Raw genomic sequence first — 113,130 nt, forward strand, 5'->3', positions numbered from 1 at the left:
CAGAGAGCACAAAAGACAGCTTTCATATACTTGATATTGCAATCACTTGACAAGATCTAAGCTCTTAGTACTTTGATTGGTACTTAGGCATTATACATGAGATTTCATCCTGGCTTCATACTGGCATAAATCAGGCACAGGCGTTCTGAAGTCAGAGCTGCAACTCAACAATAAAATTGATGTTCTGGTGTGACATGAATCACACCTTGCATGTAACCATGGAGCTTCAAACTTCACAGGTTGGTAAGGACTTGCATCAAACAACATGGTAACATCTCCTGCTTTCATACTTCTACAATGCACTGTTCCTAAACCTGCATGAGGTGTTCTCAAAATCCAGCCTGTAGACTTAGTTTTATGTGCATCCATGCAATTTACAGGAAGTAACAGTCAAGCAGTAGTTTGGCTCAACTTGATCTAAAGAGACTTTTCCAACTGAAATTATTCTATTATTCTAGAATTCATTACATACTTCTCAAGATAGTAAAGTTGGATTTTTTTTCTCCTTAAAGATAGAAGTTAATGGAAAAAGTGGACTGCAAATACTTTGTGAAGCCATCTCAGCACAAAAATATCATAGGACAAAAAAGTCAAAACTGGTTTTATTTTGTGAGCCTTTTGTTAAAAAGGAATACCCGTAGTGCTCGAATTTAGATGTAAGATATAATTCTTTCTCCTACACACCTAAAAATCCCCATTTTAGGTATTCTTTGAATTACTAGATCAGTTGAAAAACTGGTATGAAACAACTGACACATATTAACAGATGAACCATCTCTCCTTGGAGATGGCTTCATTATTTTGAAAAAGCTATACTAGACCACATTAAAGTGGAACAAAGACCTGCAACATTTCAGATTTTTTCAAATTTCATAAGCTTGCATTAGTGTTATTCAGAAGTACTGTGGTCTTCATTATACAACTAAATTTGATTTAGTCTTATTGAAAAAAAAAGAAGGAACATAAATGAATGCAACATCTCATTTCTCAGATTCTGACAAAAATTTAAATATAAAAAGGAGATAGTGTCAAATTATTCCAAGTGTTTTGGAGTTTGCTACCAAATTATTTTTACAAGATAATGCATTTTTCAGCATTTGTTGTTCATTAGACAAACACATATTATAGACTTGCAGACCTCCAGAATGCAATGAAAAAAATAGACAAAGAAAATATTTCTCTCCTCTTTTCTAAAACTCAGCATAAAATTGTAAGTTCACTGATATTACAGACAAGGCTTCTGCTAGCTTTACTGCAGTCACGATTTCCAAGCGTAAAAGGAAATCTTTCTTTTTGAGAAGTAAAATTTTACATTGTATGAACATGTTTATACATGTCAATGTCTATAAGAAAGAGACAATTATAATTATGTGGACAGGATATACCTGATGCCTACACAGCTATTAGAAGTCTGAACACAACTTTACGTTTCAGAAATCAAGTCTGAAGGAAATTGTAATAATTCTCGTTACTACAGTAAGGTAGTAGGAAGAGCTGGACTCTTTGCTAAACATTGAAGTACTTTATCTCAAAAAATAATTCAATGTTGAGGAATCTCATTCCACTATGTCTATTTCTATCTCATTAAACAATACATTAAGGTTTAGAAGTATTAAATAGACCTTTCTGACTTCACACCAGCACAAAAACATTTCACATCTATATTATTTATTGAAATTCTGCAGATTCTTTGTTGTTACTTTACACTATACTGCAGTGACAATACTTTACTGGGAAATGTGATGTAATATATTCAGTGTCACATGTATGAAGTGGCTGGGCAATCTTAATTTTGGAATGTCCCAACCAAAATGCTAGTTCACAAGATTAATTTTGCTCTAGTTTTAGGATACCAACTGAAAAATTGTTTTCATTTCATTCGAGTGAAATGAAAACAAAGATCTGGAGGAAAGTGACTCATGTATCAACTAACTTAATTAAGAGTGCTTGTAATGAAGTATCAGAATTAGATAGCTGGTTTTTTTTTAGCTAACCCCACATTAAACAGAAACTGGCAGCCTGAATGGAAAAATACATTGCAGAAATCAAAAGTGAATAACATATTTTCTTCTCATATGCTCCAAGGGGGGAAAAAAACAGAGTATCAGCATTTGCTAATAAGCACATATAGAAATGTAATCCTTAAAAGTGATACACCTTCAAAATCTCAGTAATACACTGTTATCCTCTCAACACCCTCACCTACAATCAAAATATTTTTCCATTTGTTGCTTTCTTCTGGTAATGTAATATCACAGCAGAAATTTGAACATTTGAGCTATTTGTTAAAATACACTGCAAGAGCCAGTATTCCTTCTGTAGAACATCATCTGCCTCCAGTGGAATTATTTCAACTCGGCTCTCCAGTGCAGAGCACACATAACAGACTTTCCCTAAGTATGGAACATATATAAGTCTAAATCAAAGGGAGCCAGTGTCTCACGTTAAGAGATGATACAAAGTGAGATTGATGTCTGTTGATTACCATATTCAGGAGCTTCATTTTCGTCTGCCACTGTACAGAAATTTAAGAAATTGCTCACTTTCTGGAAAAAATTAGGTGTTTCTTGACTTTGATACCACATTTTCCCATATTTTCTGAGACTTTTTGACTATCAAATAAGAATGATTTGTCTCACTCTTAAAAACTTTTTAGATTAGTTTTTTTGTTAATTCATAGACCTCTAATTGATCAATGGACAACATATTAATGGATTCACATTCCATGGCTAGTGAGCCTCTCTGGTGATGTAGCCCACACCGAACAAATGTTTCTGTGTTTCCTAGCTTTACAACTGCACTGGAGGCTCCTCCAGTGAAGACAAAACAAACAACTCCAAGGTTTCTGATGGACTTGTTGACATTCTGTTAGTCAAAACATGTAACAAAAGTTCTGTGAGCTCCATGACGTCTTCATGGTTGCAGCTGTTTGAGTGAAACGTTGCTGTCAGTGCCGCACCTGGCAGTGAAAACCTCAATAAAAATGGTGCACGCGCTGAGCTCCCCGTACACCAAACAGCCACAGATGCAAACTGTTCTCTTGGCCAGCAGCAAAGCACAGCTCAGCTTCATAATTTTCTGCACTAAGTACAAAACTGTATCACTGCTGGTTTTAGTGAAGAGCCTCATGCCAGAAACACAAACTGGGCTGTTTCCCAGTTCCATGCTTTTTTAACAATGTGAGTGACACAGAAATCCTTTTGATCATCTTTAGCAAATTCAGCATCACTTTTCAAAAATATTTTAGATGTCAGCAACTGTTTATAAGGAAGATGATTTGATATTAACACACTGGAGAAATACACTTTGTAATATGAGTGTTTTAGGTTCTAGACTAAGCACTTAGATGTTCTAAATTTGTTGCAGTCTCATTTTTTGCATTGAATCAATTATATTTCAGGGTTATTGCAGCAAAGTCTATCTTTTACCATTTCCTTTTACAAACTAATAGTAGAATCAATGCTGGCAATCAGAAAATATAGACAAATGTAGTAAGAGACATTTACTTTCGCCTGTGGAATAATCTTTAAAATTAGACAGCATGTGACCTAATGCTAGTCCATTTACTAAGTAGTTTTTATTTTAGTAAACAGGTAAGATTATCGGAGTTCACATTAAAAAGCTTATAAGAAACAACCACTGTCAACACTAATGTAATTCCATGGGAACACAAACTACCAAAATTATTGACGAAGGGTAGGTGAAGAAATGATGGCATGTGTTCTGACACACTAGTGCACTGTAAGTGGCAGATGAGAACAGCAGTCTAAGATCGAAACAACTCCAATCTGAAGAGAGATGAAAATAACAGACCACTCAAGAACAACTGTTTGTACTTACCCAAACAAAATACCTATCAAGGAGCCATGTCCCTAAAAACAGACAGCAAAATTATCCTAGAAGAGATAACTATGCAGTTCTTGGTTTTAAATACAATAATTTAACAAAAACATATTAACAACCATGTTCCAAAAATATTTAGCTCCAAATAGCACCTGGTAGATTCCTAAATAAAATTACTAGAAATTTAAAAATATCATCATTGCATATTCTCACAGAAGACATTTTGTCATTATTAGGGGAAGAGAAAAAATATTTCATTATTTTAGCCAGAGAAATGACAGATGTGCAACTTTAGCTTTAGAAACGGGAGAGCTTTGCTGTTAGCACAAATGATAAATGTTGGAAGTTGCTGGATTTTAATCACAGCAATCTCCCTCATTTTTGCTGTCAACATTCCCAAAAGCATAGCAGATTTTTGAATGACTTGGGTATTGGATTCTGCTGTGTTGTACTCTTGTACAGAGCACTAAAATATCCCTAAGTTTTAAAATCTAATTTAGCTATTTACATAGAAAAGAAAATAGGTTCATATTCACAGCAGTCTAGATATGCTTGCAGTAAAGAGTTGAGTTGTGCTAGAATAGAAAGTACTTAAGCATTAAAAAAAATATCCAAGATGGAATTTTATTTGGGGATCACTTTCATTCAGATGTAAATACTATCTATAAGGCAGTTTTTAAGCTAAGGCATCAAGAATAAAAGTGTTTTGAAATTTTAATTTAATCATTAATTGCTTTCCATCCCTTCTACTGCTATTTTTCTTCTGCAACTGCTTCTAAATTCTGCAATTACATCAAAATCACAGGACTTTGTGTGATGTCCTCCTGCACACCCATTTTTGACAAGGCCGTGTCATCAGATATTGACCTGCAGCTCCAATTAACTTCAGTATCAATTACTTCTGTGGGGTAACAAGGGCTTGGAGACAGATACATTTGTTACTAACATACTGCAGATACAAGGAGTTTATGGTAAGGACTGTAAAATTCCACTGTAACAAGCACTGCCACAAAAATATATGAAAAAAAAATTCTGCATGTTATAGATATGAGAACACATCCAGGTTGCACACTTCTCATTTTTAGCCATAAAAATTATATCAGTTACAAAAATACCTACTGATTTCCTTTCAGAGTAATACAGGCATTTTCATTCATGTAAAACCATTCAGTGCTACCCAGTGCAGGGACTATGCCTTGCAAGCCAGAAATGAACTGATACGTAGATTCCTTAGCTCAAAAATAGATTATAGAATAGTAGTTTCTTTGTTGTATGGGTTTTTCATATATTTTCTTTATTTACTTTGCTATAATATAATGTGGCTGACCTCTGAATATCCAAGGAGCACTTTCACCATCACTGACAACTGGCTTCCATCAAAAATTTGAAAAGTAAATGTAATAAAATTGCTTTTTTTTGCACTGTAAAATTTTTAGTTTTATTTTTGTTTTGACACTTCTTCTTAGGATGACATAATTACACAATAAAAATAAATTATTTTGTCTATTTAGTAAATATAATCTCAAAAGTAATTAAGTACTCTCAAGTCTGCTGTAAAACATTAGGGACTGAAGGGCATAAATTTATAGCTTATTCATGTCACAATTATTTGATGCTAAAATAGAGGTCCAATGCATTTTCAAAAGCACAATACTGAAGCACTGTATTTCAGTACAGCATTGTAAAAAAGAATGCCTGATACTAGCTAATAAAATCTGTATGTACTTGGTATATACATAAAAAACTGCCTGATTCACCAAATGCTAAACAGAACAAAGATTTAAATCGTCATTTTTTGTCTGTGTGATAACACAATTTTATTTTTGAAAAACACTGCTTTGGGCAAGAATTGAGTAACAGGTTATTAAAGGGTTAAAGTGTAAAAAAATCTGGCTACCAAAAGGGACAGCAATTTTTAAGATGTGAAATATACAAAAGGTCTTATTTTAAAATTATCTGCTTTTCTACTTTAAAAAATGAAACTATGCAGAAGAGTATTATTTCAAACCAATATGGAAAAAATATTATTTCTTAAACCACAAAGGGACAGTTTCGCATAATGTCATGAATAGAACTTTAGCCTTCAGTAAAGAGGAAACAAAATTCACTTTGTAATATGAACCTCTATCAAAGGTGGAAGAGAGACAAATATTACATGCTATCTAGACTGCCATGCCAAGAGGGTAAATTTAAGAAAGAATTTCCTAGCTTCGGAGTCCATAAGTCTACTCAGTAAAATTTTTGTTTTGTTTTGTTTTGTTTTTGTTTTGTTTTGTTGTTTGTGTTTGTGTGTGTAGTTTGACATCTCTTCTGTTCTTCCAACCCTTTTAGAAAACTGATGAAAATCCAGTTCCATAGGCAAAGGCAAACAGACTAAGCACTGAACATACCTAAAGTTTTAAAGTCAGAATTATTCATGCAGTGGTAATTTCTGTCCTGTGTAGTACAAAAGTCAATTCAATACTTGATGTCACAGTGAGGGAGATCAGACTGCTTATCCTTAGTTTTCTATCAATATAAAGCAGTAATTATCCTGCTTTAAGAATACATACTTCAGATTTTTAAGTTATGAGTCAGGAAAAAAATGTATAAATGCATAAAATTGTAATACTTCTACAAATTCCTTAGGAAAAAGAGAGGACATTATATTTCTGGTATTGCTTCTCAGCTAAGACTCTTAAAGTCAAAATTTTTAACCTAAAGGCACTTTCATGTCCAAAAAGCATTTAAACTTTGGTGAAACAGTTAGGGTATAGCTATCCATCAGCAATCCATGCAGCAGACCTTGTTACCACATAAGGTGTTTAGACAGCATGATTTACTGCTTCATAATATATTTTAAAGTGACCTGTCTATGTTTTGGCCATAATTTGCAAGAACCATAAAGTCTGCAAGCTGGTGACATTTCATTTTGCATTTTTTTTTAAGTTTCAACAGACCAAACCAGTTAAAATATTTTAAATGACATATTTCCACCTCTGTTCTAATAAAAAAAAATATATTACAAATGTTGGATCCACTTAAAATAAGTTTAGTTTATAGTAGCTGTGGCTTGGGCTAAACATTGTTTCATGACATCCACACTCTTTGTAAAGAGCAGAAGTTTATTTGTTGATTTTTTTCTTGTCCCTGTCATAGCCATTGAGATCAGGATGTGCCTATTTTGGTTTTTTTACCCTCTGAATGTGCAGATGTGTCAGAAGCCTGCAGAAAGCCAATGCCAGCACTACCATGCACTGCGTAATATAAAGAAAAAAAGGCAAAGAAAACTTTTTAACCAAATAAGATTTTTTTTTATATTTCAAGCAATTTAATTTCATGGAAAATGAACAGAGAATAAACTTAATCTTTTTCTCATTTCTGTGTCTGATTTTGATGTTCTCAGCATTTTGTTCTGTTTGAAACACGTTGAACACAAGGTGATTGTCAAGGAAGTGCACTGTCCAGAGCACTCACTGGGACTACAGAACACTTCATCATAGTATTAAAAAAAAAAAAAAGTCCTCTTTTGAGATGGCACATCATGGCCTGTGAATTATACCTGAGACACCTACAGGGATAAAAAATGAAAAAATTACAGTTTCAGAGAAGAAATAGTCTTCCTAAATAAGACAGAAGTCTGCAAAACAAAATTGCTTGAATGGTGTTAATGTTGCTACAGTAGTCTGATAGCTTTGGCAAATCTTTTAAGGCACACTAGCAGTGATCCAGCCAGAAGTAGCTGAGAGATTAAAACAAGAACCATCAGAAACACTTGCATTTCTTTAGACAGCAGAAAATTATTCTGTGATTTGCTCTTTGAGACCACTATAATGCAAAATTTTCCAATTTGTTTAAAATAGTGATAGCTGAACAAATACAAATGTGCAATATTGTATTTCCATAGTATTTCACAATCAATATGACACATATTCTCGAACAGAGAACAAAACAGAATAAATAAATGAACATTAAACACTGCTTTTAAAATTTTCATAGCCACATAGAAGTGCCTTGCAACATTCTTGATACAGATGGGTGATATTCAGATTTTTTAAAGTGCCTAACCAAGGCCATCTGATAAAACTATTTTGGCCAAAAGAATAATTCTAGACAACATACAATACATATATACTGAACTTGAAACCAAGATGTGAATTTTCACTTGCTTTGAGAAAATTTTGTTTTATCACTTCTTCCTTAAATGATTTATTCCAAGTGACCTAAAATCACAAATGTGTCTGTACAACACTTTATAATTTCTGTCATAATAATAGGCAATTTCTGAATATTTTTTCATTATCAATAATGCTATTAAACATAATAAAAAAAGAAAGTGTCAAAACAAATCCTGTATGGGGTAAATAACCTCATAGCAAAGATTAACGTTACAGGTATATCAGTTCACAGTATTTGAGGAATGCAATAAATTTAGTCTAGGAGGACTGCAAAAGCAAATTCAAGACAATAGAAAAATCCCAGAATGCCTTTGGTGTACAAGTCACCTAGATTATCACAAGAGTTCATCAGAATCACTCTTGGTGCTCTTTCATTTGAGTGATTTTTCAATTGCTGAATCATTAAGGGTGCATCACTCCTACAGCAGATGGAGTTACTACTGTTAGAACCAAAAAAAAAAAAAAAAAAAAAAAAAAAAACCAAAAAAAAAACCCGAATTTACCACAGAGAAAACTGGTATGGTTTTGTAAAATATTCTACTGCTTTCCTCCTTCTGCTTGCAGCTTCATTTCACTAACAGCAACATTAGTAGAATCTTCCTTGGTGGCACTTGTATCCAAAGGAATCATCCCTTTCATAAGTGCTAGAAATAAGTCACACAAAAAAAGGGTGATTAAGCATCTTCAGTCACACATTAAGTCAGACTTAATGATCTTAGAGGTCTTTTCAAACCTATGAGTCTCAGATTTGGCTGACTGACCATTAGTTTTTATTTAAAACATGTACTTCATTATATGATATTATCATTTATTCAGCAAGTAATACAGTGTTAATAAATATTCAATATTCATAAGGCAGTAATTCAGAAACTGACTTATTTTTCTAGAAATAGATTTTAATACTCCGTAACACAGGCAAAACCAAGAGCTTTCTTATACACAAGAAATGTAGACTGTGTTTTAAAAAAATTTATTATTTCACTATGATATATTTTCCATTTATTTTTCCAGAATTTTTGTTTAAATAAATTAAGACTAACCTCTCAAAAATTTTTGAAGGAACATCTTTACCCACAGCATGGACTTAAGTCACCAAGTGACACTGAACAGGTGCTCATACAATGTCATACTGTGTATATACCTTCACAGCATGGTACACATATAATGCCTTTTTAAAAATACATTATATTGCATCAAAATCCAGACAATATGAATTCACAAAACACCTTACAATAAAATGCTGAAGAAAACAAATCAAATATCCAAACATTTAGCAAGAGGTAGTATTTAAGGGAAGGAAAGTGGCTACCAGCTTATATAAGATACCCTTCAATGGCCTTTAGCACAAGCATATAGGGAAAGTGGTCCTACTCAATATCCAGAGCACAATTTTTAATGATCCAGTAAAATTGTAAAAGCACATAACCAAAAGTTATTTAACAAGGAGCAAGACTTCACCGTTTGGTTAGGATGGGTGAGATGTTTTCACTTTCAGAAGAATGAAATCACTGTGTTTGGGACATTGGTATAAAAGTGAGTTCTAAGTTTTCAGCATAAAGTTTTCAGTATTGGTCCAAAGCTGTGCTGCTGTATGCTATGTCAGTGGTACCTCCCATGGACAGTATTCAAACTAAGGTGAAAAATCATAAAGAATGTTAATAGCTCAACTAATTCAATTTGCATTTTTTAAGTGATGATGTCAAGTTTCCAGTCATTCCAAGTTCTTACGCTTAAGCAGCCCTAGGTTTTGTTCTAGAAGGGTGTCCATGGCATAGCGATGTTGCAATGTCTTTTTACTTGTAAGTACATTACATTATTCATAAATGTCAATAAAAATAGTCTTAAGAACTTATGAAAAAGTGTACATAGAGGGATAAAGACAGGCATCAGCAATACAGGGCAAGAGTGACAAAGCCTACATTCAGGACAACTTGGTTTTACTCAGCTGTGGTATCAGTCATACTACATACAATGTTGACACAAGACTGTTGTCTATCACAACTTACGGAGCCCTGGAACATAAATTCCCAACAACAATAGAAAGCCTCTAAGACATATGGTTTCTGGGAAACCATCCAGGTTAAAACCTCAAAGTGATGAAATGTGCAAAGAGAAAGGCAGGACTCAATTCACAAAGCTAATGCAAAGCATGTGTAACTCTAGGGACTTTTGTACTCAAAATTTCAGGAAAATACAGTGGCCATAAAAATAGGAGGATTATTCTTTAGATAACAGCTAGTAGTGACTGTCTGGACCAGCCATTTTGGTCTGATAATAATAGAGATTGCAAACCACATCTAGTGAATACTTCCTTGAATAAATTATTTTCTCATTTAAACTTCGTAATTTCTAAGAAAATCGGTATAGAAATTAAAGCACATTTCCTCAACATATTTTAAAATATGCTTGTAGTGGAAAAACTGTTATAATTGCAGAAATTATACCAGAAACAAACATACCGTTGATGCTAATTACTTTCCTTTTAACTGCTTGCTGCATTGGCAACGTTTTAGTGAATATATATAGATATATATATGGAAACAGAGTGTTGTTCCCTTATTTATTTTCCCATACCCTTTGTCCTTTTTTCTTCAACCAATGTTAAACTTAAATCTCACGATCTCCCTCACAGAAAAGTTAAAGTATAACAAATGAGTCTGCTCTCTTTCTGGGTGCTCTCTACAAGCCATAGGAGACCCACATTGGGAAGGAACCTCCTAGTGCTAGTTATTGACTCTGTAGTCTGTAAGGCTTCATGAATTGAAGAGAGATGGAAAGGGGAAACACAAATCACAAAAGCTTGCAAACTGCTCCAAAAGGTAAATGAAAGGAAAAAAAGAAATCCATCCTTCTGTTTCTGAAGAAGGAGACAATTAATCACAGAAAATAGATGATGGCATGTATAGGAAGATTTATTAAAAGCTACAGTAGGTTTGGGAGCAAAATGTCAAATTATACTTCGCTGTCAAATGATAATTAATTAATATCATTACTGAAATTAAAAGTTCACGATGTTTTTGTGACTATCATGACTGAAGTAGCTGACTTTTCTTTTGCAACTCACTGGAAAATCTCCTTAATGCTAACACCACTGCAGAATTTCACTGTCCTCAAGAACTACACCAGTAAATTCAAAACACACACACATTAAACTGGTGGAAATCAGTTTCAGCATAAAGTGACAATCAGTCACAAACCAAAGTCTGTGGAGTAATTCACATATTTTAGTGCCAGAAGCACTGAGTTGAATCACCACTGCCTTTTGTTAATCACTTATTTTTTTATCTCCAGAAAATTTCATACTTAGTGCTGGTAAAAAACAGTTGAATCAGAGAATAACTATGCAGAACTATTTAATCAGATTGGTATTCAGATCACATGGATCCTATTTCTCTTAAAACTGCCTAAAATTTATAAAAAAATTTTGATGCAACAAAGTCCTAGCTTGTTTAATTCAGGTTAAGCAGTATAAAGATATTGTATAATAATATTTCAGTAATATTTTAGGAACATTTATGCCGCATTTTAAAGTTTCAATCATTTTTTGCAGTCAATCACTTTTGGAATTCTTCAGATTGGAATGGACAGCTAGAGGCCATTTATCTGAACACACTATGAGGCATCGGTTACTTCTTTTCTATACCCAAAACAGACTCAGCTGTACTTTGATTTGCAAGACTTTGACAGGGATGAGGTTTGGGAAAATGGAAAAATCAACTCTGAGTCAAGGTAAAGTGCTCATGAAGTATAGAGGTACTTGCTCCTGTGCTTTATTCCCACTATTGTTATTCAGTACACTCTGCAAAAGGATACTAACCCCAACCCATAGATTCTGAAAGGAAGAGAAACCAATTACCTTTAACCTCATCAGATCAGCTCAGAACTGAGCAGTAATGTACCACAGCACTCATTCTAAAATGCAACACTTTCAAAGTGCAATGAAGCCTGAAATAGGACTTACCACTACATAGAATGCAACTTTTTAAATAGGCTCCCAATACACAAACTGGCTATATTGAAAAGAAATAGAAAATGTCACCCTTCTGAAGAGAAGTATTTTGATATCCATGTACTGATATGCTTTAAAAAACCCCTTAAAAACCTGGTTTTTAAGTTACTTTTGACACTCATGCAAAGTTGTGCCTATGTACTCAATCAAGATCTAATACATCCTATGTTTTATTGAGCATTTCCCAGATAGATCAGAGATCCTATGACTTCACATGAACACAAGCTGTATACACACAAGGGGGAAAACACTATTGAAGTAGAAATAGTGAATTCAACTTTCACTGCGAAAATTCTACACAAGCATGACACTAACTGGTGTACATGAAAGATCTTGGAAATAATTCATGTTTGAGGACATCTCTGGTTCTTCAGAAGATACAAGCTCACATTAATGAGCTTGACTCATTACGCAGAGATTCAGAATTCAGGGGCAGCCCTTTTCTTTGGCATAGGTTTGGGTGAGAAACAAAATATATTAACTGTAAATATATAACTCTATGTCCCAGTTAAGAAAACCCAAACAACTATCAGTGGGATGTAATGAAGTATTTCCTAGGCAAAGACATCCATCTAGCATCTAGAACTAAAACACAGAAGGATAATTAACATGGTTCTAGCATTTCTTTTTTGAAAAGTAGTGTCTTGCTTTTTCAAGTAAAAAAAATTTTTAGAAGAAAAAATGTAACTATAGATTATTTTCTGTGATATAATACTTACAACCTGAACTTGAAAGCAGTGAGCTGCACAAAAAGCTGTTTTGAGATCGCCAACTAGAAGAGTGAGCAGCCACTTCTATACCAGAAATTTCAGCATCCATTGTCACATCCTATGGGAACCAAATAAAAACAATTTCATCAGTTACTATCAAGCAGCTGCAAAGTTTAACAAAAAGCATACAGCACTAGTACAGGCCCATGCTGTGATTTCACACACACTGGAAAAAATTTTTTTGAATTCTCTGAATTCTCAGTATTGTGGTTAGGCTCAAATTAATTTGCTTATGAGTTTTATCCCCATTTCACCAATATAAAATATCTGCAAAAAACTACTTTGCCTTGAGAAAAGCACTGGCAGCATTAGAAGTCTTTGCCACTACAGCAAGTTGTAAAAATATTCTTTCCTGTTCACATCACATCCACAGTTCAGGACATACCATGTTAGCAAGGCAGATATCAGTGAATGACGACTTCTTCATCAATGAATGGTTCACATTAATTCACTGAAATTCCACAAGTAGTAATAAATATAAATCTATTTTCCCTGCCACTGAGGAAACTTCAAGTCCATTGATTTGTCATCAAAGTACCTAAAGGTGCTTTTGAAATTTTTGGTTAAACCATTAAATAAAGTTTGAAGTACAATGCTACTATTTCTGGCTAAACCAATACAGCATAGCTTCTTGGTGAGGAAAGTCATTTGGTCTATAAGCTAAAAAGAGAAGATAAATTTAAAAAGGTCATTTAAACAAAAATCCCTGAAAAATCTCTATTAGCTCTACAGGAAGTAGTCCCCAGTTACAATACCATCCGAAATAAGATTAAAAGTTTGGCTTGGTATCCAAATTACTCAGTTTCTTGAAATGAGAAGAGGTAATAATGAATAAATGCATCAGTTCATAAAACACACAATTTTACTTCTGAATTCTTATTATAAACAGCCTCAGGGAATTTTGTTAGAATATCTTGCAATTTATCATAAATGCTAATACTAAGATTTGAAAACTAAACAGAAAAAAATTTTCTACATTAATTTAGAGGTACAATGAGCTTTTGTTTCATCACTGAAGAAGGATTTATTCCTATTAAGACTAATGGGAATTACACATATTAATCTCCTTATGCACTGATGAGAGATTTAATACCTAAAGTGTTCATAGCACAATAACAATTTTTAAAGAATAAAAAAAGTTTTTGTCTTTCCATTCAGCTTCCAGAAATGTTTTAAAAGAAGAGCTTTTAAACAAGAAAGGTGTTTTTACCAGTATCTGCAATACAAAATGGCTTTCTCTTTACAAAAGTATTAATGTATAGAATGTGCCTTTGGTCATGTGCTTCACTGACAATTACATCTGTATGTTGTGTTTGAGTATATGGTCAATTGTCTATGGCAGGGAAACTCTATTAAAATATTTGTATCTCTACATCAAAATATTTATCTCTAGTTTTCTTCAGCCTTTCTGTTTTGATTTTGCTTCTGTTGCTATTTTCTTTTAATACATTATTTTTATGGGATTTTCCCCCAGTTTCATCTTTATCTACTATAATTTGGCCCTTTTTTAGTTGAAAAATCAAGATTGTTGTATCTGATGGTATTTTGCCAACCCATGGCCTACTTTTATAACTGGAAATCTTTCATTTTAATACATACAAAGAGAAATTATAACTTTTCAGGGCTTCTAAGCAACAAGTATTTTAAAGCCATCTGACAAGACTACAGAAGAGTAGGAGGATTGAGTGGGGATAAATCATAAGAAAGAAAGAAAGAAAATAACCTGCTTTTAGAGGAACATTTAACTTTGTTTTAATTTTTCCTTCTTAAAATGAAAAAAGGCTGGGACACAAGATTAGATAATGCCTGTCTGAGATCAGTGTTGGCAAGCAAGGTGAAACAAGTGTATTATAAGAAAGGCTAGAAATAAAAACATAACAGAGGAGAAGGATTAATTCCAGAAATAATTTCATCTAAAATGATCAATGTAAAAATTTTGTAAGAAACATGGATTTTCTTATCACCTATCAAATATCTGTCTACTTTGTATAGCAGGGGCACTGTGCACACAGCATGAACCAAAAATATCAGAAAGAATCAACTTTGATGTCCTCTAACCTACACTCTCCCAGCAATCAATTTTAGAGATTCCCAACTAACAAACAGTAAAAAAAAAAAAAAAAAAAAAAAAAAAGTATTTGAGTTAGTTTCAAAGGAGGGTATAAAAGGCAAGCATTAAAAAGGTTTTTTTTAGTCTAAGCTAGCCTGATCACTGCAATCAGATTAGCACCCGTCTGTTACTTGGTTTTGAACATTCTGTTCTATTTGCAACAGCCATGACAGCAAAGAGTACTGTGTGTCATGCAAAACCCCAATTAGGCCTGACTAAATGGAAACCATTAAATGCTCTAGGTCGTCTAAAGAAAGAGAATTGTTTTGGAATCAGCTTTGTACTGGATTCTGATTACTGAGTTCAAATCACACAAGCTCAGTAAGTTCAGTCAGCTTAGTGCAATGTTATGTTCCATCATCAGCTGATTGCATTCCACTTAGCTTTTCAGTGTTTTCCAAATTTCAATAGCTACTGATTTAGTAACGCTTGTGTGGAGGGAGGAGAAATTCAAGATACTGAAAACTATAATCAGCAACAGACTGATTGTGCTTGTTTCTTCCTTTTAATTCTTTCTTACAAAAGAGGAAGATGACTTTTTCAAGTAATTTAATACCTTCTTACAACAGTAATTTATTAAGCTAACATAGTCTGTATCTATTTTATCTTTTCCACTTTTAAAAAGACATACTGTAAGTACATTCTCATTTACAGAAGGAAGATGGTTACAAATAAGTTGGGGAATACAAACTTCTTTTTGATAGTGTGTGATCCTTGATTTGAGCTCAATTGCTTAGAGACACAGGTATGATACACTGCCAAAGAAAATTACTTGATTGAGATACGCAGCAGAAATACTAGTATGACTTTTCAGGTCTGATCACTGATTTTAATCACTTCCATAAGAAATCGTCATTCTGCTGAAGTAAGCTGCTATCACAATGACAGTGATATGACACTAAACAAGCTAATAAGGGAAAGAAAGCATGGTAATTGGAAAGTTGCTGAAGAAGAGAACAGGATTTGTATTGTAAGGAGTTAGTTATTCATGCTTAGCACTGCTGTAAGTCCAGTGAGTGACCTTTAGGAAACCAATTCCCTTCTTTTTGCCTGGATTCCATTTACGTATGAAAGACAATCATACAGAATTGTTTGCAAAGAATGCAAATATCAACTACTGAAAAATTACTACATGTGATTTATAAATTAGTCAACCTTTTTATAGAGGAAACAGGTTTCTATATCCTTTATTTGAAAGGATAAGAGAAAATTGAACAAAATAATTTTAAAATTGCTGCAGACAGCAATTTGACAAAGCAGGTAACCACTTCAGAGTAGTAAGACACAGTAAGATACCTTTCCGTGAAAGTTGAAAGGTTTTTGGAAAGTATCCACAGCAATGAAGGCAACCCTTAATTCATCAAATTTCATGCCATGTCAATATACCTGCCATGCCATCAGCCATGGCTGCTATAGGAAACAAAAACATTCATGCATGATTTGAGTCTATCAATACGAGTTGATAAGGTACGGTTATGCTGCTGATTGAAAGTAATTGGGACACAAAAGTGGAGCACACAACATACCTTGACTTGCCCAACTCTTTGCTTTGAATCTTCCAGCTGTTGCTGCAAAGAACTCACTATTTCTTTATACTTCATATACCTCTCCTCAATCATCTCCCTTCGGCAACGGGACTCCTAGAAATGTATATAAAGATTTAGATGATTTCATAACATGAAAAGTAGCTAGAAATTCTGACTACTGTCAACACAGGTATCATCAAGGATTTTCACGACAGCAAGAACAAATTAAGTACTAACTTTCTGATGCTGAACTACAGGGACCATACAAAAGCATAATGTTCTGTGCATAAAAATATTGTTAAAATACATGTAGATTAAAATGAAAATGTCCTTATCCTTAACTGCGGAATGATTTCTTGCAACCCTTTCCAAACTTCAGCAATATCATACCTTCTAACAAAAATTCTCTAATGGTGAAAAATTAATTACAACACTACAGAAACTAGGGGGAAAAGGGTTCTAAGGATATGGACTAAACAGTATTTTTAACAACCAAACATAATGCTTCTCACTGAACTAGCTAATGATACACCTGAATTAACAAACCTCCTAGACAACCTGACTGATTTATCAAAACTTACTTCCTCCTTCTCTCTCCCTTCCTATGAAAACACTGAAGGAAGAACTTGCTAGCTATTGTACAAACAAGTCCAATAATGTTATTTGCAAACAGAAACAGTAATGAAGCTCTAAACTGGCATCCTTCTCAAAGCTAAGGCATAAAGCTTAGCTCTCTTGAATAATAAATTATTTCTTATACAAAACACTGTGATGATAGGGACTCATCTTCAGAAAACCATCTTTAAAAAATCAAGCATGATGGAGAAGGACAGAGCCCAACTGAAAACAAAGATTTTACATTCCAATCTCACAAATATTGGCTAAATTATAACTAGACCAAACCAGAAAATTGCTGTAATTTCATAGCAGTGTTAAGTGAGAGAGGGCAAGTGTGAAGGAGATTGCAGATGCCTACTGAGAACAAATTTTTTCCGTTAGCAGAAACAGAAGGTAAGCACAAACCTCTGTCGATCAAAAAAGCTCTTCTGGGGATACCTGGAATGTGAAATTAAAACTATACATCTCAACAATATTGTTCATTAAAAACCCAAACATTTTAACCAGTACTTGCATTACCAAATCTATTGATGATGACAGCAATAAAATGCTGTAGAATTATTAACTGATAACCTCGTGGAGGAACACAAAATAAACAATGCTCCAAAGAAGCACGTTTTGAAATGTTTATGACAACCACATATTAAGAAATTTTGCATATCAAACAAAATGCGAATCATTAAGTATTTGTTGATCTGGGGTTTAATACTGATTTACAATTTATATTGTGCAAGGAAGTTACAAATCCTTTTTATTAAACCACCCATCTCATAAATGGAAAGTAACTATGGTACAGGGGTTTAGTCACTTAGCCACTGAAGATCTAATCTGAGCCTTATCACTCTTGACAGTATGTCACTACTATTGTCAATATGTCCCACTACGTCCAAACACATCTTGATTGGATAGTGGTGCTGAGAAAATAAGTGACAAGTATTGCTATTATATCAAAACAAAATAAAAAGTTGTAAAGATCATATATCTTCACTCATTAAGTTGAATACTGAAACAACTGGCACAATTAATTTAATTATATATTTTTGATTTTTAACATGCAATATCAGAATTTACCACTCAATAAAAACATTCTGAAACAGTCATAAACACATGACCTGCTACATCCAGTTATCAATGTTTGCCTAAATTATGGAGCATAGAACTAAATTTATAACTTCAAAAATATCCATATAAACATGAAAGTAACTTTCAGTGTATTTCTGTCTACATAATATATACATATGCAACTGTAAGTATCTTATTAAACAACTTATCATATTCACAGAGAATATTAATTAACCAAAATATTTTACAACTACTGAGAGAGTCAAATGAAATCTTTCTCACTCCAGTATCTTTGCAATCTTCTAACAGGCTCAGTTTCTCAGGCACAGACTCCAAGTGGTTTAAAGCTACTCGGGTACTCTAAAGAACAGAACACAAAACATTAAAAACAAATCCATTCTTTCATCCATCTCACACACTAAAAGCTCCAGTCTTATCAGCATACTAGTTCAAGCTTCCTCAGAGTGTTGACTTGCACTAAGCTCAATCACATGCAGGAGTGGGACTCACTGAAGCAGCCATGTCAGAGGCTTCAGCAAACCGGACCTGCTGATGGGAGATGGAGCTCTCCAGGTCAGAGGCTGCCAGGGGTGCCTGATGCCTCTTCACGAGGCTGCAGCTGACAGCTCTTCTGCAGAAGGTGAGCTGTGCTTGAGGAGCTCGTCACCAGGCTAAAGAGCTACAGAAGGAAGTGAACAGGCTACACAGTGTTTGAGCAAACAAGCAAAAGAGAGACTCATTATTTTCCGAGTCTCTCAGTCTCAAGACTCTCAGGAGTCATGAACCTCCATTATAGTAGAGAAGCAGACAGACTCAGAACTCTGCAGGGTAATTAGTCAAAGGGCTGTTAGCCAAGGGTCTGTTAAAGATGGAATGAAGGCTGGAATCAGGTCACAGTGGGTACTAGGAGGAAGGTTCCTCCACCTTCTCAGAATTTGACAGATAGGACTGCCACCTTCCACAACACATGTGAGGCTCTGGAACTAGAAGGCCAGACTGATGAGGTGGGTGAAGATCTTTCTGGGATAGTGAGGCCTTCTAAAACACCACCACCTGTACTCTGCACCAAGACCTCTGTTAACATGAAAATGAAGGGTATTTGTAATAGGAAACAGCCTTCTAAAGCAAATGGAGGGCCCAATGTGCAACTCACCGGGAAGTCTGCGGTCTCCAGGGACTAAAATAAGAGACATTACTTATATGGGAAGAATGCAGAGATGCTGCTTGTCACTGTAGGGACAAAATTCATGGGGTCAAAGTTCTACTGGAATTGAAGCTGGCCAGAAATGTGGAGGACAATAAAAAGAGTTTTTAAAAATATATTAATGGCAACAGGCAGTGTAAAAAAAACCTCGTGCCCTTACAGGATGAGGATGGTCACTTCACAAAAAGGGACAGAGACAAGGCAATGGTATTTAATGCATTCTTTACCTCTGTCTTCAACATGGATGATTGACCAAGGGACTCACAGTGCCCTGCGCAGGAGGACCATGAATGTGAGAATGATCAACTATCAGTCAACCCCAAACTTGTGTGGGATTTGCTTCTCCAGTTGGACCTCTATAAATCTATGGGGCCTGAAGGCATTATTTCAAGACTCCTCCTAAGAGCCAGCTGATGTCACCACAACATTTCTCTTGATATTTTTTGAGCAATTTTGGGAATCTTGAGCAGTTCCAGCTTACTGGAATCTGATGAACCTTGCCACAGTTTTAAAGAAAGGGCAAGAAATAGGACCCCAGGAACTACAGGACTGTCAGTTTCACTTTAAAGGCTTGGTAAAGTTATGGAAAAGATTCTGCTAGGAAATATTGAAAAACACCTGAAAGACAACATCGTCACTGCTCACAGCCATCTTGATTTCACGACAGGAAAGTCCTGTGATTATCAAACCTGATTTCCTTTTATGACTCCCTTGAGTCCTGTGTGCAGTTTTGGTCACCACACTATAAGAAATACATTAATCTGTTAGAGAGCATCCACAGGAGGCTAATGAAGAGGGTGAAGGGCCTTGAGGGGAAGCCGTGTGAGGATTGACTGAGGTCACTTGGTCTGTTCAGCCTGGAAGAGACTGAGGGAAGACCTCACTGCACTTACAACCTGCTCATGAGAGGAAGCGGAGAGGCAGGCACTGATCTCTTCTCTGTGGTGACCAGTGACAGGACCCAGGGAATGGCCTGAAGTTGTGTAAGGTGAGGTTTAGGTTGAATATTAGAAGGTTCTTCCCCCAGAGGGTGGCTGGGCACTGGAACAGGCTCCCCAGGAAAATGGTCACAGCACCAAACCTGCCAGAGTTCAAGAAGAGTTTGGGCAATGCTCTTGGATACACGGTGTGACTCTTAGGAACAGCAGTAAGGCTCAATCATCCTTGTGGGTCCCTTCCAACTCAGCATAATTCTGTGATTCTATGATTTTTTTTAAATAAAAATATATGCAGTGAGTGCTTAGATAAATATAGAACAATAAAATCTCCTATTTTCAGACTGGGCATATGGTATGTACTACTGAAAAATGAATTACCACTCTAGGGAGAGTTAGGGTTGGACTCAACAATAAGATTTAATATTCATGCCCATCACACAAAAAATGTAGTCTATTGCAAACTGCAAAGAACTGAAGAAAATAAATATAATGGTTTTGGTTTTGTCTGCAGATGAAGTTGGTTGATCATGCACAAAGAACAGTCACATCCCACAAGCCAGATGCCTCTGCAGCTTTTCAAGGGCTGCCCTTCTATTATTTGCCAAAGAGCAAGTAAAACCAGAATTGTTTGTACTTTCTGAACAACAGCTAGTATTTCCTTCACAATTCTAAAAATCGCACCTCTTTGGATAAGGTTCTGCTAGTCTGCTATTTAATCTACCAATAATGGGCTTCATTAACCATATTACTGCCATGGTATTTTAAAGCAAAATTTTAAATAAAATCTATCAATCCTGAAATTAAATATTACATTGTAAAGCCTTTGCAAACAGAGTTAACTTGCCCCTAACTACAAAAGCTCTGTTACTAGTTCTGGAAAATCTCAATCTGACCACCATGAAAAACATTCCATTTATATCCTGGACTTGAGACCTGAAAAGACTAAAAGTTTCAGTCACAACAGCACAAGAAAAATCAATGGGAGCCTCTCTGCACAAGTGACATCAACTTCAAAAAGATGGAGACTAGGAGTGAGGAGTGGAGAATCAGAAATGAACAAAGTAACCTAAATGAAGACACATCATCTGTTTAAAAGCAATCATGTCTGCCTTGTTGTTAGTTCCAAATGTTTTTAAGGTTTTAAGAAATATTCATAACAAACAAAAGTCAAATTTCATAAACAATGGGATTCATTTGCAGCTAACTTGGACTGAACCTGTAGTCAATATTCAGTACCAATAAACTAAATTAGGTAGAGGATATGAGACTCTTTCTTCTGTTCCTGCAATTACATGTATGCAAAAATATTATGCATATAGATATATTTCTCTGTTTGCCCACCTTGTTTTAATACAGATGACCTGTGATCTGTTCTTATTAAAAAAAGAACTCATGCCCTAGGTGTAAGCCCATGCCTTAAGCCATTCAATTTTTCAATTCCTTCTCTAATTGTAAACCTCATGTAAACACTGTCTGTAAATGGATTTAAGGAAGATGTTAATCATCTGTTCTTCCAAAGTATCTTCATGCAGTTTTTGTAGAGGAAAAAGAAATTAGCTGTTTCTCTGCTAGTCCTTATTAGTTACATTATTAAATATAATCCTGAATGCAGAAGACCAGCCTTTGGGTTAGATGCACATTAAGTCCTTAGTTTTTGGGTTTTGATGAGAATCATGTGAATAAAGAATGGTATATGCTACTTGGATTTCTGAAAGGTGTTTTAGAATCCTAAAGATTAAATCTAACTTCACATTCAAAACGATGGGCTCTAAGGTAACCATTGCTGCTCAGGAAGCAGATCATGTGGTAGTGATTCATATTACTAAGAATCTGCTAATGCAGTGCTCAGTATCAATAAGAAAAGCAAAATCAACACTCAATATAATCAGAAAAGGATAAAAAAGCTGGAGAATACAACTGTCCCAGATCATTAATCCAATTGCATCTTGACTGCTGAGTGCAGATGTGGATCTTTATTTCAAAAGACAAACAGGGAAAGGTCAGAGAAGTTGAACAAGAATTTTCAAAGCCATGCAGCACTGTTTCCAAGTGAAAAAAGACACAATACTAAGAGCAGGACTCTTCAGCCAGGAAGAGAGATGCCTGAGGGCACTAATGACCAATTTGTATAAAATCAGAAGTCACATAAAGATAGAAAATTTTATGTGGCTTTAAGCAGAAAACTGGGCAAGTTCATGAATGAGAAAGACCATAGAATGGTTCCAAATTCACAGAAACTACAACTAAGTCTGGAAGCCTTTGAGCTTTGAATGGCTGGAATCAGAATGAATGAATGGGAAACAAAATACAGGTCGGTCCTGTTCAGTCTTCCCTAAGCATTTTACTTTGGCCATTGTTGTGATGTCTATAGCTGGGCTAGATTGACCTTTGGTCTTGACCAGAATGGTTCTTTTTATACTCTAAAATTCTCACAGTCTTCTGAGCAGTCTGAGGGACTTGAATAGGATAACTCACTAACATTTTCATGGAGAGAAATGTATGTCGTTTCCATAAAACAAATTAAAAGAATGGTATTGATGTGCAAATAAAAACAGAAAAAAAAGCCAACTTTGTTGTTAGGAGAGTTTCAATAAGGAAGGTGGCAATGAAAGAATACATTGAAGAATGTGAGGGAAAGATGATAAAAGAGCTTTTAGCTAGCCCACAGAACTGGTCTGGTAATCAATGGAAATCACAGCAACCTCTTCAAGATAGTTCAAATGCCATACTTGTATCATTCATGACTCACTCTATTCTATTAAAAAGACAGATTTAGCCACATAGATAAAACGTGAAAAAGCATGTTAGAAGCACCTGATATAGAGGGCAACTAAGTACTGCTAAATTTTTTCTCAGAAATCAGAAAGCTGTATGCCATAATGCATACAAATAATCCTAAAGAACAGCAATCACATCTGTCTGCTTATGTATAACAAGCAACAGCAGGTACTGACCCAGTGCACCAACGGTACTGATAAGAGGAAAAAGAGCTCATTGTACTGATTGAGGCAGTATTAATGGTATTTTATTTAACAGCACTTCTCCTTGATTGCTACTAATCTTTCTGTTTTTAAAATAAAGACTATTTACTTTTAAAAGAGGAGCTCTATGTTCTCACAGAGAATGACAAAACAAATTACTTATTTTCCATGACTTCATACAAACACTTTGATGTTTAAACTGCATGTGAACAGTTAATCCTCCTATACTGATGTGTTCTTGATAATAGGCAGTTTCACACCGGCTCAAGGGACAGATCTAATTCAAAATCAGACACATTTTATTTTTAGTCTCAAAGCTGCAATGCTAAATGCAAATAAATCAAAGCAGGTTTGTATATAGTACTCCTGAAGTTTGCCTTTATAGTTGATATACTGAAAACACATAAACATAAACCAGAAACCAAACTTCATTGACTTTCAAGTACAGTACTCCTTTCTTTTCTGAGGTAGGTAAAAACAAATGGCTATCTGTATTGCACAGATATTTATTTTTTTTTTTAAATGAGACTTAAGTACCAGTTAGCTAATCCCCAAAGAATAACCATAAAAAGATTAAATGCAACGTCATTTTAACTGGCTGCAGTGCATGTCAGCAGGCAGCTACAATTCAAATGGAAGACACAATGTTAGAGATGACCTAAAATAACTTATTTTTAAATGACCTTAGTGCACTGAATACCTAAATAGCAAGAATAGGATGCACCCAGCATGTTTAAAAGTATCCTTTGCTTTCCCTGTTAAGATCTGTAAAACTATGCACTATCAGCTTCAATCTCCAGGTCTCCATGGATAAATCATACACTTTTCTTTTATGGAGATGGTTCTGCTTAAGAGGCCTGAGGTGCTCTGCTGACTTTTATGTGCCAGGCAAACTCCATGATAGCTGGGACATTCTGTGAATAATACATCATATGTAGAGAGGGAACTTTCAGAGAAAAGCAAAAAATATATTTTGTTTCTTTATATTCCACATATGTCATGACCCCAATTATACCACCATTTTGATGATTTCAGCATGTCAAGAAGTCTAATTACCTATACAAAGCTAGGACACACATGTAACTTTATCAAATTACAATTTCAGTGCCCAACTGGCTTTTTTTTTTCTGTCTTACATTGTTTCATGAGAGTTTGAACAAGATTTTTTAAAGCAAAAACTAAACTAATGAAAAACAAATGACATTTGCTAACAAAGCATCGCCAATGTCAAACTACTTGAACATTTAATTTAGATTCCAGATGTTTTTGCATGGGGTGGACCACATTTTAATTGAAGAACTTCATGGATGTTTCCTTTCCTGTTTGCAATGACATGGAATGTCTTTTCTCTCATTCATGAGCACGTGAAATCCCTGTGCTAACTAGGGGAATTGTTTACATGGGAAAATACTAGGAAAGTATTTTATGAATTTGCAGTTGTTTGATGCATAATAGCAGCTGGAAACATGGGAGAAAACTGTTGTCTTTTGGCAAGCCAACTTTCTCTGAATCATCAGTAAGTGCTCCAAGTACTCTGGGGTTCCATAGGACTAGCTTTTGAGAATCTATCGTTTAGTAAGATTTAGATCAGAGACATCCAGATATAATTCCTGGAAATTAAAAGAAATATAACACAAGAAGTTGAGTGTGTAAAGTTAGTGGGAACATATTCTCAAAAGGTGTAAAGTCTTCCTTGTTGCTCATCTTTAACATTATGAAGCATTGCAGGCTAAAACTCTTTACATGTAGTTTATGTTAAAGTTTGTATACTAACAGTACTTCATCAAGCCTTCCAGAAAGCATTGCAAAAAAATCAATTAACACAGCTTTCATGGGAAAGAAGAAATATCATTCGGTATTTCAGGTGAGAAAAATTAAAATACACAGAGCAGTGACTAAAACAAGGATTCACAGCAAATCAGTGTCTGAGCAGGAAAAGAATTAGGAGTTTTCCTTATGGATGTCCCTATTTTAATGAAAAGCTGCACAATAATGTGAGAAAAAAAAATCTGTGGTGGCATCAATAGGTGTAACTGATGCCTGTGCTCTTACATTATAACCAGATCAAATATAAAGCATTTAAATTTAAAATGCAGGATCTAGAAGGACATTAGAAACATCTAGTCAATAGCCTGCTGACAAACAAAATTTAACTGATTTTGTGATATACAAACCAAACCAAGAAAAATAAAGCACATATCTATGTCGTATCAAGTTACATTCTGTGGAAGATCCCAGAAACAGATTCCATAGATGAAAAGCCAAGATAATTCATAAAAGAAGCAGTGGAGGGAGCTGGGGTTGTTTGTCATGGAGAAAAGGAGGCTCAGGGGGGACCTTATCACACTCTACAACTGACTGAAAGGAGATTGTTGCCAGGTGGGGGTTGTTCTCTTTTATCAGGCAAGTGACAGGACAAGAAGACATGGTCTCGAGCTGCTTCAAGGAAGGTTCAAGTTGGAAATTAGGAAGAATTTCTTCACTGAAAGGGCACTGGAACAGGTTGTCCAGGGAGGGGTGGAGTCACCATCCCTGGAAGTGTTCAAGAAACAACTGGATGTGGCAATTGGAGCAACAGCTTAATTGACAAGGTGGTGCTCAGTCAAAGATTGGACATGATGGTTTCAGAAGTTTTTTCAAACATCAGTGATTCTATGATTCTCTGATTTCTCATGAGAATCCTGTGGATGGAATTCATAGGATCTCGCTTTAAAATTATATTTATATGTATATACCTACTATGTTAAAAAAAATTGAGAACACTGTATACTACTACTCTTAGTTCAACTGAAATAAATTACTTTAGATAACCTAAGTCTTTTGCAATAAGGATTTTTCCTGATGCAGAGATTTTTACTTTCTCTAATTAAAAACGGAAGGATTTTGGTTTATTAAACTTTGGCCAAAATGTTCAATATTTGCAACATGTGGAACACATTTTCATAATTTTGAAAAAGGAGCTTAGATAGAGCATGTAGAGGCTCCACTAGGACCACTGCCAGCAAGTCAAGTGAGATGATCCCTCTCCTCTAGTCAGCCCACTTTTGGAGAGCTGTGTCCAGTTCAGGGTTCTCCTGTACAAAACAGACATAAAAGAGCCAGTCCAGCAAAGGACAACAAATTTTTTAAGGGAATGGAGCATCTCCCTTGTGAGGAAAAGTTGAGAAAGTTGGCATTGTTGAATGTGGAGAAAAGAAGGCTCTGGGAGGTCTCATCAGTGTGCACAAGTATCTGAAGGGAAGGTGTAAAGAAGAGGGAGCCAGGCTCTTTTCAGTGCTGCCCAGTGACAAGAAGTGGGCACAAACTGAAACACGGGAGAATTATTTTAAATCTGAGGGCTGGAAAACTAGAGGTGATTGTATTAGAAAAAAACTGAAAGAACAAGTGAAACACCAAATAATAGGGAAGAGAGGATGGACAAGTAGCTGGGAATTAAACAAGAGCAATAAATGCATAGGGTGAGAAGACAACATCAAGGAAGAAGGGAAGAGAAAGCTGAGCATTTGGAGAAAAGAAACAGTGGGCTGGCAGCACCCTCAGGAAGCAGAAGTTACTTGGTGGTAATGAGCAGAGGAAAGACTCTGGGAAGCCCAGTGAAGGGAAGTGACACACTGGCCCACCGATGAAAGGAAAGGAAAGGGCGAGGCAGGCAGGACAGAGGATCTCAAACAGCTCCTGGTCATTTTTATAAGATCAAAGAATAGCTGTGTTCTGGGAGGACCAGAAAGCCTTTGATGTAATGGTAGTTTTGGCAAGATGCTACAGAATCAAAGCAAGAGGAAAAGAAAGTATTAACCCTTCGTTTCAGTATTTCCTCAACATTCATACAAAGTATAAAAAGCATTAAATAATCTCAAGAGCTAACAGCAAGATTTACTTATTGATGGAAGGCACATTGAGAGAGACATAGGGAGAACAAGCACATAAAAATGGATGGTGTCAGGCAGTGATATAATCTCTCTGCAAAATGCATTTGGTATTATTATCCTGCCAATTCTTCTTTTAAACTGGATGATAAACCAGAAAACTGGTGCAAATTTGAGTGTGATACTACAGGAGAATAAGCTAATAACTTCTACATTGTTGAGTGGATGCAGACAGAAATTTGTTTTACTGGTATTCAAAACCTCATTTTCTTGAACATAAAAATGCATTAGAATAAAATGCATACATGTTCATACTGAACAGAAAATTCATATTAAATAGCAATTTTGCTGAATACTTACAGCATTACTTCAGTTAACCTAGATTTATGGACATTGTAACAAAAAGTTGAATTGTGTCCAGAAAAGTCTGATCCAAGTCTAAGAAAGTGGTAACCTCACTTTTGGGTATTCTACTGAAAGCAACAAGCTGTTTTATTGATCAAAGGATATAGAATGCATATGATCACTGGAATAACTTCAGGATTTGGTTGATTTCAAATTAAATTTTGCAGTCTTCTATGTCAGACTAGTACTAGTAAGGCAGAGGAACATGACTTGTAGCTTATGCTCACAAAGAACAGTACATGTTTATAGAAACACGCTAAAATCCCAAGCACAGCACTGTAGCAGCATGCATCTACAAAATGCATCCTGACCTCTTTATGAGAAATAAATACACTTTTCATTATAGTCTCATCTGAGAATACAATGCAGACTTTTTCCCCAAAAAGTCATACACCTTTCTCTATAAATACAGACCCAGATCTTCTATGTAACAACAAAAGTATACTCAAGTATAAATTAACTCATTCTATTTAAAGAGAAATAATATTCTCTCAAAACATCAGAATAAATAATTAATTACTAAAGTAATTAGGGTATTTACTTGTTAATAGCTATGAAATAATTAAATTCACTTTAATTAACAGCATGAACCAAATAAAAAAAGCTAAACAAAATACATAATTTCTATACACTCAAAACCTCAGTTTTGCCTATACTTGTTACTCCTCTGGCACTTCTAAAGAGTTGAAGGATTATTCCAGAAAATATCTACGTTCTTCAGCTCCTTTTATACCCACTAGTGAGTCTGTCTAACAAGCCTTGTACTTCTGCTCCTGACCTGCACAATTTGCTGGAGTAAGAAGTGGTGTATCTATCTATTGAATCACACATCAAAACTGATCTGACTGAAAAAAGAACCAAAATATCCAAAAGCTTCTTCTAAATGGGTACTATTTGTTCTCGGGCTCCTTAAGGGAGTGATCAGGTCATGTGTAGTACCTTGAAGGAGGTTCATAATAACAGCACTTTCCTCTGGAAACAGGAGCTGGCTAAGGAAACAGAAAACCCAAGAAACTGCCTGGTACTGTAGACAGGAGATGCAGCTTCCTGATCAAACAGACTGCTGAGAGGAGAAGGAGCTGGCAGGGCTCAGAGAGAGGCAAGGGACCTCCTTGTTTGCAGCACCTCACAAAATCACTGAGTTAGATTAATCTAGGCCTGGAAGGTTAATTCACTAACAGCTCTGAATGGAATCTGAAAGGCTCATGTTACATTTCTTTCCCAAGTTTTTTTTTTATTATCTAAGTTGGCAAGTTCATCACTACAACAATTTTACGTGCAAGAGGTACAAATGAGTAGATTGTAGAGAAAGGGAGAACAGTGGGATAGTATGATAAATACGTTATCCTTCTCTTCTATCTGAACAATAACTTACAATTTTTTCTTTTTAAAGTAGGAGACATTGGAAGTATAAAAAGGAGAAAAGCGCCAGAAAAAATGGAAAGAAACATTTGTCACAAAATACAGACTGAATTTGCATGACACTGGGGGTATTTGCAAGCAACTATCCTCTACCTGTGCCAAAATAGCTCTGGGAGCAGAAAGGACAAGGAATTAGCAGGCAGTTTAACTCATGGATTGTGAGAAATGGATGGCAATGGATACATGCTTGACTGGTTGTCATGTAAGCAAACCATGAATAAGAGAAGGTCCTGAACAGAATTAATGTTCTGTCAACATCTGAGAGTCACACAGCACCATGTGAAGTGCCAGAACACTGAATGTCAGCATTCGCTTCCTGCTTCCACAAGGCAGGTGCTGCGGCACAGCACTCTGACTTCCAAAGAGCCTTTCATGACTGAATGAAAGATATTTTATAACATACTGAATACATTTAAAATATATTTTTGAAATCAGAAATTGTTTTCAGAGATGCAGAGAGTGTCAGAAAGAATAAAATAATAATTTGTACAAATAAATTTTATAAAGTTTATACTTGCAGCACTGATATTGTCTCAGTAATGGTTTCTTTAGATGAAATTTTCTGGATTTCTCATGAAAAGAAACTATGGGCCTGATACATACAATTTGTGATGTCTTATTGGACATTCCTACACGAAGGGAAAGAAGAATGGTTCTGAAACTACATGACAAGATGAAACTCATTCCGGCTATTCCACCTGGTGGACTTACTACCTTGGGACATCTGGAAAATGCATTCACAGCATGTACAGGCATAAAGTTTTGCTCTTCCAACTTGACATAATATTAAATTATATTAATTAGTGGTTAAAATTACATTCCTTTACTCTTTCCATTGCAGTGTTGATATGAGCTGATGAATTGATTCTGTCCTGCACCTCCCAGACCAAAAAAGTAAGTACACAGAGTAGTCACTGAAATAATTAGATCTATCACATGGACCTCAAACACTAAAAATGTCAGAAAAATAACATCTTTTGTATGGATAAAATCTAAAACATTTCTCTTCTCAGGGATGGGATGAGGACTGAACTGTACAGAAAAGTGACAACACTAAAATACACTGTATTTCATATAATGAGTACACAAATACTGTAGTAAAGATCTATACAGAGAGCTGCAGTGCAAAATTACCACACCTTCTCTTAAAAGTAAAATGACAGTTAAAAACCCAGAACTGCAACCCTTAAAAAAATATATAAATAATATTTTAATAATTTAGACAAATTATCAGCAATGTAATTGTGATTGGCTTGGAAATTAATTTAAGAAACTTACCATTTCTAAGGCCATAATACGTTCCTAAAAGCAAAACAGAAGAAGCCATTAGAAAGCAAAGAATATAAACACAGTGGAAGTCAAAGAATGATGAATAGGATTAATTTTGGGGTTTTGGTGGTCTCATATGCACAGTTTTTGTAAAAAACTTACTGAGTAGGAACTGTTGGACTTTATTGGATGTTCTTATCATACTATCACATTTAGAAATTTGCCCCAAAAAATAAGAAACCACCCAGAAACAAGGTGAGAAAGGATTTGAGAAAAATTATTCCACAATATATTTTTTTCAATTAGTGCATTAGGTTTTCAATATTGCTGATTTTACTCTTATATATCCCAAAGATTGATTCCTTTTTTTATCATCTGTGACTGTAAATCTAGCATGTTTTGGAATTCATGTCATCTTAGCATCAGGCTTAGTTTTCTTTTACGCACTTCCTTAGAAAACTAGAAAGTAAATTCTATATCATTATTCTTTCATCCAGAAATAGCTCTGAATAATGTTTTGTTAATAACAGGATGACATTAGTCAAACAAATAAAACAAACTTGTGTCAGTTTTAATCCAGCACAAAATACTGAGAACCCAGAATTAGCTAATCTATTGCATATATTTCAACATTCTTTTCCCACTAAGAAGTATTTTTAAGAAAAATATGAAGTTAGTAAAATCAAGATAGTGTATTCTGGTACTATATCCTGACTAGGTATGGTATTTTAAGTAATTTGACAAAACATATAGTCAAGTGCTTAGGTGAGTCCATTTAGAGTATGTGACCATTAAGACATTACAGGAACTCTTCCCTTACTCTAATATTACTCATTTTTTTTCTCAAGCAAGGTAGTGTATCACATGCTAAAGTCTTTATTCTTCCTTAGGAGCAGGTCTGAGATACAGATTATTTCTGTACATCAGAACAAACATATGACAAAAATATTATATTAAACACTCAGAAATTTTTATTCTGAGATGTTTGATCCTCCACAGAATTGCAGTAGCAAACATTCATATTTATTTAAAGATTCTGCAACAAAGCACATACTCATTACCATAAAAAAGATGTTATTTACAGATCTCATGAATTTCTGGTGATAAGGAACATCAATTCAGACACAAAATTTTTCAATTAAAGAGGACTACTTTGATAAAAAAGGTTTTAGAGTGAGTGAGGATGGTTCCAATGATACAATAAAGAGCGTTTTCAAAATAACTCGTGCATTAATTAAAGTGCATGATATAGTTGCCAAATTCTAAAAATATAACAAACTCTTAAAATATCAGCAGTTACTTTTCCAAAGACTAGCATCTAATGTATTGGGAAATTTGCCATGGATAATTGATACATTACTTGACTGTGAAAGCATGGATATCTGAAGGGAGAAAAAGATGCTATCAAGCATTTGCATAGAAGAACAGCAGCCAGAGCACTACAATTCACACACTTAACCAGAACTACCAGTCAGGGAAAGGAATAAAGCAATTTAATCAGGAACCTGACAGTCAGGCAGGCACATATAACCATGTGTACACTACTGTGATGCAACTTCCTGCAGTCTAAAATTACTCCTCTTTCAATCAGAAGTAATATCATTAGAACAATTTGTCAACCATGAAGCTTCACATGAAAGCAGATGCAGAGTTGCTTCACATGAAAGGAGATCTTTTTACATTGATGTAACTAGAAATGCACCTGTGTAAACTGCTTGCACAGACAAGCTCTCAGCCTTGTTGAACTTGAGCTGCCAGAAAGCCAGGCCAAGATTTTTGTTTGAACAGGAAACAGCTGGATTGGCGTGTTGTGTAACTTTTGGGTCTTGCAACTTGTCTCTTCTTACTGGATCAAACTGTTTGTACACTAATTTCTTTGATACCTCTAGCCCTCAGAATGCCTTCTATTTATTATATGAGAGGAGAAGGCTTATCTTCAAACAAACTCCTATGATCAAAACTCAGGTCAATACACAATGTCATTTTCCTTATGAGCCTTATCTTCATAAACTCCCTCACAAATATCCTGCTTTCAGTACACTTACAGAATGCTGACTCATTGATACTCTTCATATTGTATGTCAACTTTTTTATATTCATATTGGGTATTGTCTGCAGCAATTTGTTGTTAAAAATTTCTTTTCTTCTTTCTGAGTTCTGAAGAATACACACATAACCCTAGCCTCCTGTGCCTCACAGTTCAGACATTCCAGCCCAGTTTTGCTTTCTAAGCCATTTCAATTTGAAAGGAGTATGTTTTCTTTGACTGTAATGCTTCAATACTATTCCAAAGCTGAGCTGAGGGTAAATCTGACTTTTTAAGCACAAGTCTAAAGTGCTTAGCACATACAGCTTTACCGCTAGATGACACAGAATAAGGATTTATAATATTGTATCAGGTCCTACCAAATACTGACTGGTCTTCTTTCTCAGAAATGTGACTATGAACATTTAGAGCTTCAGAGGCTTTAAATACTTACTTACTTACTGGAATACCTCGCTTTCAGTTTTATTTAGCTTTACAAAAGAAAGTAAGACAGTCCAGAGAATTTAACCCAACCAGTGAAAAAACTCAGCAGTGAGTAGTACTAGCTATTTGGTCTGTATTTGTCTGCATATATTTCCAAATCTGAAATTAAGCCATAAGGCAGTTCAGAAGATTATAATGCTCTAATAAAATACCACAGTTTTAAGAAATGTAACAAAAAATGCAGCTAGTTAGTTGAGCAAAAAATATACCTGGAGAGCTCCCATTTCTTCCTCTTTTCTGTGTGTCTTCTCTAGTAGCTCTGCAAAAATGAAAAATGGAAATTCAACTTCCTGTCTCATGGCCTGACAGAAAAAGTACTGTGTAAAACAGTAATTGTATTTTTTATTTTACAGATTTCACAACACCCCTTTTCAGCTGATTAAATAACAGATGAAATGTGTCAGTGATATGATTGTTTCCAAGCATGGGCTGTTGAGGTGACTAAAAAACAGCCTCAAGAAGGAAAGACAGTTTGACTGGGGGGGGAGCTTTAAGATTCACTTAAATTCAGATAAACTTTTCTATACTGAAATAAATCTTCTCGTGTACTTTTTAAAATTGAGTTTAAAAAATCAAACAGATTCTCTCTAAAAATAGTCTAAAACCGATTGTCAAAGCCATGCAATTATATATGAAAAGTTACTGTAAAATAATGCAGACTATTCTGACTGACAATAATTACCTCCTCTCACTAAAATGGAACAATTGCGCTAAGGAAAATAATTCACTGTGACAAAATATTAAAAAAGTTTTCATACAGTCTCTACAAGATAAAATCCTAATATCTCATACGGTCATGTGGGACAATTACAGACATTGGCACATATATGCACATATGTAACATTTCACATTAGAAATTAATTTTGTTGGAATTCTGTGGCTTATGTCATGAGTTGATTTTCCCTTTTATTTCATTCACATCGTTTTATGATTAAAATCATGTTTTAGATAAATTGCAACATATTCAGAATTCTGGGAAACCTTAAATTTATAACCTCATAAAGATCAGGAAAAATGAAAAAACATGCTGCAGGCTTATTGCTATTTTAACTATCAGAAGTTCACTTGTGAATTTTGCATGAGAAGAGCACTGCTTTATCTAAGCCAGAGACTGACTCTGAATTCAGATATGCTCCAGTTTGTTAGCAATTAGGAGAGTTATGAGATAATGGAACTGCCTTGACAACATCAGAGGACTGAATTCTGACTGTCAATTCCCTAAGCATCCAAGTACAGAACAGCTAACTGAAATTACCTGTGTTTACCTCCTTAAAAAATAAAATTTACTGCTTACATAGCCATAAAGATAAGCTTCAATGATTTATATTCTACTGAAATTAATTTGAGATCTTTCCTTTATATCTATAATCTTTTACTTTTCTCCTTCTCCTGTGATCTCCAGTGATCCAATTGCCACATAGATTACTGTAGCCAAATGCGCTGCCATCAACATTAATAGGAGAATTTTGTGTTGAAAAGTAGCTGCCCTGTATGTTTTCTTTGGATACATTCCAGTAGTAGATGTAAGATGATAAAAAATTGTATTTTAATACAAGCTTTTAAAAATTTTTGGAGCAAGAAATGTCTAAGAGAAAAGGGTGGGAAATGAAAAATTAATTCCCGTGTTCCATCTGACAAAAAACAACCCCCCAATTATTATACCTGACTTTGCTTTATTTTCATTCTAATGTAGTAATTAAGATTCTATTGGACAGACACAATTGTTCTAAGTGAAAAGGTTGCTATTACAAGGTTCTTTTCAAACATCTTCTACAAACGTAAAATAAGTTGAATTGATTTCTGCTAATAGTCTTTAGATTTGAAAGCTCCATATCTCAAATTAGGGTCATCTAGAACCCATTTACTTTATTCTACCCCTACCTAAATCAGTTGTCCCGGAGGACACTTCACTAAATTCTGTTCCTGGAACAGAGGTGTGGCAGGCAGGTGTTGAAGTGGTGTTAACTGACAGAATATACACCTGTACCTCCTTTATGAACACATATTTCAAAATCAAGTTTTGCATTGCAACTGATGATTCCATTTAGTATTCCATGTAAAATAATGGCATGTGTTCTCTAAAGCTGAAGTAAAAAAATTAAAATTTAAGCAATATATATTAAACAGCTATACAAAAAACCATATATGGCCTATTATATCATTCCTCTGGACATCATTTACCATGACAGAATAATTTTGCTTAATTGATCTGAAAAGCTCTGTTGATTTATCTTATCATTTGTACAACACTTCCCATATTTAAGTTCTTACACAAACTTAAATATGTTTTATGTCACGCGCCAGAAAATAATGTTGCAATAAAGTTAAGACAGAAAATGCATTGTGTAAGCAACAGAGCAAAGATGGTCACTGGTCCTAGTGGAGGCTCTTTTCACACATCCTATGAAAAGCCTTTGAGTTTTCCCATTGAAATTTTGTTTGTAAATGAAGTTGCACAGTGGCATGGGTTGCCACAACAATCCTGCTATCATCTTCTTTCAAGACCTAATGTAACCACAGGGCACCTGGGGATTTTTTAAGGCGATACATCATTATTCTCATGGGGCACAGAACACATCAATTTATAAATTTAGTAGAAGAAATAGCATTCTTGAAAAAGGCACCTTTAGGCATTGATGGCTCTTCTCAAGATGAATAATACATGGAAAAAGACAACAAGAGAGATGAGATGTAGAAATAAAGATATTCATCAACATATTCCCTTTTTATTTCTACCTAAATATGAAGCTTGCTATCCAATAAAGAACTATAAGCTAAAACTATTTTAAAAATCAGATATATATCAGATGTTTGAAACTGCTCAAAATCAACAGCAAGCACAGGATATTGTCTGCAAAATTAGAGATCATACTTTTGTGAAGTTATACAAAAACAATTTATTTACAGTGCTTCAATTACAACTCATGTAAATATTATATCTCATTGAGCTATGCATGAGTAAACACAAAGTGAGTGTCCTTGAAGTTACACTACAATGACTTAGATTTGACTATTCAAACTTAAAGGAAAAATATAGGCTATGATTTAAAACATTCTGTCAGAATCATCATCTGTTGCAGTTTGCCTGACAGTGAACCACCACAGTATGTTGCAAAACACTGCAAATACTAGGCTGGAGATGAAGATTACATATTCCATTATACCACACAGACAAGTGAGGATAAAAGGGTTACTTGAACAGATTTTTCACACACACCCCTCAGTTGTAATTTTTACTGCTGGTGAAAAGTACCAGAAAATAGCTTTAGGAGCAGTTATTTATTGATTGAAATGATTAAAATGCAACAGTTCTATCTTATTTATCTTAGCTTATCTTAGCTTATTGATCCATTAATATGCCAATAACTAACTACAATATTAAAACTCCTTCATGAACTAAAATGTTCAAGTCCTTTATCTCTATAAAAGATGCAACAAAGGTGGGACAATGAGTTTCTATAACTGAATTTATAATTTCTATAATGTACTGGGTAAAACAAAAAGTTTCCTTTTGTTTCTAACATGATGTCTGGACTGTAAATTACTTTTTTATATGTATAATTCTTGCTTCTGATTTGCTAATTTGCTCTTTCAATAAGTCTTCTTTGTGTTTCATTCTGATATTTCTCTTTATTTCCCTTTCACTTTGATTGGTATTTGATGTAGAATATCCACTTAAGAGTATCTCCCACATTCCACTTAGAAAACCTCTTCCAACTTTTCACTTGTCCTAAGGAACAGTCCAAAATTCTCCTCATCAGTTTTATAACCTCTCTGCACCTGTCACTACCTACTACACTACTACAGTGTCTGTCTTACTATGAATTCAAAATTTCAGGAGTGGATATATGTATGCATTCAAATGCACAGCTTAAGTACACAAGATACTTGGCCAAGTTGCTGTAACCTCTTCTACAGTCCGAATAGGATTGCATTGGAATAGTTTGTCTGAATATGAGAATATATTCAAAACTTAAACTATAAGGTTACCAATCACAAAAATTATAGGTCCCAGTGTGCTGCCTTTCAAGAGGCCATTATCAAAAGAATGAGGATTTTTTTTTCCAAAGCTTAAATGAGATCTTTTAGTTCTATTCTTGGCTCCCCTCTATTCCTGGGAAATTTTCTGTGCCTCATTTCAACATGGCTAAAGAAAATATTTCTCTATCTTCTGACGTGAAGCTCAAACAAAGTGCACTGAAATCCAGGCAAAATATTCCTATGAACTTCCTTATGAATACAAAAGGTGACAACAGGCCAAAACTTCTCTGTCTTAGCAACTGCCTAAGGTACGAGCTGGGAGATATATTATGTCTATTATATTTGTTTAGGACCATGTTGATTCCCAACTGAAACTGCTATAGGAGGAGTACGAGGGAGGGCTGTGAACATAGATGAAGTTAACACATCTTGAACCACAGTTATAAGCATTCTGTTGTTTTTCTTTGAATGACCCTTATGTACCAGCAGACATGCTGTAGAGGATTCCAAATGCTCCTGAGGGACCTTAGGGTTTCTAGTTAAAAAAAAAATTAATAAAGAACAACTTCCCAAAACAAGCATCATTTCCTAGATGCTTTAGTAAGTTCCAGTAAGTTTCATTAAGAAACGCTTAGTGACACAGACAAATAAGAATGCTAACCTTGAAGTGATAAAAACATCTTGTTCTGATTCAAAGACAGTTTCATTATGAAGATGTGATCAAGGCACAGGTCTAGCACTGTGGGGTCGAACTTAAAAAGGTGTGCCTATTTATTTATCATCAAGTAGTATATTTAGATGTATTTATTGTCAATAAATAAATATACATATATTAGGGGTGTATAGTCACAAGATTTTTACACTGATGGGGCATGGAATCAATAAAGTTTGGAGACTGGCGCTCAGTATTAAGAACCTTGGAACAATCTCACTTCTGAAATAAGTAGACTATGGCTGGCAGTTAACATCCTGAATTTGAGTTTTTTCAATACAGGCATTTAGTTTTTATAAAGCTGAAATGTTTTCTAGCCTCTCACTCCAAAATTCTTTCTCCTTTATATGTCAAACAGCATATGCTGTAACACACAGGACTGAGAGGAAAAAAGCAAAGCTCAAGGAAGAACAAGGTCTAATGAGAAGGGTGTCCATGGGAAGAGGAAACTGTGTGGGAAGAAAGAGGAAGAGAAGAAGGGACTAGAACTATTTACAGTAAAGGAACAGAACAAGAATGTGTGGCTTATTATTCAAATAGAGGCTCTCCCATAAGCCGTGGATCATACCTAGATACATTACTGTAGCTTTTGAGTGATTGGTATCAACCAATCTTCAAGTGCCAAACACATCTTTGTATGTAGAAGAGGAACAATCTGTATGTTAATACAAACCTAAGATTTTTTAGTCTAGAATTATGATTGTTGCCTCTAAACAGCTGCCACTATTACAAATTCAGAGGTGGTAACCCAGGCATTGCTTGTTCCCTGAAGCAGTGTCCAAACAAGTAAGCTGAATTGCAGCCAGAACAGAATCAAGGGTCTCTTCTAGAATCTAGAGAGATGCTACATCAGAATTAACACAGCTGGGATAGCAATAAAGCTATTAACTCACAGTGAGTCACAACTGCAGAGCTACAGAAAATCTTCGGTTTGCATTATTTGCTCAACTGCTCTCTACAGAGATGTAAAAGCATATAAAAAGTATATCAAGTCAGACCACTGGAATTTCAGTTTTAGGCAGACTCATTAATCAATCAACTTGTCTCAGTCCTAAGCAGCCACTTTTCATTACCAGGAATACTAAATCTTCTATTAGCGTCCTTGCACTATGGACTTTATTCTGTTTCACTACTGTAGGATGATACCACCATAGCTTTTTTTATTGAAGACTTTACCAAGCAATGATTTTACTAACAAAAAAAAACCAAAAAAACCCACTGCATGCTAGAATTTTCTTTATGCCTCTATTTAATGATTTCTTTAAAAATTTCTTTAAATTCACATATTTCACACTAAATTAATAATTTAGACTGAAATAAGAACTTTCTTGTCTGAAAACAAGAAGTACAGATATCAAGAACGGTATAAACAAACAAAAACAAAAAAAAAAAAAAAAAACAACAAAAACATTAAAAACATAATGGAAAATTGGTCCAGTAAAGCAAAAATTTTATCTGAAAGGCATGGCATCTGCCATGAAAATGAAAATGGGACACACCAAATACCAAAATGCAGTTGACAATTTTTTCCCCATTGTTTTTAAATACTGCTTTGGATAGCTGGTTTGAAAACGGCTTGGGAGCTTCAGGATGTTGACATTTTCTGATTACAAATTATCTACTTTTAAAACCTACATCCACAAATCTGCTGCAACCAGAAGGCTGCTGTGAAAATTTAAAACAAGCCATACAGGTGTTCATTAAATCTATGCTCAAAATAATGATTTAAACTGTATTAAAAGAGCCCTAATAATTGCAATTTACCCTCATCTTGTAACATCCTCTGTGTCAATGTCATGGGTTTTTTTTCCATTTAACATGCTTAAGGATTAAAAAGGGTAAGAATACAGCAGGAAAAGCCAGCACTGTTCCTGGCTATGTCCTCCTCTTACATGAGCGAAGGAACATTGTCCTGTAACTGCACTTCAAATACAAAATCCAAACCTCAAACAGCAAAAAGAGTGAAATCCTTCTTGTCATTATAGACTCGGGATTATGCCTTTTATTTGCAGGCAAAAGGAGAAAAAAAATTAAGTGAAACACAAACTTTCCTCATGACAAAATTTTTAGTACCATTGAAGGCAGTAATAAAATATTAATTTATTTTCAGTAACCCAGAAAGTATTTTCAAATTTCTTCTTGCTTACTCTCAAAGACACATATGCTAAAGAGAATTTGTTAACACATATACACAGGGTATTTGAATAGTTAAACACTAGATTTGGAGTATGCTTCTATGCTTTTCTTTTAGCTACTATTTACTGAAACATCTATCAAAAGACTCCAGCTCTACTTACAGACTGTCATAAGGGTGGCATGACTTGACTACAATAACAGAAGTCTCTTGTCAGTCATAACTATGCAGAATTTCTTCTGAGGAAAAAAAATATTTAAAACCCTAAAAATAAAGATAATTCATGAAATAATTGAGATTTACTGAATTTAGAAATTATTCTGACACTAGAAACTCAAACAGAATTGACATATTGACATTCTGAATTTCTGTCACTAAGCATTCTATGATGACTATTAATATTTCTAAGGCCTTGAATGCCAATTACTTGATTCTACTTCTAGCTGAAACTGTTATCACATATATAAGTATTGATTACTCATGCAGCAGTAACATAGCCAACCAGTGCTGGAATGGAGGCAGTAATGTTCCTACTACGAATAAATCTTGAGAACAGACTTTTTTAAACAAAATCTAACATACAATGGTCGTGAATAAACACTTCAGATGTTATTTAACAAATTTTGCTGAGAAGCCATCAATTTTCAACCAACCCTAGCAATGCAACAGCACATTTATACTACAATGAAATTCTTTACTAATAGCTTCAAATAAGCTAGTTTGGGTACTAATGACTATGTAATTACTACTCCTTCCTATCCCACAGAAGCCAGTCCAACCCAGCTGACATGGTGCTAACAACAAGTGCTCCAGTTCCACAAGATATGCTCAGATCACATCATAGATGGCATTTGCAGCTGCATTTGCCAAAAGGCATGGAGGTCTCTGCTCCCTGCCTCTGGTTGTCCATTGCTCTTGCTTTTGTCCTGCTTTGGCAAAATGACAAACTTGGACGTCCAAAGGGTCTCAGTTCATTACAACGAGAACAGCATACTGGCAAAAACCAGACAGCCCTATATGGCTAATATTGAGTAATACACAATTACAGAGGGGTCCAACGAGCAGGAGTCATGGAACAAGGGATGGAGAAAGTAGCACTGGTGGGAGTGAGAGAAACGGAAATAAGAACTCTGCCTGTTGTCTGCAGTGATATTAAATGTCTCCATGAAGAGGAAACTGCAATTTGACCCACTAACTCACGATTATCTTGGATTTGTGTGTGCAAGCTATCATCACACCTGTCCGTAGCACAGATCTATGCAAGGAAACTGAAAAATGGCTTTTTCTCCCATAGTTTTTATTAGAAAACCTATTAAATAACCTGGAAAGAAAAAAAAAATCAGGATTATATAGAAGAAAATATAGTAAGAAATATCTCAAAGCAAGGTCCGCATAATAGTTGATATTTTAAACAGAAAATGCAGTTGAACAGTTTTATCACTGCATATAATATATAATTGTTAAATTCTCTCCTGAATGGAGAAACATTTCCTTTCTGATAATGAATAAAATTTTCCAGGAGCACATAGAAAGAAATTGAAACTTAATTTGTTTTCATTTACCAACTGCAAGCTAAACAGATAATTTGTCATTTCTTGTTTTAGAAAATTATGTTGATATGTTTATGGACATGGTAGCTATATAAAAATTATGGTATGGCATATGTAAATGACAAAACAGGAAATTGAATGCCACTTTCTTCAGCGAGCTCTCTCTCTTAATATCCTAGGATTTTCTTTTGTATCATCCCAACCATATTTATGCATATCAGCAAATTTCCTTTTGGCTACATCTGAAAGGCAGCTGCAGATCTTAATGCAAACAGAACTGATCTTGGAACTATCAGCTAAGGAATAGTCAATAGTTAAGGGTGTCCAGGTTTTTGAAGCATCTAGTGCAGCTCATTTGAATTGAAGTAACTGGGAAAACCAAAGGAGGCCAACAGCTGCAAGACAGAAGTGAATTTCTTAATTGGGCTATTTGAAGATCAGAACTAAACAATTCATTTGTAATGTTTACAGCATAGGAAAACAGATAATATGGGAAGCTCAAAGATAGTGATCTGGAAATTAAGTTTCCCTACTAATCTCAGAAAAAAAGGGATCTTTTAGCAGCTTGGATGTTCTGTCAGAAGAGTAAAGCACACCACAAAGGTCCTATCTCCATGGGATTCACTCCTTGATAAATGCTGTAAGAAAGCTTTTAATTCTAACAGATGGCCCTATGCATCACTAGGATCCAAACAGCTTCTAAGGAAACATTTACTTCAAACAAATAAACATACACTCACAGAGGTCAGTATGTCTCATTGACGCCCAACATAATGCAACTAGAAATTACATAAAACCCTGTCTATTACACATGCTGCAGAGTAAGATGCAATAAACTGTGCTGGCAATTATGAAGAAAGCTATAATAGCAATGCTATTCTTCTAATTTTTTCAGCTGCAGTTAGGCTTTAAGTTTATTCCTTGATGGGACAATCCTGTTGTACTGTCCCATGGTAAATGATGATACACAACTGAGACTTGCCAGCTCACCTGGCAAACATTTTAACTTTCAGTGAATGGCACGTTTCATTTAATATCTAAAAATCTATTCTGAAAATTACACTATCTAAATGCACTAACTTATTATTCCTTCCACATAGTCATTTGCAAAAATCTACAGCACAAAATGTCTAGTAAATTTTTTCAATAACTTTTTATACATATATTTGAGGAAGAAATCTCTCCTATCTCCAAAAGAGAAAATATCAAGAGGAAAATTAGATGTATTCTAACTGAATAGCAACATCAGATCTTTTTTCTTTTCTTTCTCTGGTGCAGTGGAGTATGTGTCATTTTCAACTGCCACTTGAATTTTTATTTCTCATTGATAGAATTCCTGGAGACTGATTACAAAAAGCCCCAGATTTACACTGCTGTTTAACTGATTAAAAAGGAAAGAAGGCATTAGTCTCACAATGAAGATTATATAGAGAAATGTATATCCAGTATGGCCAGTATAAATCATGCACTATAAAAATTTTATTTGTTATAGAAAGACAGTGCATATCTTATTACAATGTTGGTAAGAGCTACAAGTAAATTATGTTTATTATAGAACTGCTCATCCCATTCTCCCAACACTATGTAATTTCTACAGGTAGAGACATTTAAATAGTAATCAAAGAAATGGCAAAATGACTGTCAAAATCCCACAAAATACAATTGTAAATGGGAGAATACATTGAATACTCTACACACCTAATCCTTTACCTATTTATATTATAGTTGCACATCTGTTTAATCTCAGCAATGCAAATGCAAGGAACAAACTGAAGCTTGCTAAAGTGCTAAAATGCTTGATATGTTTTTACATGATGCCTCTTGCAGCACACGCTATAAACTATATTGGAAAACAGAAACCTGGAAAGTGTTTTCAATAGTTGGGGCATCATCTAGGTAGGAATGGAGAGGAACCAAGCAAACAGTAAACTTGATTCACTGGAAATGTCCCTGAAGGGTATAATTGCTATGAGACAGGGTATAATGTGCATTGATCTGCTCATGCCTCTTGAGAACAGAGAAAACAACAGAAAACTACTCTTAATGTACACCCAATGCTGAAAATTTATACTGTTTATGTAAGGTTTTATACCCTCTAGCAACCTTATTAAAAGGCTAAATTTCTCTTCCCTTGTGTCTTTATATTATGTATGCCAAAATATAATTACAAAAATTAAAGCTCCTGAGACTAAAAGTAAATGTTTAAGCCCTAGCTCTAGTTTTGTACTGTGAAAAAAAAGGTTCTAGACTTTCTTCAGAATACAAGAAAATAACCAAAATGAAAACCTGAGTTTGCTTTTCAGAAACTCTTACGAAGAAGTTTGTATGCTATTCTGTGGCTTCTAAAATTTTACTCCTTTGTCTAGTATAATTTTCTTTTGCTGCAACAATATTTGTTGCTGGCATATTTATTTCAAAAAGCCTTTAAACTGACATAAGGGTAGGATTATTTTTTCTGCATGACAATCTACAGGTTTAATAGTAACAAGAAACTACAAATCCTAGATAATCTTCAGTTTCAAAGTAATACTTAAAATTAATCATGTTGGGTTTCTCTACTCTATCAAGCTTTCTGACAGCATCTTTTCCAGATCTACACTTAACACATTGTATAATGTCCAGTGAAACACAAAACTGTACTTCTCCTCTACATGCTTGATCCTCAAACTTCATTTGTCCCAAAGCACTAGCATGTTCAGCAACAGATATTTTCCCATTCAATAAAACCTAGGTTTACTGTAAATATCTGTCCTTCTGCTGTCTCGATGTGTATTTTATACACTAGCAAACCAGTTTGCTTGAGCTAAAATGTAACAATATTATAACTTTCTGCAATGAACGCTCTCTTGGATCTTGTTTGTTCTGCTAAGGCAATGCAAACAAAGTCTTTAGAGCAATTTAAAAAAAAAACAGAGTAATCTCTTACAGGACACAGACTAAAAGCACTGCTCAGGAAAAAGAATAATGTCAGATGTGCAACCTGAAACCAGAGTACACATGCAACTTGCACACTGTATACTTCAGTGGGAAAAGAACATATGCAACAGATTTTAAGATATAAGACACCTAATTCTATTTTTTCTTGACCTGGCATCACAAAATATTATTCATACTGGTAATTCAGATGTAAAAAGAAATTACCCAGCTTCTGATGACCATACGCATTTCCAGAGATTATATAAGTCTGTAAAAATGCCCTAATTAGAACTGGCATCTATCTTAGTGAATTGGCATTATGAGTACTGACATTTCTTCCTAACCTGATGCAGTGTGGCTCCTGGATCTGTCTACTACTACTCAAGTAAGTTAGATTATTACAAGTTAGTGAATCATCATCAATAAAATTCCCAGTGAAGAAAAAGAAATTGATTACAAAAACCTTATGAGTAGCAACAAACAGAATGCTCAAATTCAATCATACTATATTTATACATTACCACTTCAGGAAATATGAAATGCTAATTTTGTGAACTGAAAGCATTTTATTCTTATAGCAACAACAGATTTAGGCATGAAAAACGCATAATCATGCAGCTAAATGTCCTCCATAATCATACCATTATCAGTTACAGTAAGGATGGACATTTTCATAATTCAGTAGTAATAACACTGTCTTTATTGTAAATAACTCCTTGGAAATCAAAATTCCTTCCAGACAACAAGCAAAATCTGTTGCTTACAGCAAGACTACAAAATGCTTACTTTAATCAAGTTACTTTAATCAAGTCACACACTGAAGTGTTTTAAGATGAGATTAAAATAAAGTTGCAGTGTACTGTAAACACATTAGATTTTAAAATACAATCATTTTTGAAACAGTCAAAAAAGAAATTTTAAAAGGCTTTCCATTTTTATTCCCCTCACAATGCAATCTTCCCACAATGTCAGAAGCCAGCCTGAAGATGTTATACTATATACATACTGCATATAAGATACATATATCAGAGAGAGTATTTTTGTATTTGCAAATCTGAAATGTTTTTGAAATAAGTTAGAAATATTCCAGCCTTAAAGTTCAGATCTTATCCCACACAGTCGCTTATATTCTCTGTTTCACTGTAAGACATGAATAGTCCATGATACAAAGTCATTAAACCAGTCTGTGTAGGTAAGTCTCATTGACCAAGAATGAAGTATTAATATTTCTCCAGCTTTTATGAGAATAAGCATGTATATAGTAGACTATCCACATTCCACTATTTCTTAAGAAGCCACTTTAATAAAACATTGCCCAACATACTTGTAATCCCTTTAATACACTTGAGAAACATCAGGTCAACATTCCCAACCATTTGGAGAACAAAGTCCCTTCTTCCTCAGAAACAATGATGGCAAGAAGCTGTGCAAAGCAAACTTCCTCCCAAGTTCCATGACATGTCTCATGGCTTCACAGAAGCAAGGCGTCTGAAAAACTAAGTTCTCTGCCAATTTAAATATGCTTCTGCTAAAAAAAAAACTGGTTTATAATAGGCATTAAGAACTTGGTACAGAAACTGGATTGCCAAATAGCTATAAGATCATTGCATTATATTCAACAGCATCCTAATTCAATTCTGTCCTTTGAGCTCTTCCTTAATAAAAATGTAGATTTTAAGCATGTTGCATTAGAACAAAATTATTTCACTAGGATTTTTTCATTTTATATAGTGTCTTGCAAGAAATGGTATACTGTCTGATCATTGGATTTTGCAAGTAGAAGCAGTTTTCCATACAGACAACATTCAAGCCTTATTTTCAAAAAATGCTGTACCTAGAATTTCAATCTAAGGAAGAAAATAATGTTCTACAGCCGAGTCATCAAATATAATTAAAGCCAGGAAGACAAAGTTTCTGTCCTGGCAGCTATGTATAACACTGATGCAGTATGTACATATGCATGAAGTATATACATATGTATATTTCAATGAATCTTTTTTCTTGGGTTTGCACTCAGTTTCTTTCTCTAGAAGAAAATCTCAATTCACCAGCTATACTAAGACAACAAATACTGCAAAAACAACAACAACAACAACAAAATATTATCCACAACAGAATCATAAGTTTTAGAATTATGAAACAAAAATTAAGGTGATAAATTTTACATTCAAATGTTTTCCACTAAACAGAGATTTACAAACTAGCAATATATAATATTGCACAAAGGTATACTGGTCAAATACCAAATACTTGAAAAGAAGTACTGCAATACAAACATGTGTATTTTTAAATACACATTTAAAAATGTGTATTTAAATACACATTTTAAAAATGTGTATTTTAAAAAGTAGAAAGGTGGTATAAAGTTAAGATATACAACTAAGGAATAGGAGACCAAGCTTTACTCTCAGTTCCCTCTTTTTTTTTTTATACATACCCCAAGCACATTTTCTTTGACTCAGATACTCTATCTGTTTAAGCAAAAAAAAATAAAACTTTATAACAATGTTTACTGACAGTGCTTAATAACCTGCAACTCAAGTCCTTTAAGATTGACAGAAGTATCCAAATCATGCCCTTGACTATGTTATGACCTTATCCTAGAGACATAATAGATGCCAACAAGAAAAATACTGTGACTCTCTCTGCCCACTCTAAAGAAGATTCAGATATATGTGCCCATTATTATGCATGAATTGTAAAAAATCTACATAGAAGAACTTGTTATTTAGTAAAAACAATTAGTAGCTTACTGTTCTAATCATTCATACCGTATGAAACGCATTGTTCATTTGCTTGTCTTGCTTGTCTTTAAAACATTTTTAAGGACTTTCCCCTTCAACTACAAAATATGTAAAGCATCTAAAAGTACCAATCACAGCTCCTATTTTCTTAAACCAAAACCAAAAAGAAAAAATAAAGATGTTAGATACAGTTTTTACCTTGAACATGCTGATCAGAATAAATATTCAACCTAGGAATTTGTCATATTTCACCCACTAGAAGGAAAGCATGTGGAAACAGATTAAATATTACCTATTTAATTTAATCTTTATGTAGAAAAATCCTAAACCAGCTAGACTTCTTTTTTTTTCAAGAATTCACTTAAAATGTATATTCTGTGATTAGAATTATTTTATTGCATACAGTCAACATTAAGAATTAGTTTTACTGAGGAATGAGGAATTTTTTTGGTACTGACATAGGACTTAAATTCTCCAAATACACAATATCATTAGGACTCACTTTAGGAAAAAAATGGATTTTAAATAGCATGTCAGCTGAAAGGATATTAAATCTATTAACAGAGCAATGAACTACACTGAAAAATATATTCTATTACAGCCTGAAAAATTCTAGGCAAAACCATTAAGACAAGCTCTAATTTTGAAATGTATTAAATCTATGACATAGCAAGATGCAAGATTTTAATTACTTTTTTAATTTCAAAAACTTTACTATACTAAATCGTATATAGCATTTTTTTCATTTCTGTTCAAATTCCCAACATGATTCATCTATATTTTAGACTAAGATGGCTTTGAACAAGGGAATAGGCACAACAGGAGAGGAACATAGAGCCCTTGGTTCAGTTTTATTTCCTACAAGACAGCATATTATTTAAATAAAATGGCATCTTTTCAGATATTGAAGAGTTTCTTCATGATGTCATTGTTACCTAAAGAAGAACAAATGAGAGATAGCATGTTTCTGTTATATACTTCTCAGAAAAATAATGAATTCAAGACAAGTGTGGAAGTGCCTGTGTTGCTTGGGGTAGGGCTTATTTGGTTGGGGTTTTTAAAATTTAATAGCTGTAAACTGGTGATATCAGTTTGGTATAGAAGCATAGCATATAACCTGAAAGCATGACAGAACCTTTCATATTAATTCATGGAGTCCTGATAAAGTTGTACAGTTGATTACAAGATTCTCTTTATTACACAGTGTTAAATCACTGTTAAGCAGCAATTGTGCTTATAAGGAGTCCAATGTCATCATTTCAACAGCTGTAAAAAAAAAAAATACCAAAAACACACTAGTTCATAGAACACCAGCTATTTTAGCTTGGTTTAAAAAAGAAAGTCATACTTCACAAAAGAAAGAAAAAATTAAATAATACATTTCAACTATTTACTAGACAATTAATTCCTATCCCCCAGGTTACTTTTGTTAATTTTGATTTAGTTTCTGGTATGTGCAGGTAAACCAAGAAATAAAACTAATGAATTTAATCTCTTAGTGTTAATGAGCAGTACAAACTCATTAATTTAAAGAACTCATCATGCTTTCCACACCAAAAAACTGTACATAAGTTTCAGATAATCATCTAGAAAGAAAAAAGAAATCAAAGGAAGTCTTAAAAACATCTTAGCTACAGTTTGATCCCATGTCTTACCTTCTCTTTTTTACAACGGCAGCCATATTTTTATGAATGCATAAAAAGATAATGTCAAATGAAAATGGTTCCAGAAAAAATACTAAATAATTACAGCAATGCATATCCAGTCAGATATTTCCAGTTTCCTGATTAAAATAATTCCACAGGGCAAGATTTCCAAATGATTTGGGTTTATTTCCATTCTTCCAGGACTCTGAACGCAGGTTCATTTTGGCAAAGTTTAAAATAACTTAGAAGTCCTCCCTCCTCCTTCCCCCATCACATTAAAAAAACCAAGCATTATTTAAAGGGCAAGAACACCATTGAGAAGAAATAAATTATTTTAATAGTAATGATATTTCAACTTTATGCATTTTGAATCTCACTATGAAAACCAAGTACTATGAAGAGTTTCTCTGAAATCCTTCAGATTACTTCCTGTATGTATGCTTAAAAAAGTGCTCTTTCTAGTAGATGCTCCCATTCACTTCTCAACAAAAGATGACCTGAAAATACCTTGTGATGTTTCTTGCTGCCACAGAAGGGGCTCTTGTTCGTACAAGGGCAATATCATGCAATATGTGAGAAAAAGAAATTTAATAAAAAAGAAAGAAACAAAGATGAAAGGGCAGAACCAGGCTTAAAGTTGTCTTCAAAACAGCATATATACCTTAGTATTAAATGAAACATAATAGGTCATAATAGAAAGATTTCACACTATTTTGATTTTCACTGATTCCCAGTCTCATACTTTTCCTCAGTTTAATAAGAGAGATTGCTCAGTGTCTATATATTTACACTCAATGTCCTACACTGTTTCTTATTTTACATTTTTACGTTCTGCTCTAGTGTTCCTGATTCAAACAAAAACTGGACTTACTGACTGTAAAATAGGAAAAACAGGAATGTAATTTGAAAGATTGGGTTTTGTCAAAGCAAAGTTTTTACCTACATTTTTAATCTACTTTAATATAACTGACTCCCTTTGAGTTTATGTTATCCACAGCAGCTGAATAACAGATAATCCTGACTGAAGCTAACTGAAAAAAAATTAAAATAAACTGATGCTTCAGGAATCACTTACAAAAAATCTTTGCAAATTTTACTTGTACAAAGTGATGAAACTAGAGGTAACTGTATGATTCATAGAGTTGACATCATCACTAAAACCAGCTAAAATGTAAGTCTTACAAAATTTTATTTTTGTATCCTCAAATCTAAGACAATGCACAATAATAAATGCACAAGTGATAAACTCAATACATGAAGAAAAACACCACACACTTGCCCAGTACAGTTTTGTCCTTGTGACAAAAGCATCTAACATTAGTCTATCACAGCTCAGGACTACAACTATTACCTTCTTAAGCTTTACTTAGCAGTATAAGTATATATAGAGCATATATGCAGCAGTATAGGAATATATATTGTACCTATACAAGAGAAATTCTAAATATGTAATAATCCAAATGTGATTATAGTGTTATCTCAGCAGACACTGAGAACAGGTACAGAGTATATCCTGCATCACTTGGGACTTTGTGTAAAAGATTAGCTGCAGAATATTTTGAGATAAATTAAATAAGTCTATAAATAGGAAAAATGCACCTCCTCTTCTTACAACACTACAGCCATACTAACACTGTTTCATTAAAAAAAGAACAGATATGGCCTTACCAAATATGTCAGGTCTTATTTTGCTAAACATTTATTTGTTGACTATTGTGTCTTCTCTGAAATAGCAGTATATTATCCTGAAACAAAAGAACTGTGCAGACTTAGTGCCCACCACTATATAACACATTATGTTTAGCTTATATACATCAGTATATTCCAAGATTTTCTTGGAAAGGCAAGTAAAGTAAATCTGAGTTTATAAAACCAATGGGTGCACCCAGGATCAAATATAGAGTTCCAGTTATTTGAATTATGAGCTCTTCAAACTACACAGTCTGGCTAGATCATATAGAAATGCAATAAATAAAAGAAATTTGTGCCAAGTCTTGGGTACAATTGCTGACAATGGCATTAAAAAAAATAAAAATAAAATTCTTGTTACCTCTTGTTAGCTAATTTTTAAATTGATCTTAAGAATGCCATGGCATGTTCAGTGACTCCAGAATGCAAATTAAATTCTTAGTTAAGAAATTGGAATTTTTCTTCCTCAGACCTTTGTCTATTTTGTTAACATATTGAATACCTAGTGCAATGCTAGTGAAATAAATTTGATTGTAAGACCAAAATCACTCTAAGAGGAAAAATGGAATCCAAGTTGTTACTTACTGAAATATTCCACTTTGTAGAGTGACAGATTAACTGACAGATTATTTAACTACCTTGTTAAGTAGTGAACTGTATCCAAAGTACCAATCTGCAAACTTGAAATCAGAACTCACATCCTCTTCAGTTCTTCTGTATTTATGAGTATTGCTAGACCTCTGAATTTCTAAACTATCCATCATTATACTCTTATAAAGAAGAGAAGACAAATGTAGCTGATCTTGAAGCATCCCCAGGTAAATATGAAACTTCTGCTACTTTGTAAACAATCCTGAAACTCTGTGCTTCACAACTGTATTTTTCTTCATTCCCTATTTTCTCATTCATGAGTCTTTATGTTAGCTTAATTGTTTTTGTCAGGATTTTACCACATGAACAGCCAGTTTATGCCACCACAGGTACCACTGTGATAACATTAACACTTCTACAGAGATTTCATAAGGAGGTTTCAAAAGCCTACAACATCCTAGGTATTTACAAATGCTTTGGTGAAAAGATAAAAAAATACATTGTTAAAAGTCTTAGTGGATCTATTTAAGCTAATAAAAGTTCTTTAAACATGCTCATCAACAAAGCAATTTGAATATTTATGCCACCTACTTTTGTTATGTCCATCAAAAATCTCTTACTTTTACTCCTTCTCCCCCCAAAAAAAACCCATGAGTAAACTACATTATGAGATCCACAGAAAGGAAATTAGCAGATTAATTTGTTGAGAAGACAATTTCTCTGTTATCATTTTCATATGTTTTGATTTACGTGAACTTAAATTAATGGAGTATTTTCAGATTAAAACAGGTACTCAGACAAGTGGTTTGTGTCAGTGGGGATAGTCAACCACATCCATGTATATTCATGATTATTCACAGAATCTGATAAAATGCTCCACCTAAAATCTGCATCATTCCAACAGAAAATATTTTCATCCATTTGATCAAATTTGACTAAATATCCATTTTATTTAGCAATACTGTAAAGGATACTTTGGTGTTTAAAAAAAAAAAAGTGAAGGGCTTTTTTTATCAATTAAATGCATTCTGCTTTCATTTAATTTATTCCTGCACCTGGGATTCGCCCATAATTTCATTACTGGGTGCCTTAGTATTGTGCAAGTACTTCCATTTTTTATTTTTAAGTAAGAAAAAGGTCAACCAGCATTCTGCATCCTTAATTAAAATCTATCATTTTGATGGATTGCTTTCTCCTTTTGGCTTAACATTTTTTTAATGCTTTTAGCCATGTTTTCTTTTTTCCATCTGGGAAAGTAGCTTTTCCAACTTTCATGTTCAAGTCATTTACTCATTAAACTATTTACATGTTTACATTCTAAGACTTGCATCATAATCAAGGCTGGGCTTTTCATTCAGTATGTAAGAGTATTTGTTCAAGATATAAAAACAGTCAGATTTTATCCTGCACCCTCTTTTTTAACAAAAAACCCTTTTTAAACATTCAGATGTATCCCTTGGTGAACGACTGTACTCAAAATGCACATTAACAGATACTAATTCTGTTATTTCTCTATCTTCTATAACTTCGAAAAAAATAACTGATTTAGTATAATGAAGGTCATAATTTTCAAATTAAAAAGAAAAATCAAAGTTGATATGACTGTAAAACATACCAGTTAAATTCACGTGGAGATTGTAAATCCATTACTCTTGCATACGCTGTCATGACATGTACATGTCAAAAAAGATAGAAATAAAGCAAAAAAACCCCCATGTGATGTGCAGTATCATTGCTCACCACCAAGCAATGTCCAGCCCCTTCTCCAGCTGCGATTGGCTCCTCCCAAACAAGTGTCCTGTGTTTGTACACTGGGAATAATGTTCTAATATATGGAATTTCCCTTTGCCAGTTCCCCTGGTCTGGCCATGCTCCCTTGCAGCTATGTGTGCACCTTCTCACTATTAGAGCATGGAAAACTGAAAAGTCCTTGACTTAGGGTGCAACAACTACATCATCAGTGTATTATCAACATGACTATCATATTAAATCCAAAACACAGCATGTTTCAGCTACTAGAAGAGAATTAACTTTGTTCTTACCAGAACCAGGCAGTTTTGTATTTGCTACAATTCACATAACACTTTCAATAATAAGTCAGTTACTAGAAGCTATAAGTACACTTACTAAAAGTTTACTCTTATATGAATCTACATCAATCACCATAAAGCGACAACAAAAGAAATAATGAAAGAGAATACTTATTCTGTCCAGTTATATCAGTATGAAGTCCTGAATAAATGCCAGAAGTTTTCTGAAGAAAACCTAAAAGGTGACACCCTTCTTTCAAAACTGAGGGAACAGAACACAATGAAAGATCATACCATGACACAGTGAGCTATGCAAATAGCAGTTACCTCAGCCTGCCTCAGACTCTTGGATAATCCCTTTTTTTCCCAGGTCGTGCAATGTCCCAGATGGTATGGCTGGGAAATAATTTCTATATCCAGTGTGCATGATGTAAACTCATGTGTTATTCAGCCACTGTATTAGTTTGAAAGGTAGCTGATTGCATTTGCCTTTTTTGTCAGCAAGGGAAAACAAAAAATCACAAACAAAACATTCTTAGTTATCACTAGCCCATTGCAGTTTGAAATAAATACTTGATAAAATGAATGTGCCACAGAAATTATAACTAATAGAATTTTAAATTCTTTCTCCCTTTTATTAACAAAATTGGAACCAGTAACATACCTCTTTTTTCTCTGTGAACTTCTTCCAAAAGCTTTTCTTGGGTTTTTATTTGTTTAAAGAGAGACTGATGTTCAGTCTCCTTCATCTGGGTAAAGTGCTTGAGCTGTTCTCGACTTTGCAGCAAATAGCATCGCAGCTTTTTTTCCTTGCTTTCTCTTTCTTTTACCTCCTCACACAGCCACTGAAGCTTAGTCTACATTTAAAAAAAATGATACAATAAAAAATAAAGAATTCTAATAAAAATAAGAGGACATAAATGTTCACTGACCAAATTATCTTTGAAGTCACAGATTACTCATTTGCAGCTATCTGAATAATAATAATAATAGAGAGCATTCAGATATATTAAGAGAACATAACTTGATTTACAAGAGACCCAAAAGACACATTTTGGTTGATAATTATGTGTGAAAAGTGATTATGTTTTATATTATTTTATTTCCTTTAAATCAGAAGCATGAATTTGCCAGGGTAGATATGGAAATTCACATTGAATTAGTGCACACAGACACCAAGAGATAGGCCTTCATTTCAGAATACCTTTCTCACTCAATTTTATGTTGACAGAATTTAAAGTATTTCTCCTTTCTATAAAAGTGACATCAATCCTTTCTAGCCAGCAAAAGTCAATATTTAAGGTTCATTCAGAGGAGAAAAAGATCTCATTGATAAGGCTGTGATCAATATAGTAAATCTAGAATTGATCAAATGGAATACTTTCACACAGCCTATTTAAAAACAAAAGAAAATAAAAGTGGCATTTTAAGCAGTCATTCATTCTAACCTTCCCTCTAGCAGCTAAACAAAAATAGGTGAGAAAAGTATGCCAAGTATTATCAGGTGCTCTTTGAAAGTTCTTCATAATAATATGTCAGTGTCCCTTTTTCAAATGAAGAAAATACTTCCTCCATAATATTTTTCCTGTGATTCCAATCTTATCTCCACTATCTATAGTGGAAGTCCTTTCTTGGTCTAGAAGTCACAGACCACACACCATGAATAACCTTCTCTTACAGGCAAACATTTGCAATTTTTTTCAAGTCATTTGTTCTGTGGCTTTGACCTTTCTACATGAAGCAAAAACACCAGTTGTCTTCCACAGTTTGTGATCTATTTTGATAATGAGAAATTTAATTCTTTTAAAAGATACTGGGTAAGAAGTGTGCTATGTGTGTGAGGTGAGGGAGCTGGAGGAAAGCTACAAAACGAAAGGCAAGATTTATGAGTTACAGTCATTATCTTGAAGATGTTTTCAAGCATGCATGCCCCCACATTATAAGATTAGAAAGCTTCAACAGGGAAAGAAAATTCGTTCATTTTCCAAGAATCCAATCTAATATATTTTAGTCTAAATAAATACCAGCCTTATTTAAAATAATTTCTAGCCTGCAAATAAAGCTGTAAGAGAAACTTAACTTGCTGACTACATTCTCATGCTTTACTTGTCCGAGAAAATTTGAACCAGATCTAAAGGCTACTACTGCTCTTACTTCAATGGTTTTTTTTTTGTGAAAATAATATTGCAATTTATTTTGCTATAGAGATGTCTATTTCTTTGTTGATAGAAACATTTTGAAAATTATTCTATAAGTTGAAATAACAGTCTGTAAATATCAGAATAATTGCCAAAGGAATGCTTTTGTATTTTTCCTTTAACCCTTGAAGTGCCATTTTAAATGGACTTTCAACTTAATCAGATCCATCCATTCACAGACTCACCCCCTCACTCAACTGTTTGGGCTGGAAATGGACCTGAAGGATCATCTAGTTCCAACCCCCTCCCATGTGTAGGGACTTCTTCCACTACACCATCAAATACTGAATATTAGCTTACTCAGTAAAATCTCAGGAGGTTTAACTATTACCTTTGTTTCTGCTAACCAGCGATGAGGATCATTCAATACTGTTGGTGTAAGGGATATTGCCTATGAAAAAGCAGGTGACAAAGAAAGAGATATAAAATGGAAATTAGACACAGAAGGCAGAAAGTCTTTTCTGCTTACTGGAAATTCATCAAATAAATACATTTTTTATCAAGGAAGTTTAAGCCTAATGCTTGACTTCTCTCAATACAAACATTTATTTATCAAATTCCTCCTGCTCACCCAAGTTGCAGCAGCAACTTCTTATAGTAAAGGGCGAAAATTTTTAGAAACCTTGGCAATACCTGAAGTACTGGGTAGAGGAACAATATTATAAAGAAAGCTTCTTATCTTTACAAATAAAGTTCATACCAGGACCACAAAACGAACTTGTTTTTCACATTAGCTGTCTAGTCAAAAATTCACATTCAGAACTGGTTTAGGTTTGCCATTGATTGAAAAAAAAAACAAGGAAAATTGTATAAACAAGGATCTGCAAAACTTTTTCCAGAAACCAAAACCTCTGCACAAGGTGAGGAGCAATTCCAAGTAGACATGGCTCAATGACTGAAAATCTGGCAACTAGGGCAGATTACAAAATTTATTTTAAAAAGACCCATCTCTAAGGATACAGAGGAGAAACCTTGTTTGTCAAAAACGTTTTCCTAGAATTCTCATCTGGTTTTGTGCTGCAACTCCACAACTCCATACGTAAGTGGAGAAATTATGTCAATCATGAAAAAAAAAATCTATTTCAAAAGCAGCCCAGCTCAGTCAAATTACCAGGAATGACAAAGTACTGTGTGTTTAAAAACAAGACCAAAAAAAAAAAAAAGTAATCTGAGTGTACTCAGGGGTGCAGCTAAGGCTAGAAAGCCACTAGGTCACGCACTTGTAAGTGTGGTGACAAGCTGAGTCAGACAGTCTGTTCTCTTTATTCTCAGAAATGTACTATGTTGATTTAAGAGGATTAGTCACGTAGAATCATATGGAGGAAGGAAGAATGGTTTCTGTACCTGAGGAGGAAATGAGAATGCTCAGAAGAAAAGTTACAGGGAGACAGGGGTTGCAGGACAAGTAGTAAAATAAGAACAAAAAAGTTACAGCAAGCTACCCGTTTCCTGAAAATTTGAGTCTGAGTTTTCTGGATACAAGCACCTGCTTCTCAAAAAGGGAGATTATAAACTCTTTTCATTTTCAGTATTCAGTTCCCTACACAAAAATCAAAGCATCCAAGTGATTTTTTTAAACAAAAAATATTTTTCATTTTCTCCCAATTTTCAAAGCATTTTAGGTCTTTCTTAAGGACTTCCCAATTCTAGCCCATAGCCTAAGAAAACCTACCTCAAAATTTTGGCTAATAAAAGGCTCTTTCACACAAGCAAAAGGAGAACTATTCCTCAAAAACCAAACAACAAAATAACCTAGTAATATCCCTCTGTACCAGCAAAATACCCATAATTCTTTTTGAATTATTATCCATGCAACAGTGACAAAAATGCATACAACTTCCACAACAAACTTTCATTAAGAAAAGAACAAAGCCTGCAGCATACTTAAAACTTGGAATTACTTTGAATTTCTCCATGGAGTCCCGAGAAAAGATTTCACAAGCAGCATCAATTTCACTTCCTATCATGGAGAGAATGGATTGCTGCTCCATTTCTAAGTGACGCAGCTGATCTTTAAACTGCAGTCTGGCCTCACTCATCTTTCTCAAATGATCTTCTTCATGGCTGATCTGTTTTTCCTGGAGTGAAAAAGTAAAAACAAAAACAAAGATAAATAATTGTATTAATAACATATGTCATTAGCCATGTATCTTTCAGTCTTATAATCCCACCATATTCAGTCATGCTAAGTTCAACTTCTTGCCATGGAAAAATAATACCTTCTAATAGCACTTGTAAGTTCCTCCCTTGATCCTCCTTATCCTGTAAATCAGTTATGAAGAAACGGTTACCAAATCCAAACTCAACAATCATAAAGCCTATGTTCAAAGTCAAAAATAGATGTTCTATTGCAAATCTCCTCATGAGGAGAAAAAGAGCCCAGAGAAAATAGTCCCATTATTATTGTTTGAACTGAATCTGTTCTAGACATCTAATCTCTATCATCAGAAAAGAGATTCAGAAAGAAAATTTTATTGGCAGTCAGTACACCCTCAAAGGTAAACTACTTCAAGAATATCATATAGGAGAGTGAGTGACACTGAAGAAAGTATTTTATGTTATCATCCAATGTCAGAAGATTGAATAAATGTTATATATGTTTTTAAAATTCAGATTTTCTTCCTCTACATCTTTGATAGTCACTATAAACCAAAACAAAACTGCTGCTAGATTACAGAAAATATTGAATTACGCATCATAAATAACATCAAAAAACACATCTTGTGAGAATAAATGGAATTGAAACACACCTGTCTGCTGCTGAGATCAGGAGGATGCAATGCAGCAAAGGGCAAACATTTTAACAGGCAAATTCCAATGCAACTGCACCAAAAATGGTGAGAAGAGCAAGGATTTTAAAAGTTTACTAATTGTGGACCTTCACAATGACAAGATACAACAGTTTGAAGTATGTTCATTGGAAATCTTCATACACTGCTTGTACGAGACACCAATGTAGAGTTAGGTAATGTCTAACACCCAAGCTCCATGAATGGAATATATACAAGATCATAGAATTGTTTATGTTGGAAGAGAGCTCAGTTATTGTGGAGACCAACTAAAACCCCCATACTGCCAAGTCCACCACTAAACCATATCCCTGAACACCACATGTACATGTCTTTTGAACATCTCCAGGAATGATGACTCAACCACTTCCCTAGGCAGCCTCTTCCAATAAATGAATAAATTTTTCCTAATATCCAATCTAAATCTCCTCTGACACAGCTTTAGGCTATTTGCTCTTGTCCTATCACTTGCTAATTGGGAGGCAAGACCAACATCCACCTTCCTTTCATGTGGTTGTATACATATATATGTATAGGTGTTATTTCTACTAGGGGTTTTTAATATAGGTGGCCCACAATGTGAAATACCCATACTTGATAAGCAGCCTGATTTTTTCACTAGATTAATACTTGAGACAGTAGTTATTTCAAACTGAAGAAATAATAAGATTTTTAAGATGGAGAGGTTCCAGTATTCCTGTACTATAAACATGGGAATTGGAATAACAGTTTTGACCTAAATTAGTATTCTGAAAGTAGTTAAGATTGCACTGTATATATGTCTAGTACAAGTATTCTGTTATCTCACTATTCACTGAATGCAGTCCATCGCATGTCAAAAGTTCATTCCCAAAGACCATGACTAAAACAGAATACATAACTTAATTTTTTTATTTCTCATCTGCTTGATTTTCTCAGTGAGCCAACATTCCTTATCATTCTACATCCAGAGCCTTCAGAAGAAAAGAAGTCACTAGACTCAGAAGTGCACAGAAGGAAAAGGAAAGCAACCAACCATTTCACCATTATGTTCTGCTCCTTCACCCTTCATGAAAAAAATAAATCTAAGCCAGCTATTATACCTATGCCTCTTTGAATTAGTACTTGCATTAAGAACAGAATATTAAAAGTATAAAAAGCATGGAAAAGAAAGTACTCTGTAATACAATAAGCTTCTGCTGCATTGCCACAGCTGTATGCTGTGCTAGTAGATTTCTCAAGAGCAAATATTATTTCCCGCATCCTAACATCCCTTTTGACAATCCACAATACCAAAATAGCAAATATTCTCTTAAGTTAACCATCAATGCAATCTAGTGAAAGTCTCCATCTGCTTTACTTTCAAAAGTTGAGACCACAGGATTGCATGCTTAAAAATGTGTCTTTTTCAATTTAAAGATAAAAAATTGTTTTGGTGCAAAAAGAGTGCCTTCCAAATATTAGGTAAAGTTGGAGCTAATTCACAACAGACTACAGAAGCCTGTGTACAGAAGCCCTATAAACATGTTTTCTTAATAATAGATATTACAGAACCAAAATGCCAACATAGAAAAAACACATTTTTGAATTTTCATTTCAAGTACTCTTTACTAGTTAGACAAGCTGAGCTTTTTAAACCACTTCCTGATAGTTTAGCAAGCTAAAGAAATGCCAGGTTTAACATTTTTCTATCTCTATACTATAAAAGAAAACCCCAAAAAAACAAAAATCCTCCACCCCAACATAGTTAGCGTTTCTTTTACTATGCTTACATTGCATATATACTTCAAATTATTTCTAAATTACTCATAGCTCCCCTGCATCTTGAAGAAAAATATGAAGAAAACTACAAGTGGTTGATCAAACATTTGTTAGTTACCTATATTACAGATCAGACAAGCAACAGAATTTATATTTCTAGTCCTATGTATTATTAGCAAATCTTTGGAGGGATACAGTTCACAATCCAGCCAAAGCATTTTTGTCTTCTTTAACACATTTAGAAACCATGTACTATAGCACGACTGGGTATATTCTTCAATACATAAATGCTGGGTTTTTTTAGGTTTACCATCTATTTCTATAATCCATCATTTATTTTAGGTGTTTATCAGCAGACAAACAAATCATGGGTAAAATCAGTCAATTTTACCTTTTTCTCCAGTTCTTGTTTTACAAACTCACATTTCCGTTTTAGTTTTGTATTTTCTTCCTTGTTTAGGGTTAATTCTTCTGTCAATTTATCACACTCAATTTTTATTTTTTCCAGTTGTCGACACTGAGCCTTGACTATATTTTTGTCTTCTAAAAGTTCCATCTATGGTAAAGGGAAAACAGATTACAAAGTCACTGTATGGGTTATTTTAAAACACACCCAAACTCTAAAGTTTTAAATCAGTGGAATACTATTGCCAAATGATAAATGTAAAAAATTAAGTTCAGCTCTACTAAGTGCAATTACTTATCTGAACATGGAAAACATGCATAAGAGTTGTAGAACCATACAGTGTCTTAAAAGCAGAAAATAGAAGTCTCAGATTCTTCATTTCAGCTCTGCTACACTCATCAGCTTACATCATCCTGAGAAGCCTAGTATTTACACAGCTTTTCCATTACTAAAATAATTTGGAATCAGAAAGTCTAAAACTATCCTTTAATTTCAGGAAGCAATACTAAATTTATATCTGCAAGGAAACATTAACAAAGATTTAGTCTTAAGTTCTAGAACTGTGTGTATTTAGTGCTATTAATTTGTGTGATTAATGCTACCCATGGAACTTTGCAGAGAAAAATGAAGAAAACATATAAGGATCTAGAAAATCCCAAAACAATGAGTAAATAATGTATATTTGTTTCCAGTGAAAAAAAAATATTGAAAATGAAAGATTTGAGAAATGCTTGACAATATCTAGAAAATTTTAAAAATACAACTAAGAAGCAAATTAACACACACATCCCCCAAAACCAGTTTCATATTAGATGAAGTGTGGGATGCAGTTAAACACAAAAATAGACTTGCAAAGTAAATTTCTTTCTGAGGAAAAGCAAAGTTTCTATTTTCCAATTACACTGCAAATATGACTTCTATGAGGAAGAAGGGTAAGTTTTATGAATTAGACACTAAATCTAGACACTAACTTAGACACCTAAACAAATTACAAAATCTCCTCCAAAGGACAATGTGAGAAAGAACTTTGGCATCCGTAGTCTACAAAGACTTAAAAATTGCAATGCCCAAAATATTTTCTGTGAATATGCTGATAAAAATCAACTTTTCAGTTCCTACTAAAGGTAATTGTATTATAATATCTATGCAGATGGAGACCTTCCAAGAAAAAGTCACTTCCCATATTACCCTTGAGACACAGAAGAGAAAGTTAATACTGATTAATTTCCAGTAAGGATAAGGTATGTATGACTATAATTTAATTGATCTGTATTGAACTCAATTTCAACATTTAATAATCCTCAGGAAAAAATGGATGGCACATTTGGAAAATTTATAGAAAACAATTTTAAAACAAATATACACATATACACAATTTTATATGTATAGATACATATCTCTACGTAACCTTCGATTAAAGATTAATACTTCAAATACTTAGATACCATCAGGCAGTAGGAAATTTTGCATGTCATCATTCTAAGAAAACAACCATGTTTTTAAAGCAAGTGAGGGCATGCATTAAAATTAGGGGACAGATCCAGAGCTTCTGAGCACAGGGACAAATAGGGACCACTAAGCAAACCACTTGAATTCCTATGCCTAGTGTATCTCCCCTTTTAAATACCAAATAAGGCATCATACAGGGATTGGTTGGAATCATTTAGGTTGTTCTCGGAGAAACCAAATTAAAAGTTGAAGCATCAGAATCTCAGTAATGAAACAGTAAGATCCTTCTTAGCACTGCTATCTCAAAAAACTCTGTGTTCTTCTCTAGCTCTATTGCATCGTACAATATTTTTATTTACCTTTCCTACTACCCAAAAAAATCCTTAACTACTTAATAATTTTTCAATCCAGTGCCGCACTATAGAAAACCAGGCAAAAATGAGGCAGAAAGTACCATACAGAGGAGGCAGGAGAGGAATGAACAACAAAAATCCAAAGTCACTTCCTTTTACAATCTATGCAGACATTAGTCCTCTAAACACAGGATTCTGTACCCTTGATTTCCTGGAAGTAACACATAAATGCACCCTCTTTTAAATTTAAGGCTTTGGATCCTACAGATATATTAAGTTTCCCTTCACTCCTCAAGTCTCTCTCAACTGACCTTTATTTTTAAAGCTTTAACTATCTTTGGACAGGATACATATAATCCTTTCCAAAAACAGTTACAAAGGTTGGACACAGTTGAGGCATATATAAGGTCAATTATTACTGTAACAGTAAAAGACAGCTGGTTGCTAGACAAAATCCTGGAACCTTAAAAAAAATAGTAATAGGTTAAAAAACCCAACTTTTTCTTTTGAATTTCCCTAAACACTACTCTAACATCAAAATACTTGAAAAATAGTATGTTTAAGTTAAAGTTAAGTTTACCTTAATTTGGAAGAAAAGTATGTCCATAAAATTGAAATCCAAATGCAATGTAATGATGAGTTCAGACAAAAAGTAACCAAATCACCTGCAGGATGATAAGTTCTCATCAGATCTTCCTAAAGACGCATATGATTTCTTATTTTCTTTCATTTACAGTCTCTTAATCAAGAGAGTCTTGTGCATTATCATTTTGCATACTTCTAAAAAATTTGCCTACCCTAATATCTTAGAAAATTCATCTGCCTCAAGCCTTCTGCTCTTAAAAAAATATATGTAGATTTAGGATTCTGGGGAAGTCATGGAACTGCAAATAAAATATAGAAGAGAATTTTTTTAATACTCTGTTTAGGTTCACCAATCAGTAAAAATAAAAAGGTCCTAACTGTAGGATTTACCATTTCATAGAAAAACACAGTCACGATCAACTTATTTTCTCTTGTTAGTATCCAGAATACACTGTATTTCTCCCTACTTGATAGCAAATGTACAAACTTTATTTCAATGTCATTGCCAAAGGAAAAAAACACTTTTGGACAGACCACTTAAATAATGCTATACAACTAAAAATAAGTCTCCAATGTTAACCACTGCTGTCAAAATATTTGATTTTAATGATCCTTCTACTAACAACCACCTAGGGGGTTTTTTATTGCCGTCTTCACTTAAAGGTTTTTCTATGTTATCAACTGCTTAAGAATTATTATCAAGTCATAACTGATACATTAAATAACTAAACACTAGTCCCAACAGAGATTCCCGAGGGACACCACTCATCATTGCTGTACATCAGGACTCCATCTGGACTCTGTCCCACTGACCACAACACTCTGAATGTGCCCATTCAGCCAATTTATTATCATTGAACAGTCCACCCATCAAAACCATCTCTCTCCAATTCAGAGAGAAGGATGTTGTGGGGCACTGTGTCAAATGTTTTACAGAAGGCCAGATAAATGATAAATGACTGTAGCCCTTCCCTTGTTGACTGATGTAGTCACACCATCAGAGAAGGCCACTGGGTTGGTAAGACAGGACATGCCCTTGGTGAAGCTGTGCTGGCCGTCCCAAATCACCTCCCTGTCCTCCATGTGATTTAGTGTAGCTTCTAAAAGGTTTTGCACCATGATCTTCCCAGGAGCAGAGATGAGGCTGACAGGTCAGTAGTTCCCACAGTCCTCCTTTCTACCCTTTTAAAAGATGGTGTCCTGGGGCGACTGTATGGTACAATGACTCCCCCTGTCCTGACCTTGGACTTCACCTGCCTGCCATATTAGAAACATTACAGCATTGTATATTTCCTTTTATTTCGATCATAGATATATCTATTCTACTATTTTTGAACTAATATTTTGACCTAAAACTGGTGCTGTTACATTTTTTTACCCCAAACTTTAAACTTTTACAATGGCCTGGAATAACATAGGTGTTAAGTGCTTTAAAGCCCATGTGTTATTACATTCATCACAATGGCAGGGGCTGTGTGTGGGGTGTGTGGGAGGAGGGAGGAAGTCTGACATTGGAATTTTTCACAATAAGTACCTTTAGCATTCTAATCTGAGCCTCTGCATCATCTTTTTCTTGTTTAAGGAGTTTCATGAGTTCTTGAACATTTTGTTCATGTTTGATTTTCACATTTTGTAACTCTGATCTAAGATCTGCCAACTCCTGTTGGTGAATTTCTCTTTCCATCTTCAGCTGCCCGTTAGCTGAAATCATCTCTTCATTACTAGATTCCTGCTGTTTCTTGAGGTCTGAGAGGCTCTTAAGTAATTCCTTTTTGGCTTTCTCCTCTTCTGCTATTCTGTTTGCTAGTTCCACACGTATGGCGCTTAAATTTTTTACATCTGCTTGCATTTCTAGGAGTCGTTCTTGGTCTTTTTTATGAAACAAGTTAATAGTTGCAAGTTCTGTCTTCAAGTGTTCCTTCTCAGCTTGCATTTGATTTTGTAAAATGACTTGCTTTTTCAACTCATTCTCCAATTTTTTGACAGTACCTTGAATTTCTTTGATCTCTTCTTCAAGCGATACCTGGTGTGACTCCATTTCATTCAGTTTTACCTCTTTACAGTGGAGGAGTTCTTCCTGCTGGGCTCTCTTTGTAAGCACATCATTCAGCTCTTTCCTCAGGTTTTCTATTTGGTTTATAGCTGAGAGAAGCTGACTTTTGAGATCATCTTTTTCTTTGAGGGCCTAGGAAAGAAATCAAAAATCCATTCTGATCTGAAGTAATTAAAGGCTTATACATCAGGAATGTCTATAGAACAATTAACCTATGTATGTGAAAATATAAAATTTTTGCATGCTACAAACTCAGCTTAAATGTACTCAGTGTTTCTTTAAATTTAGACACAGATCATGTGCATTCTCAAACCTGGACTTGTCCTTAAATTATCTAGCCTTCTAAGCAGGGATAGTTTTGGTTAATTCCTTGCTTCTCACACTCTTCTCTTTGCAGACTGAGAAGTGTTTATTGGTTCCTCCAAATAGCAAGATGGAGAAAATGAGGTAATAGAGTAATTCAACAGCAGAGACAACAACTACTGGACATATACAGCATACCTACATTCCATTCAATATGCTGACTTATTTTGTTCATTTTCTAAAATATTACATATGAAGTATACCAGCTTTAACTTATTTTTGAAGTTATGCACAGTAGATGAATTAGTAGCAGTTAAAAGCTTGGTTCACCTATCCATCCAAATCAAGAAATAACAATGTAATCTCCCAAATAAGAATCAGTCAAATGTAATGAAAATTCCACTGTTTTCCTAGGATCTTAAGGGTTTGGGTGGTTTTTCCAACACTGATATATTTCATATTAAAATTACCACAGAATCACAGAATGTGTAAGCTCGAAAGGACCACAGTGGGTCACCTGGTCCAACCTCCCTGCTCAAGCATACTTATCCTAGTACACAGGCACAGGATTGCATCCAGATGGTTCTTGAACATCTCTAGTGAGGGAGGCTCTGCAACCTGTCTGGGCAATCTGCTTGGATATATCAGATTCTTTAAACTGACAATAAATTTTATACTAAATTTTACTGAGCATTTTCACCAATTCCACAAGCAATGCACATTTCTTATGGATATAGCAAAATTACTTGGAATAGTCCAGAACAAAAAGGCAATTAGGGTTAAAAGTGTGTAGTTAAAAATAATAAAACAATTTGCAATTACATTAAGAATAGGCAACACAGAGCAAAACACAAATATAATACATTGAGGACATGAACTGATGACCATCATGGGTTTTTTCAGGGAAAAAACCTACCAAGCAGAAAGACGCTCCTACACCTATTTTGTAATTCTACTTGAAGGACTTGCTTCTACTTAAAAAACCCCAAAACACCATCAAAAACCAAACAAAAACAAAACTCCAGTAAAATTTCAAACTGCAACCCATAAGTTACTTGCTTTGAGTATGTTTTCTACATTGCATACTTAAAAGAATATATATTTCAAAAGATGTTAGAAACCCCACTGTTAAACAATATTAAGGACAACCACATGGGTAAAACCTCAACCAAATTATCCCAGTAACTCCAAAAGAATGAAACCTAAACAATCTTTCTATAGGCCATCTACTGTCCACCAATATTTCAAAAATCTCAAAATTGCAAGCTATGATTGCAATCCAATTTTAATAATTTTGCATCAACCCTTTGAAGTCTTCTAACAGAAATGAAAAAACTGCCATTTCTTCCTTTTCTGTATTGTTTTTACAGAATTTTGTCTCAGATGTTAATTATCTATATTTCAAAGCTGGTTAGATTATGTTTGCCTAGTTATCTCAAATTTATACTAAATGCTGCATCTAATTGATTATATACCTATAAGTAAACTCTTTCCAACTTTATATTGAGAACATGAAACATCATTTGTACTTTTTTCTCTTTCACAATGACACACAGTTCATTCGATCTTCCGTATCTTAAAATAAAGAAACTTTCTTCAGCAGTGACAATTACATCAAACTTGTTGACAGGATGGTCACCAGTTTTAAAAGTAAGAACAAATACTGACAGCATTTTGTAAATGGAGCTTAAACCAAAGTATTTAGTATGTGATTATAAGCCACTGTATTTAGTATATGAATATATTTGCCACATAAAAAGTGGTAAAATCCCTGTCAAGAAGTCTAATGTAATAAAGAAAATGTTAATATGGACAGTGTTCTCAAGTGCCTCTACAAAGACCAGTCTATGTGTTTACATGAACAATGATTTCAGAACCTTTTTGGGATCTACTGCTTCTTATTCTCAATTCTTCTCTACTTTTTGCTTCTTATTTGTCCATTTGATAGACACATGATTTCAAAATGGTTTGGGTTTTTTTCCTTTCCTTGGAACCTCCATTTTCTTAGGTGAGAGTGACCAACTTCTTAAATGTTTACGAATCCTACTTTCCCAGACAAGCACTAGTGCTAACAAATACAAGATTACTACAGAATGAATTGTTGGAACATGGATAGAGGAAATAATAAAAAGTAAGGAATATGATAGGCAATTTGGGAGAGAAATAGCAACATCAGGAATCACAGTTTAGATTTGCTGAAGTTTATTAATTTCAACTCAGTAATAGCCCCATTGTGACTTCTGTGCTTTGACCATGCTCATATTCATGTACCAATCTCAGAACAGATTACTGGATCAGAAACAATACAGGATTAATAGACATCCCATACTGCATCCCATACAGCCCTTGAAAACTTTAGTCTTTGAGTAAGACAAAGCAGAGGATGAAGCCACCTCAAGCCCATCAGATTCAGTAACCTACACTGGATGGATGCTATGAGAAGATACGTGAAAAGAGGGTATAGCACTATAAAACAACAGCCATATAATATGATAGACTATATCCACAGGACATGTAAGTTAAGATAAAAGCTCATAGCATAGAGTTAAGCACTATATTAGCCAGTACAGGAACAAGCAACTTCTGACCCAGCCACTGGAAAATACACTCAAAGATTTATTGCCAACAGAATGATGTTTTCTACCATTATTCCAATATAGGATGATAAGCATTAGCACTGATGTCAGTGCTTGTTTTAAAACAGTGTCAGCAGCTGAACAAATAAAGGAATTCTAAGTCAAAAACCAAAAAAAAACCAAAGTTTTTTCCTGAGACATTTTAGAGGAGGAAAAAGAGAGGAATAACTGGTCTGCCATACTGAAGAAAGACAAATGAAAAACCCAGAAACGTTATACAATCGATTTTCAAATTGTTTTTTTAAAGAAAAAGTTCTGAAAATTATACAGAAGAGGTCAAGAACTTAAGGTGGAAAGCAGTTGAAGTCACAGTTTGCATCAACTCATTCTCTTCACTTTTAAAACAAAGGGAAAGGGTACCAAAAAATCACCCAGTCTTACCTGACTACTCTTGTCCATCATTTCACTGATAGTTTGATTTTGTTTTTCTATCTCACGATCCAGTTTCTTACACTTCAATTTCCATTGGCGGATGGTTTCCTGGGCTCTCATCTTCAAATCTTCTCTTTTTTTCTCAATCTCCAGCCTGAGTGCCTCTGAATGCTTGAATTCAGTGAGATACCGTTCTGCTTCCTTGGTACTCTCTTCAGCCTGTTGAGCTAACTCAGCAGACTGAAGTTCATTTTGTCTACGTTCATTCTCACAAGCCTTGTAGCAATTCTGTATCTCCTTTAGCTGGTCCAGCATTTTTTCCTGCTGCTTCTCCCTATTTTCCAGGTCAGATGTTAACACCTGAAATCACCATAGCAAAACACAAACATTCTCTAAAGATAGGCACTATTAAACGTTATTAAACAACATATAGCAACATTAAATCACCTTTTTATTTAAAATATGAACAACATAAAAGATCTGCTTGATTATCAAGGAAAGCCCTGTTAGCCCAGATAATCTCTCCCTCTGCAATGGTAAAGAATTTCAACACGAGACATAAAATACATACTGTAGAGGAGACCAATTTTTCTGCAGACGTCCCTGTGAGTGCCTCTTGGCACTTTGTTTGAGATAAGAAAAACTACTTGCTTAGAATGATTCATCTTAGAAAAAATGTAGCCTGTTTTTCTTACCTTTTTAGAATATTATTGGTTAGGTTTGATTTTTTATAATTGGTTGTCCTAAACAAAGAAAGATAATGTAGTTGGCCAAAATGTGTTAACCTTGTTTTCCATTGGTTTACTTGTGATCCCCCCAAACCCTATAAAATTACGTGTGTGATCCCCCATCTTTGGATTTGTAATGGACGATAATAAAGCCTGTGGAAAAAGTCCGAGCCGCTCTCCCGGTCTTTTTATTCCAGCTGGAAACTACAGGTTTCTGTGAGAAACCATGAAGCTGAGTACCTGAAAGGCCAGCACTCACAAACCTTGTAACATTCCCCTGCCCAACAACAACAAGGCAGGGGACACAAGAAAAAGTTACAACATACAAATTCTTTCTGCATTTGTCCCTCTTCTGGTTGTTCTTGTTATTTTTCTGTATTGTAAGTTTGAGATCAATCATTGGCCATATATTACATACTATACAAATCAGAAATAAGCCAAATAGAAAGATATAAGGACATTCATGTAAGCAGATGAGAGGAAATGAGAATTGAAAAGGAAAAAACAGCAACAACCACAGTAATTTATAGTATATGAGCTAGTTTATTACCCAGTCTTATGCTGGTTGCCTTTATGAAAGCAATGTGCTAAATAAAGGTATATTTGATAGCACTGAAAGCAAAGAGAACACAGCAGCTTGGTAAATGCTTCTAGAATGATGTGCAAAGGTGCTTGAAAATGTAGGAGGCATATATAAGCCTTTAAAAAATTAATTAAATTGAAAAGACACATTTTAAAAAGAAAAGGTGCTGCATTTCTCAAATCATATTTCTCCGAACAGTCTCATAAGAAACTCAGGAAAAATAGTGTCCATACACCCTCTCCAAGAACATGCTCAGAAACAGTTTTTGAAGACACACTAGCAAAATTGCATTTTTATTAAGATCATCACGTAGAAATTCACATTAGTATTCTGCATTTTGGGCCTATTTACACTGCTTTCATACCATTCAGTCTTTTCATTAATGAAATATGAATTTGATAGACCTGATCTATAGCCAGCCAAACATATTATCAAGCCCCAGGGGATTGAAATACCTTAGAGAAGAGGATTAGATTTTAGAACGACTGAAAAAAACCTGCGAACGTAGCCTGAAATAAACAGACTGCAATTCAGAATGGACAAGGGAAAAGTATTTTATCTGTGAAAGAATAGGCAACTTTACAGATGGATATAGAACGACTGTTTAGACAAAGATATTTCCACAGCGTTGGGGAAAGGAGGGAGACTTGCATTTGTTGGTAACGGTTCCCTCCTTGTCTGCTTGTTTGGTTTTTTTCCCCTTCCAAATCAGGCCAATGCCTCCTGGGAGACAGTAAATTGTACCAATCTCTTGAGGATAGTATTTGATGTGCTAAAAACATCATCAAAACAACCTCAAAGCTACAACTAGCAAAAGTTTAATCAAAATAAACTTAATTTTCAATGAAAACAGATTGCAATACTTCTTTAAAGACAAAGATTTAAACTGAGTATAGGAGAAGTTAAAAATAGCCTCATAAAATACAATCAGATATTATATTTACCATGCCACAGATCTTCTAAAATGAGTTATCATTTTCTCAGTCATGTTATTACACATTATTATCACTTCCCATTTCATGTCCTTCTGGAGACACCACAGAGGGTGTCAGACTAAACTGATGTAGTACTCAACACTCAACTCATTAAAAATAGTTATCTATATATAAAATCCCCAAAGTACACACGTCATTTACAAAACTAGACCCCACAAACTTTTTAATGAAAGTAGTCTAAGATTAAACACAGAAAATAATGTTCAATTAACTGGAAGCATTCCTTTTCTTGTGTAGATGTAAATCAACCTCCAACTTACTGATTTACAGTATAATAAAAAAGAGGAACATCTGTTCCACATATTTAGCTTGAAGTACAGCTAACTGATCAACACTACCTATTTGTATGAGAAGGCAAATTAGATTTTGACACAGATGTACCAATATAAATGTGACTTTTAATGCTTTATTTTTGCAATATGTGTAAATAAGATAAATCTTAGCAAAGAGTTTGCACTTTGCTTAAGAGTTAAGCCAGCACAGACCCAACAGTTAAAATCAGGTGGAAAACAGCATCACAGCAAATCAACATTTCATGCAGCCAACCCTGTAAAGCAAGAGGACACAGAAAGTTTCTCCGCACTCTGTTTCTATATCAAAACAGAAGTCCCAAATGTACTGATCTGTACTTTTGAATTCCTAGGTGATGTATGATAAATGTGTATCTCCCTGTTAACATGGTAAATGGGTGCAGTTGCCAAAATTCTGTCTGATCTGTAAGGGCTTGCACTACTGGCATTTAACTGGCTAATAGTTTCATTTGTAGAAGAAAAAGTAAAAGTAAATTTTAGTGAGAATATGAATCGATATTTATAAAACTACAAGACTTATTTTTACTGAAGATTTCTAATATTAAATTACCATATCAATAATTTTCCCTCAGAAAAACTGAAATATTTTAACAAACTGACTACGGTACTGGACAATGCTATAAGAATACTAACACCAAATTCAGATGAAGAGTAATTAGTAAATCAAACAAGTTCCCAGGCATAAGAGTCTAAAAACACTTACAGAAAAAGCAGGGTATTGCATCTATATAATTTGTGCACTTTGTTTCTTAGTCATAATAGTTAAATCTTAATAGCTAGCCATAATAGCCCTATATCTATATGGGTTCAGGGAGGAAAAAATGCATTTAAGATAGTTAAGTTAGTATATATTTAAGTTAGTATACATTTGGAAGATCTCACAGCTGCACCCTTACGTAAACTACAGTAGCTGAAGTAAATGTTAAATTTAAAAATTAATTTAAGATTCAACTCACTTCTAAACATGAGCTTAAGAATATGTTTTAACCTTTTTCTTCCTCTCCATTTTACATTATACTGTGATTTTATGGCAACTGTTGGAAGCTAAATGTACAATGCACAAAACTCAAATTGTTGGAAACAATGACATTTGAATAAATCAAAAGAAATTTCTAGTATCACATGTACATCAGAGGCAAGTTAGATCCTCCCCACTAAACAAAGATAAATTACACCCAAGTCAAACATGACTGGTCACTTCCAACTGGGAAACAGACTATCTGATAGGAGCAGCTGTTAGAATGGGCTTGACAAAATGCTTTGTTGGTAGACAGGATTAGAAATTCACATCCTTGCATTCCTTGATGTCTCATTAAAATAAAAACACACCAGCTATTTTCCTGTTACTGCCCCTGCAGGAGAAAGGCAGTGGGAAGCAGATAAGAAGTACAAAGTATTTTCTGTTGAGAAAATGAGGGAAGTCAAAGATTTCTAACTCAGAGAGATGACAATGACCCCAACTGAGCATTCTACATGAGTATTTTCAGGGCAGGAAATTAGTATTATAAAATCTTTCTGACCCTTAAGAAAGCATGTTCTACAAGCAGAAGTTTAAAATAATTGTTTTCCTGTGGGTTTTTACCCCATTAATTCCTGTCACCAAAAGAATTAGTTTCTTAGGCACAACAAAACAAAAAACCAGAATGTTTTCATTTAATCATGGGTTTTATTCACCAGCTAGAAAGCAAATGCTGATGGACACCAGGAAATGAGTTCTGCTTGTCTTACCCCTTTATAGAAACACTTTAGGTCTTTAAACCTATTCAATGACCGAATTTCATAAAGCATATAGGAACTTCTTTTGAGAAGGCCATTTTTTTCCAAATGTAATTTCATGTATTAGTTTGATTTAAATCAGCGGAGAAGCTGACAAGGTGAAGGAGCAGCAGAAGTAAACTGAACAGCATAGTCCTGTAAATCTATGAAAAGACAAAAAAATAAATTCCTAGATTTGATTTTCCAAAGTGATGCAATATCATTTTCAAAGACAATTACTTTCATTAGGAGGATAAATATAAAATCCCTTATTTACAGAATGCCAAAATATAAGCAGAACAAAAAGTGAAGTCTTTGACTACTGAAATAATACACATGGTTCTGCAAACAAACTCTTTTCTCCTGATAGTCACTGAAGACAGAAGAAAATTATTACTGTTCAGGCATACTACTACCAATGACAAATCTAGACAAGAGCGAGAAATACAGAAATTTCCCACCTTACATAAGAATGCTACTGCCTACTTAGATCTCATTTTACAGTCAAAGTCTTCTAACTAAAATTCCAGTACAAAAGGCTGCTCTTATCCTTTTCTAGAGAATCACATTAAACATTATGTGCTTACCATGTGGAAGACTACCAATACTTATGATTATATTGCATCTAATTACTAAAAAAAGGGAAGTTGTAACCTACTTTTGTTACTCTACTGCACTCTCTCATAGAACATGGTGCCTCAGTTTTTCAAGTTGAACTTTAGTTCTGAAGAGTGATGGAGTGGGGAATAAGGAAGTAAGTACTACCTTATAAAAGTAGTTCCAAGAACCATTATTAAAGGTAAGTGCTGATAAAATCAGATCAACTTTTCTTTGCACATGGGAAAGAAAAGTAATCTAAACCATGAAATCATGGGCGATAACAATACCTTTTTTGGTATTACATGGGAGAGAAAAAAGTCAGCAAATTCAAATTAGTTTTCAAAGTTATTTACACAATAAATAACAAGCATGACTCTTAGTTTTAAAGGTTAATCCCTAATCTGATATATCACCTAATGTTAAACAGATGAGAAATTATTTTAAAAAAATGCCACCAAGAAAAAAGCAACAAGACCCAACTTACCTGTATGTGCATTACAAGCTGTGCTTTCTCCTTGTCCTTACGTTCTATACATCTCTTCAGTTCTTCTACCTCTGACATTGCAGCATTATGACTCAGCTTTGCTTTAAGTTCCAAAATATGTTTCTCTAGATCTTGCTTCTCTCTCTCATATCTTTCAGCTACTGTAAAACAGCAAGAACAGAGCAACAGACTCAGTAGAAATACCAACTTATGATAAATTAATTATATCTCATTTAATTTTTGGCAATTTGATTCTCTACTCAAGACTATTCCACAACTACTGATTTTGACCTAAATATCTGTGAAAAATGGTACACCTGTACCATAACCAAATAACATTTTACTGAATGAAACAGCATTTTTGCAGTAATTTTACAGGGGTTTCCACTCTTCCCCCTGCATACAGCTGCTCCCCTCAAAAAAAAAAAACCAACAAAAAAAATCCCAAAAAAACCACCAAAGCCCCAACAAAACTGAATAAAATAAAATGGAAGAAACAGTTGGGAAGTTCTGGTCTATATGAAATTTGGCCATCAGCTTCAAGGCCAATGTTTTATTTCACCAGAGTAATACCTCCCAATTTGACAGTCACTTTATCTGTGAATTTTATATCTGAATCCTGCAACTACAACCGAAGGTTTTGATAAGAGTAAGCTATAAATTCTCTCAATCAGAAATTCAAAGGTCTTCAGACATAACTAACTACAAGAGGCAAAAGAAAAAAAAAATCTGTTTTTCTTCTTCCCATATATTTCTGAAGAAACAGAAACAACACAGTAAGGTGAAACACAACAGCAAAAATTATATAAATGTATGCACCTATTTTAATAGTTACAGTATATTTTTATTTTCTTCATATTTTTACAACTGTTTTGATTTATAAGATCAATAGGAAAATTAAAATATGCTTTTATTAACATGAAAGGCATATTGTTTCAAATAAATTAACTTGTAAGCAGATACATTACATGATTGGAGAAAAACTATTGAAAGTATTATTTTGCATTACATTTCTGAAGCTAAGCCACATAAAAAATCTAGCCCATTTCCAGTGCACTGTATGAGATTCGTAAAACATGGAGTCAGAGTCATATTTTAAAAACCAAGATAATTCAGAAGATGAAGTACAAAAATATGAAAATATGTCATTAGCCAAACCAATTAAACACTCCCACAGACACTGGACGCTAGAATAGAGTCACTATTTCTCTATTACCTTGAGTAATATATTTCTATGTTAATAAGGAGTAACATAAAGACTATCTCTAATGCCTTTTTGATTATGTTTGAAAAGTTTAAATACAGATAGAAAACTAAAATTTCATTGAAGACCTTGCAGAAGTGGTAATGTAATATGCAATTACATCTAGAAATGGTTTAAAGTATTTGTCTTCTAAATAAAACTATTCCAACTCTAAAACTCTAACATAGTGCAAACAGAAGCCCTAACTGTATCATACAGAAAAATGTTCTTAATCACTCAGGAATATATTGCCTACAAATTCTACCAGAAAGTCATCAGCCTTATTAACTACCTAGTCAATGACTCTTGTTATGATTTTCAAGATGGCAGAATTCAAACTGCAAATGGACTGAAATGCAAGTTTTCTGAAAAAGTATTATTTAAAAATAATACACATTTTTCTTCTGTAAAAACATTATTCAGTTTGCTGAAATTGCCGCATTTGTTTTAACCATGCAAATCAAAATATTTTATCATAAACTGTCACTGCTATTTCTCTATTAATATTCAGGTGCCAATATGTATTAACTTAAACCTGAGGAATTAATTGGCTGATTTTGTTGAAACAATAGAAGAATTAGACTGCAACTCCAAGATAAAATTAATGATCATGCCTACTAACTAGTTTGCAGTTCTCTAGTGCAAAATATCAGTTGTACCTGCTCTAATTCTCCTGTCATCATCCTGTCCATCGTGGTAGCTCTGGCGATGCATAGCAGCATATGAAATTTGATGTTGCAACTCTACACGGTCTTCTTCTGCTCTGGAAAGCTGGGAACGAAGATCCTCAATCTAAAATATATGCACAAGCATCAAAAATTAATGAAAAACAGAACAAAAAAGTAAATACCATACTTTTATTAAATGCTAAAAAATACTACTACACACAAAAAGTACTTATAAATAAATCTTGAGAGTACTGAAGATGGTAAACAAAGATACAAACTACTTCCTAATTACAGGCCACAAAGTGATTATTCAAAATTAAAGGAAATATTTTCATTTATGTTGACCACAGATGAGCATTAATTTCTCTAGACCAAACAAAATGCTACCATATTATATGTTGCAATTTTCCTTTTACATAGCTACTGAAAATGTCTATACAAATTTACTAAACAATATGTTTTATTTAAAACGTGCTCCTTAAAAATACAATGTATTTATTCATGAGAAACACAGGGGCTCTTTACATTTTTCCTTTCTATCATATATAGTATAGCACTTACAAAGATGACAACATGTAGGAAAATAGAGAAAATCCAACATGCTGAAGTTGAAGAAAAATGTCTCTAATTCATATTACCCTATATTCCATTTGCAGTGATTTCAGTTCAAAACAGTAATATCGCTAACTCAAATTTCTTCTAGGTACAAAAGTCAAACAACTAATGCTAAAAGATGAGAATGCCAACTGCTCCCTCTCTAGCTATTTCTGTCTTTTTATCCAGTCCCTCTAAAAGATGTTTAGGAGAAAGGACTTTCTTCTAAAGCTATAAACCAAATTCCTGCAAATTTTAAGTTTAATCATATATGCATCAATAGCTATTGTTTAAAGCACACTTTAGATACGTTTTCAGGTATTTGTTTATTTACTTTTATTGCATGCTACAATGTAGCAAATACTTTTAGGTCATTGATTTACCTGACTCCACCAATTGCAGCACATGCTCTGCAGAACAACGATTACTAATATAGAAGTGGTTCTAAAGCATATTATGAAAGGAAATTTCACATAATGTAATTATGTACTGAAAACATACCATTATTGTCACTACTAAAATTAATACATATGAACATATACACATAAAATTCTGGAAAAATAAAAAGTATAACAAGCTCGATCCACATATAATACACATTTAAGCCTTTCTAGACCTCAGTTTTTCCTTCATAAAACAATGTTATCAGAGGATGAGATAGGAATATTAAAAAAAACCACTCAGACACAACCTAATATGAAAACCTTCAGATTTTTACCACGCTAAAGGAGTTACCTGATGCAAAAGAGCTTCTCTACTGTCTTCAGATTCACTCAATTTTTTCCGGGACTGCTCCAATTCCTGCTCAAGCTTTCATTTCAGAGAACAGTGAAGAAAGAAAGGCAATGAAGGCATCATAAAAGTGTATTTTAACATTTAATTTTGACACAAACGTATCCATATAAGCATCTACCTAAAATGTGGCATAATATACATAGCATTTTTATTTGTCCAAAATTTTAAGCAAACCTTCATTTGCAATAAATCCCTGCAATATTTATTTAAATTACATAAAGAGAATTTTACTTACAGTCCATAATTTCTATATAATATTTTGTATCACATAAAGACACTAAGTAATTTATATTATCCAAAACAAAAATCACAAAAGCAAATCTTTACTGGGCTAGAAGTTTAAAAGATGGAAGATAAGTTTTAACAAAGTTTCAAAACTGTTGTCCCTGGATTTGAAACATACTTTCAAACTCAAAATTAATAATGACTTAATATTTTAAGTCAACTTTGGTAAACAGTTTATTCATAGAAGAGTTAAAGATGACACACATTGGTAGAACTGTAACTGGTAAAACATGTAGGATTTCTGTGTGGTGCAAGATGATGTATTTGAATTATTCAGGAAATAAGAGGAATAAAATACTGAAGTGCCCTGAATTTCATAAAACTGAAAGTTTTCCTAAAAACATAATATTCAAAATGTGTAATCAGAAATAGTCATCAAATTGATGACCATTAAAAAATTAAAAAAACAAACTAAAGCAAAAACTACAAAATATTTTGTGACTTCTTCCATAAATACTTCAAAGATCCACTTGGAAATAAATATACAGGTTTTGATAGCAGAAATTGTTATTGTTGAGATAGCAGTCTCAAGGAGGATGTTGAGAGCCTGGCAAATAGGCAAAGTAAACAGGACCAACATTAAGGGAATGAAGAGAACAACATAACATAAAACACTACATAAAGGCTTAGTATAAAGGGGTATAACTTTGAAAGATGCTAAACGATTCAAGTGGAAAAAAAAACTAGGAAAAGTGTAATACAGCCCTAGTATCCTGCTAGAATATAAATACAAGAAATTTTGGGTTTTATGAGAAGAAAAAGTGAAATATGGCAACAGTTCAGTAAGAGTAGTATTAATAACTATGGTGCAAAATAACCAGCAAGAGTTAGTTGCAGGGATGAAGAAAAGCTGCTTTGAGCGGCAGACTACAGACAAATTCAGAGAGAAAATAGAGAAAGAAATCAAGGATAATGCCCAAGTTATAAATCTGTCTGCCTGGCAGGATGGAAGAGTCATTAGAAGTAACATACTATAACTGAAGAGCTTTGAAGGAGAGACACAAGCTGAGAACAGCTATATTCACAGTGCCTCCGATGCAGAAAAAAATCCCCCAACTTGTATTCTTAAAGAGTAAAGAAAATATTGTTCTGCTGGTTTCTCAGAAGAAAAAGCATATACTGTAACAGATTACACTATACACTCACTTAAAACCAAACAAAATGGAAAAAATTAAGGCTTACCTGGTGCTTTTTGCTTTCATATTTCACAAGTTTGCTTCTCAGGAGTTCTTCTGTTTCATCTGCTTTAGCATCTTGCTTCTTTAAAACCTTTAGAGGAGAAAAATATATTGCAAACTTCACCACAAAATTTACAGAAGCCATGATTCCAAGGCTGTTAAAATTAGAGAATCTGATGATACATTTAAGAAAGAAGATCTAGACAAATGCTTTCTGTCTGCATCTAATATGTCCATGTAGAGCCAATGTATATTGTTATGAAAGGATAAATATAAGTTCATGCATACATAAACACACCCATGCAGAGAACAGGGACAAACACAAAGTCTAAAGCAGCACTAACATCCTTCCGATGTATAGAACTCCAGACACTCAAGTTGACCCCAAACACCTTTAGATTAAGGTCTAAAATGCTAAAGAGAACCCCTACAGATTTGCTGTGTACATATCAGGGAAAAAGAATATATTGTCTAAAAAAGTGTGCATGTTATGAAATACAATGCACTGTAATCAAGGAAACACTACTATAAGGTTGTGTTAGAAGTCAAAAGAAAAAGAAAAGGAAAAAGGTTATTTCTTCTGAATCTGGACAGATGTTTAGAGCCACAGAACTACAACTGAATCAAGTGAAACCTTCCTGATCAAAAGTTACCAACATTGATGTGCCCTTCCTTGACAACAATCACAAAAAAATAAAACAAATCCATGGGACTTTTCCCATTCCCTCTCAGACTGAGGCATCTAAAACCACACATGTACACTTTCTAAACCATCTTATAAAAAATAAAAGTGCATTAAACACCAATTTCAAAAGCTTGTCCCTCTGCAAACCAACACTATTTGTAAAACACAGCCAATCCCTGGCAAAGGAAGCATTAGACATAACAGATATTAATGACATGTAATACTTGCAACATAAACAACCCAGGGTTAGATATCTCAACCCATAGCAAAATCATTAGCTCATTTTAAATATCACTTAGAAACATCAGCTGAAAGAGATCAGTAGCCATATACTGATAATTTGCCATGAATTTCTGTAACTGTTTATAAATCACAGTTTTTATCTGCGCAACATGACTAGGCATTTTTCACACTAGTCACAAATTAATTAATTAGGTACTTTAGCACAAATCTTTTACTTTCATCCCATATCTTGAAGCACAAGTACATTTATTCCATCCATAATTACTTGCTAAAACATCAGAACAACAAAAACACATAACCTTCCCAGAAAGAAATGTCTTTTTCCCAGTCTGTCGTTCCCAAGCATTTTCATTTTACATTTTAAAGGAGTATCTCCTTTAACAAATACCCCTGAAATTTGTCCCTATGAATTGTACATTTCATTCAGTTTTTGAACATTTTCTCTTTACTGTACACTGGAGAGAAATTTCAGTGTATGAAAACAGAATACAAGATATTAATCAACTTCAGTGAAGCCAGGCATTCAGCTTTAGAAGTTTGGCTTTAAAAGTAGCTTTCTGGAGAAAATAAATGGCTTTCTATACTTACCTCACTCTTATAACCCCACCTCAGTAAACACAGGGGTTTCAGTATAGTCTGGATTACTCTTCTGCCTGAACAGTTTACATTAAAATCTGAGACTGTGGAAGACATTAATCATAACTATGCCACTGACAATATTATGCCACATAAATAGTTATACTTTTAGTCATACTGATCCCTAATCAGATAATAGAAGACTGCAACACATTTAAGATATCTTCCTAAGTATTCAGTAGAGATTTAAATCTATCATTCCAGTCAACTACAAGACCCAACATTGCATACATTTTACTCAAAAAGACTCTTGGGAGAAGTCCCAAAAAGCAACATGAACAAAAGTCTAAGGTCATCTCTTCAGCTAATGTGTTTTTGCATTACTCAAGTTGATTTGGTTTGTTTTGGTTTGCGTTTTTTTCTTTGTTTATTTTTAATGACCAGAAGTATCAGTTCAGAACAGCCTATCTGGAATACATAATGTCTATTAACAGCAATCAACCATCAGTTTTACTAGTAAAATTAAAAGCTTTGTCATAGACAGTCAACTTTAGACCAACTTTATTTTTGGCACTAGATTAATAATTAGCATAGTTCCAAACATGCATGTTTTCATGTGCAGATTTTGCTAGAGATGTCAGAATCATAAAGAAAATATTAGATCTGGGCTGGATTCAGGAATACTAATAAAATTTTCAAAGATTATTCCTGCTGAAAGCAAAAAATATCTCTGCATCAGTAGCATACCCCAATTCCCAGAAATAAACATGGAAATAAATATGCCATTTCAACTTCACTGACTGATACTCAGGCTATTAAATATGAAAAATTTCAAACAAAAATGCATCCTTTACTATAACTGGTACTGTAAATAAAACCTTCAGTTTTACTTTCTGCATATTGTAAAAATAGCCCATAGCCATTTCATTTTAAGGAAAAAAAACCATATATGCATATACACACACACAGACACATATATATATGTAATATATATACCCCAGAGTTAAAATACTGCAAAAAAGAAGCAATGTTACAATAAATGAAACATACTACGTGTGTACTGCTTGGACTGTGAAACATGCACTGTACTAATAGGTGCCAGGTAAGCAGTTAATCAAAATGTCATAAGGAAATGGAAGCATCTGGTCATCCACATCCAGACAAACATCAACTGTTACAGACAATTCAGAAATTGTACAGGTAAAAGTTAATTCTGTGTTTTGCCTCCTTCCTGTACTCCTTTTTAAATAATTCTCTCCTGTTTTGTGCCACACTTCTTTTTCCTCCACTATGGAACACTATATAACCTTTCTCTTTGAAGAGATAAAAGAAAAAAAATAAAAATCAAACAACACATCAAGATCCAACTGATTCTTTGATTTCATTTGCTGTCCCCAAAGAAGGAGCTGAGGAAGACAAATGTCAAAAATGGGAAATAGGAAAAGGATGCTAAGGACAACAGTTCAAGTACACACTCCTCTTTGATTGGCTTCCAAACAGCAGGCCAGAGGAGCTGAAGCACCAAGGAATGGGAAGAGGCTATAGTCAACAGGATTCTCCTACCAAGATCTTCCTCTGAAAGCATTAGTGTCCAGGCTGTTCTGAAAGAGACTGACAAGGTTGTCGGGGCCTTGGAGGGGGCAGGTACATAGGAGGCCACAAGGATACAGAGAACTTCTATGTACAAAGGTCTTCTCAGCATAGCTTTGGGAAGGACCAGCGAGATGTTCCACTGCCTGCTTAGGCGGTCAGGCTAGATGAACTTTTGATTTGACCAAGGAGAACAATTTTTACAGATCTTTATAAAGAATTCACTAGCATAAGATAGCATTAGATTATAAACATAACATATACCACAGCTGAGCATACCTCACCTACACACACAGAGTAAGTACTGAACTTCAAAACCATAACTTACTGCTTCATAGATCAATTTCTCTTATACATGAGGAAAACGACGGGGATGACTGAGGAACAACTCAAGTCCTCAGTTTTTCCAACTTATGATAACTTTTCAAGAGCAAATCATAACTTTTACAGCAACTTAAGACTGTTAACTTTTCTTAGGGTTTGGGTTTTGGTCTCAGTTTGGATTTGCTCTGTTGTTTTTTTTTTGTTTGTTTTAAATAAAACCAGATTTTTTGAAAGCTGTGCACAGACCACAAACTGAAACTTGTGCTATCAAAGTGAGACTGATCAGTGAGTTTTTCATACTATCACAAACATACAAGAACAGTCTCATGCTATAGTTTAAAGTAAAGTAAAAACATACCACATCCTAATCCTAATGAAAATACTTTCCCTAACTTGCTACAATAGTGATTAGCATGGCTCCAAGTATGCTACCTAAACACACCAGCCAGGCAGTTAAGAAAGAGACTACCTAGCTATTTCAGTGACAGATGTATATGAAACTTGTTCATGTTCCAAGCAAGAGTCAGATTCAAACTACAATCAAAACAAAAACCATTGGCCACAGGTGGCATAGCACTGAGCCAAAGAGCAAGTATCAACAATGCATTAAAACATCCAGGTGGCTCAAAGCACAGATCAAGTTTATGTTTGTCCAAAAAGATCAGTGATAAAGATATGAAAAAACAATGTTCAGTAACACTTCTGACAATCAGTTTACCCCACTCTCTGTCCACCAGTTTCTTGCAATTCATGGTATTTGTAGTGGAGGCAAACAGTCCACAGTATTCGTAGGGGGAGGCAAACAGAATCTAAATATACAGTTGCACAAAGAGAAAGTTAAAAAATGCTTCCCGGCCTACCCAAGTTGCTAGGTTAAGACATAACTGTAGTCACTACCTTACCACAGTCAGTGGATTCAAAAGGTTCAAAAAGGATGATTCTGTTCACCTAAAGTATGCCAAGCATGAACACATGGATACATTTCACCAAAATCCAGGAAGCCAAGCACAGAATTTTGTAAAGCCATCCAGGACACCCAATGCACAGAAAAGAATGCAAAGAAAACATTTTTAAAAATGATACTTGACCTTGTTCTAGAAAATAGATGTATAAATGTAAACAAAAAGTAAGAGGTGATGGTGTCTTTATATTTAAAGAAAAAGAAGCACTGAGGAATCTCAAAATAGTTTTCATTTACACAACAAATGCAGTTATTAAAGCAATTCATGTATACAGGTCAATACCCCTGGCAAGAAAAGAATATTTGTTCTTTTTTGTAATCAGAAACATGTTTATAACAGGAATATAGAAAAAAAATAAGACATACAATTGGCATTAATTTGTTTGTTAATTGCTATTTTCTAATTTGCTGATTAAATGTACCAATACACACTAAGATTAAAGATACATAAAATGTACAGAAAATAGTTTTTATACAACACAGCACAGACAGGCTAAATATTCAATATAAAAATGCAAATTTGAAACTTAAAGATACAAAACTTTATACATCAAGCTTTCTTAATGGTCAGTACACACCTAGATATCTTCTTGGTTCATAATCAGTCTATGATTAGAGTAGTACTACAATACAAATAAGAATTTCGCACATTAAAACCAAAAAATGAGAGAAAGAAAAGACAGACAAGAGAAAGGCCAAAATAAAAGTATCATCATGTTCTGTTAGATCCTGAAAAATATAATATCATTTAATAATCGCAATTTAGGAAGGTGATTCTCTTAAGACGGTAAAACACTGACAAGCAGTGGTCAGTTCCAGGCACTGCACTTGACTGAAAAAATAATAGCATTTAATCTTCACAAACTTCACATGATTTCTTAATCAGAGCAACTACTGATCACATGCAAAAGTCAAATTAGATTTGGTTTGAAATGTGTAACAGGCAAAATAATGAAAAAATTGAATCATTAAACAGCCACAAATGCTTTAAATAGCATTTCTCTGTAAATCATTCAGGCCATATTAAATGACAGGATTTCAAAATTCAGTCCAAACACTACCCTCCTTTCCAGTAATGTTACTTGGGAAGCATCTTGGAGAAAAAAATTAAAACAGAAGTAGACTTCCATGGAACATTATGTCTGTGCAATGATTACCACAAGACTGAGGCCATTGTCAGAGTTAAGAGTCCACATCTAACTCACAATTTCAATTACAAAGGACAAGAAACAGAATAACAAATTAACAAGCTTAAAATTATATAGAATCATGTTTAATTCAAATAGCAATTGCAGCAAAATATTTATTTACTCTATTCTCACTAGGCTGTGCAAAAGTACGCAAGGCAATTCAAGTACATTCTTTCTAAAATACAGCAACTTAAATTGTATTTTAGAAAGGGGCTCCTCAGGAAAAATAAAGTAGAATTTACAGAAGAAACTATTAAACTATCTTAATTCACAGTTGGACATCTTCAGGGAATAGAAGGTCTAGGATGTATTTAGTATTTCATACTCTTTTTGCGTGAAATTCAAAAGATGAACTACCAAGAATAAAGGTACCCAGCCTGAAGGCTCATGATCACATAGACTATGATCATTCATATGATCTATGAAAGATCATATGAAAATTCTTTGAACTACATTTGATCTCATTCACTTGAATTCAAGTTTTCTTTCTAAGGAAATTATGGCAGTGTCAATGTATCTTTAGAGATTACAAGCCATCATCCTTTTAAAAGGACAAAATAAGATTGTTCCATTCTGCAGATAACACTATCAAACCACACCAATACATTGGATTAGGCATCCTTTCCCCACCCTGAAGGCACAACTGAAGAATCCAGAAGTGTACAGAGGCATATTAAAGAGCAATGAAAACTGAAATTCAGCACTCCAGTTCCTTTCACCCACTAGGGCACCAATTGGGGGGAAAATGAAACAGTGTCTTTCTGAAACAGTGGCAGATGCCATCTTTGAATAGTCTCTATCTTTATATGAAATGCATAGCACCATGAGCAAGATTCCTCAGTATCACTGCACAGTATGTAATGCCTTCCAAAAAGCTATGCTGCAGACACTAAAAGTGAAAACCAAGGAATTCCATATTTCTTCTCAATTATAGTATCCTATTGCACAGATAGAGATAACATTACAAATCATATCTTAAGTGGAATGAAATAAAAAGTCACACTATATTAAGACACAGATTTTCTAAACAGGAGTAAAATCAAAAAGAAATAAGTATTCTTCACATGTTTCCTAAAACAAGAAGAAAAACAGCTAACAGCTAATAAATCTCAAATTTTAATTTATACTCTAAACATTTCTATTTGTCTCCTAAACAATATTTTATATTTCAACCAGTATTGTTGAATAAAACTGAAACGCAATGAAAAGTTGTCTGGTCACTACCGTGCTTTTGATTGCTTGTTGAAATAAATTACTGAATTTATATAAATTCATTTGCACAAGCAAGCAAAGTTTACTTTTTAGAAAATAAAATGTTTTAATTGAAAAAAAAAAACACCTAATGATTGCTTTTGTTTGCCTGGGTTTTCAGGAAGGGCATAAGGGGGTAGGTTCTTAGAAGATTTGTGGCAGTACCCAAAAGGGTCTAAATATAGTCAAGACAATATAATAAAGGACAGAGACTGTGCTTAGTATTATCAGTATTATCTTAGTCATCAGAATAACATGAGTTAGACTGAGAGTTTAAAAATGTGCCAAAGATATGTGCACATTTTCCAGTTTGACAGGTACAGGCTCACAAATGCAACACATTGCTAACTAAATTCTAAATACAAGGGAAGCTTTCACTTGCATACCTCCTGTAACTGGAGAGACACGTGTCCCAGCTGGTCCTGGCGCCTTTCTACGAGCTGTCTTTCAGCACGCATTTCTTCTTCTATCTCCTGAAGTCTTCTCTCTACCCGTTCTGATACCTTCAAAAGGAAAAAACCCATGGTAGGAAATTAGTGTGCCTTTTAATACATGTGAAAATATCAATGGCAAAAATGTAAACAGAGTATGGGGCAAAAAGAAAAGAGAACATAATTTGTATTTCATAAAAGCAGATTTAGAATGGTAGAGAAAATAACTAGTTTATAATTAGTTATTTTATTTATAAAATAACTATTAGCAGTGAGTACTACAGAAGTACTCAAGCAGAGAACCAAACTTCTCTTGCTGGCAAGTATTCTCCTTTAGGTGCATGCATAGTTTTCTTTACAGTGGTGGTTCTACTCAAGCGTTAAATATCTCACTATCAAGGTTAGAGCAGCCTAATGTGAAATTGCAGTACAAAAGGCTTAGCTTCTCTGTCACAAGCCTGATTAACCTCTGAAGTAACATTTCTTTCACATCTCCAGCCTGCAAAACAGACCAATGTTTGCCTCTTTCATGATGCAAAATCTGTGAGTAAAAAGCAGTAAACAAGAACTAAGTACATGAGAATGCCTGTAACAACACAAAATAATTACACGCTTTAAGCCTTTCTCCCAGTATTTTGTGAATCCGTGAAAAAAAACTAATACAAACAACAACAGGTGTTTATTAAAGCAACTTGGATTATGAACATAAAGTTCAATCAGACTAATACCACAATTACTTCACTTCTGCAATTCAAGCTGCTAGCAGACAGCACCCTCTTGAGGCAGCAAATTAAATTTATTCTGTTAAAGATTAGCAAGAAAAATATTTATGTTGCCTCCCTACCTTAAAATTAATTACCAACTAACATTTAGATAAAAAGAGAAAGATGGAGATAAAAAGGGATTAAAAAATAAAACACAATTCAACTATTAGCTTTTAATGTATGCGGAGGTAAATTCTCATCTTTCTCTATTAAGCACACTTCTATTAGCACTAGGCATATGCATGGATAGAAAACTTTACCATGAGCAACACAACTTACGTAGGTAGCAACAGAAACACAATTAAGGGTACATTTATGTTCTGGGCTTCACAAGGCTTAATGAACAAAACACTCTTTTTCTTTACAACACAACACAGTTCTCAGAAAACACTTCTTGTTTGTGCAGCCAGATGAACAGCCAGGTTACAGTCTGGAATATTGTATTTTTTCCAGAAAACCATCAGGAGATGCCTAGTGCTGCATCAAGCCATACACTTTCATGAAGTTACGAAAGCTCTGTGGCCATAATCCAGAATAATTACTTACTAAAAACTAATGTATAAAAGATAATCGTGATGTTTGTTTTGACAAGTACTGCTTAACATTACTTCTCGGAATTCATAAAATACTCCAGCTAGCAGAAACAACGATGCTATGTAGTAGGAACAGAAAATAACACTGTCATTAAACTTGTTATGTCTTTGCTGAAAGCCAGGAAATAAGCTGTCATCCTCCCCCACACACATATCCAACATAAAGAAATGAAACAGTAATGTTTTAACATTTTTTTTTAAGTTTTGACTATGTGCTTCTGAAGACAAAAGCTTTCTCAGCTCTCTCATGTACCTTTTTCAATGAAGCACTTTCTTAAGAGAACTAAAGCTATTAAGAAAGAAAACATACAATTTTGACTTAACAGAAGATTCAAAAGTAACATCACCCCCAAAGATGACATTCCAAAGGACAGTTTGGTAATTTCCTCACTGTCATAGGTCTAGCATGCACAGCAGATAACAAGATATGAGGCAGCACTATACAGGCTTTAGATTCCTGCAAAGTTCAGATTTCATTACAAATTATCACTAACTCAAAACAAGTAAGAAAGTAACTTTATGAAGTGGATTGCCTTGCCTCTGACTTCCTTCAGCTCACTCCAGAATACAATTGTTGTATTACTTCTAACAAGGTAAAAAAAAAGATGGATAATATATCATTATATTTGTCATGGAAATCTCAGTTATAGACATAAACCTCTTTAACAAACAAACAAAAAATCCCCCACAACCAACACAAACCACCAAACATTTTGATGCTACTTATAACTCCTATTTGTTTCCCATACTTTGTCCATTGGTATGGTATTGCTAATACCTTGGCACTTCAGCAAGACTTTAATCTCCCACAAGAATTATGTTCCCTGTTTTTGTAGCCTCTCTGACCTTCCTCAGATTATCACACAGCCTGCGGCATACAACAGTAGGGATTAAAAAAATTGGAAATGGTTAAATGTTAATTTATTAATTAGCACATGCAGAGTAAACTTAAAAACATACTTGTCTTCCTTTGTCCCAAATGACACTGACTTTTGGCAACATTTCTCCCATGAAACTATGTATCTTGACCTCTGAATGTTATAAAAAATCTTAGGGTAGACAAGAGGTTCCTTCACCAAAGGACACTACAAAGAATATGAAGGCTCCACACAATGACATGAAATACTAGCACTAAATTACTGCATTCAGAACATATTAGAATTTGACTTCAAGCATGCATTTTTAGCAACACAGACTATCTGAATTATAATGATGACACTAGAGGTATGCTTCCACAGCTTTCAGGTAGCAGCAAACTCTGTGAAAACAGATTAGCTATCAAAAAGTTTCTCCCCCCTCCTGCAATTAAACACAAAGAACAGAATGTCCTTTTTAAAACTAGGGTGACATTTAAGTCCTGCAGCTAAGTACAATCTTGTGGAAGATCCTGGATGCTTACTGTAGAAAAATCACCATCCTACTTATTGAATTTCTGCCCTGTTTTTCAGCTTCCTGCTGTTATTTCCAGTGCAAAAGTCCTGCTAATAGAAATCTATTTCAACAGATTTTTGTTGCTGTTCTTGCTCCATCTTGTTCCATTCCAATAACCCATTTTATCATCAATGCATTCTTAAAACAGGAGTATTAAAATCACAAAAAGAACAAACTTTTTTCACAGTTATAACTTTAAATATTGCTAAACTTTTCCCCCTTGGCAAAACCTTTTATACCTTTTACAAGTCACCTGCGCAGTACCAAAAATCCTTATACCAGATCTTCTGAGGGACAGTTCATTATCTAACAATAATCCTGGCCCTCTGAGATGTCACAACCACAGTAACTCCACGAAAGACCCATTTCACTTGACACTGCTGCCTTTTTCCAGTGACAATCTACCATCACTTTATAACAGCACCATCTCAATTAAGCATCTACTTAATTTTAACTAGATGAAGTTGTTTTTTATGTATAAAGCATCTTGTGCTATTTGGGATGTGCTTCTATGTAAGTGATTGCAACAAAACATCCAAGAGGGCAATCTTATATAACCATAAAATAAGTAAATATTCTTTCAATTGCTTATATGCTTGTCTAGCAAACATCTAAACCCTTTTCAAGAGCAAAGGAATCTTACAAAATATCTAGCTAAGAAAGAGATTTTGATATAGAGAGTTGTAGAACCAGAATGGATTTTTAGCAAAACAGCACATAGATTCTCCAGTACAAGGCCATGGAGAGTGCTTGACTTGAAACAAGCATCCAGCTATGCATGAGTCATCACCTTCAATGTCATCTGTTTTTTATACTGGGATGGAAAACGTCTCTTTACAGGTAAAATATTGTGCTTTGACTGTGTTGTGTGAATCTTAAAGTATTCAAATTCAGCATCAAAAAGGCTCTATGAATCATAAACTCTAACAAAAATAAATTCTGAACTAGTGACTCAGAAGAACTGTAATGACTTAGACCTTTATCATCACACATCTACATACAGGCAATTTTCAAACAGCCCCAAATATACCAAACTGCAAGAATTTATATTTACATCTCTAAAAAAGTAAAGATTTAAGGACACTGAACTGAAAAGACTGTTTCTACCACGAGCTCATCCTGTGAAATTATCAAGTCTTCGAGTTGACAATTTATTGCCAAGAATCATACAGCAGAATATAAATAAAAGGATGGAAATGCTCGAGGTAATAAACACTCCCAAGTGAAGTCATAAAGGCACTAAGGACAAAAGTTCCTGCACAACTTTGTTTAATTCAGAATTGATTGTCATTAGTGAAAGTGAGTTGGGTAAGATGAAAAGTTTTTCTTCTCAAAACTTCCTTATGCAATCTCATTAGAAGAATTCCTAAATGCATATGCATACAAAGGATGTCAAATATATACGATAACAGACCCTAGTTTCTACAGGCACTCCAATCTCATGCTTTGCCATGCATACCATGAGAGTTATTTTTAGTCTTAACATCTGTACTAAATTCCTCTTTTACACATTTACCCCATCTCACTGATTCTGCCAACCTCATTAGGTAATAGGAGATCACTAGGCTTTGAACAAGGGCAGAGGATCCACACCTAGGATTGGAGAGCACTGGTAAAGCAGCAGTGCACAATGTTGCTACCACTAAGCTTTTTAGGGGGTGGGGAATTGGCTGGACACAATAGTGAATTATGTCAGAACTTCTCAGCCTAAAAACTAACACTCTGAAAAGCCTCTGAAGAAACTGAACAACCCTCCCGCGTTAAAAACAGGGATGAAGAAGTAGTTAGATTTGAAAGCCAAACTAATAAACACACAACAAAAAAACCCAAGCCAAAACATATCAACCAAAACACACATACCCAAAATAAGCAAAAAAACACCCAAAAAGACAGATAATCAAAAAAGTGGCAGCTCTTCTCGCAATATATAAACTATCTGGACAACTCCTTGCTATACGACAAGATCATGAAGATATGCAAGCTGTAACAAAGACTGGACAAGTTCCAAAAAGGAAATCCAGAGGGATTATTACTCAGTACAGAAAACAGATCACTTCTAGACCAAGAAGATCCTAACTCCCAGGTGATTAGACTTTCATTGTACAGAATTATCATTAGATGACTTTCTGTTCTAATATTGTAAGCCAAACTTCCAACTTTTGGTTATTCATCATACATGGCTAGATCTTTCCTAATGACCTGTTTCTTCTGCAAACCGATCCCCAGCAATTCTTTTACCTTTTCAAGGAAGTCTTTGAATTAATGACCTTTTTTATTTTTCCCCTTTTTCCTTTTTTCCCTTTCCTCTTTCCAGTCTTCTTTCCATTTGGCCAACGTTCTTCATAAAGTCACTAATCAGCAATGTGCAGAGTATTCCAGGGGAATTCTAACTGTTCCTACACATAAAAATTATCTCACTGCAGTTCACTGCAGCATTTGTGTCTTCACTAAAAGAATATCAGTAAATGTCAGTTTTCATAGCTTTATTGCATGATAATGGTCCCTCCCAACTAAGAGACTTACTCTTTTGCCCTTACCATTAACAAACTATAGAAGACTTCCTTTGTTACACTTCACCTCCCTAATTTTTTGCTTCTCTTAGGTCAAAAGTTGTAACCTTCAATTTCACATCTTGAAACCCTACTGTAGGAGGTCAGAGCTAGTTATTTCTTTCATTAGTGAACAGACAGTGGATGCCTCCATTCCAGAGGACTGAGGATGGTTTATTTCTCTCACATAAAGATACTGAACAGTTGTAATGTAGCCAGCTGGAGCAGCTATTTTATTGAGAGCCACCTTGGTTAAAACCGAGTTTACTAATTTCCTGATACATGAAAGATAAAATAAAAAAGTATACTGAGAAGTCTGCAGCAAGAAAAACACAGCATTTTGCAAGTATCTAGAGTTTTTTATTACATAAACTTACTTTATCCTACCAGGCTACTAGAAAAAACAAAATTAACATTCTAACAAAGACAACCCCATCATATTTTTTTCTACAAAGGCTGACAAGGTAAGTCTTCTTTCCCTGATGGACTCTATCGTATCAAGAACTAAGTGGTACTGATAGTGTCTCTTGCATGACTTAGTCCAACTTAATCTAGAGTCAAGAATTTACACAAGTACATTTATTAAGTCTGCTGGTACCAACAAGTGGTCCATGCCAACAATATTGTTATCAGTAACAAACACATCACTATAGCCCTTGACAGAGCATTTAGTACCATTTCCTACAATTTTAGAGCAAGATGAAGCACCTATGAGAAAATACGCACATAAAAGTCAACTTTGCTACTAATATCACAGTAAATGCTTACATAAAGCATACATTCAAGTCCTATGTGTCAAGAGCTACCTACAGGATTCTCACCTACTAATTACTGGGGTGATTCTCAACTCCTCTTGTTCCTACAGCAATATGCTGTTTGACTTCCATCTCAATACCAGATCTCTTTCAGATTTAAATTAACATAGTCTGCAGTCAGTCTGCTTCCAGCAGATACAGGAGACAAAAAAGAAAAGACTTGTCATGGCTGTCCTGCCTTTGTTACATTTTGTCACAAAGCCTTCAGAGAAGAGTGCAGCCCAAAGAGACTCCTTCCATTTTGCTACACAGACGATAAGAATTGAAAAGTACAGGGAGGGAGGGAGGGACAGAGGAAGAAGAGACAATAGTATTTATCATCATAACATGGGAAAGCTTGTATCTTCCCAAAGGTACCTTCAACAATTATAACAGCATTCAAACCAAACTTCAAAGTTAAAAAGCAGCTTTTGCCAGGGTTGTGAATTTTGAAGCAGAAAAATTCATAATACACACACCTGTAAAACACTTGTACTTAAAACAAGCATGTGAAATACAAAACTTGTCTTGCTGGTTTTATTATCGAAGAGGAACATTTCAAGAACCTATAGTACCCCAATAAGATCATGTTCAGATATACATATCAATATGTGATACCAATTACCAATACGCGTTAAACTAGAAGCCCACATCCTGCTTATTTTTACTAGATATAAACAATCCCTTCCACGTTAGTCACACTCACCGTTTCTTGTCTTTGGGACTCAGTGAGCTTTTCAGACAATTCTTCCAGAGTCTTTCTTAATTCAGCATCAGTCCTTCATAGAAAAATATAAGTAAGACAATATTCAACAGTGCAAATGCTAAGTAATACCCATCATAATTGTAAGCAGCAACAACCCCTCAGAATTGTTTGCTATTTCAATTTGTTCTACACCCACTACAAAAAAAAATAACTGCCTATCCATAATAATTTATAGCATAATTAGAAACAAGCCTCAAGTGTAAAATTCATTATAAAAAGCATTCCCATTCCTCAAGTGAAGAAACAGCATCTAAGTATCAGCTAGGTATCAGGTCAACAAGTACAAAATTATGGACACATCTAAACAGTCCTATTGCACACTAGTTTCCTACCAGGAATTAACACTCTAATTCCTGTTATTGCTATTGAACAAAGCACCACATGTTGAGAAAGTATATACATTATGGCCTGCAGGAGAGCTTGCCCTGAAGGGACTCCTGTAACAAGAACAAACTAGGAGCAAAGCTGCAATAAAAGAAATTCCCTAATCCTTGTCATTTTGGACATATATTTTAAAAAGCTGATGAAAGCCCCATATATTATACAAATTGGAATTGGTAGGTGTTATTTACATTTACAAATACTGCAGAAGATAACGCAAAACAAGCAGTTCATAATCCTACTTTCATCTACATGTTGCACAATCCCTCATTCTCCCCAAAACTGTTTTTTGAAATAAGAGTTTAAGAATTTTTTTTCCCACACTGTTCTTCACACGGAGTTATATTCTGTTTATACCGATTTCTTCTTGAAAGCTCACGACTGATGTCATCTCCCAGGCGAAGTTGCTCATTGCTGAGGTCTCGAAGAGACTGGTGGAAAGAATGCAGCTGTAAATAAAAGTACATAAATTAAACCAAGGTTTAGGAACCCCTTTTATTGTGATATTCCAAAAATACATATCTACACATATACACACTTCTAAAAATAAAGCAGATAAAAAACCCCTAAAAACAATAAAACTCCATGAACTGTAGTTGAGCCTGGATGACTGGATCAGGCTTGTGCACTTCTATTTCAATCCACCCTTCACAATACTTGCTCATTGCAGTTTAACTTTCAGTACTTTATTTGCTAAACCAAGTTTCCTAACTCTGGTTTGTTTTTTTTTTCCTGTGGTTCATAGCTTAGACACTATACTACCTCTTTAAACTAATGCAAAGCAAATTGAAACAGCTCAACAAGTAACGTTCAGGAGAGACATATTTCATGTTAATAGATACTAGTATTGGCAAAACAAAATTCTGCCCAGCTATATATGCTACTATAAATAGATTACATAGGAACTTGAAACAAAACAAGCAGAACAGTATAATGTACTCAGGAACTACCAAGAATAGGTATTTTACCTTGCCCAAGACATTGTATACTCTTTTTCAGATCTTGGGAAAAAACAAAAACACACATCTGCTTTCCTCTGTAAAACCTCCCATTTTCCCCATTCAGCAGGCTCCCATTTTATCATCAAAGTTTTAGGGAGCAAATAAAAAAATTAATAGGTCATTCATTCTTTATGGGATAGAAAGCAACAGTTAATCCATCCTAATGCAATCTATTGCTGTCAACAATTCCACGGCCAGGATTATTGCTATGAAAAACCTTCATATATGATATTCATTTGGTCTGTGTGCTAGATTTTAACCTGGATCTTCCACAACCAAGCTGACTACCCTCAACATTCAGACACAGGCACTACTACCTCCCCTGTGTGATTCACCAGAAAGTTCAACCTGACCTGAGAGACTTTGAAATAACACATAGTATTTTCAAAATGTATATGCTAAGAAGAAGAGGGACTTAAATGTGTTAAAAGACAATTTGGCTGAAAAATTACATCAGCTAGAAAAAGTCAGAATGGGGATAAAGAGACAGTGGTTACAGAAAAATGAAAAAGTCACAACTTTAGTTAAGCAGTACTGCTTTATCTCTGGTCTAATTCCTACCTATAATCATAACCAATGGCTACTTCTAGTTCATCATTCCTCAAAGCGCTATACTCTTCTTACAAAACAGCTAATGAAAAGAGCCATATTCACTCACTGAAAAGCAAGAATAAGAAATAAACCAGCAGTTATCATCAAAACTGGAAAAAAAACTACTTGCCTACATAGTTACTTAATATGAAGAACTTTGTATGCATTGCAGGAACTCCCTTGAATAAAATGTCCAAGATATTTATAGAATATCTACAAATAATCTAAAATAGTCCTAAGGATTTTGGATGGTTGGGAGGAAAGATTTCCATGTAACATTATTTCCTTCCAAGGATTATTTTCCACACTTACAGAGGGGGAGGAAGGAATGGGGGGAGAACTAGACTGAAAAGACAATGAAATGGGGTTAAATAAAAATCTAGAATTTCCACAGCTTCCCAAAAAGTCAACTGAGAAAACTTTTTAAGTTTAAAATTATATGGAAGCTGAGACTGACTTATTAAAGTCAATATGAACACCTTACAATCAGCTTCTTTAATATTCATCTACACATTCACTCAAGCAAGTCTAGCCACCCCGCTTGAAAAAACAAAAACAGGTAGTGAAATCTCTCTACCTGTGGGATAACAGAAACACTATCATCTTATCCATTAAGGTAATTAATTTATTTTTTTCTGAAGTCTGCAAGCAGATACAAGTCAAGGGATATGAAAATTACCTGCGGCACACACATCCTGTCCTCCTCCCATCACCTGCCTGAAATACAGGCTCAAATTATTCCACTCACAGGTCAGACCAAGAACTAAGATGAAGAACTACCTGGTTCAAAATCAGTCCAAGGTACACTGAAGCAAAAGCAAAAGCACTAAGACCCTACGCCATGAACTAAAGCAGAATAATCCCCTTCACAGCCTCACTGAACTTCAACATGAAGGTGAATGTTAATTGGCTGGAAGGGACCTCTGGAGATCATCCCATCCAGCCCCCTGCCAAGGCAGGGTCACCTACAACAGGTGACACAGGAACTTGTCCAGGTGGATCCTGAATGTCTCCAGACAGGAAGACTCCACAACCTCCCTGGGCAGCCTGTGCCAGTGCTCTGCCACACTCATTGTAAAGTTCTATCTCACACTGAAGTGGAACCTCTTGTGTTTTAGTTTATGGCCACTGCTCCCTGTCCTGTCACTGGGCACCACTGAGCAGTGTGGCACCATTCTCTTGACACCCATGTTAGAGATACTAATATGCATAACTTAGATCCCCTCAGTCTTCTCCAAACTAAACAGGCCATTCAGAGATTATTTTTCTTTGTCATTAGACGGCCTAAAAAGTAGGAAGATTATTTTCATATTTTACTCTTAATATCACTACCATCTGCATCTTTTTCTCTGTAATTATTTGCATGAAACTTCATAGATACAAGAGGTGACTGCCTAATGAAAAAGCAGATAACATTGAAAGGACAAATCATAGCTGAAACATTTTTAGCTGCATCTTCAGAATCACCCCGTTTAATGTAAAAGCAAATAGTCTGGCGACCACTTATTGCCTGTTTAGAACAGCAACTCCCATTAGTGCTCTGTACCTGGTCCACATTATCTGCCTCATTGACAAATCGAACATTTGCAGATCTAGATCTTCGATGTTTATTGCTCCATGAGTCCCCATAATCCCTGAGAGGAGAAGTGGGCAGGAAGTGGCGGTTGCCTGTGGGGGATACAAGATAAAAAAAAATAAGTAGGAAGACAAAATTTTGTTTGGGAAATTTTTCAATTTGCTTCAGGGAAAATGCATATTTCATCTTGACAATATCCTTCTAGATCACACTGCAGACAAAACAATTACTACAACAACTACTGAATTACATAACATGCATATGACGCTTTTAGCTCTTCTCAGGATTTTTCTTCAATTTAAACATTTCTTACCCATAACATACAAGTATTCCATAAAGAGGCATTGTTTCTCCAAGAAGTAGTTTTTCCTCAAATTTTATTTGCCCAACCAACCACTTTTTCTTACACATGAATCTATGGGAGATTCAAACTATTATATTTCACAGCTTTTACATAGGAATGAAATTTTTAGAGCTTTCTACTAACATACATAAAATACTACATCTCAAAGGAATATTCTTCCCAAACATACCTTTTCCCAAAACACAATGAATTTTCTGAGACATAAGGAAAACAAGCCTACTCTTCTGTTGGTCATAAATAATTTGTGGCTTTTTCTTTTCCATTGTTTCCAAACATCCATAATCTCAAGCATTTAAAATTTAAATTCCCTTTTTGCTGTGAAGCAAGCTTCAGAAGCTGCAATATCTTTTGGATTTAGCTTTAACTTGTATGTACCTACAACTCCTGCAATGGAAAATTAATTTTCTCAGCTGAAAGAATCAACATTTCATTTAGATCTCCTGGAATATCAGCAGAAAATACTAACAGAAACAAAAAGCTGGAAAAATTTACCACATAAACAAGTGCATAACTTAATGCAGGTCTCCCTAATTTCTAAATTCAGTTTCTTTGAAGTAATCAATGCATGACTTTCTATAAGACTATCTCTACACAATTTTCTTAATTTCCTCTTTGCATTACACAGCTATATGACATAATTCAAGCATACTCAAGCCCTTTAAGTATTCTACCTGATGTTCCTTCTCCATCCAGGTCACTGGGATACAAGCTTGAGAGAGATGCACTTCTCATTCCAGAGTTTCGTGTTAGTCGCTGGCTTCTTAATTGACCTATAGATTGCTCCAGTGTTTCTTTTAACTGAGGAAAAGTTACAATTTACTGAAATATGAACAAAATCTTGTTTTTTAAAAGGTATGGAAAACATTCTTTATTTAAAAGTCATTAAGAGAATAAAAGCTATTTTTAAGCCAAGTACAGCTATGAATTAGTAACATCTTTTCTTCAATATCTATCACATTCCTGGAATTATAGCAAAACATGCTTCCAACATTAGCAGCTTCAAATATCAAGTTTCTTAAAACAGTGGTGCACCACATGGTGCACCACCAAGAAAACTCAAAAGTTTGTCTCCTACAACCAAAATAAGACCTATTTGCCAGCAATGCTCATTAACAGTCCTGGAAAATCCAGAAAATAACTTCAAAGAAATGATATCTTACTGGAATTTTTCCACCAGCCCTACCTGGAATCAATTTCCCATATGGCTATCCAATTTCCCTAAGCAGTTTACAGAAACCCCTATTTTTAGAAGTTTCACTTCCAGGGAAAGGAAGCCATTCCTAATTTAAGAGTACAGAACTAGCTATGTTAAAAATTTTGTTCTTCATTTTTCAAACTTACATTTTGTTTTTTACAATTCCATTTGTTAACTTTGGTTCTTAGCCACTTGCTTTGTTACACCTTTATTTGACAATCCACAAAACATCAGTTTCTAAAGGTTATCCCTTTTCTAAGAGAAGTTTGTAAACAATGGTTAAAATGATGGTTTACTCCTACAGAATTATACGCTCTGTTGGATGTCTTTCTCTGAAGAAACAAGCTTTCTTTCCTACACATTTGCTTCTTCACTCTCTCCATCTTCACATGCAAAATACTCCTACATTTCATATGTGTCTGTTTCAAGGCAGTACCAGCTGCAGCCTGTTTGTAACTAAACTATAAACCTTTCTTGCCTTAGCAGCACTCACTGACTTGTTTGGCTTCCTCTAAAACACCCATTTTCAAAATTGTATCAGACTTATTTTATAATTTTCATCCTTTCTGCAATTTAGAGCAAGATGGTCAACAGATCCAGAAACTGTTGTAGAATGACAGGGAAAAAAGCTACATCAGTATGATCACAATCCCATTCCCTGCTATAATTCAGCTTTTACCCCTTCTTCATGAAAATGAAACATGTTCCCTAATACTCTATTTCAGCTACACATCGTCTACTTGGCAGAGTAGCATAACATAATCTACTGGGTGCTTATAAACTAGGAAAGTAATGAGTCTACAAAACCTGTTTGAGTCTCATTATATAACATATTACTATATTATGATCTAGTTAGGTCAAATAAATATTAAAAGTTTCTGTTTACAGCTCCTTAATTCCTTATATATTCTATCCATTAATATCAAGAAGTTAAGATAAAGTGAAAGTTGCTTACAGTTGTTATTGCTTTGGTTTGTTCCTTGTTGTATTCTCTGTATTGTCCTAGCAAATGGTCGACATGTCTTAGATTTCTGTTGGTATCCTGAAATTAAAATGTTTTAGAAAAAAAGTCAAACCAGAAATCTCCTGTAATTAAACATTACTGCTGTCTTTATTCTTACTGATTTCTATGATTAAATTGAAAATACAAGTGCTTTCTAAAGGGTCTAAGCATTAAAAATGCTGTTCAAGTAACCAGAATCTGAAGGGATACAGCACGGCTAAAGGGAGAAAAATGACAACAAAAAAAAAGGAAAAAAAGCAAAACCAAATTTTATCATTTCAATACAACAGTAAGGCCTCAGCTTCATATAAAAAGCTTTTCCAAGTTTCAGCCATTCCGTAGAAAAACCTTTTTAATCCAAAGATCTTAACATTATCTGCTTGTAGAACAGAACAGTTATCCGAGAAATAACAAGTTTTTGAAGGTGAATACACTAGGTAAGGTCACTGGATCAGTATTCTCTGACCAGATAAACACCTGGATCAGATGGAAGATCTGCTGAAAAGCAGCCCACAAAAAGCAATTAGCTTAAAATCAGAATTTCAGAAGAGCAGGTTAGACAGAATCAGAATACCAAAGAATCCCTTATAAAAAATAGTCAGACTGTATTCTCCTTAATTTCTTTTTTTCTGGATTGATGCTTAATTTCCAGATAAGAAGTTTTGAAGTTTAGATTTACCATTCTATATTTTTTTTTTCTTCTCATATATTAAAAGGAAAAGAAAATATTGCTGGCCAAACAATAAGCAATAAAACATATACCCATTCACTTCAGGTATTCAGAACTGTCAGCTAGAGAAGAATGGGAATAAATTCTCAAGCACTAATGGTGTCAGAATAGCTAAATGTCTGCTCCCACTTGCAAAACAAATTTAGATATTCCCTCTGCAGCCTCCACTTTTTCTTGCTCAGGTATGTATCTATTACAAGTTTAGAAATAATGCTTCTCACAGTGCTTTTTCACCTCTAGAAAATATTTGAAATGTAAGCTCTATCCTGAAGGAATTGACTGCTTACATATTTATCAGAAATTTGGAAATTTTATACAGTTTTTGCTGTATAAATTTTATACAAGACAAGGCTGAAACTTTTTGCTAGAAATTTTAATGCCTCTTGTGAGAATCTAACAATGTGATTTGGCCTTATTCAGTTTGCTAACTTTATAAGTAGTATTCCCCCAACACATCATTGCTTCTAACAACATTCTATTACTGTCTGAAATAGCAGCTGTATAGAAGTGTAACAAGCCAGACACTTTCAGCTCAAAAGCAGTACGATCAATTCTCCAAAACCCTTTTTGGTTTACAGAGAAAGCAATGTTTCCCATCCGTACAGTATACTCCACAACTTTAGAAAAGAAAATTTGACCCTGTTTTACAGAAATACAGGCTCTACAAATACTTCAAAACTGTATTTTGTAAACAACCTGCAAAGTACTTGCTAAAGTATGGATCTTCTCTGTAACTTCTTCAGCACCATAGTTCTGAGCTCTGTTGTGGGATGCTCTCAAAGGCCGCCTCCCAGTTCGACCCGTAAGAAAGTTGTCTGAATCACTGGATGAATCTGCCATCAGTATCTTGAAGCCTAGGCAAGAAGACCAGAATAAGTAATGCATGTTAATTCCTGTCTGTAACTGAACAGCCTTGCACAATATTCCCAAAGCAGCTTCATAAACCAAGGTTACATTTGCCTTTCTGGTTTGGGTCAGCAGGATGTACTTTGAAACAGATCTTCAAACTGCTCCTCAGTTATTAGCTTTGTTCACACTATGAAGCAGGGTCAAAATGCAGGAGGCAGAGCCTCTTGGGAGAAGATTAAATCAAAATACACACTCTCACTCTTTCCAAGTGTTCAGTACCCATGATAAAATCAAGGCCCCAGAACAAATTCTCACCCCACAACATAGAGTGGAGACATCAATATTTTATCAATCATCCTGGTCTGCAGAACCACTCTCCTTAACCTCACATTACTCACTAAGCTCTCCTCAAGAATGGAGATTGCTAAATCTCAAGGATGGCAAGATAGAGGGAAAATAGGTCAACAATCATCAGATGGGTGAAAATATTAAAAACCACAGACATCTATGCCTAGTATAGTAAAGTCACATGGTAACTGATTAAAATAGCAACCCTCAAAAGATAGGTTAGATCAAAATTTTTTCTTGAACTGCACACACTGCAGCAGTTTGCCTTAACATCATGGAATGATTTGGTGAAAGAAGAAGTAGACTGGCAAACTCTTGAACCCCTGTAGTCAACAACAACCAAAAAAAAAAAGTCACAGTAAAGATGTCATTCTTCTAGCCATGAAAGCTGCAATTTCCAAAAGAAACCATGGATGGATTCAAATCTTGTCTTGTATTTTACACAGAGGCAACTTGACCTTTTTTTCCAGGTCCTTATATTTCATTTTTAAAAGGCTGCAAATTTGTGTCCCCCAGACTTGGATAAAAACATTTCAAACATGAAAAAAGAGTAAATCAACATGCACAGTCTGTCCCCAAGTACATCAGAATTCCTTATATTTTCTGAACTGGTAAATTTACCTCATTTTTCTTCTTCTCATCTCACCTCACTAAAGCACATTTTTACTAACAGTATCAGAATTCGTTATTCCAGTGCCTCACTCTAGTCAGCTGCAATGAAGTCTTAATAAGACTGAAAAAGAATAAACACTAAACACTGGGAAACTGGAATTATGGGATATTTTCAAGGCAAAGAAAAATAAAATAAATAAAACAACAGCAGAAATAATAGCATGGAATAATACTGGCTTTACTGTAATTTGGTTAAAAAAAATCAACAAAACACAACAAACAAGTAGAGACGCATAAGACAACCACAAGAGCCCCAACTACTGAAAAGCAAAGAGTGGAGAAAAAAAAAGAAAACAAAGATTTACAGCAGGAAGGATTAATGGGTTTATTTTCAGCTGTCCAAAAATAGACTCATTAAGATATATACTAGCCAAAGCACAGAGGAAAGGTCAATAATCAAGGTAAACATAAAAGAAAGTATAGAATAAGAAGGACATTTTGCCTGAAGAAAACTTACTATTTATGGTTAAGCATTCCTCTTTGTTCTCATGAGCAACCTAAAAGGAACCGCAAGTGCTGTTAAGGTGAAGAAGTTGTTTCACATAAAGCAACATCCTCATTTTTAAAGGAACTGTGCAAATTTCACTTTAGAATAAAAAATATATATAAAAATCACAAAGAAGTAAAAATTTGTAGAAACATTCCATATGCACTAGCAATTGAAACAAACAACAAAAAAAAAAGCTTATCACTTTTTCCAAAAAACTACACTAACTTCAGCACATGATCATATGATGTAGTTGACCATAAGAATCATTTGGCTCTTACTGGCTTTTAGTTCTACCCAAACAGATCATAACCTTAGCTGAACTGATGAAAAGCATCAGTACTCAGTATTTTCCTTTCCTGCAGGAAGCAGGGCATTTCAGCTTCACTGAGGATTCTTTTTAAGACATGTGCCAGGTAAGGAGTCGACAACCTCAACGTCAAGCTCTCCAGCTCAAGTAAACAAAAGATAAAGTCAGTGTACGCAACTTGATTATTCCTCAAGCGTTTTATTTGTTCAGCTCCACACAGACTAATGTATCACTAGGTAACTAACTTATGTGTTAAAGGAATGGTTGAAGCCTTGTAGCTACGACTGAGCAGGACAAAAAAAAAAATTATAGTCATTCCAGAAAGGAACAACATGACACCTGAAAGGTCCCTTCCTTCAGTGCTTGTATTTGAGCCCGGGAAAATACAAAAAGATGATCCCACATGGTGATATTTCACCATCGTGCCTTCACTTCAGGGATCAGTACCACATTTTATTATCCGCGCTCCCGGCACTCTTCAGCAGCACGACACAGAAAACGGTTCCTCCACACTGCTCGAAAGCAAGCAATGTCCTCTGCAAACTTCACTAACACTCGACCCAGCTCAGAGTTCCTTTGGCCCAGACAGGACCGTGGAACCCAGGACAGCGCCGGGCACGCCGGCGGCCAGGCCTCCGGACCGTCCCGAGGAACCCCGCGGCCGCCGCGCCCCGCGCCTCCCGCCGCCGCTCCCATCCGCTCCCGCCTTCTCACGGCGCCCCAAGCCGGACAGCCGCCTCCCGCACCGCGCCCTGGCCGCACCCCCAGCCCTCGCCGCACAGCGCTCCGACGCGAGGCCGCCCCGTCCCCGGGCACCTTCCGCCCGCCTCACCCCGCCGCTATGGCAACTTGAACTAGCCGCCCTGCCGCCAGCTGCCGGGTCCGCGGGCCGGGCGCCGGCACCCCGCAGCGCTCCATGGGACAGGCAGTCCACAAGCCGCGGGCCCGCCATGGACAAGGCGGTGTGCGGGACTTCAGCTCCCGAGAGCCTCTGCGGCCGAGGCTGCCGGGCGCGGGGGCAGCGCTGGTGGCAGCGCTGATGGCAGCGCTGGGAGGTTCCGCAAGGGAGCTGCTGGTGGTGAAAGTTGTTTTGTGAAACGCTAAATTCTTGCAAAATACGCGTTGGTGTTTACAAATACATCAGCTAAATGAGGCCGAAGAGCAGAAATAAAAGCTGTTGCCCTGGTAAAGCGGGGAGTCTGTTCCACTTCCGAGCAGACTGCTGGTATACCGGGGAAAGCGCGTGAGCGGCCGAGCAGCTGTTTCTTACGAGGAGGCGTCTCCCTTCCTGTTTCTTGACTTCTTGTTTCCTTAAGCTGCGCATCTCCCTGCTCCCAAATGTTGTATCCATTACCCTTGTGTGCAGTAAAAACCACCAAATATTACACACTGCTTCTCTGACTGGCCTTGAAGAGTGAAAAGGGATAAAGAGTGTTTTAACTGATTGTAGGAAATGTCTCCTGGGCCTCTGAAACTTGGGCAGAGCTTACAACAGGCCAACAGTCACTGGAATAGTTGATCACCTGTAGGTGAGCACTCCAGGCAAAGGTACATGCCTTTGAGATGGGATTTTTAATACATATTATGTCTATTGCCTCTGGAATCCACTCCAGGCAGTGCCATTGGCCTTTGAGCACAGTAATCAGGCATAACTGGCAATCCATAGTGCCCACCTTCATTCCTGTCCTGCAGGACTGTTTCATGAGCTCACAATACAGCAGGCATGCCTGAATGCCATATTGATTACGGCACTGTAATTCACTTCAGGTGAAAGCCAGGTCTCCCACACTGGCAGCTTTTACCAGCAGTCCAGGCAGTGGCTGCTTGCCCCTGTGTCTTTGTAGTCAAGCTTAAGTGGCATTAACCTCATCTGATCTGAAGGCAGGTGAGACATAGTATAGGAATGTAAGGATATAATTTATTTCACTGTGAGCTGAAGCATTAGTGAAAAAGTAATGAAGAAATAAGTCTTCCCTAGTTTGAATACATGGGCATTGTCCTGGCCTTTCCTTTGCAAACTGCAGCATAGTTGGGTCTAAATGCAGAGTGGGAGTCAGGCCTTTGGGTCAGTCTTCAGCTTATGGAGGTCTCTGGGAGACAGGTCCTGAATTTTCCTGAATTGTCTGAGGGTTTTTCTCTCAGTTTTGCACCTGGCAATGGACTTGCTACTCCACAGACTCAACAGAATTAATCTATAAGCAAACTTCTTTTCTTGCCCTGGTAGTGTCTCTCAGGCCATCACAGGGAGGATGAAGGGGTAAGTAACGTGTCCTGGATGTGACTGGTGGATATATGAGAAGAATATTTACATCTGTGCTGAGTGTGAGCCCATCTATCTGACTTGTCACTAACACAGTGTTCCAGTGGAAGCTGATGCCAATGCCTTAGACTGACATACCAGGCACAGGCACTTGTTCTAAAGGACAATCATGCATGTGCCTGCTGAGAAAGTAGCTAGTCGGCAAAGAGCACTTGCTAGGTTGTAGCAGAAGGGGATGCTTCCAGTGCTTCAAATGGCTGTCTGCACACTGCTACATTGTCAGCTGCAGCCCTGGGAAAATACTCTCTTTCACATATGCATATGAAATAAAGCTTATGCCAATGATTAAGACATCGTTTTTTCATCCCCATCAGGTTAAGGCTTGCTTGGTATAAAAATTGAGATACTAAAAACTGTTACAAAAAACATGTAAGCAGGCATATATGCGAAGATTTCTGTCATGGTTTAGAAATAGTATTCTTCACTTTAGTATTCCCACTGCAAAAACTCAAACCTGCTCCCTCACTGCCCTCTCCCTTTCCACACCCCCTTCCCTCCCCCCATGGTGGACTGCAGAGGAGAATTGGAGACACAAAAGGTAAAGATCACAGGCTGAGACAAGAGCAATTTACTGGAAACTGTAAAAATATGAATTACACACACACACACACACACACACACACACACACACACACACACACACATATATAATTTTACAAAACTATCCATGGAAAATAATCCTGCAATAATAGACAATACCAGATGGTTCTCCCCACCACATTTCCTCAGCTGGAAGGAGCTTCTTCTTCCCAGAAGAGATTCCCTTTCCCCTGCACCTGACAAGTGGCTTAGGTGGTATAAAATAACCTTCGGGTCCTGACCGTGCCCTCTTCTAGCTACTACTAAAATAAACCCTGTGCTGACTAGAACCGGGACATCCTGGATTTTGTGTATCTTTGCTGAGAAAGATTCAAACTATCCAGATCCCACCACTCTCAACAGAGAAGAATGCAGCATTTCACTGATGTTTTCACACTCAGTTGATTCGGTGAACATCAGTATACAGTAACAAACTGCTTGAAGTGCCTTGGGGGTTTTGTACAACATATTTGGTGCCAACTTCTGGTGTCTTCTGTTATCTTCAGAATTCGAGGAATGAAAAAAGGAACAGGTAAGTGTGATAGGGTTGTTCATGAGGGTTGCTAATTTACCAGTGCAATGAACTGTCAGATCAGTAAAATCTGTTCCTTGTGCCTGTTCATTTTGATTTCCAGAGCAGATGGTTGTATTAGAGGTCTTTTACTGCACCTTTCTTTAGAGAAGGGAGAGGCCTAAAATTTGTGTGCATGTGTTTGTCACTGTGTCCACTGCCCTGGTGGTCCATTTGGCCCAGCATCCTTTTGGCCGGTCATCCATGACAGCAGGAGGTTACATTTAGAGAGAGCACATGAACCCGGCTATGTGTTATGATCTAACCCTCTGTAGTTTCTTCTGGCATCTACATTTATCATGTCAGAGTACGTTTGTAAGAAGGCTGTTTCCTTTGGTGTCTGTTCACAGGCATGTAGACCCTAAGTCTGTACAATCCTGTGTGCCTTCCCAATCTCCTAGCAATGATTTCTGGAAGCTTACTTCTGAGTGTGTGAAAAAGTGCTTTATTACTACTCAATGGTTTTGCATTATTTAGGGGCCTTTACTTTACTGTGCTAAAGGAAGATTGAAAAACTAAATAAACTGTATCTAGACTTCTGTTGACAGTTTCAGAAGACTTTCAAAACATATAAGGAACATCTGTCCTTCAAAAAGCTGCTCTGATTCTTCCTTCAGACAGCATGCGTACATTAATTTTATTCTTCCTCGTAATTTATACTGATGTACCCACTGCAGTTGTCACAGTCATATTTCTGGAATTTTCTTTTTGAAGCTGAACAGCATTGTGGGGTTTTTTGTTTGTTTGTTTTCTTTTGTCATAAAGATTTTAAATATGTGCATAAGATTGTTACAGAACACCTTCAGTTTAGAATGAGGACGATGAGAAATGATTTAACTGTGCACAACAAACCACTATACTAGACATAATTATAAAGTTATTTAATTTTGCAAGAACAGAACCCTTTTATTTTATTAGATGAATCTGAAAACATATATCCCAATATTCTGTTACCTGAAGTGCTATTGAGACAGTAACATGACAGTGCGTGCATTTAGGGAGGCCAGCATGGTCTTTCTACTTCAGGTTAGTGCTGCTTGATAAATGATTAATGCTGTTGTGCCCCTTGACTAATACAAATATATGATTTAAATATATAATTCAAATATAAATCTTGGCTAAAACCTTTTTAAAAAAAAAAACATTTATTTTTTTATGCTTAAATTTAATTTTTAAAATTCTTCTATTTGTCACTAGTGATACCTTTTCATGCTACACTACTTGTCCTCCATGACATGTTATTATTATTCATGTAGCTTTCAGGAGATTGTTTTGCTATTTCTTTCGCAAGGTTATAAAAAGAAAAAGACAACACAAAATAAATAACTGTTTTACAGATTCATCTTTCATGGTACTCAGAAAATGAGTTCTTTTATGAACAACTGTCATAAATGCATAAAAAAGGAGAAGCACTGTATGGTAGATAAATTGTCATCTAAGTCGGTAAGCTTAAAAGCCATTTTTTATTTATGATTGTTGTAATAAACAGTCAAACTCTTCTATTAAACATGCTGGTCTCCTTATTAAAGGAAGTATGTGCCATGATCCAAGTCAAAGAAAAGTGCAAGATCTGTCTGAAGTGTGAACTATGAGAGCAAATTCATTTCTGCTAGAGGTTATTTCTAAGCTTGGATGCCCATGCAAGAGATGCAGACAGAGCAGAATGAAGTCAAAGATGGCTAGAATTCTGACTTTAGATGAAGAGGCACAGGGAATGTAAGCCTGAGGAAAAAAAATATATATATATAAAGTGAGACATAAATTCATAGGCCCTGGAATGCACCCACAGATGTTGAGGTAGCTACTGACATGATGAAGGTCACCAAGATAATTAATCTCTCCACTGAGGAAAAGGTGATAAAGCTGGGTTGTCTAGGAGAAGAGAAGGCTTGGAGGGTCTCATCATTGTGCATAAATACTTGAAGGAAGAGTGTAGACAACATGGTGTCCAGTGACAAGGCAAGAGGCAATGGGCACAAACAGAATAGGACTTTCTATCTGGACATCAGGAAACTCTTTTCAGTTTTGAGGATAACCGAACACTGGCACAGGTTGCATGAAGGAGTTGTGAATCTACATCCTTGGAATAATCAAAAGCTGTCTGAACACAGTTCTGGGCAACCAGCTCTAGGTGACCCTGTTTGATCAGGGATTTGGGCAAATGGCTTCCAGTTTCCCTTCCAAACTCAATGTTTCTGTGACTCAGTGATTCAGTAACTCTGTAGACAAATATACCTGACTGAAAACATCTTTCATCATTCTTATGTCAGCTAATTGCTTAAGGCCAAGACATAGTTTCATCTTGCTCTTCTCTCTGAGCTCTCTTAGAATTGACAGCCTTTGACTTTATAATTTTTTTTAAATTTATTTTTTACACAGCAGTACCTCCTCTTTATCCTGAAGCCTACTGGATGTTCCAATTTTCAGATTATAATGGATTTTTCTTACAGTAAGGAAAAGTACCAGAGTTCCTCCATATCCCATAAGCATAAAACTCCCAAACTACCTTGAAAAAAGACATTCTTTCGTGAATCATTGAGAAAGTAGAATAAAATTATTTAATATAGCTGTTCAAACAAGTGATGAATAATGCTGTGTCAAAGCAGTGTGTTTAACGTATTTTTTTCTGACAGGCCAGAAATTATTTGTAATACTGAAATAGAAACAGGTAGGAATCAACATATCTTCCAACCATCTAGTATGGCAAAACATGTGGATTAGTCAGAAAAAACCCTCCACCAAGTCTTTTGATCTACTCTTTACTGATTTGTTTTCCCAGTTTAAACATTGCCTCATGCAGATATTCCTAGATGTGGCTGTTCATATCTGATGATCTGTGTGGAACACCAAGTAGACCTAATTGCTTCATTGTTAGAACCTGCTGTGGTTTATCTGATTTGTGTATAAACCATACAAGCAGTGAAAGAATAAGTGAGAAACCACATCAAATATGGCAGATGATAATTATGTTATTTTTTTCTTCTGAAAGCACCACAAAAACAATGGAATTCGGAGCCTTGCAGTTCTTGAGATAATGTGTACTAAATGAGAAACTGGCTGTCACTAGAGGGAGTGCCTGTAACAGTGGAAAAAGATGCTTGTCAATTCTTGCTGTGTTTAAATTAATAGGAACATGCAGGGGTCCTTGAAAAAGAACCAGGTGAAAAAAAATCTGCAATATGCAGTGATTTAAAAGTGATTTTATTTCCTATTTATTTATTTGAATCAGAGCACAAGACATTTTAATTGATAAAAATTATTTAATTTCTCTAACATTGGGGCATACAGTATTTTGGATGTCTGTTCTTAGGATTATATTTATAATTGTGGATGTACACTTGCTGGTGATACTTTTAATACATTAACTGGTTTTAGTATGTAGAAGAGGAACATTTATTAATATTCTACGGTTGAAAAGTTGCCAGTCACTCTAAGCTGCTAGATGCCATCACTTTTCAAAACTGATGTGATCAGAGGTATTGATTATTGTTCTTTTTTACAGCTAAAAACACTGCAGTCTTGACTAAGCTAAGCAACTGTGTTCTATCATTCCTTCAATACAGGTCATGTTTCTAAACCTCCCGTTTTCCTTACTGTCCTCTGAATAATCCTATTTGTCTACTTCTTCACGATAAAGTGTTCCAGACAACTCTATAAGTGCAAAATGAAATGAAGTAATGGCAATATATTCCCATATTTCTGCTATGCAGGGTGTGTCTTATTGCATGTAGCTGCCTGTGTTTTTCTATTTGGAATTTACATTCTGATGTAAATTCAATATGACCTCCCTAGCCTAGGGTTATTTACAAATATACTTTAGTTCCCCCATCACAGGGCCTGTTCTTGAAAAAGTTGAACAGAAGGACCAGGAACTGTCTAGAAGAAGCCAGAGCATGGCAATGCAAGGCTAGCAGCTCCCTCAGGGCCAGGCACCAGGAGCCACAGGGGATCCTCCAAGAGCAGCAGACATGGCCTGGCAGCCCATCCCATCCCACCAGCTCAGCCAGAGGCTGGACAGCTGATGGCTTTTGGGGCAGCCACAACCCCAGGTACTGTCACCTCCTCAGGGAATTGGGATAGGCTAAGGCTGGGCCAGGATTCCAGTCTGGGTGTCAGGGCTGGCACAGGGGACCTATGGCCAGGCAAGACAGTTGGAGACCAGCCCCAGTGTGGTGGTGTTGGGGCAGAGACTCATAGCCCTGGAGGCTGATAATCCTGGGTTTTGTGCAGGCTGGGGGAAGGTCCTAGTGGAGGCCAGACAGGGACAGTCAGGTCCATCAGTGTTCTCAGCTCTTAGGAGTGTTCTCAGGCTGCTCCAGGAGGGGACTGCAGGCTGTGAGCCAAGGATGGCCACAACACAGAGAGTGACCTTGCCAACAGGACAGAGTCCAGCATCTCAGCAGGATTGGTCAATGATACTGAGAGTCGCATTAAGGCAAGGAAAGAAAATAAATTCCAGGGTCAAAATAGGAGGAGCAACAGACACCTGGAGACTACAATGGAGGTCCAAGGTCTGTCAAGGAGACAGGGCTGGAGAGAAGACAAGAGACAATGCTGCCTTTCACATAGGTCCCCAATAAACACAGAAAAATCAGCAAGACAGGGCTGCAGGAATCAGGTTGGAAATTAGTTCAGTGTTTGAATAGCTCAGGCCTGAGCTGACCCACAGCCCCAGAGCTGTCAGAGCAGGTACATGGTGCTGGGGTGGGCAGGTTGGCCAGGGCAGAGGTAAACAAGTGAATGATGATTGCAGAGTTGTTACCAGAAAATTCTTTAAACAAGCTAGAAACTACAAGGCAAACCTCATCTTGCTTAGAACATAACTTTTCCAAGTGAAGCCAGTGCCCATGGGAACACCATGTGGTTAGCAACAGTCATTTTTCTCCCCAAACTCTATTGATGTTCATGGCTCAGAATGTGCAAGTCAAGTCTTGAAGCACAGAAGGAGTATCAGAAGCATCACAAAGGAGTATCAGAAGCATCCAAACCTGGAGCTCTTCCCAGGCTGAAGGTACATGTTCTGTCCTGTTTCCTTCAAAACTATCAGGCTTTCAACGATAGGAGTCCCTTGCTTCTCTCAAATAGGGTTCAAGCCCAGAAATTATATATTAAGAAGTTCTTATTTATTTTAGAGTCTGTTCCAAACATCTTTGTGTCAGGTTTGCCATTTTTGGTATACAATCTTTTATAGTTTCCATTTTTGATCCCTTAGAAACAGCTGGGAGGATACTTTTCCTTCCATTAACACTTTTTGGACTATCACCACTGCCACTGAGCTGTTGCCATGCCAATGCTTCTGATGCCAGTATCTATGTGCATGTTTCTTTCCCTGAATAAATGAAAAGTAATTCAAAATACTTTGCTCTCAGTAAAAGAGCAATGAAGCAAATTACCCTTCCTCTTGTTTAGGAATCTGAAACACAATTATGATGGAATAGCTAATGCAGGTTACCCTATTAGTAAAGGTAAGTACACCAGACAAATGAGTATTTGGTTTATGATAACCTACTGAAATAACTCAGGTCTTGGGACTGCTTATCTTCCCACCAATAAATCTGTTTTCCCTTTGCTTTGTGCATACACAGTGAAACATAAAAAGTAACTCTGAAGTCGGGATAAAAGAGAGAGAGAGAGGTGGGCTGCCAGAGAGTACATACAAGATGCTGCAACAAATTACTCCATCAGTACTGTAATTGGAGACAGGATACACATCTCTGGTCTTTTCCAGCAAACTAAGTTATGTTGTGAGAAGTAAGAACTCTTCTGTTGTGCTCAGACCCATCCTAATTGGTTGTGAGTAAACAGAAATTAAGCTGGAGAGAATTTTACGCTGCTTGAAGATGAGAAGCTGCCTCTGGACAGTGCCAGGCAATATTGTTTGCTTGATGAAACAAATATAACTCATACCCAATGCACCTGGAAATCAGGTGTAGAATAGGCTCATGACAGCTAAGAATTAGGTCCAAAAGACAACATAGATTCCTTTGATGATACATTTGATGATACATGGTTTTGTATGCTTTGTGTCCACCTGCATCAACCAAAATATTTCTAAGCCAAAGCCAAAAGGAACAGAGTTTAATTTCTCATTTTTAATAAGGTGTACAGTGTCCCTGGGACAAGCTATTACTTTGGCAGTAAGAAGCAGAAAACCAGAAGAGAATGTAGGTAGGTTTAGTACTGCATTATTTTTGTAACATGTAACATGTTAGGTGAAGATTAGGTGGCTGATTACTCCCATTGGGTAGAGGGTGCAAGGCAAGTCTAAATCCACTAAACTTTATGTTTGTTTGATCTCTGATATATCTGCATTTACTTTTTGAAAATCGTGGCCATGGAAACCACAACAGCACGAGAAGAAAAAAGAAGGCAAGTCCCACAGATCCTGGCAAAAACCTGTAGTACAGGTAGGCACTGAGTTTCTGTTTCCAAACCTGGGAAAGATCAGCAGGATTGAATGGAGCATACACTAAGGAACCCTGAGCTTGCCCCACTACGCCATTCTTATGATTTGCCCTCAGAGATCAAGAAGACCTCAAATTGTTATGAAATAATACAATTGTGTCCCACAGCTGGTATAATAGGTGGATGAGAACTTCTATCTTGCCTATGGTTCCGAAAACAGGAAGACAGGCTATGTCTCATGAATGCCAGTAAATATTACCCTGAGTATGTTGGAAAACAGTTGTAGGTTTTTGCAGATTGTGGCAACTGTGGCAATGTACTTGCTGACTCTCAGCTATGCCAAACCATATAGTGTGTCTAGTTTCCACAGAGGACAAGATGGGTGGGACAGGACTGGGTGGGGTAGCAGCACAGAAATATGTGTGTCTCCAGTCTCAGAACCTCTACTGCTTTGTGACCTTCTTCTTCAATGAAGTGTATTGTTAGCTCTTGGTTTGGAAAGAGCATGATTCCACTGCTGAGAAAGTGCAACCTTGGACACCTTGGTAGCAGCCTCGAGCAAGCCAGTCTGGTTTACACCATGGTGGAGTCATCTTCCTTAGCACTGACCAAAGTGGTGAACAGTTACTGAGCCCCGTGTCTGACTTGGCAAGACTGAGTTACAACCTTTGTCTCATCTGTGCCTCTGTGGACTGTGTATCTCTCTTACTCATTTGCCTTGAAATTCTGTGATCTGCCTGTGTGGCTTTGTTGTTTTTTAATCAGGTTGGTGCAGACATCAAAAAGTGGTGGTGAGAGGTGGCTCTTAGGGCTGCAGGTGAGTTACAGATGTGAGGAGTGTGTCAGGAGGACATAAGGCATAGGACAGCCAATGTTTCTAAGGGAGTTCATGCAATGCAGTGTGAAGTTCTCTAAGACACTGTTGTGGATGCTTCAGCTTGTCCCCTGTCTGGGATACCACTAAGGGTACCCAATCCTCTATGGGATAAATGTAACTGATGGGATTCCTCACTTATGCAAGATCTAATTACAATAAGCCCATAAAAACAGGATTTGTATTATATTTCTTTATGGCCATAGTATCATTTGCTTATCTTAAAAAGATGTGTTGAGGGGATTCATTACATTTAGGAAACACATACTGGTTAAACTGACTTAAAATACTTTTAAATACTTATATCAAAATAGTATCTAATATATTTTACTCAAAACGTTTGAATAACTCTAATGTAGCTGGAGGGGGACTATTTATCTGGGAATATTGTAATCTAATTTATACTGTGCATAGGTTACATTTTCAAGTTTCCTCCTCTGAAGATTACACACATTTACATTGACATTTTTCTTGTTAGATTTTTCCTCCATTTTTTTCCTTTGGTGAATGGATTTTCTCTTGTCTCGTAATGTGGGAAATGCCACTCTCTCGTCTTTTGCTCTAGCCTGTTATTTTCAAAATCACTTTTTTGAATTTTCAGTGCTTTTTAAACTGCTTTACATTTAGTGCATATCTGACTTGCAGTAAGTGAATATTTGCTTCTTGCAAAGGTCTGCTTTAACTTCACTGCTTTCACAGGTGAGTTAGTATGGCTCTTATTCAGCCCTCTTCTTCCTGTTCCTTTCTGCAAAGTTGCCAGGAGGAATGGTCGGGGTCCGACGTTTCGCCGCTGCCTTTGAAAACGGCTCGACGGGCCGGTGCGGAGCAGAGCTGGGCAGGGCTGGGCTGGGCTGGGTAGGGCAGAGATCCCGCTCGCCCCGCGCAGTCCCGGCCGCCCGCGGCAGGCGGCCCCGGAGCCC

At 35.3% G+C, this 113,130-nt stretch overlaps 1 protein-coding gene across 1 annotated transcript; it reads right to left on the reverse strand.

Annotated features, from left to right (window-relative positions):
• Nucleotides 1–8,105: 8,105 nt before the first annotated feature.
• CEP128 (centrosomal protein 128) lies at nucleotides 8,106–99,649 on the reverse strand. Its single transcript, XM_062494729.1, has 23 exons — nucleotides 99,492–99,649; nucleotides 98,018–98,104; nucleotides 96,539–96,665; nucleotides 95,474–95,595; nucleotides 92,693–92,784; nucleotides 91,895–91,967; nucleotides 85,013–85,129; nucleotides 77,811–77,897; nucleotides 76,284–76,358; nucleotides 74,946–75,078; nucleotides 73,044–73,204; nucleotides 67,597–67,947; nucleotides 63,758–64,408; nucleotides 59,822–59,986; nucleotides 56,803–56,979; nucleotides 55,233–55,292; nucleotides 53,368–53,560; nucleotides 32,920–32,969; nucleotides 30,190–30,213; nucleotides 18,378–18,455; nucleotides 16,416–16,529; nucleotides 12,729–12,837; nucleotides 8,106–8,644 (listed from the first exon to the last, which is right to left on the reverse strand). The coding sequence occupies exons 1-23, from the start codon at nucleotides 99,633–99,635 to the stop codon at nucleotides 8,538–8,540; spliced, it is 3,297 nt and encodes a 1,098-aa protein (XP_062350713.1). The 5' UTR covers nucleotides 99,636–99,649; the 3' UTR covers nucleotides 8,106–8,537.
• Nucleotides 99,650–113,130: the final 13,481 nt, after the last annotated feature.

This window comes from Cinclus cinclus, chromosome 6, assembly GCF_963662255.1.
Source record: "Cinclus cinclus chromosome 6, bCinCin1.1, whole genome shotgun sequence".
Lineage (NCBI taxonomy): Eukaryota > Metazoa > Chordata > Aves > Passeriformes > Cinclidae > Cinclus > Cinclus cinclus.

Bases quoted from the DNA above. Each gene is read 5' to 3' on its own strand.
- CEP128 (XM_062494729.1), bottom strand. From the start codon at position 99,635: ATGGCAGATTCATCCAGTGATTCAGACAACTTTCTTACGGGTCGAACT. The intron at 53,561-55,232 runs GTAATAGTTAAA...TTTTAAATGTAG, and splicing joins GCTGGTTAGCAGAAACAAAG to ACTAAGCTTCAGTGGCTGTG. The intron at 18,456-30,189 runs GTAAGTTTCTTA...TCTGTTCTTTAG, and splicing joins GTATTATGGCCTTAGAAATG to AGTACCCGAGTAGCTTTAAA.